Raw genomic sequence first — 143457 nt, 5'->3', positions numbered from 1 at the left:
CTCTTTAGAGTGTCACTTCTTAACATTATTACACTGTGCATTGTTGCTGAATCTCAAGTGTTTAATGCAAATGTCAACACTGTTCTTAGAGCCGACCCAGTTTTAGTTTTAAGCCCCTCAGTATCACAGCTTTTCTCTCTTCACTTATCTATTGTGCTGTACTTTGAATATGACAAGTGGAAGGTGTGTATGAATATATATATATATATATATATATATATATATATATATATATATATATATATATATATATATATATATATATATATATATATATATATATATATATATATATAATATTATATATATTATATTTATATTATATATGGAATATATGGAAAATTTTGATGGCAGCAACACATCTCAACTAAGGGGCAACAAAAGATTGAAAAAGTAATTACGTTAATTAACAACAAGTCAGTAACATGACTGGGCATAAAAGGAGCCTTTCAGAAAGGCAGAGACTTCCAAATGTAAAAATGGGCAGATGTTCACCAATCTGTGACAAACTGCATCTAAAAATTGTGGAACAATTTCAGAAAAACGTTTCTCAACATAAATTGTTATGATTCACTACTGGAAATCACTGCATGGGCTCAGGAACACTTCCAGAAATCACTGTCTGTGAACACAGTTCGCCGTACAATCAAAAAATTACGTTAAATCTGTATCATGCAAAGAATGTCATCTGTGAACACCATCCAAAAATGCTGTTATGTTCTCTGAGCCAAAGCTCATTTAAAACTGTTCTGTGGTCAGTCCAGACCTTTCACCAATAGGAGACATTGGGCGCATCATAAAATGAAAGATCAATGGTAAACATCGCCCTGTTCCAGCTTTATAATGAGCTAGTATTTTTCAAGAAATGGACAAATATCTCAGTTTCAAAATCTGATATATTGTTTATGTTCTGTTGTGAATAAAACATGGGTTTGTGTGGCTTGGATTCAAATCCATGTATGATCTGCAAATAGGGAGAAAAAACTCCAGATTGAAGCTAAGAGAGCACAGTCAGTGTGGTCATGTTTATGGCTGACTGTGGTAAATGGCCACCAAATCACTGAATACACCACTGGCCAGATGTGACTATGGCCCTAAAAGAGCTTCACGTCTCTAATACTAATCACTTACATTCAGCATGGCTGGTGCTCCCATCTCTGCTTAAGATGCAGAGAAAACAAAATTATATTAAAAGCTTTTGAACTGATTTCACTGTGGAGAGTTATTGTTTTCAACATACAAAGAAGGAGTTCATTCATTTGCATTGAACCCGAGAGAGACTTTGAGAGACTGTTTACATTAATTTTTTTTCAGCCACAACTCTTTTAAGACACTGTAAATCAGCCCATAATTGGATGAATTGTGAATTTTTTATTGCTGTGAGTGTTTTTTCTGATGGTCTAGAGGCTGTGCTGTGCGAACTGCACCCTTGTTCTTTCCCAGCATTTCAAGACATCTGCTGCCTTCCACCTTGACTTCTTCTTAGACCCACAAATGGTGGATTTCATCTTTCTGCATCATTAAAACAGGGTATTCTTTGAAAGAGAAAAAAGCTTTCAACCTCCTGGCTTATGCAAGAGGATTACGGTGATAGTAATTTCATTCAGAAGGTTGGGAAACAAAGATGTCCCACAGCACCTTCACTTTTATTCCCACCTGCTGTTCTGTTTTATAGACTTTACCACTCAACCTCCTTTATGGCTAAATTTATGCAGGGACATTGGGTCTTTCGCAATGTAATGTTACAGAAAGAGATGAACTTGCGTATGTAGATTTAAAGATGTAAACATATAAAATGTGGGTCACTAGTAGCTGTCAAATAAATATTTGGGCATCTAATGAGGGTTTCTTCATTCCTTACACTTAGCACTTTTACACTCAACATGGTTCCTGCTGAGAGCATGATGCAAATCTCCACCACAAACCCACAACTGTTTGCAAATCTCGCCGGGCAGCCATCCATCTCTCATCGTCTCTGTCTTTCCCCAGCTTTTAAGAACTAAAAATGTAAATGCTACGATTTGATCCATAATGTACGTCTCATGAGAGAGCGGTTAGATGTCAGAATTTCTTCTCTACTTTGCACCTAAATGTCTTTAGAGATTTTCAGCCCTCCTGCTCTGAGGTGAGTCTTTGTTCAGGCCTTCACTTCTAAAATGGTTTTAATATTAATTCCACTTCAATAGGATTCCCCTCCTCCTGCTCCTTTTAAATCTGCTGGCTCACCCTGCAGTGTAGACGAAACAGAGGGTGCACTTTTTTGGGATCATTTGCATTTAGACTTAAAGTCCCACAGACTGTGTGTCTGTGTTGTCATCAAGCTGCAGACACCCAACAAGTGAAAATTCTCCCACTCTAGGTGACTAAATAATTGATTATTTTGCAGCACATTAGTACACTGTAGATCCTTCTGGGGGGGCTGTCAAACTGTGGAACACAAGAAAACACAACAGGAATAATTAATGTAACAATTAACAGGAAATACAGTAGCATCATCATTCTGTTGCTCTGCATTCCACAACCTGTATCTGTTCTTTTAGTGGACAATACTCTCCTGATTGCTTTAGTTCAAGTCTCACCTTCCTGCAAATCCTTGCTCCCCCAAGCCTTCTTCTTTATAATATTGTATGTATGCAGGTGTGACAGCTTCATGCTTCAATAACTCAAACTATTATTTAGGACAGACTCGTGGATTGATGTTCCACTCGTGATCAGATTTCTGATAGGCTACCTGAGGGGAAAAGTCGGTCTTCATTGATGGAACCAACATTTTGCAGTTCAGCCAATCCCATTTTGCAAGTGGTGAGAAAAAAAAAACTTTTTCAGTGCCCCCCTCATCCTCTAATAGCTGAACAGTTTTATGGTCCCTGATCGATTTTCTGTGAAAACAGACCATGCTAAACATGAAGAGTCAGGAGGTGTCTAATTAGTACACCACGGTAAATGGTAGAGAACACCAGATTTATTAATTGGCTCCTGTCTAGCTCCCAAGCTGGTTTTGTGTGTGTGTGTGTGTGTGTGTGTGTGTGTGTATGTGTGTGTGTGTGTGTGTGTGTGTGTGTGTGTGTGTGTGTGTGTGAGTGTGTGTGTGTGTTTGTGTGTGTTAACCAAATTCTTACCCTGTGTAAATATTTAATGACTTGTTTTTCTACAGGATTAGAGACGTGCAGGTCACATGTACGGTACAGTACTGGAGAAAGAGCCATGATTTAGTCACTTGAGACTGATGAAGCCCAAGATTTACATGTGAGTAAATCCTCAAATCTAATTTAGAAGTCCTTGAAATGTAAATCGGACTTAATATACAGCAGTGTGAGTTTTCATTTGCCTGCTATACAAATTTCTTAGACATACTTTTACACAGCGGGCAAACTATTTAAATTGATTTTATGCATGTAATACATCCTTGGTGATGTTTAGCTTCTTTGTGGAAATGATCAGGTTTCAATCCAATTGCAGCATAAATTCTATTCCATTTTTTTCAGAGAGTTTCCATTAAAGAATGTGCATGCACAATGTATACACATTTTAATATTACTACTGCTGCGTTAATACCAGAGGTTGATTGACAGTGGTAAAAGGTTGGTTACGCAACTTCTCCATGCAGGCTTCATCAAACCATTGTAGAAGATAAATGAGATGAGGTAAATAAAAAGCATCCAACACAGGTTTTCACCTGCCGTTGACTAAACTTTCTTCAGTGAATGTTTATGAATGTGATAATTTATTTATGTTGCCTTTGTACCTTGTTGCATTTTGCTTTATTTGATACACCAATTATTCCACATCAGCTAGCACTCTTTTGCAGGATATTTGACAGTATAATCAATAAACTCACTCAAATTTGCAATGTCAAGGTTATAGCTAATTCATGCAGTTTGGGGGAAAGTGACTGATTAAAATGATTGAATATGTTATCTCCTACTCTTTTCCTATTCAGTTAGAAAAAAATACAAACTCAAAGGTAACTGCTGTGATCTTTATTAGAAGTGTTTTTAGCATTCTGCAAAGCTGTGCACTACACACTGTGTTTACAGTGTTATAAGTAGATAATGTTATTACACTAATACACACAGGTTCATGTCAGAGGTTCATGAAATCAGAGTCAATAATGCTAAACAAGCGAGAGTTTCTTTTTTTGGAGAAGAACTGGAAACAGTATATTTAACCAATCATAATATAATAGATGATGATTAATTACACAGTTAAATCATTTACCATTATCGTAATATTAGGGCATCATTAATGATTTGATGAATTAAAACCGGCATTGCAGACGCTTCATATACTGTATGTTCTCTTGCAGTCATAGATTGAATTTCCCTGACCCGATGGGAGATGATTTGCCTACAAATTCTACCACAGGGTCTCGTATAAGTGTCAAGTCTAGCATACATAGATTATAATAAACCAGGATTAATAGTATCAATCTCAAAGGTGGATACAATCAGTATTGATTTGTTGCCACTAAGGAAAATAAAGGAATCAGCAGGTTTTCTATTTGCAGATAATGTTTATTTTCAACGAATGGTAATAGACTGCTCTTGGTTAAGTGTGAAATCTGACTGCAACAGCTGTGTCACCTATGAGAGGAGGAGTGAATTGGATTTCTCCTGATCGTCTAGTCTGGAATATAGCGGTTGATGCGACTGACCACCTCTGCTCTGTGGTTAATACGATTGACTGCCTCAGCGTCTGCTGACTAATGTAATTGTCTGCAGATATTTTGCTGAGGACGTGATCAGTATAATTGGCAGCAGTTCCTCCTTGGTCACGGTAGGATCAAGTCACCTCCCGGGTGCATACAGCCACAGCAGGCTCGTGGCGGGGCTGCCGAGTGGAGCGGCCAGATTGCCCGGCGACGGTAGGCCAGCCACACCAGCAGCAGCAGTACTGTGACAAGAGAGGAGCCGACCACCAGACTGACAATGATCAGAACCAGGTCAAGCTCTGGTGGGTCTGAAAACGGAAAGAAACTGAAATAATCTGACATGAAGCCACCTCCAAGATTTGTTTGTGTACAATCTGAAAAACCCACAAACAGCTATATTTATTTTACATCCACTTAACAACCAGTATCTTTCCAAACATCCTATAGATAAACATGATCATCTCTCATTTCCTGTCCTGCAGCATAAATGCCCATAACTGCTCTGTTATCATAGATTGATGTAAGATTTATACTGTATATATATATATATATATATATATATATATATATATATATATATATATATATATATATTTCTATTTCTTTTTTCTTTATTTTTGAGGCACAGCTAATAAGTACCTATTGCCTCCAGGAAGGTAGAATTCTTCAGTTCTTTCAACATGGGACCAAAGGATATACGATTTCTGAGATTGGTAACAATAGCCTCTGGACTGTCTAAGGGAAATGCACTCCTCTGCTGAAGGCACTCCTACACAAAGACAAGGGAAATACTGCATGTTACATGTGAACATGAAATATGATAGCTAACAGGTAATTAACTTTTGGGAGGAAGGATGGTGTTCTTGATTATCAGAGAAGTTAACAAGAACAATGTGCAGAAACAGTAATTGAAATAATACAGGTGCACCTCTCTGATGTTTCTTTTGAGGCACAGATTTTTTTTTTATTGGATAAAAGCCCAGGAGTTGAAATATCTCTCTCCTGTAGAGGGATGGAGGAGGGTTTCAGGGTAAAAGCAAAGCTCTTTCTTCTAATCTAAGCAGCCCGCTCTGAGTTGGATCTTTTCTAACAAGGTAGTTGGAATATAAAGTATAGCTCTTAGGTAAATAAAATGTTTCAGAGAAATGTGAAGCCTTACATCAAGCGCCAACAAAGAAAGATCATATCAAAGACGGTGGGAATCAATGCACGCAGAGAATGTCACAAATTGTATGGAAGGACATGAAAGTTCACACATTGCACCTACTGTAATCATATTTTAGCAATGCATTTAGACATCAGTTACACCAATGTAGGCACCTTGTAATGAATGTAAACAATCTGTTTCTGCAAAGAAAGAGTATAAATAAAGAATAAAGAAAATAAATAATCTTAGTATTTGAAATACTAGAAAGCATGAGGGAACACTAACTGTTGGGAGAGCTAGAAGTGCCCTACAAAGGCAGACGTCAATATGACTCTATAGAGTTTATCCTCGGTTTCACCTTTGCCCTCTTACACACTCCTGTCAGATGTTTCAGGTTTTCCCATTAAATTAGAAGCCTCATTCCCACAATAGCAGGAGACAGCAGTTAAAATCAGTGTCCTCTGCTTGCCTGCTAGTGCTGTTCTGTAACTTTGCAAAGACCTTATCTTGCCTTCGAAGAACATAATAACATGACAGATGTTTTAGGCTGTGTGTCTTTGGCTGTCAGCTGGGGCCTTAGTCATTACGTCTCTCTTTTTGCTTTCGGAAAGTGGTTCTTCTATAGCTATGACAGGATATTTTAATCATGCACCCTCCCTTTTCACTTTCAAAAGCCTTTATCATCTTTCTGCAAACAATCCGTCCTCTCCTCCTTGCTTTTCTATCATATTCAGCCACCCATTAATTTACCTCTTCCCTTTTCCCTCTGTGGTCGTCTCCCCAGTCTATTTACTACATCGGCCCATTCACTCCTCGTCTGTGTCCTTGTTCTCACTGTGTCCCAACCTGTGTCACTAAATTTAAATCACTCTCAGCCACTCTCATTCTCTCCTCCTCTCGCATTCATTACACTGTGCACCCACTGTAGACTTACCCTTTCGCAGTCAGAGCGGTTCCTCAGGCAGACACTGAGATCACAGTGTAGGTACACTACTGAGTAATTAATCATCTGGAAGAGATTGATGGTGAAGCTGGCACTGGTTGACAGGGCACTGGGCAGCAGTGTGATCCCCACTGGCTCTGTTGCTAACCTGAAGCACCAGCACAAACACACAGTCCAACCTGAGCAGAGTCATTTCTTTCCGTATTAAATTGTGACATGTTTGAGGAAGAATGGCAAAAGTGAGCACATCCTGAAGGGGAAGTCTCCATGTAGCAACATACAAAAAGCACAGATGAGCTTGTTATCAGTATTTTATACAGAGCAAAGACAGCCTCTGAGCAAAGAAACCCTGTTATATCAAGATTAGTTTTTGCTTTGTGTTGCTCTCGGATAGGTATAACCTATGTATTTACGTTCAGAATTATTGTCTAGAATTGATTCACCAGTATGCTATTATTTCCTAGCGCACTCAGCATCCAATTATAAATTCACAATAATTTCAGGGCATTGTTAAACACACCCGTTTTTCCTCATAATACATAATAAAATGATTTGTCCCAAGTGCACCCACGTCTTTTACAAGTGCTCCCTTCAGATACGCAGTGAAAGTACACAGCCAGACGATTCACACATACTTTAGAGGTTGCGCATTTATACTGCTGCTAAATATGCAGGGGTACACTGCATCCCCATCTATCTGAGCTATGCTGGCTCAGAGAGATAACACCATCAACCAACAGCAGTCCTCTGTTTACTGAGCCGAGAATTTCCAGGACATAAAAAGGTACCTGTAACTCCCTGGATTGATATGAATTTTACTAACATCGTTTATCTTGTAACACATTTTGAAGCACTGGCAGTACGAGGCAGAGCATTCTACCTCAATGTGTCTTATAGTATTTGAATAAAAAAACAAATGTCCGATTTTAAAATTATGTGGAAAATTGTGGATCCTTTCTTTAAAATGAGGCATCGCATTTAAAATACTTGATTTCTTTTTTTTTTTATCAAATGCAGTCCAGATGGCTAGGTGTGCAGTTTATTGTGTATTTACTTTGCTTGTCTTATGGAGATTTTAATACCACAGGGAATGTATTTTCTACTTGTCCTTCCAACCTTGTTTTAGGTTATTCTGTGTACCTGGAGAAAAGACAGCAGGTGGAGTTAGCGAGGTCCGGCTGGGTGGTTGGGGACAGGCAACAGGAGGTGACTTCAAGGTTTACCCGACTGTTGTTTGTCTTCAGGTTGATAACAACTCTGAGATTCCCCAGTGCAGGCACAGCATCGCCAGGCTCTACACCTCTCCCCAGGTTCAGACTCATCTCTGCCGTGTAGTTCCCACTGCCACACAAGTCTTCTGAAACTTCCGTTACACTGGCAATAGATTCACATCATTATTAGTAGTAGTATTTGCAAAAGGAAACAATAAGTTGTACAGTAGACCTGCTGTTTGTTCCTTTAACTAAAGCACCATTAGGGCCTACTGTGTGAGTCTTTAGGTCATAAAGTGGGTTATGACCTAGCTGGCTGTTTTTTACAGTCTAAGCAGAAATTTAGTTTCAGTTACTTTTGCTGTACATTTAAAATCAACTTGCTTAAGACACTCAATCCATCACACTGAATGATTTCACTGACGGCATATCTTACCTCAAAGTCAAGTTTAGGTGCTGTTTTGAAAAGTGTTTTTACCTTCAAGGACACCCTGGCTGTGCAGTACATAGTATATAAACAATAACCAGCATGCTAGTATAATCACAATAACAGGAGGCCTTCTAACATGCAGTGTTACTGTTAACAATGACCTCATAATAGTGGTTTATGATAGACTGTACTATATTACCAAGGCTATGGACCTATCTAATTCATCCACACTGCAGTTCTAAGAGTGGGTAAAACATCTCATTGTTGGTAATAAAAGCAGAATAGCATATAGCTATAAACATATTGTATGTCTTTAGAACTGACCCTCTAACACCATAGCTCAGCTCTGCAGCGCATTTAGACAGCAGACTACCAAACACTGGATTTAGGGGGGTTGCCTAAATGCGTCTTAGGGAAGGATTTTAGAGCTGTACCTGCTCATAACTCTATTACCATGTGACAATATTAATTTAGGAACAAATAAAGCAGTTTGCTCTGATGAGTTATCTATTTTCTATCAGCATGGTTCTTTAATGTATTAAATTCCCTGATTGTTACATAATCCCATATAATAGGGTCATAAAATAAGATTACCCAGAGAGATATAGATGAGGTGAGGTCCTCCTCCTGTGTTTCAGCTTTGGCAGGTCTGATTCAGACTCTGGCGCCAGCAGTAACAGCCTGCGCCCAGACTCTTGATCTGCTGTGTCTTCCTTAGCTGCTGCATGCAATGTGCTGCGGACATTTTGTCTTTCAGATTTCTCATTTTGACCTACTCCACTATATGACTGTGTTTTTGTGTTTTTTCCAGTGTGCATTGTCCGCTCAGTAGACTGTATATTAGTCTGTGCTGTAGTTGCTCCAGGTTCAGATAAAATGACCTCTGTTGCAACAGCCTCCTGATCTTCAGAGGTCTTTCTGTTTCCCTGTGTTCTTTTCTCTACAAACTGAGCCTTCTTTTGTGTCCCTGGTCCCTCCAAATGATCCCTTTCAACAACTGCTCTCAGTGTTTTCGTCAAAGGCTCATATGTCAAACTCTTGGCATTTTTTCTCATAGACAGTTCAGCAGTGGCGTAGTCATGATCAGATGTGCTGGTGGCTGGTGAAAGCACTGAATAGTCCATGTTAGCAGCCCGTTGTGTAGCCTTTCCTGGTACAGGGCTGTCAGTGCTACAGTTGCCAATTTCTGCTTTTTTATCAGCGGTATCCTTTCCAATATGTCCAGCCTGTTTTTCATGAGTTTTATTTTTAGCTGTATGATCCATCTCAAGTGCTCCAGTCATTGTTTTAGTCGTCTCGCCCGACTTAGCACAGCCAATTGCGTTGCAGTTTGCTTTATTACTGCTCTCAGTAGGCATGATCCCCGTAGGTGGGACAAATTCAGTCATAGCTCCAAGTATCACTTGACTCATTGAGGTTTGATGATATTGATGTTGGTCTGCTATGTCCTGTCTACGTTCTGCAGAAGTCCTCTCATGTACAGAACTCTTTGTCTTCTGAGCTGTTTTCATGACTTTTAATGATGTATATTCCACTTGTTTAACCGTTGTAGGTGTTCTGTCAGGTGTCCCTCCAGCTTTGTGCGTATCCTTTAGTAAAGCTGCATGGACAGGGTCAGTGGTAGGATGTAGTGTTTCCGTCATACCAGGTGAGGCAGGACGGCTTAGATTGAGTGCCTGTACAGACATTTTGTGCTCAGGCAGCTCAATATTCTGTGTTTCTGTTGCATTTTTTGTATTCACAGAGGTGTATTTGCTGGCAGTAGGATCTCTTTGTGACAAAGGCTCAGTATGACTATTGGTCTGTGTCTCAGCATGTGAAGCCTTTTCAATAACAACTTGCATACTCTCACTAGTGGTTAGCATTGATTCATAAGCTTCTGTGGCCACAATAAAACCACTTATGCTAGTAGCTGGAGACACAAAATCATTGGATTTAGCAGACGAGGTACCATTTATTATCTGGCTGTCAATCTGCTGCATGGTTGCATTGCGAAACTTCAGGTCACTTCGGAAATAATTGTGAGCGCCAGTGGTTTCACTCACGGCACCTGGTGGTGGTTTGGAGGAATCATGTTGCTCTTCAATTGTTCTTGGATGATGCTCCTTGTCAGAAATGGCACGGTTAGTCACATCATTATTCTGTGTTTTGAGGTTTTCAGGCAGATTATGTGACTCAGCAAGTACAGTCCTGACAGTGGCTACATCATTTGTAACAGGCAGAACATCCTTATTTATTGCCTGCTCAGTCTTGTGGGTGGCCTGAATTGCAGCAGCGATGGGCTTAGTGCTTGTTTCATTATAGCCGTCTAACTGGAATAGATGATTATTGTCGAGGGTCGATTTCACGATTTTGTTTGCTTCATCATTGCCATCTACACTGAACAGGTGATTGTGGTTATTGTCATTAGTGCTTTTTACAGCTAGTTTCTCGGCCTGCAATTTAGACCTGGAGCTGAATTCATCAGTGCTATTAGCAGGGTGTTTACTCCTGCCAATTGTTTGTGCTATAAAACCGGAACTGTTTTTTTTAACCCTGCTTCCCACCATTTGATTCTTCACTGAATCTGTTTGTTTTTTAACGGATGAGGTCACAATAGCTCGCAAGCCGTCGTTCTTCGCACTTTGATTTGGCTCATCAGTAGTCTCTAACAACGAATCAGCGTGGCCACTTGCTCTTCTTGCATACTCATTCTTCGAGCCGACCCTCAATATTTCTTTTTCTGAATCTGATCTTGTTATCCCTGTCAGGCTATAGGTGCCAGGTAAACTGTCACCTCCCAGCAGTATGGTATTTCGCACTAGTGACATGTTGTTGAGAGGAAATTGATCGTTTTTTGCTTTAGGGCTCATTGATGCCATCAGGGTGTGCACAGATCTCATTCGGTTATCATCAACAGGAGCGTGCGAAGCATCCGAATGGACTGTCTGCTCTGACAGTTTGAATGAGCACCTCTGGCCTGAAGTCATGTCAAAGGAGGAGGAGGACGACTGACTTTTCTGACAGGCACACTGCCCTTGGTGAGACTGTAACTGGCTTCTGAAAACGTGGGCCTCAGATGACAAGGTTTCAGCTGTGGGTCCCCTAGTAGATGAGTCATTATACATCTGCTGAAGCGGAGCAGGGTGCACTGAGGTAGACATATTTTCAATCATGTTAGAGTTTAAAGGGTCCTTGACTCTGGATTTGAAAGAATGTGCTTTAATAATGTGTTTCACTTGCTGCCTCCTATTCGTAGTCAGTAAAAGTGAGTTTGCCTTTGAAACAGAACTAATTTTATGTCTCTGATTTGCAATGCTGTAAATAATTGATAAAGTGAGAGGAGGACTGTTTATTGTAAAGTGGGGATTAGGTCTCAGAACCCTGGCTGTGATTGCAAATTGTGGGGTGGGGAGTGACAACGTCTTAGTAATACACTTTAGTAAAAGCTGAGCTGATTTAGTCGCACTGCTCTGTGGAGGAATTGTTGGCTTTACTGTATTTCTAAACATTGAAGCACTAGCTCCAGTGTGTGTGTGGTTTGAGACCTTTATCAGTGTGGCAGTCGTAGAATTGGTAGCTTCAAATTGTTTTTTAGGACTTTCTGTACTAAGTAAAGACGTATTTCCGGGCTTTGTGAACATGGCCCCGAGGGTTGACAGAGGTGGTTTAATCTGTGTGCACGGCTCTTTGGGAAGAGATGTCACTCTTGTAAATATTGGGCTCTGAGATCTCAGAGTTGACTTTAGTTGTCTGTGATTGCTTGTCACTTTGTAGGAAAATGACTTATTCTTGTTATTATTTTTCACAATTTGTGCAGTATTTTCCCCCAGATGAATGCCCTTTTGCTGAGTGACTCCCAACTGTTTAATCAAACTGTGGCAGGAAAAAGGGTTTATAGCAGTGTGCCCTTTGTCTCTGTTAACTTCTTTAGAATCACTAGTAGCCCCAAGGGGAACATTTGTCATGTCCTCTACCCCAATTTCTCTGTTATGTTTAAGGTCTTCCTTGCTTGCTGTTTCCTCTCTTCTAGCCTCTCTTCCTTTCTTTGTCAACGACTCTCTCTGCTTTGCAGCTACATCTTTGGTGAAATTCTCGGTATTTATTTTAGTCACACCCTTTCTTTCAGCATCTCTTTTGTCCCTTGCCTCCTCTCGTGTTGGATCTTTGTCTTGTCTCAAAGTTACATCCTCTTCTTTGATGGAACCACCACCATTCTCTTGACTTTTCTCTACCTTGTACTCTTTAATATTTCCCCCCTCCATGTTTGTTTTATGATTTATCTCTACTCCAGTATTAATTATTTTTTCTAGGTTCCCACTTTCTATCTTATCTGATTTTAATAATTCCAGCACTTCACCTTCCCTGCTCTCCTCTTCTTTGTGCAACTTTGCTATCTCTTTAGTCTCTGTAATTCCTTCATCCTCTCTCTTTATAATCTTTTTCTCCTCATCCTCCGCAGCTACAGTCAACACCTGCTCATTTTTATCTCCTAGCTTCAGATTGTGGACCATTTGTGACTTTTGGATTAAATCCCTGTTATACGTTGCTGAAGTTTGGTGCATTGTCATAATAAAAGGTGTCTCCTGAGAGATTTGTGATTGAGTTCCCCCAAATCTATTTATTGTCAGACTCTCAGTGGATGACTTCCTTCGCAGTGTCGTTAGTGTCAATGCAGACACATCCTCGACAAACTCCCATGCTGATTTTGAGAGAAGCAACTTCACAGGCAAAACTGATTCAGTGGTTGTAATACCGGGTATCTGTGGTTCTTTAAGGACTGGTTCATTGACTGGCTCAGAGGGATCAGCAACAGTCTGCTGAACAATGCTTTTCAAATTGGTAAATGTCTGGGAATCGTAAGTATCTGTCAGATGTGTCTCAGTGGTTACAGATTTAACCTTGATGGCAGAGCCCTTTGGTAACAAACTCAATATGAGCTCCTTTGTCTGAGAGCTTGATTTAGCTGGTGTTTGGCTCCTCGATGCAGAGATCAAAGAATCAGCTCTTTCTGTCAGAGAAGGAAACTCAGGATGTTTGACTGCAGAAGTGGTTTGCTTACCAAAGCTAAAGGGTACTACTGTGCTATGTGCTTCAATCAACCTCATTCTTGCAGTTGCATTTAATGCACTTTTCTGACTGCTGTGGGCAGTTTCAGGGGTGACAGGGGTATTGCTCAGTGTCCCACTGCTGCCAACCAAAGGTTGCTTTTCCTTGAATACATTATTCAAGTTTGTTGAGACACTGTTGAAAGCATTTTTGTTAATATTAATGTAATACAGTTTTGATAGTGGGTGTCCAGTGTTTACCCTTTCTTCCAAATATCTCTCGTTCTGTGTTTGGTGACTGTTTTTGTTTAGGTTATGTTCTCCTGCTGACTGCTGATGTAAATGGGGTAATGAGGCTGAAAACTCATTGAAATCGAGCCCCTTTATACTGAGAGAGTGTGAGGCGGTTTCAGGGGACGGCGCAGGCTGAGCCACAGATTCTTCAGTGGACACTGGTCTTCGATTTCTCAGGCAGGTCAAACACAAGTTTGTCACAGTGCCTCCTCCCAATGAATCTTCTGCTGTATCATTTTGGAACACAGATTGCATTGTACTGAATTGAAACTCATTTTTTCTCAGGTTTGAAACCCCATTTTCATCCTTGTCTTGACTTCGTTTGTCACCGTTGTTGTGTTGTGTAGCCGGGTTATCAATTACATGAGGATGAGATGCAGATAGGACTGAAACTCCTGACTCTCTGTCAGCAGATGCGAGAGGAAAAGAGCTTCTCTGATTCCTGTTATTATGCAGAGTGTGGAGAAAACGAGAGGATTTCACTGCATTTGCAGACAAATGGACCTCTGGCTCAGAGGTGCCATTCCTCATTGATTCAAATGCAGCTTGTGTAGGAGGGAAAACGATCTTCTCATAATTAGAGATCAATGGAATTTCTGACTCGGTGTGAATCCTCAGAGCTGTTGGATTGTGTCTCAGTGATGTGAGAGAGTTGTGCCTCTTTCTCGAAACAAAATGATCTATGCTGGATAAAGCAATTACAGCCAATGTTTTTGTGATTTGAATTCTCTCATGAGGGGGTCTGGTGTCAAATGAGACCACCCCTGAAAACTTCGCAGTCACTGCCAATGCAGTGTTTCCATGTGTAGTCTCTGTAGGTCTTACCTCTGCGCCATGACCAACAGCGTTTCCCTTTTTTAAAAGAAGATCTTTTGTGACAGTTGTGCCTTTTGTTTTTGCTGTGTAATACCCTTGGAAATCTGTCTCTGCCCTGGCTGCAAAGAAAGAAAACAAAAAGTCACAACATTTTTTTTCCCCGAAGGCTGTCCTTCTTTACTATGCTGTAAATTACTAAATTGCATTGTATTTAAATGTAAATCTATGCAAATTTATGTAAATTGTATAATGCTGCAGATATATTACATTAAATTGACATTAGATAACGAATTCTGCATTATTTAACATATTAAAATTGAATCAAATTAGTCCCAGTAATATAAAAAGAGTTAGGGTGTTTCAAATGCGATGAATGAATATCCACAATGCTGCATGTAACAAAAATGTTGAAAAAACTGAAACCACTGATATTAAACACTGATTTTTTTCACCGGTTACGGGAATCAAGTTACAGACAAAACACACATTTCTACAATCAAATACTACAAATACAGTACTATTCAAAAGTGTTACATTCAGATTGGCTTAAGAATTTAAGGTCCCTACTGAGGTGGGGAAAAATGTGAAACAATGATCTTGAGCACCTCTCTGACAATATCAGCTGGAGCAGGAAGGTGGGCTGGCTGAGTGGGGTCATGATCCGTCTGTGTTTGTGTGCAGACACTTGGAAAGAGTGTTGGCTGAAATGATGATGATTGCTAATAATTAAACTATAATTTTAGATGTCTGCATCTGCATCGACCATTACAGCTAAACAAAAACATCAAATGGAGGAATACAGTAAAATAAAACAGGGGTTTTTTTAACCGGTAAATGTGATTTACAGAAATGGTTTGTTGCGTGAGTTTATTATTAGCATCATATATATTCCCTGATGTTTTTGATCTACACATTTCTGCTGTATGCAAAGTGCTTTAATGGTCACACATTGAACAAAGCACTTTTAAGGTGGATTTATGCCTCTCTGTCGATGCATTCAAGTGATGCCAATACCACGAGGTGTTTGGTTCATTCACTATCAGTAATTTACAGACAGACATATAAAAATTGTTGTGCAATACTACAAAGTAAATAAGTATTTTGGAGCCTAAAATAATCACAGCTCAGTAGCAAATTGACCAATCACAATTTCCAAAGTCAAAATACCTGAGGTTTCTGAATATCAAACAGTTTTACACTGCTGGGGTATTGAACAAATGAAAGACGAGAAGAAACCAAGATAACAATGAATCATTTACATAACAATGTTAATATTTATGTAAATGCTAGCAGGGACGTTGCTGATGTTTCCTGAAGTAAGACATTTTTAATTTTTCTTGTTGACAGTTTGTTAAATGCAACCAAAATTTATGGCTTGTCAGACCTCCGCAGGGTACCTTCAATAATTTGAACCCTGTTGCGGTAGATAAAAAGTGAGACAAAAAGTTAATGATGTTGACAGCTCTTGGTATGTGACTGAACCCTAAGATATTAAATGTTGGGTAGGTTTCTAATTAATTTCATTGGTGCAGCTAATTTCAGGTTTCATTATATCAGTTATTCATTTATATGATAAACAAGAACAACAGCAATGACAACTGTACTGTATTAGATGCACAGATTATTGGTCAAAGGGTGGGACACCAAATAATCTATTTATGTTCATTACAGTATATAGTTTTTTTGTCAAGCAGAGGTGGACAACTACAGAAAGACCCCATTTCATCTATTTATCCATTTCCTGTTTTGGCTTTATGCACAATTAATCATAGGCTGAACTAAACACTTCTGATTTATATATTATTAATTAAAAAAGAAAATGTAAATTTAATACCATTCTGCTGCTCTCATTTTTTATTCTGAAAGAATAACATTTTTTGAAGTCCATATTTACTTATAACAAATACCTACCAACAGTGTTACATACTCTACATAGCTAAAAATAAACAAAAAATGGGAGCATACCTGTAAGCAGGAAAAATCCCAGTGCGAGATAATAAAGCCTCCTCATCTCTCCTGGGCCCTGTTTACAATAACTCAAGCGCCAGTGAAAATGTGTTCTTACTGTTTAATCCCACTCAGCAGAAGGAATCCATTGTTTGCAGACATAAACAGATGGTGTCATCCCATACAGGGAGCTTTTGTCTTCTGCAGTTCATTTATACAGAGATTAGATTTCTCAGTAACCCTTTATTTTACTGCCACTGCCGGTACTACAAAATTAACAGGCTAAAGTTTTCTTTTAAATTGCGGCAATTTTTCTGTTTTTCATAATCCTTTATCATGTAATACAATAATAAAAATGACATATACATATGTATGTATGTATACACACTGTTGCCCATAAAGTTGGAATAAGTTGGAATCTTACCTCTTGTAATGAAATTATTGTGACAATTATTGTGACTTACATTTTTACCTATTTTTAATGCTGATCCATGTTTTTAAAGTTGAGGCAGCAGCACCCACCTCTCCACCACCATGCTGCGTTTAAACATTAGCAAGGCAACAGCAAAAACAAAAAACAAATGTTTTTTATTTTTATTTTGAGATGATGTGACCTTTCAATACTCCCATTTAGAGAATGTAAATAGAGTTGAAAATTAAAATTTTTAAGACATGATTAAACTGTACCTCTCTGGAAATGGCACCAAAAAATCAACAAACCAAATACGCATCTAACCGAATTACCGAACATGTCAAGTCCTGCCCAAAACAAAATAGCCCTTAGGACAAACAATTCATCAAAATGTGTGATTATTTTGAGGTTAAAGAAGTTGCATCCTTGAGTCTGAACCCAGCAATTAAAATATTCCCCTTTAGAAAAGTAACTATTTACACATTTCATTCTGTCATATATCTGTGCATTTACTTTCCTTATAAGTTCACATGGGCACTGGAAAAAACACAGCCAAGACTTTTGATAATCAGCAAAAGTATTGGCTGTGCTTTTTTTTTAGGAGAAAATCGTATTCAGATAAAATAAATCTGTTATTATTCTCTAGGCAATTTAAGCTTTTTCTACTAAATTCTAAAATAATCAATAGATTGAAATGGAAAGTGTTCAAGCCCGAAAGAAAATACAGTAGAGAAAAAAGACATTTTTATCTACAATGAACCATTCACAGTAATGATCTTGTATTTTTTTTTATTATTATTGGCTCAGTTGGTAGAGTGGCTGCCTACCGATAATAAGGTCGGAGGTTTGCGCCCCACTCTTCCCGTCCACGTGTCGAAGTTTCTCCGGGTAAGACACTGAACCCCCAACAGCCCATTCGCATCCTCAGCTGAGCAGTGCTGGTTCCAAGCCCAGTAGAAAGTGGCTAGGGGTCATAACGGCATTAAGAAAAACTGTGGCAAATCAACATGAGGACAAATGATCCACTGTGGCGACCCTGAACTCACGGGATTAGCCGAATTTCAGTGTTCCATACACTTTTGAGCACTTAAATACTTCAGCCTACTAATAGCTAATGTTAAAAACTTTCACTGTTCAAACTTTAAATGAAATGCTCCTCCATTCAGCCTTAACAGAGGTCCAGAAATTCACCTTAAATCATATCTGTTTTAAAATCGCTGCTGTGCCTTCATTTTATCGAGTATCTTCAAAGTATATCGCCGTTTTCTGTGAAGCCTTCCAACGCTCATTTTTCCAATTTTGTTAATAAGACTAATACTTTTTCACATGAAAAAGTCTGCGCAGTTCACAGCCTGTCTTCAGCAAATGTGAGTGACTCAGCAGGTTCAAAGCTGCCAGTGCCATGGTAACAAACACAGCTGAATCAGGTCATGTGATCAGCCTCAGGGCTGTATCAAGACACTTTACCTGACAGATTTTCTCCTATGTGATACACAGTGGACACACACACACACACACACACACACAAAGGAAACATACTTTCAAAATAAAAGGCCTTTTCATACTTTTTTAATGTTCAACTTTTTTTTTGCTTCGCTTCCTGTCAGCTCAGAAGCATTCACAGGGCATTTTCTTTTTGGAAATTGCCTGGTGGCCTCATTTGATGAACTTCATACAGGAGTGCAGGATCTCAAGGCCATGAAGTTCTCGAAGTTTTTTCAAATGCCTGGAAATTAAAACAATAAAACCCTTATTAAAATTAAACACAGTGGCATTGCTTTCACCAGCCTGGCACTCAGATGAATTTGTGAGGTTGAGAACTAAAGATCAACACATCCTCAGCAGTCACAGTAGAGCTCTTTAGCCTGGAGGTACTGTAAATGTCTTCCTAGAAATAGAGACATGTTTATTGCTGCCATCTCACATTAGTAGAAATACCACATGAACACAATAATTATACTTGTGTAATTATGGAGGTCTACAGTATATGGAAGACTGCCTATAGCTGCCAAACATTATTGTTTAATTAGGTATGATGATTACATTTTAGGAAATGCCAAATTTAAGTTTGAATATAAAAATAACAGCATGTTTTCAAATACAATATATTCTTTTAACCTGAGGCCGAATTATTTTTTTGGCTTTACACCCATCCTATTTCAACTGGCAGTACAACTGTTTTTTTAGAAGTACAAATGTAAGCACTGAGTGTCACCCTGTGCAGCAACAATTAGCCAATTTTGCCACAAGTGCTCAGCACAGTGTGTGATCACAGGCTAACATCTATAAATCTCTATAATCATCTCACAGTGGTTTCTTGAACATGACAATGATTATACTATTTTTCTATAAGTGCATGCCAGTCCAAGGGTGTGATGGCCAAACCTGAGTCGAGCTCAACAAGGACACTGCATGTCATGTCCCAACCATGTCCCTTTCTGACCTCAATGCCTTACTGAGATAACACATTCCTCGTGAAGGAGACAGACATGGGATTAGAGTGATCTTGAACTTTGACCACAAAAATCTAATCACTTCATACAGTGGATGTTTGTGCCAACTGCAAAGAAGTTCATTCAAGGTAAGATAACCCATTCCCAAGAACAAATAGACAACCCAATAACCTAAAAACTGTTGTAAAGGTTAAGCTATGACCAGGCATTTACAAAATTAGAACACGCACAGAATTACTCTGCAATTGTCAATTGTAAATGATGAGAGTTTGAGGAGAAAATACATATTCTGTTGAATATTTGAATACTTCAGTCCAGCCTTCTTTAGCCAGAGCCAAATATCACATTGTTTTCACACTGTAAGTTCTCTAGTCTATCAATGCTTCTTCAGGCTACTTTCTACAATGTAATCACCTGCTTGTGATTCAGTATATAGAGATGAGTGAAATGGGCACCTGGGCTCAGATCGACACAGCTTTGCCAGAGCAATCGCTGCATTCTGCTGCACAGCCGTCCTCTTTGCATCCCCTGCAGCATAGCGCAGCAGTAGCAGCACAATATCAGTACCCAGCAGGTTGCTGGCAATTCCTTCCAACTCAAGGCAATGGGCAAAGCACAGGGCTGCATTTCCTGACACCACCTCATCACAGCTGGAACTCAGCAAACGACATAAAATAGACAGTTCTGCGTAGAATTAAAAAAAAAAATACATTGCAGATAAGAACAGAATTGTATTAACAAACATGTAATGACATGAAAACCAACAGATACTGTTCACTGTACTCATGCACATGACTAACAACTCACACACACTTGATTATATTTCTAGTCAACCTTCAAATATCATTCATGGACTAATAAAGGAGCCTGTAAAAGTTAAGCTAACATGTCAATGATTTCTCACTTTTATCAGACTTCACCAGCTCCTCCCGTGCCAAGTGACTGGCAGCAGTGCACACTGTCAGAGTCTTAACGGCATACCTAGTGGCAGTCTGGCCTGTTCCCTAAGTAGACAGAAACAAAAATAAGAATGACCCAAAAAGTAGAACATGAGGTTTTAAACTCCAACTTTTTGACACTCAGAGGTCACACAAAGATGAAAGAAAAACTGCCTGTAGGGAAATTAGCACAAATAGCATTGTATTTGATTAATACATCCTGCTGTTTGTCTTTAGATTATTATCACAGTATAGTAAATGTTTGAGGTCATCTTTGTTTTTCTTTGTTAGATTTCTTGAGTTTTTAGTGTGTCCTAGTGCATCACTGGGCACTTAAGTTTTAAACATCTGGAGTTTGACGGTCAAACCATACCAAAACTCAGTGCGTGTATCAAGCACAAAGAGCAAACCCCCGTATAGATGGTGCAAAGCAACATTTTCATTTATCTCATTTATGAAATATAACTAAAAGTGGGAGTACTTGTGTACCTATGTGAGGGGAAAAGGCAAGGTTTGCACAATTGTATTAAGTAAAAGAAGTTTTTGTAGCATGTTTGGACAAAGGCAGTTGTTTCTCAGATATACACTTCTCTTTTATACCATACAGCTGCTGTTTTGTAAGGAAGTGAAGCACCAAATTGTGTTTCTTGGGAAGCACTACTTTTGACTGTATTCGTGGTGAAAGGAGGAGAGGAGTCATTGTTTGGTGATGTTTCAGATAGTTTTTGTTTATCCACGGATAATTTGGGAACCATCGAGAAAAAGGACATTTTCTCTAGTCTGGGATCTTTTTGATCTTATAACGCCAAATAAGTTAAATGTTTTCTTTTCCTATTTCCACATTTGCTCAGTTTTCATCTGAAGGACTCATTTAATTTTTTCCCCCACATGAATTAACTTTTTATTTTATTTTCAGATAAAATGTCTAACATAAACTTCATCAATGCATCTCTATAAACTTGCTTTGGTCCCAACATGCTGCAAAAACTTTTCTTTCTTAATAAAAATGTGCAAACCCTGTCTTTTCCACAAACACTCCCACTTTCACTTATTTTTATTAAATGACATTTACAAAAATTTCACTCTGATTTCACATGTTTTTACTTAGACTTCCTTGCAAAAAAGCTTTTTGTACATAACAATTGTACATGTACAATTGTACATGTACAATTAACTATTAGTCAAAGTAATATTATTTTGGTTATATTCATACTAATTGGAATATATACACTTCTCTTTTATTCACTTAGCACTTTATTGTCAGCTGGGTATGTAAACAGGACCATTCATCCACGTGTGAGAAGGGATAAACCAAGTTCAGTTACTACACGCTTTATCCAGGTAGCCTGCAATGTTTTTTGTGATCCAGCAGATGTCACTATCTTGTGATGCACCAACACAGTGTCAACACTATGTCAGCACAGTTAGGGAACTGTGCCATACGCTCCATGAATTGTCATCTACCCATAACTAGTATGTACTCTAAATAACTGGTCAAAATTTGTGTTCTACAGTAGAAATCTCCCTCAGGGAAATAGTTTTCTCCAGTCTCCAACTATGATACTAGACCTTACCTTAAGGTACACATAAGTAAACAAGTTCTAGTATGTACAGGTTGTACTGCACCTTTAGCAAACGACGCATGGCCTTGACTACATCCCGTTGTATAACATGTTGAACAGCCTTTTCAGACTGAGGGAGGACATTGCTCAATACACCTGCAGCTCTCTGGAAGAAAAATAAAAATACAAGCTTTAGAAAATGAGATAAGAAAAGGTGGAGAAAAGGTTGGAGCTACACAGGAAACAGCAGGGAAACATTACATAAAATAAGTAGACAATATAACAGAGGATCAAGACAAAAATGATATGAGAAACAGAAAGCTTGCAAAGAGAAAAAAGAAAAAACAGCAATAATGTACACAAATGTTAAAGATGGTGAGAGAGTTATGTTGTATGTGGTGCTAAACTCACAAAATTGGTTGACATTGCCTTATTTGTTGAAATGCCAACATTCCATATTCCTACTATAGATGGCGACTATTAAGAATAAGGATGCATGAGGTTTTAAGGATATTGGGTAGGTAGTAGGTAGTAGGATATATCCTACTGGTAATTTATTTCAAGTTATTTAAAGGGAAGATGATTAATGATGATTGTAAGAACTACTAAGTAAACTGAACAAAATTGAAATATTTAATCAAGAAATAAGTAATTTGTGTTCTTTACAATTACAAAACTGAGTGAATAATTTATAATAAAAAGCATCTGTAGGAAAGATAAACCTTCATTTTAACTAATGCTGCTTTCAGTTATGTATAACTGTGTTAATAGCAGCTGCAGGCAGCAATTTTCCCACTGTACACTGAGCTCACAAGCTCTAGAAAATGGTTCTGTATCATTTAATTTATAGCTTGTCTGCATGTTTAGAAATCATACCAAAAAATGTTTTTAGCAAGCATCATCAGCAACTGTAATAACGTCATATTTATTCAAATTGTTTTTTGTGTCAGACTTAGTGTCAGACATGAAAATCATTATGGGAGTTATATTAAAGTAAAACAACACCATGTGATGGCTTTTGTAGTCCTAAGAATATTCTTTTCAGATCTCCTGAGTAATGTAGTGCAGTACTACTGTGGCACTACAGGTTCACTCACAGTTATGATTCCTCCATCACTATCCCTCAGCAGGTCCAGACAGCAGTCACAGAGTGAAACACCATGTTTCTACAAAACGACAGGAACAGAAAAGTGACAAAGCCAATTTTCACATACATGTAACCTCTTAATAGGTAATGTCACATACCCTGTAACAAATTGCTGTAATTTCTCCAGTACTACTTGTTCCATTATTTTACTAAGTTTAACTGTATATTGCAATGCATCATAGGTAAAAAGCAATTACAGTTGCTAACAGCATTTTTCCACAATAACAATTACAGGCAAGTTGTACCTGGACTGTAGATGATGCACATTACAGCTTTTGGTGGTTAAATTTAAACAAGGAACAAGAGCATTTGATGACTGAAGCAGAGGAGCAACAGTCATTTCTTTGGTGAGAACGAAAATTGTCTTATTTTTAAGAGTGACTGTAATTTCCCATTATCTTAACTGAGCTGTTATCACTGCAGAGTGAAGCTGCCAGTTGGTCAGTAACAGGGCAAAGACAGCATCAGGAAAGACTGGTTACACTAATGCTGTTGGTAAATAACTCCCTACCTTTGCATCATCTTGAAGCAACACTACATAGTTTAGACCTTATTGCAATTTCCAGAAGGTAACTACACGTGTATGTTCGTAATACTGTACTAATCCGGTGCAGTTTTTGATGGTTATAATGTTAATTAGTGCGTTAGCATGCTAGCGACATTAGCATGGCCTCCGTTTAGTTAGTGGTATTAGCTACTGAATAAAGCTAAATCTAGTTTGGTGTGATACAGTCTGTGAGCGTTTAGTTGACAGAATTTATTAGACAGAGAAGAGCAGGTAACAGCCAGAATCGTGTGAGCAGATCTCTCCGGCCTCCGGCCTGCTACAGCTACAGTCCGACCTGCAGACAGCAGCCAGAGATCCGAGTTCTCCACAGCCTCCCCTTCCTTTCCTCCATCATTCAGTTTGTGCTGCGCTCCATGGACCAGTGAGTACAAACGAACTCTGTGTGTGTAATTTTCTCAGCTTTGAGTAGATGAAGCAGCCATTAGCTCCCAGGTTGTGGCTCAGGCCTACATGTCGAAAATTATTTTTATTTTAATTGCAGTTAAACCGTTTAGTGTCACATTGTAGTTTAGTTTAGTTAACACGACAGTGACTCCACAGCTCCTGACCTGTGTCCACACTGCACGTTAAAGTGCAGCTTTATGCTCTGTCATATATTTAAAACAGAGATGTTTCATATCTCAGATGGAAGAGAGGAGAAGAGAAAAAGTTCAAGTCGAATTTACCCTTGAATCAAAATTGAACCAGCTTTAAAATATGTGAAATATATTTTAAAATGCAGATCAACAGTTAAAATCTGCTCATTTAGGGCGTTGGATGTTTTTGAGTGGAAAAAAGATAAGCAGATATTCACCCAAATGCTCTGTTTATCCAACTGCACCACTACTTGGTATGGCACAACTTATACAAGTAGTTCTTCAAAAAGAGTTTAAATTGAATTTGGCCTGAAATTGACTTGTTTTAACAATTGTATAAGGTTTGCACTAACATTTATATATGGGTGGATTGTTTTTCGGGATATTACAGAGACTATTACCAGTTTTAAAGAAGTCATTTTGTCATTTTTGAGAATTCCCAACATCTCCACATCAACATCAGCAGCCACCAACTAGGTCAACCACTGAAGGACATTTAAACCTTGACAAAAAAGTTTTAAACTAATAAGTATTGCAGTAAGTAATAAGTCCTAAAAATGATTTGTTGGTGCAATTGTTTGATGCTGCTGTTGTCCTTCCAAGCTGGGGCTGGTTGAGAAAGATCCAACCAGAGTTTAGGTTGATAAAACTGCATCACTATTGTAACTCATACAATCTTGTGACAAGAAATTCAAAAAAATCCCTTTAACTGTTAAGAACCACACATTTCCATTGTATTAGTCAATGTTTCGTGGATCTACTTCCTGCTTCAGCTTGGACAATTTTAATTTTGTAAGGGCAAATGATTAGTTTGTCATGTATAACCATATGGATTTTTTCAGTTTTGTCATTAACTTTCTTTTTATGTAATTTTATGATTTTCAGATATTTCAATGCAACTAGTGGCTCCAAGACAGTAAAGTGGATCAGAAAAGGAAGAGGGAAAGTTCATAAGAAGAAAACAATTTATTCTTTGTGTCTCTTTTCTCTTCAGGCAAGTGGACTTGCTTTGAGCATAAGGACTATTTCATCTCAGGTTTTTAAAGCTATGTAAAACTATTGACTTTTAATAAAAGTTGTTTTTTTTTTTTGCAATGTTGATTTTGGATTGCTTTTGCACTAAGGTGTCATTGTAAAGGCTGCTGATGTAAAAAGCAAAGATTACCTGTAAAAACATTTAACAACAACATATTGTTGTAAACTATTAACAACTATTGATTGGCAACTTTAGTTGCCAGATACTTTCTGTAATTTTAATAGAATACAAGATAAAGTTGTGAACTAGATTACAATTAATTATTGTTTTTCTGTAAGAAAACAATTTATTGCTGTAATTTCTGTAATGTGGAGTTATTGTTCCTCCACACTGAATTATATTTTAACTAGATCTTTTGGAAGATACTCTTTTGGTAACTATGCACATACAGTTGTGAAACTTCACTTACCTGAATGACTGAGGAGGTGATAGTAGAAAGGTTGATAATCAAGCCAAGCATTGGGTAAAGTATCTCTTTGTATTCAGATGCACTGCACTGCTTCTGCAATTACAGCCAACAAATTCTTACAATAAATAAAATTCGTACAGTAAGAGCACAGGCCAAAGCAATTTGAATATTTTCAAACCAGTCTGTAGTCATACTAACTATGGCAACCAGAAAGGCATCCCAGCATCCTGGATCACGGGCAAGACTCTGGAGGATGACCTCATCCCGAGCAAGACAGCCAATAGCCGATAGTATTGACTGAAGTGCACGCTGATTGGCTATGCTGATATTTCTCTGGAAAAAACACAGAAGACAGATGTTTGTTTAGACACATATACACACTTTGTATATAAAAATTTGGGTCTGCATATCTTACCAGTATTATTGTAAATGGAACAATAACAGAGTCTGTTAACACATTCCTTAACTGAATGCAAAATCTGTAAGAAACAGAAAAAATTATGTTGTATATGTTACAGATCCATTATGTGTATAAAGGCTTACAAACATAAATAAAGATAATTATATATATGGATTAAGGACTTTTCCATCATTGAACAGGTAACATATACAATATGTGCATCTCCTTTGTTGTGTCATGATAAGCATACTGTAAAGGCCTGGGTAGTGAATCCTGTAAAGTTGATTCTTCTGTTTATGTTCTTCACAGTCCAACATACAGTTGCACAAATAGGCAAATGAACAATTCAACAACACACAAAATACACAAAATACATAAAAGTCAATTTAGATACTCAAATTAGCAATCAAATAACACTTTCTATGTCTGAAAACTGCCATTCACAATGAACTGCAGGTAGAGCTTACAACAAAAAACGATAGTTAAATATGCTATATACCATGTATACAGTCTGAAACACGAATGCGTGTGTGCAAATATGTAGACATTCTGTTTTACTAGGAGAATGGTAAATGTTCTGCACTTATATAGCGCTTTTCTACCTATTGGCACTTAAAGCACTTTACAATGCTTCTTATTCACCCATTCACACTCACAATCACACACTCATACACTGATGGGGGAGCTGCTATGCAGCTGGCCAACACTCACTGGGAGCAACTAAGTTGGGGATCAGTGTCTTGCTCAAGGACACTTCAACATGTGACCGGAGGAGCCGCTCTACCTTCCTGCGCCACAGTCTCCCACAGTCGGAGACATTTGTAAGATTCTGAATAAACTTGTAATGTAGACCAACTGTGAATAAAACTATTCGAATTGGCCAAACATTAACCCAGCTGCACTTTGACAATGAAGAGAAAACCCCTGTAGGATATAAGAAGTTATTCTTTGAGTAACTGCCTTGGTATCTCTCTAAAAAAGAAAAATTGATCTCCCCAGTTGGCTGCATGGCACCTCGACCTTTTTCCCGCTGTGTTGGACAGCCCAGGTTGTCCATTTATGTCTATTTTAAGGATGGGTCAGAGATAGAAACAAGTTGAAAATATCCAAGTGACATTGATACTTCAATAGGACACATGTATTTATCAAGGCTGCAAGGCACTTTCTATTGCTGTCAATGTTTTTACTTTACCTGCCAATTTTAATGTTTTGGCTGATTGGTATAAATCGATTTGATGCAATATGGGAGAATAACCAGTTACCAGAAGTACACAAACTTATTATCCAAGTAAAGGTGCATAATAAAAAATGTTCTTGTCTTGGTCACCAGAATTACTTCCTGTTCCCAGCATTTATTTTGAAGCCCCTCAGTCCTACATCCTGCTCGACAGTCATTTTCTGCCACTTTACTACACATCATTATTACTAAACATTTTTACTTGTGCCTCTGGCTATATATATACTCAGCTCTCCCCACAGTACCTTACCAGATTGTTCCCTGTACTGCTTGGATCAGAGATTTTTCAGCCTGCTTTTTTTTTGCAGGACCTCTTGGTATTTGGGCACTTGCACCTCAAACTCAAAATTTAACCTTTTTTTGCACTAGCTGAAGTAGTTAATACAATATATCCTGGAAAATCTACTTGAAGTACAGAGCAAAGTATTTCTCTATGACTCAAGTATTTAGGTATTTTAAACATTGCTATACTTGAAGCTAGGATAACATCAACATGTAAGTCTATATTTGTTCAAACATTCACCACATAAATGTTGCTGCAAAAATCTAAAATTATCTTGTTACTTCATTTACAAATTCAAGGGAAAAAATCTAAAGATTCTGTGTGAATTTGTTTTACATTTGTGCTGTGAACTGTCAGTTATATGTTAGATTTTTGTTAAGAATTTACATGTGGTAATTTACTCTTATCAAAGTACATATCAAGTAGAAATTATATTTAGCCATTTACTACCTAACAGACTGCATTGTTTATCGGTCTGAATTTTAAAGAGTATGTAAAACATGTTTATTTCCTTGGCCAGAAATGAGATTAATATTTTTTATGCTGTGACAGTGTTTTGGCTATGCATCCGCTATACCTACCTGTTTTCTGCTGCGAAGTTTTCCAAAATGTTGCCCACTGTGTTCTTCTGCTTCTTTGACTTTGATGTGTATGTCATAAGGTTTCTCACAAGTCTTTAAATCAAAAATAGGGGAGAGAAAAAAAATGTAAGACAATAAAAGAAAAGAAGAGTAAAATCTCAATCACTGTGCAAAATTACTTAAAATTAATGAATATTATCAAATGTCAACAATATACCAATAAGTGTAATAATAATGTTAAAATTTTGCAACAATATTAGAAATTGTTCTTAATTGTCCGAAAATTCAATTAGCTGTATGATCAGACATTCAAATATTAATGTCAGTGTGTTTTTTAAAAGTCTGCTATGGTATTATGATTTACAATATGATAAGTAAACCGGCATTAGAATACAGGCCCCTTAAATGTTTTGCACAACATATGGTACAGTAGGTTTAAAAAAATGCCTTTGAGGCTATTTATTTATGCAAAAACTCTGCCCAAACCCGGAGATGCAAAGCTTGTGGAGACGTTCACCAAAATACTTGAAGCTGTATTTAATCCCAAAATGATTTTTGCATAAGTATGACTTTTGTATAAGTATTGAAAATAGGGTCAAACAACTTTTTTAAAACTGAAATTTTAGTTTTTGATTTTTAAAAGTTTTCACTTTATCATGATGGGTTATGAGAGGAGACTGATGAGCAAAAATGACATTAAATTCTGTTTAAAACATACAATCATATTGTATGTGCAAAAAGTGATAGGTCTAAAACACTCTCTCAAGCTAATTCAATTCAGTTCATTCATTGTGCCTGGATTAAGCGAAGAAAAGCCTTTTTTTAGTCAAGCTATGTTATAGCTCTCATCCTTAAATGACAAGATAAAGAAACATCTTACATTTGAACATTTAGGTTGTCAATGGCCAAACGTCTCCCGTGTGGCATCTTTGAGTACAAACATAGTAATGCCAAGCATTCTTGTTGTACTGCAACATTCTCCATTGTTACCAAGTGAACAATGGACTGTCTAAAGACTGGGCATGTCATCAAAATCTTCTGGTTTTCATCTGAAAGCAAAAGAAAACCTAGTTAAGAAAAGGAAAGGACAAAAAAACACTGGTTTTACGAGAAAAAACTTCCACGGAAATATAATTTTATAGAAAAATCACTACACTTTTGCATAACCTAAGATATGCTTTGATGTATATATTGTGTGGTATTAACATGCAGATTGCAAAAAGCTGCACAAATCACAGTTTGCACAAATACTATAGCTAATGGGCTGAAGCCTACATAGCTCGAGTAAGGCAAAGACAAAAATGGAAAACAGAGGAAAGCTTAAGTATTATGTTGGGTGGTAATTACACAATGCTCGAATAGACAATCATATTAGCATTTAAATTATTTATTTTTTTCCTCTATTTCCTGCAATATCAGAGAGAGACAGAAAATGAAGGGCAACTTAATTATCTACATACCATTTCCACAACAAATAACTCTCCATAATTTCAGAACAGATACACACAGCTCTTGGCTGTTTGGATCCTTTGTTTTCTGCAACAGGGAACTATGGAGAAAATAAAGTAATCTATCTTAGCTTGGCTCTTTCAAGTTGAGATATTGTTTTACAAAATCTTACACAGATGTATCAAAGTAAAATGTTTATTGACAGAGTGAAAAGAAATTAAAAATACAAAAAAATATGACAAATATCCCCCATGATCACCTGTGCAAGTTAATGCAATCCAATACAGTCTGCGTTAAATTCTACTTTTTTATGGTTAAAATTTCTCAGTTTTTAGGTTAAAGTTCAGGAAGTTTATCATTCCAACACTTCATTCATTTTAAATAGGGTGGCTAAAACATTAGAACCACCTCTTCTTGTAATGCACTCCAGTGAGTTTCCACTACCCACTTTGACCTCAATAATATCAGTTCCAACCTAAGAACTGAGGAATTATAACCTTGTAAAAGTACAATACACGACAGAGCACTTGTATTGGGGGCAACAATGGTACTTGCTATTTTCATCAAGCTCACACTGTAATTTTTTTGCGGTTCCTGGACACTATTCTAAAATGTATGACAGTGCTAAGAATGGACAAGGTGGAAAATGTGTGACAAGTTAATAATAACCTCACTGATCTGTCATGAGGGAGTCATAATTTGTATCTAGTGCAAAACACACCCTATTTCTGGGACAAAACAGAGGGCCTTTGCTCATTTTCAGCCCTCATCTCAATCTGCAGCGTGATCATCTTTTCCTCTTTTGGGTTATTACATAAACAACCAGACAGAGGGGGCGGCAAATTATCTTTCTAGTTTAGGCCATTATTGTCTTTGTATGTCCCTTCCTCTGTGTCCATCTGTCAAAGCTCCACTGAGAGCTGACAGTTACCTCTCCCTCGGGTCTCCTTACCTCCTCACTGTGTCATTGCTGCTGATGATACTAAAGCCATTGTTCAGTCTAAAAAGGGTCTGGCCTGTTGTACCTGTTAGAAAAGAATGGTAAAGTGTAAGAGGACCATATATCATCACCAGGTAGTCTTGAGGTTTTAGAAAAACAAAACAATTTTCACATCTTGTTCACTGGTTACAGTCAAAGGCAAGAGAGAAAAGAAAAAACAAAATATATTGATAGAATAAGCCACATTGAGGAATAGTTTATTTTGTACTAATATTGGGTTGAAGCACAGAGAAAAAAGAGCAGAGCAGTGACAGAGTACTTTTAGGGGGAAACGCTTGTAATGTCAGCCCTGCCAAGATCCTCTCTTTTGTGAGTTATGTAAGTTTTGCCCTTTTCCACTGAATGGCTTGTGAGAGAGGCATTATATTGTATGACAGTACACTTTTATTCATCTAAATAAAGAAAATAAGATTGGCTAAGAAATGTGTGCTATTATACAGAGGACAGCCAGTGCAATGCAATATGGTGTGTTACAAACAGCAGTACAAGTTAACACAATAGGAGTTATTACTACATAATACAATTATGTACATTTTTACAGTTTTAAGATTTGCTGAGCAAAAAGGTAACGCTTCACCCCCATCGATTCAATTGGCCTTGTCTCTGTGGTCAAAGTAAATGATGCATACTTTATTACAGTTTTGTTTTATCTCTACCAAAATATAACAAAATAACTACTCTGTAGAGGGATAATGACATTGATGACTTGTGCTCTTTATGCTGTCTTCCAAAAGCAATTTCTGCCTTTAGCAGAAATTAAAAAGAGGTATACCAGAGTGGATACAAAGTCATTTCTTGGGTCAAAAATGTCTACAAAAATACCAGCAGCTGATAGAGGAGGGGTGAACACCCTGGTGGAGAGGAACTTCTACCTGTCTACAATGGCCCATTTTCACACAGTACTCACTCAACGCTGGGAAAACAAATATTTGTTACTTTTTTAACCAGAATTTATTGTTATCAAGTTCCATTACAAAACATTTTAGGGGGACTAGATATAGGATAAAACAGTTATCAGATATTTATCTTCATCTTGCAGTATGACATTGGTTGTCTCATGCCTAGTTCTAGTGTAGAGTGAACCAAAGCTTTTTTCCAATATATATATATATATATATATATATATATATATATATATATATATATATATATATATATATATATATATATATATATATATATATATAGTGTAAACTTTAATAATTCCTGTTTATTTTGAGGACCTCAGGCTAGGCTGCCATAAGTTTACAGAGCCAGCAGACAACCATTCATTTGCTTCCTACACTAAATCTGACAGGGTTGAGTGCAGGTATGTCACTGAGGTTATGGAATGGAGACCTGCTATCATAGGAGTTTCAATTAACTGTATCCAAGACAGGTCCAGAAAGCTTAACAGTGTTTGCTGTCATCCCTCAACAATCCCCTCCATAACTAACTCTTAGCAACAAATAGAGCAAACATTGCCTGCAAATACCTTTGTAATTTTATTTTTAAATATTCACTATGCTGTACGTCACTTAACTGATGATGGCTCTGTCTTAAAAGGAGTTTTCTTTTTCTGCATATTGAGATAATGAGAAGGAGATTACAAATGAAATCATTTCAGCACTAGAGATTTTAACTTTATGCAACTATTTTAATGTAATTTTATTGTTTGACACAGTGTGCTGGTGTATAATGTATATTCTCTGCAAAGTGGCCCACAAGGCAGCACTAAGGTTTTACTCTTTTAATGTAGCTTCACGGCCTATATTGGACGTTTGTCTACTCCGACAAGAAAAAAGAAGAGAGGAGAAATTAGTAATGGATAGTGTTAGGCCTCCTATTTTCCATTGTGCAGAACAAAAAACAAGAAACAATTGGTTTTTGCAGCCCTATTTCACTTAATGCTGTGCCCTAGGGTATTTGCTTTGAGTATATAAGTACTGCAGTAACATTGTGTTTGAAGTCTTAACCTTCCTGGCCTAAAGACTGTCCTTCTGTTATTATTTTAGCCATTAAACCGGGAATTACAGAAGGTGGAAAAAAGCAGGCTGTAGAGAAACGAATAAGCACAAAAACATTAGACAAGAAAGATCACTGTGCAAATTGTCTCCCAGAAGAACACTCACAGTCAGAAATGGCTTGTGTTAGAATTTCCAATCCTCCACAGTAGTAGAAGGGCATCTGGCAAGGTTTTGATAGCTTCTCTAACAGCTGCGGCACTGTGATGGCTTTTCCTTCCCCCTTGTCAAACTCTTTCCTTGCATTTATCTCTTGACTTTCTCTCTCCTCTTCCAAGTCAACCTGGGTCAGATATTCTGCACAGAGAAAGCAAACAAGATAAAACAGGGAACCTAGAGAAAACAGGTTTAATCCACCTCACAGTTATTCCACCTTCCTATTTCAATAAACATTTAATAAATAAATAAATAATAGAAGTAGGACTGCATCATTAATTGTAACTAGATTTGTATTAGTTATGTAACTTCAGGATAATGGCCTATATCTATATCTCTCTACCTACATCTAATACAGTTCTGGGAAGTGTATTTAAGCTTCAAATATCATAAAAGTGGAAGATTATCGTGCTGAAAAAAAGCATGGATGTATCATAAACCTTTGTTTTTCACTGAGTTTTTTTTTATAACTTGGAAAAATGCAATTCACCTTTTGTCCAGGGAACTAGGAAAAAGCTAACCTCCAGGTTGGCCCACTAGAAACCCATATCGTTACGGCACCATATAGAATTGTTAAAAGTACTGGGAATAAAACAACCTTTTTTAGCTGCAGAGTGATCGGCAGCCACACAAAGTTAAGGGTAATGCTTTAGAATACAGATAGCGACTTACAGGGTAAGTACAGCAAACTTACTTTTTAGGTATTTTTCTTCTTTCCCAAAGTTTGCTTATTGTTATCAAGTAACAACAAAATGTATCCATAGGTACTTCGGAGGCACACTGTTGTTACTAATCAGTAAACAGTGAGTCACGGCCTATAATCTAAATAGCAGGAAGCAGGGTAGCAGGAAGCAGGGCAAGACGCATCTACTTCAGTTCTAGATCTGAACTCCCTCCTCTGCATCGCTCCACAGTTTTTACCTATTTGAATCTGAAGGCTCCCCAGTGGCAGGCTGGAACTGAACTCTTATTCACAACTTATTGTTTGTTTACCTTCCAGGTTTGCATAGTGGCCCTTGGTTCAACATCAAAACTTTTCTGATCCACTTAAAAAGTGCAGACACAAAAAAGTTCACATGAATAAAATAATTCATGTGCTAAATAAAGAAGCGAAAAACTAAACAAAAAAACACACACACATTTCACTGTTGTACCTAAGAGCTATCATAGTTTTGTAACAGCAAGAAGAGTAGTAAAGATGCTGCCTGGTTTCAGTTACTGTAAGAGCAGTGACAGTGATATACAATATGTTTTTCAGTTGTCTACCTTACTCATATTTGAAAGAACAGATATGTTTCCTTCTTAGGTAATTCAGGGGTCTATACAGGTTACTTGATGATTTACAATTAGAATTACAATGACAATTAGTCATTTAGCAGGGGCTTTTATCCAAAGCTACTTACAAATAAGCGGTTGATGCCAGGGACAACTTGGGAGTTCGGTGACTTGCACATTGACACTTCAACTTATAGCCAGGAAGACTGGGAGTCAAACCAATGACCCTGTGTTTTATGGACAACTGCTCTACCAACTTAGCTACAGGTGCCCCATGATTTACATGTTTAGATGCCTGAACATAATTTTATGCTTCAAATTTATATTTCTGGGTAGATTTCGGTGTTTTGTTGTACAATTGTTGGTACATATGAGCTTGGCAAACATAGGTGACTTACAATGTAAAAATTAGTTTGAACACATTACGTGTGGACTTGCTGCTGTACTGCCAACATGTTGCCTGCACAATGTCTTTTGCCAAGACACAGGTTGTTATGAAAACCTCTCAACTAGGCTGTAATTAGTAAGAAAACATCATCCAGAATCACCAACCAACTCACAATGGTGAGGGGTCTATTCTTTTCTTGGGCTTTTGTATAACTTCCGTTTGTGACACATATTACTAGACCCTTCTCAATAATTTATAGAAAATATAACATTTGAATCATTTGAAAAACTATAACATACAAACAAATAAAACTATAGCAAATGTGCATCATAATTTAAAGTGGCATGATCTGAAAAATTGTCCATTAGGACAATTCTCACAAATTGTGACGCATAAAATACCGCACATATTCTAACTTTGTGTCTTTACCTTTCACCATCTTCTCCTTCCCAGGTTCAATTTCCACTACCTTTTTAAAGCAGTTTCTAGACTGAAAAAAGAAAATTATTAATTACACACAATCTGTCAGTGTCTTTCTTATACAGCCATGGAATCCACTGTTTCTCTAGTTAGCCTACAATAAATAGATAAAAATAGATTTAAAAAGAACTGTTGTGAGACTAGCACTGTTTATCCTCAAAATGTGGATACTTACAGTATACTATAGCTTTGTCTATATTCCAACCATACAAAATTCTTAATGTATCCACTTTTCTGCTAGAGTTAGAGGACTGCAGATATCTTTATAAAAGAGAATTGTGTGAAATGCAGGTGTGATCAGATGTAACAACAGTTACTTATACTCACTTCATGATATTGCTTCAATTCCAAATATGCTTTGCCCATGTGTACATAAGCCTTTATGCATTTGTCATTACACTAAGAGAGAAGACATCATCACAGGTATACATTAATTAAATCAGCACCACACCTACATAACAATGATTTACTGTTTCTGCACTGATAACACTATACACAAGAAAGCTTGTTATCTGTGACAGTGAAATTATATATCCTATTAGTCAAGCTGCAAATACAACAACCAACTTAAAATAACTGACAAGTGTTGAATATTTGTTTCAACCAAACCACAGTTTAGATGTGACCATTGTGCAACCTATTAAATACTTTAAATAACTACTGGTTTTGCAATAATAATGTAATTAAGCAGATAGTATGACAGTGTTATAAATTACTAAATACGATTGTTGTACTGCACACTCATGTACTCATGTGCAGAAGCACCACTGCTGAAAAAGTTCCTAGGGGAAACGTTGCAATTTTTTTCTTCAGAGAACAGAATACACTGATGAAGTGTATCCTGCACTTATTACTGTTTCTGTTCAACTGCAGTTTACCAGAGAGCAAGAAACGTATCTCCTGAGGTCCATGGTTCCCAAGGATTGGTGCCTCAGATGATACTTTTAGATCTATTACACTGTAGAAACCTCTCAACCCAGAAATGAATTTATCTTTCTGCTCTTGTTTGCACTGTTCTCCACCAACTATAAAGATGAGTTCAGGGAGTGAAAAACTGGCCTATGAAGAGGTAGTAATAAATCAAGTTCTAGGTACTGGTGGGTCCCTTCTGTTGCCCTTCTGTTGGTGACTTGGAGCTTGCGTTTCGACTTTCTTTCAATTATGATTCAACAACCCAATCCTTTGAGCTGCTCCCATAGCAGGTTAGTAGAGGAAGAATGACTAAAATTTGCTATTATGACTGTACTTGAATTAGCTGATCTTGCATGCAGCAACTGGAAAACTGTTCATGTGTTGTGTAATTATGATTTTTTAAATACTGTTGCTTGCCATTGCAACTTAGTTTCTCCAGATACAGTCCCTTATTTTCCCCTTTATTGCGTCTCATCTACATCAAATTTAACCAACTTCAACAATTTTTTAGCTGGACCAAACATATGCAGGTAACCCATTCTAATCACTGCTGCAGGCACAGGTAAACAGACTTCCCAGTTCACAAGATGGTAGCCCCACCCCCCAACAGTTAACATGGCATCACATGAACCTAGTTCTTAGCTAGGTCTTACCTTCAGGGCCCATTCACAGTCACTGATGGCCTCCACATATTTCCCCATCTTGATATAGGCCTAAATAGATTTAAAAATGGCACAGACAGTAACTGGGCATCAAAAACAGGAATAAACACAAACAAAAATAAAGCTTGCATTGAGCACTCAAAAGTATTTTCATTATCAGGTCATCATTACATGTCATAAGTGCTATGTGATGGGGGTCAATTCATGTGATTCATACCTTTTGTGCCAAACACACAGTACAGTGTGTCTTAATTTTAACATTCTAACAGTGGTTCTAATGCCGCACCATTTGTTTTAAATATGGTGGCCAAAACATTAGAACTACTGTATGTTTTAATATAATGTATGACACCACCACCTCAATAGCAATAAAGACATAGTAAAATTATCATCTTTCTGACAGTTTCAAATTAGAAATTGAGAAATGATAAGCCTGTAAAAATATAATTCAGGCCAGAGCTGCTGTATTGGATTGCAACAGAATGTACAGGTGTACACAATAAAGGAATCAGGTAATGAATTTGAAAGATAAAATCGAAAACATAGGCAAAAGATATTCACTTGTGCTCGGTTGGTGTACAAACTCTGCATGTTCCGTATTTCAGCCAAGCCCTCACTGTAATACTTCACAGCAGTTTCATAGTCTTCTTGAGCATAAGCTTCATTCCCCTTGTCTTTTAGTGCTGCAGTGACACAAACAATACAACATTTAAAATGGATAGTGTCAATCCAACAAGTTATTCCCCTTAAAATATCTTGAAGTAACATAACACCTACCAGTTGCCTTTTTTTCTTGAGCAATCCTCCTTACTCTTCTAGTTTCAGCATCTCTCTCCAGAATCTTCTTGAATCTCTCTAGTCCAAAAGAAACAAATTAAAGCAGCTACAAAAGCTGTTAAAGCAGAAAAGTATGTAATTATGCATATATTTGTTATTTGTCATCACTTATTTCAATTTCAAGTTCTCCTTTGTCAGAATTTTGCTACACATTTTAAATAAGGGAAATCTAATCATCATTTCACCAATCTAATCAAAGTTAAGGTCAGAAATAGAGTTTTAAATGGCTGTGATGGCCATCACTAAAGGCTATTGAAATGCAGGGTACTTAACTCTGTAATAGTTTATGATCAAAACTAGCTCCAAACGACAGATAATCAGTCCCTCTAGCTATTTGTGACGTTATGATTGCAACAATTTTAATTTAACCAATGCCCCAATGAATTTTGTGCAGCCTTGCAATTAAAAACATCATAAAACTATTGCAATGCGCATCACAATTTTTTAGAAAAGCTGTCGCAAAATCAAGCATTTTAGGCCACAACAATCATAAAAACGTCAAAGAAACCCTGTGGGGACTGGGAATTGCTCCAAATCCAATGAAACAAATATCAGTTGGATGTAATTGAAAAGCTGTTTTGGAATCTCCTCAGCCTCAAGCACAGAATTACTGTTTTTTTGATTTCTTGAAACAAATGCGTTGTGTTTGCAACATAAGTTGTTTCAAAAAACAGGTGAAAGACTCACATGTTTGTAGCGTTACTGTCACTGATGTATATTAGTCTAAGAGGAGCAAAAAAAGTGTGTATTTGATGAAACATTTTTCCAAGGCCTTGGCATTAACATAGTCTCCTGGAATTTTTGAATAGACTGTGTATCCAAGGCACTTTATGAAAAACGTTACCCAGCACATTTTCTGGTTAGTATAGTGACTTCTCAGTATATAAATGTGCTTCACACTAAGAGCTGCTGCCTATATGGATTCTCCCACATTGTCGGATGTTTGAGCATGGAAGTGCTAAAATGTAGTATATCGGTGTCCAAAACAGTCATCACTTGTAAGAGGCATTGTACACAGTAAAACACAAAAATACATCAGTCATGTTCAGCCATTCATACCCTGTAATTCATAGCAGTTCTCTGCACAATATGACATACTGACAGTTTGATAAGGGGATGAAAAGTTCACCTCTGCCAACAAAACAGCAGAAAATGTGGAGGGCATCTGAACTGATCTGAGCAGGTGGCAGAGGCAGATACAACACACAGCCTGCTTGAAAAAAGATTCTAGTGGAGCCCTTTAATGCCAAGTAACACACAATGAAATTAAAAGATGCTTAATTTCATATATTGAAATAAAGGCTTCACAAAGAGGAAAGTGGGTTTAAAGCATTGGTAAGGCTTTAACTAGAACGTCTAAAACACGAAAGCAAATGAGAAAAACGTCTCCTCAACTGCTAAATAACATTTCAGTGCTGTCAGAAAAACCTAAACTTTAATACCAAACGTAAATAGTAAGATGAATACTAGCATGTCCAGGGTGACAATAAGCATTTTGGGACATTTTACTGCATCTCATTCTAGAGGGGCCTGGTGGCTCAGTAGTAAAGCATTGGGTTGGGATGCAGCCCCACCCCACCAGGTCTGGCCCCACCCAGGCACCTTCAGGGCTGTGGTGACCCCTTAAGGGACAAGCCAATAATCTTTTACTATATCTCATTTTAGATTACTTTTCTAGCACGCAGCACTGATATATGGGAACTCTGTTCATAATAAAGGCTGTTATTGTTTACACCAAGCTGATAAACTCAAACTGTGCTTAAACTAATTGCAAGGGATGCTTACCTGGACTTTCATTTTGTGGAGTCTGTAAAACAGGGGAAAAAAACATTAAAACACTGTTCACAAAAAACTATCTTTCTCAAAACAACTACACATCACTTCTTTTTTGCAACAAGAAAGGACAAGACAAACAACCCAACAAGAAGTTGTTGTTTGTATATATGGGCTTGATGGACAGAGACAGAAAGAGAGAGACAGCTAGAAAGGGAACCAGACAAGAGTGAGAAGAACTAAAAGAGACAGAGTGCAAGGACAGGAGTGGTACTGTGTGCTGGTGACCTTGCGTGCATGTCTTTACCAAGGAAGGCTGTAGTGGTGGGTTTGTGTTGATTGTAGTCTTATTGACTTTGGTCCTGCAGGGTTCACCCAAGGCAGAAATGTAGCAATCAGCTTCCTCCATTGCTTTTTGTTGGACTTTAACATCAGAAGAGTTTAGGTCCTTCACCAGCTCACCTGGAAGGGGGGGGGGTATTGTTTATTAGCCTAATTAAAGTGTTGTAGGTAACATAAGATCTCATTTATACAGTATTATGTATACTACACTATAAAAAAGTGCAACAATTTAGAAATAATGTTATAACTTGGTCTACAGGTTCATTATATGGACTTACATATATATACATCAAAAATAAAGTAACTGAGCTAACAGTATTTAGAAGCACAGGATAATATTTACCAAGCTAACGTTAGTAACGTATGTATGACATTAATATAGCGTTATGTCTTTTAGCTAGTGCTGAAGATGAAGCTGATGGTGAGTTACGCTGTGCTTACTACGAAACACCTCACTGTAGGATGAAGGGCCACTGTTTCATTCTAACGCTAAATAACACAGACTGGCTAAGTTAGGCTAACTAATAATGTGAGACAATGTTAGCTAATAGCTCCTGAAACTAAGGCAACGACAGCATTATGGTTAACAGCTATAGTACTCACTTATTTTGTCAACATTCGTCAAAAAACTATCCAAGTCTTCAACTGAGTCCATCTTTTTTTGTTTGTTTGTTTATACGACTTTTAGTGTGAGGCTAAGTATCTGTATGGAAACGCCGACTTTTTCCAAAGCGTATCAGCGTCCTGTTACCATAGTGACATGCTGCCTTCAGAGGCGCTCGTAAGCGCCTGTGTTAGCGCTGGAATTGAACATCACATGGGTGATTAAGGAAACACTTAATGTCCTATTATATATTTTATTAGACTGTATCTGCAACTATGGTGGATTATGAGTTCAGTACAAAGTGACCAGAGAGATGTGTGCATCTTAATACAAGCTCAAATCACATCTTGAACTCTCCATAGTCTCCATTTTCCAAGCAAAAGATCAATACTGCCTCCCTGTGGTTATAGCTGTTAGAACCACATGATGAAACACATGCATAACACCTCTTTATTATTAGAAAAGAGAAAATGGTAACATAACTACATAAAATGTAAATATATACAACAGGTAAACAAAAAGCTAAGCATAGCCAAGAAAGAAAGAAAGATAGATGGAGAGATACTTTATTAATCTCCAGAGGGATATTTTTGTGTCGCAGTGGCTATTACACATTTTAATACAGTATACATAAAAAGTAATAAGATATCGATGAAGGAATAAAAAAACTATTAATGCACTATATATTGTGCAGTGGGTATGGTTTATTTAAAAGACTCATCATTGTCATCATTGTCTCCTAACACCGCAGAGAGTCATTGTACAGATTAATGGCTGTTGGCAGAAATGATCTCCTGTACAAGCAGATTTGAAGAAGCGTCTTGCTGAAGCTGCTCCTCTATTTGACCAGCAGGTCGTGGAGAGGATGTGAGCTGTTCTCCATGATGTTTAACAGTTTGTGCACCACCCTCCTCTCCACTCCATAGTGTCCACAGTCTTCCCCAGGACAGAGCCAGCTTTGCTAATCACTTTATTCAGTTTATTACTGTCACTGGCTCTGATGCTGCTGCCCCAGCAGTTAGCAGAAAAAACGATTGCACTGGCCACAACAGACTGGTAAAACATCTGCAACATCTGGCTGCACACATTAAAGGACCAGAGCTTCCTCAGGAACTAGATTCTGCTCTGAGCCTTTCTGTAGACAGCCTCTGCATTTCATGTCCAGTCCAATCTGTTGTTGAGGTGAACTCCAAGACATTTCTACCCCTCCACCATGTCCACCTCCTCACCCAGAATGGAGATGGTGTTGATTCTGCTCCTAGTCCTCCTGAAGTCCACGATCATCTCTTTGGTTTTAGCCACATTTATGATAAGGTGATTATTTCCACAACAATCCACAAAGCTGTCCACTAAGCCTCTGTACTCTGCCTCCTCACTGCCACTGATACATTTCACCACTGCAGAGTTGTCAGAGAATTTCAGCAGTGGTAGGGTGTATACGCCGTGGTATGGAATGGGGTAGGAATGGGGATAGAATGAATGTAACAGGATTTTCACTTTAGAGAGCACACATCCAGTTGATGATATATGCAGCTCTCTCCATCACCTATCCGCCATCTTCAGTCCTTTGTCCTTTTACTAGCTTTACAATCCCTTTGTCTTAGTTCAAAGTGTCTGTCCAAACACACTCTCTTTCCCCAAGAACTCTCTCCTGCAACATCCTTTTTGCCCTCCCACACCCACTTTTTTAGCCACGATATTGGCCAAACTATTCATTCAATTTTTCACAGGTATTAACAATCTGCATTATATAACATACAGGTGGGGGACACCATGCAGCGACATACTGTGGATGTTTTAGGGGTTATGGGTGGGCAGTGTCTTCTTCTGTGTTGAATGGGGTGTGCTGTGGCTCTACATGTTGTGGCTGAAAGGAGCTGTTTAAACGTGTCTTAGTCCTGGATAATCCCTCCCAACCACCGCACATTGTGTCTTGCTAGCTGAGACACGTCTATGTGCAATAATGTTGTAAGAAGCTCATTTTCAGTTTACTTATTGTAACTTCAGGCATCTTGAGATACCCAGTTCATATCAGATGTGTACTTAAAACACATAGGCTTCAATAAAGAGGCCACAACGTTCAATGTGGGCTAACTGCGATATTATCTATTTAATTAAAATAATAATAATAATTCTATAATTAAAGCAAAAGAAGAAACTAGTCATACTGCATAGGAGTATCCTTAATGTGCATTAACCAAATAAACAAAGAGGAAATTAAATAAGGACACCACAAACCATATAAGTGAGTGAACTCTCAGTATACTAACCACACTGATGCCTGTAGGCCACAACCCACCGCAGTACCAAGAACAAAAACAAAGGCTTAAAACTACAACTAAAACAATATACAAAACCTATCACAGAATACAATAATAAAATAAAATAAATGGCAGTCAGTGCTTTGCCTTAAAACCGGTAGTAAAAGTGTTCAGCTTATAGACTAGAACCACCAGCAGATAAATCTCAACACAGTCACACAGCTGCTTCATATTTCTCTCTTACACTCCTACGTGAGTGACTAGTTTCTGCCTGTCTGACATCAAATGATACACACATCTAAGGTTTTCTTGGTGTTAAAGGGCATTCTTACTTTGCCTAAGGTTAGAAAAAAATATTTAAACCAAAAAAAACAGTGTCTAACCCTAACTTTAATCAAAGGCTTTTAGTGCCTGAATATAACAATAAATATAAAAGTTGAGTAAATTGTGTGTTGTGTAATTTAGACTTCTGTCATCATTCAGATTATACACAGTAGATAATACTTTCTACTGCAGCATTGTGTTTAGCTGTTGATAAAGGACATAAATTGTGCTATTTCCCCAAAGTGAAAACTACAACTACTCACCAACACACATTAGAAAAACAACATAATAATAGAAAATGTCACCTTATCCCTCTGGGATCAATGTGTTTACAGCTATTTCACAATAAAGAGCTACAGTAAGGCCCTTTATCACCATTTACACAAAGCAAATGCAGATAAAACCATTACAGAGACACAGCATCCTCGCTTGCCATTAACGCTTGATGTTGACTTAAAAGATTAATTGAAGAAATATGAATTACCTCATTACTTGTTAACAAGGGCCTTGCTGTGCCTTCAGAGCAACTCACACATTCCATCGTGACAGGCTTTTGAGGCTTTGAATAGCAAGCTGAATATTTTTCCACGATCAGGAATTCAAAAGGTCAAGAGATATCACAGCCAGACACATAGAGTACACAGAGAAGATCCTCACGATAATGAGGAGCATGATGACCATGCAAACATCAATTTAAACATATGGTACTTGTAGATGACAATGAGGAGTCTTTTAAAGTAATTGCTAGTAATTTGTTTGTTTTTTTTAATGTTGTTTTGCTTTGTCCAGCTGCTGTTCAGGAATATTTACGATCAATTGTTAGAGCTTGGGAACACTGAACATGTCAAATGACGAGACATGTTTAACATGCTGCACTAAATGGATTAAAGTGGGAAGCAGTATAAAGTTATTTTAAAGACGGCTTACAGTAAGACGGGGGCCTCCCTATCAGTAGGCTCAAACTGCTGTGGACGTCACAGTGTCATGTGTCAGAGGAAAGCAGATGCTGGCAGTACAATGCTGTCATTGATTAAATGCTCTCCCTTTATCTGCTTTTGCACAAGAAATCTGCTCATGGCTCCAGTCTCTCTTGTGAGGTTATCAGAAAAGACGAACCCCACTTCAAAACTGCACTGAATGCTAAAAGGTGAGTTTTCTACATTTCAGTAACCTACACCATTCTGTTTAAAACCTGAAAACATGACACTTCACATGATGCATACTGGAAACACAGTGTTTCAGAGTTTTGTTATGTTTTTATAATATGTGGAGCCCCAAAACAAATCCAACATAACTGTTCAACTTCTTTTTTCTTATATCTTTTAAGTCTTCTTCTGGGAAGGATGCTGCACAGATGCTACAATTTGGGGCATTTATTGGATTCAGAACTGGTTTTAAATGAATAGAAAATAAGTAAAGAAACGAATTTGCATTAAAGTAGCTATATTAAATTGAACCCTAGCTTGAGGTGGGTGATGATGATGGGTCATTAAAAAACAGGACATGAAATTGGAGTTTGCCTCCAATGTTAAACAACCGTTTGTTACCTTGTTGTCATGTGACCATGCTACGACAAACGTTCAGAGGTTCTTCTTTTGTTTCAATTGCCCTGCACAGACAATATATTAACATTTGCATGATTGGAATGTGTCAGCATATCCAAACAGAGGAGGAACTTTCATCAAAGTAAGAGTATGCAGAAAGCATGGACTGGCTGTTTGGTACTATTGGAAAGTATAGGTGAGTGTTGTAGTTGCTCAAATTGTTCCGGATGTGAATCATATTACCATTATTTTTGCATTTCATTCTACATATTACACAGTCATTGACTTGCCAAGTGCTTCTTTAAGTGACAATTTAGAGTCACCAGTAACCTAACATCTATGTCTTCAGATTGTGGGAGAAAACTAAAGCACAGGGAGAGCATGCAAACTCCACACAGAAATAGATTTGAACCAGGGACCTAATCTGACAATGCTGCCTAATCTCTCACAGTATATTACAAATTGATTTGAGGTCTTTCACAGAACCATTGGGGTTAACTGGGGAAGTGAAACTGAACTCACTAGACTCAGAGTTAATTCCAGTAAGTGTTGACAGTAAGTGTGTTTTTCCGGAAAAGGCGTGGGGAGTTGCTGTAGATACTTGAGATACTTACTGTATCTGAAATCAGATGAAACAAGTATTCCATAAAAGATTCCTCCTATGTGACGGTGCTAAATACGCAGAAAATGTATCAGGGGGGATCTGGTCATCACTAATATGAGTAATGGTGCTAAAAAAATTAATCTGTCTTGTTATGGATGAAAAGGATTGAAACAAGTCGACGTTCTGAGGTATATTCATGAATACACTGAGTTTTCTCTTGAGCAGTTTTGTTGTTTCAAATTGGTTGACTCCTTTAAAAACACCTCTTCATTTGTTGTCACTCTCTTCTCCTGAAGAGAATATAAATAACACTGGGCAGCAGAGTACTGGCATTGCGAAGGTTTGTCTCTGTATATGTGGCCCCATGATAGACTGGCAACTTGTAAAAGATATCCTACTTCTTGCCCAGTGACAGCTGAGGTATACAATTGTAGCTTTTTTGCAAATTAGTCATCCAATAAAGATGTGAAACATTGTAAGTGAAGCAACATTTTTTGGCAGCAAGAGGGAAGACTCAATGGTGTAAAGGTCTGAATATTTACAGAATTTACAGAATTTGTGGTGCTTTCTCAAGTTGAAATCCTGTTGAATTTATTCTTTGCCCATTCCTACCCAATTCCATACCACCACTGATACAAAAAATGAGTAGCACATCCAGTCCAACTATCACAATCGACAGAAGATAGACTATCTAAGTTCAACTTCACCACAGCTAAACCACAAGATTCCCATCTTAATTACAACATGAATTATCTTGTCTGCACAACTAAGTTATTATATGATATTTTATATGTTTTTTATATATTACAGGATATTTGCATTTTTCTCCCAGATGTCACTGTGGGTACGCCACAGTATTAAAACTGCTGCTCCAATGGTCTACCAGCTGATTACACAACTACCACTGTTTTGACATTAACTGTGATTGCACAACTACCGTTGTGCAATCACAGTTAATGCCAGTAAGGACAGTCGTACAAACTGGAGAGTTGAATATAACATGGCATTTTTATTGCACTGTATGGTAAAATGCAATGTAATTAAACAACATCCTTCATGTTCTCACCCCTTTTATAAGTAAAATGTACTTAATTATTATGTCTGTATTATTCAAGTCTACAATCCTTCCCGCCCGCTGCGGTCTGCCAACGAACGACGTCTGGTGGTCCCAGCACCGCACAGAAGATACCAAGCAAAACTTTTTAGCACAATGATCCCACGATGGTGGAACGAGCTACCAAACTCTGCACGCTCAACAGACTCTCTCCCAATATCCAAAAAAACTGCTGAAAACGGAACTCTTTCGCATCTTCCTATGCGCTTAAATCTCTTTTAAAAAAATAAATAAAAAATCTGCTCTTTCTCGCACTCGAACTGGAACACTTTTCTGATAGGACTTTGCTTTAATGTTTTCTCCTTGACTTAGATTTTTGCTTGCCTTGTACCTCAGTTGTAAGTCGCTTTGGATAAAAACATCTGCTAAATGACTAAATGTAAATGTAAATGTAAAAGGATTGTTTTGAAAGTACTGGAGTAATACTGTACGGTCAAGTGTAAAAAGTGAAAAAACATAGGAGTCTTTTCAGAAATCACTGTCTAGCAGCTGGTGTATGCCCAACTCAAGTTCTCTGAATGTAAACTGACGTTGAGAGCCTCCTGCCATTTGTTTTTGCACTTCATTGGATTTTCTGCCACTGCAACTGAGACATGTTAAATGCCGTTTCACTATAGTGATTTCCCACTTACTGCAGCTGTTAGTCCTATGCATTCCATTAAACAACACCCATAAAGGATAAAAGGGCAATGACCCATCAAACATATTAGCCAAGAAAGCCTAACACCTATCCACTTAGAGTGACAGAAGCAGACCAGACCAGCTCTAGCCCTTCATCCTACTTTATGCTGTAGTGTCCCTCTGAGAATTCCTGCCATTTTCATCGACTGTAGGTAAGTCGGGTATGATAAGTTGGTCATTGCTATCACCACAGTGAAAGCCAAGCACATAGCTTAAACAGCCACTGGTAATTTGGGCAGCCAGCAGACAAAAAGAAATCTTGCCAAAACTTTGAGCTCTTGTATCCAAAGTATAAACAGATGTCATTATGTGTGCGCGCACACATGGAGTCAGTGTACATTGTTTAAACAATCCAGAGCCGAGGAATGTTAGCGGGTGGGGGGAATAGGTTGTGTGGGTGGGGGATGGTCTAACCAGTGAGACAATGCGCTGCAGAGTTTGGGCAGCCAGCAGATGAGGTGGAATCTTGACAAAACTTTGGACCTGCCCTCCTCCACAGAGGCGCTCAAAGTAAAAACAGATGTCAGTTTGTGTGTGTGTGTGTGCGCACACACTGTGTCAGTATACATTGTTTAAACAATCCAGACGACTCTCAGTGGGGGAGGGGGGGGTAAGAGTAAGTACAAGTTTCTAAAGAAATGGAAAGTTTGTTGCATGTAAACAAAAACAAAACAAACAACAGTTTAGAAATGTAACAAGAAGAGTTATTGTACAAAAAAGACTTTACTTTGCCACCATTATCTAGTCTAGTATACAATACAATTTAACAGCAGCCAAATTAAATACATATCACGGTGTTCGTAAACTAAACTCGAAAGTCACATATTTTGTCTCAAAATGTCACCAATTATCTGACATGTGATGAAAAGAAATAAGGTTATAAGGTGCTAAATATGTCTAGAAACTTGTGTTAACATGCTTTATCATCATGGGTAATTGAGTGTAAATTGACTCGTTGTTTGGGGAAAAAAAAGAAAAATGTTACTAGAGGTTCTGCGGGGTTTGAGCTGGCTGCAGCTGCCTGGTTCCATCATCTAACTGTCCATGACTGCTGCTGCTACTGCTGCTGTCGGACTGAGGGCTAGCATTCAACTCCAATACTGCAGGACCTGAAGCATCTCCTGAATCCAAAGAAAAGCTCTCTGTTGGTGCCTGATTCTGTGCTCTGCTCCTCTGTTTCGTCGTGAGGCTCAGCTGTGATCCCCAGCTTTTGAGCTGCCAGTGGAGCACATCTACTCCCCTCTCTCTCTTTAAACTCATTCAGCTGCCTCTCTTTGTCTTGCTGGGCCAGTTTGTTGAACACCTTAAATGTCTAAAGAAGTAGATTATCGGGGGTTCACGGATCTTTAACCAGGAAGCGATTAGCTGCCGCTGTTGCAAAGTTACTCTGGGATAAAAACTCAGCTCACTCGCATCCAATCTAAAATAACACACCAAAAAAACCGGTCTTAATAATCTGTATCTGCCTACTGGTAAAAAAATAGATTTTCAGTTCAGATGATGATGTCTGGTGCAGTAAGTCAACTTACTGCATAACACTAGTCAAATCAACGGCTTTCAGCTTGTCCCTTCAGGGGTTGCCACAATAGAACATTTTCCGCGTTTTAATGTCGGATGACCTTCCTGCCTCAACCCTACTGTTTTTTTTTGTGTAGGCTTGGAACATACACCAAGGTTGACCTTGCTCACTGCGTGGGGCCTAGTGGGGTGGGATTTATACCAGCCGCCTTCTGCATCCCAACCCAATGCTCTACTACTGAGGCACCAGGCCCCCTACTGCATAACACTAGTAGTAAACACATAAGTATAGTATATATAAGTATATGTAATAACTGTGACATCATTTGGGGGTAATTTATTACAGGAAACGCAGAGAAAAGTTGTAATAGCACGTATTTAGGCCACGTGTATCATCAAAACTAGAACAACAGGTGCTTGCTCATGTTAACTTCCTCTACCACTAACACTAAGAGGAAATCCGCGACCAAAGGAAACGCAGATTTTTAAATGTGTAAAGGCAAATTAAATGGGCAGATGTGCACAAACTCTAACTTTAGTATTGAAGGGCCAACTAACTCAACAAGAACCTTAAAATAAAAAACTAACATGTTGACAAACTTCACCTTCAGCACCATCTTCCACGCCACAGCGGGGGTGAGGCCCATCTTGTCTTGGGGACATGACAAGTGCTGACAAAAGTCAGTCTTTCGGTAGAAAAACCCAAAATAGACCTGCAGACAGTCGTGAATGTGCAGAAAGTCCTGAATGTTTCTAACATGCCGGATTCCCAGCAGAGCATTGTCTGACTTCTCCGTCATCACCGGCGACGCCATTGAGGGCTTTTGAATCAACCGTTAAAGTATTTCAACTGTCAATTGTACGTACAAAAATATATTTAGTATCACTATGTGTGACCACTACCCAGCCACCAAGGGCCACCCTGGTGCCGGTCACGAGCCCGGATACAAATATGGGCGGGGTTGCGGCAAGAAGTACGTCCAGCGTAAAAACAAATGCCAAATCAACGTGCGGAATTTGTTCCACAAGCCGAATGCTGGTGATCTTTGATGGAGGAGTAAAGTTGTTTTATGGCTAACTGGCTTTAAATTGTGCCCAACCAGTATCTAAGGAAGCGACAGTTGAAAGCAAAACTTCAAAGCAATTAAGCGACGTCTTTGGCGGGTCCGTGGATGACGTCATAATTCTAAACCTATATAAAAACATCTTCTTCTTCTAATCTATGGATCATCATCGATCTATTGGTGTGGGGGGTTTGTTTTGTTTCGTTTTGTTTTTTTTTTAGGTTTTTTTTTTTTTTTTTTTGGCAAACCCCACCCTAACCTCATACAACATCATTAAACATGGGCAAACGGACACGCTACTCATATAGCGCTGTAACTGCATTGCTGTCTCTGAAACCACACCCATCCAGGCTAAAAAGGCTGTGAGCCATTTTACGTAAACATTACCCAAGACAGCATAACACCCATCAACTTCAAGTGAGACAAAGAGCCGCAATGGAAGGAGGCCGGATCCGCACCAATTCTCCAACCTACCTATGGTGGTCGATCTTCAACACTTTATGCTGTTGTTTACCTCTAGGTATTGTTGCGATCATCTTCTCCTGTAAGGTAGGTAACTTTTTATGTACTTCCAATTTGTTAGTTTTTTTTTTCTTGTATATTTACAAAAAAAAAAATAATTCTAAGGCTTTGTTGTAAATAAGAACTTTTTAAACATTTTGAATTACAAAAGTCTATAGTATTGTGAAACATATTTTTTGGTGCTTACAGACCCAAAATGCCAATGAAGTCGGTAATTCAGGTGGTGCTCAGAGCGCATCCAGGACCGCCAAGAAGCTAAACATCATCGGGCTTGTCTGTGGAATTATTTTGATCATTATTGTCATCATATTTAAATCTATTGGTGTGGCATAAATATCGCGGAATAAAGTTTGGCAGCCAGCAGATGTATTGGAATCTGAATAACACTGGACTTGCTCTCCTCCACACACTCAAGAGTGCTAAGCAGAAACACGTCTTCGTGCCTTTTTTAAACAATCAAGACCCAAGGAATTTACGTATACTTCTTCTTTTATTTTTATTTTTTATTTTTTTCATTGTTGTAGTTTGTAGTTGGTGAATACAACTTTTTAAAGAAATGTAAAGTGTACTTTACAAAATGTTTAAAGATGCAAAATAATCCTGCGTAAAACATAACAAAAAAAGTTAATACACAAAATGAGGGAGTTTTACCATGCCCTCATTGTACCTTCTGCTATACAACATGCCGCTTACTAAAATAAGGGTGGCAAAATTACATACATGCCCAGCTTTTCTTTTGCTAAACACAAAGGCCACAGATGTGATGTGGTATTTTTGTCTCACAATTTAACCTGTTTAAAATGTCAGTAATTCTCCCATGCATGGTAAAGAGACGTGTGTTGTGTTAAAGATCCAATATGGCTTTTCAAATGCTGAGCTTTAGCGGAACAATAAACATTACAATGAAATCATAGCTTTTGGATATGCTCTAAATATTTCCTTTTATATTCTCATAGTTGTTATTTAACCATCTAGCTATTATTGTTTTTTTAAATAAACACTTTTTTCCATTTGCTTGACCACCCTGACGTTATATAATTTTACAAATACATAAGATTGTGTCAGAGATTTGGTTATATCGGCTGCATTCGAGTTTTTTTTTTCTCTTAATTGGATTTGTATTTCAGCATATATTTTTCACAGTGTACACAAATATGGAAACATTAAAGTCTACACATATGTTCACCCAGTCTGGTCTTCCCATTTTATTGTGGATTCCAAGCTCTTCTCTCTCAAAAGGTCTTCAAGACGGGAGTACAGAGACGTTTCTCTGTGCTTTTTCTGAAGTTCTCCAATTTCCTGCTCACATAATGAAAACCAGACTTACCACAAGAGACATGCAAGAAGATTCTGGTTAATTTTTCTTTTACAAGCAAATGTGCACCCCCACCCCAAAGACACAAACACACACACACACACACACAAATAAGTTTTTTGCCATTCCATGTCTTAATCTGAACAACATAAGGTGAGTTATAATATTTACTATGTGAAATTTGGAAAAGCAAAGCATAGTTACATAAACTATTTTGCTTACAATCTCAGACAGCAATCCTCTACTTGGTTTGTGAATCCTGGACAGGAGGGAGGAAATATGAGAATCTGACCTTAAGTCAGTGGAACAGAATTCTTGTTTTTGAAACCAGCCCCACAAACTGGCTTCCTGTTTGCATGGGGGTTTGCCCAATCTAGCCTGAAATAGGTCATCAAGACATGCCTGCAACATCTGCACGTAAAATTGAAGAAAAACCACAGGCATCAAAATTTTTGTCATACAGGTGAAAGCTATCCAGCAAAATTAAACCATTACTAACAGGAATTTTAAAGTTTTGTTAATATAAGCCTAAATTCAAAATCTTAATATACTCTTACAACTAGAATGTATTACACAGACCATCCCCCCACTTTGAGTGCCTGCCTCTACCTTGAAAAAAATCCTTTGGAAGGCAGGAACAGTGTCAGAGCTCATGTCTTTAATTTTGATATGGGATAGACAGTGGAGCAGCAGCAGAGAGAAGCCTCCAACTGACTGAAGCCTCTGGCGACGTACAAAGAGGGTCTCCTCTCCCTCCTGTCAACAGAAAAGTCATCCGCAATTCTTAAAGAGTTGTTCTAACTAGCATATTATAGTATATATAACACATACAGTAAAAAAGTGCATATGCTATTACTATGGTGCCAAATTGCATTGCCCATACAATCATTGCATTTCTAGCTATTTAGAAGTAATTGAAAGGATTAAATTTATAGGAAGTTTTAGTCTTGTGGTTAACTGAAATATATCAATGAAGGAATACAGTAAAAGTTTATGAAGCAGCTGAGAAGAGGAATTTCCTTCTTCAGCACTACAAAACTTCTCTAACATCGCCTGGGATTCCTGTTTGCCCATAACAAGAATGGATTTTGTCCTATTGTCCTATTAAATGCATTCAATTCGAGATTGAAGCTGGATTTGTATTTAAATTAAACCATAGTACACATCAATTAACATAAGCAGGACATATAGAATATAGTTATAGCAATTACAAACTTTCAGCAATTAGCCTAGTGACTGTGAGAGGAAATGGTTTCTCACATCCTGAACCTAATTTTAAACTTCACTTGGGAAGCATTTATCTCTCTCTGGACAAAAGTCTTTTGTATTCAGAGACCAGCAAGGCAGGATGGTCTAAATCCTTCAACTGCTGGGAATGCTCAATAAAACAACCCTTCAGCATCACGGGGGGGCTTCAAAAATATGTAATTATTATATGACTATGTGTACTGTAGCAAGATATTGTGGTACTGAGTTGGTTTGGTCAGAGTATAGGTGGTAGAAAGTGCCATCATTTAAGTAAATGATATATTATTTTAAGTAAAATATTGTAGAACAGCATTAAGGTATATGTTACAATACTGGATAATCTTTACTGATGTACTGACAGGTAAACACTGTTCAGTGTTGTAATATCTAGTCAAGATCACTATGAACTTCTTACTGTAGGATATACTTTAACTATATCTGTCAGATGCATAGGGGGCCTTGTGCCTCAGTGGCAGAGCATAGGAATGCGACCAGATGTGGCCCCCACCCAGCCACTAAGGGTGACCCTGGTGCTGGTCTCGAGTCCGGATAAAAATGGCAGTAAGGAAGGAAGGGGATCCAATGTAAAAATGCATGCTAAATCAACGTGTGGAACAAAGCTGGATGATCTTTGTGTCAGATGCATGCAGTGGAGCAAAAGTAAATTAAATTACAATTGAATTAAAATATAACTTTTGTACAGTATTTGAATACAGATATTATTTGTACTCATTGACATTATTACCATTTTAAACCCTGTCTTAACTCAATAGTCCATCTGCATTTGACAAATTTCACAGCTTTTTAAAGCACTGTACTTTTCAGATGTTGAACGTCTGAACACAGTCAAGTCACCGAGGTTTCTTTCCCAGTGAGGTTGTGAACCAGTCATGTTAGTGCATATTTGACACATACACTGATTGTTGATACTTAAGCTGGATAGATATGAACTAATTGGTTTCCCAGTAGATTGTTATTCTTATTGTCTCTTTTCTTAATTACCTCAGTGCGCCTTATTTTATTTTCCTATTGTGCTTTATTGTCCTTCCTCTGTCTTTGTCACTCTGTCAGAGAGCTGCTTTAAATGTGGAATGAGGAGCATTGTTTAAAATATGGACAGCATGTGCTTCTATTATAAATAAACTTAATTATTATTAAGAAACGGATGTTTTAACAAACTGTAAACTGTAATAGCTGAACCCAATATCTCCACCTTAGATTATAGTATATCCAGAGTTCAGTATGTAACAGTGAACACAGCAGTTATCCTTATTACTGGCCTGTCTAGGCAATGCAGGTTGAAGAAGACGAATGCAACAGGGGACTAAAAGAAGTAAGCCTTATTTTCCTCTACTCATTTGACAACCATTTAATATATTGTTGGTCTTTTTCCTTTTTCTTTAACTTGCCTTACTCTTCCAACACCAAGAAGGTTGTAAGTTCATGATCAGAATAGGGCAAGAATAGTAATATCTGATATTTAGTTTGTGTTGATGATTTTATTATGTATTGTATTTGTTACATAAAGTGAATCATCATCCATTAAAAGTAAAAGTTCTCTTATTAATTAATTATTCAGTTAGTTTATTAGTTTTAAAGTAATAAATAACAAAGTAATTAATAAACTTTATAAGGCTATCTTGTTGGTGTAAAAGAAATAGGCTCATGACATGAAAGCTCTTGTTAGTTAATCTAGACCCTAAAATCTATAAAGCTGTAAAAGTACACTTAAAGCTTAAATATTTGTTCATTTTATAACAATGTTACTGCTAATGAAAAACATACAAAAATTACACATTTTCACAGAAAGAAAGGTTTACCTGATAAAAGAAAGAATTTCCGAATGCATTGCTGACGTAGTTGTTGTTTGGGAGACTAGCCGCTATCTGAAGTGAAATGGCTGGAGCCTGTTAGAAAAGAGAACAACCCAAGTCTTTAGATGTAAACTTTTGTAACTGCGATCACATATTTTGAACAAAGACACTGTTCTTTGTAAAAACATAAAAGCAAATGCAGCAAATTTAAAATTGTATTTATGCAAAGACCTTGTGGTGACCCCTGATGCGACAAGCAGAAAACCATTGATCTTTTGATATGAGTTCTGAGTGAAAGGGCTTGCATCACTTAGATTACACACATTATCGTTTTCAATCTGAGTTCAGATTTCTGAGTTTTCTAAGAACTATAGTAACAACACCCCCTGCCTTTTGATCATAGTCTGAATTTATTAGAAAGCATAAGTTTAAAGGCCCACAGCTGTCACACCAAGAACAGCTGGTCTTTAACTAATATAGAGTGGTAGTTACTTTAGGCTGTACTGAGTCTGGTAAGAAATAAAACAGAAAAGTTTCAGGGCAGGCAGCTCAATATTAAAACATAGAAGCAATTAGATATATAATAAGCATCAAGGTTAAAAATATGAAGCAAAGTTTGACAGCTACCAGATTTAGATTATGTAATGTGTGCATCAGAAATAGTCCATGCTGGTAGACCAGGAACTCTCTGGGGTTAAGGACTGACGGGTCCAATGGGATCAGCTCTCCCTCACATACCCACTGAGCATCAAGGACATCTATAAAACTCCTGCCTCTGTCTAGAAAAAAAACAAAAGAGATCCCAGAAACTGGCAGGAGCCACAGGCCATTATATACTGTACAGTCAGAAATTTTTAATTTGTCGCATTTTTTCCAGTTTTGAATAAAAAAATATGGCCACACCAAGATTTGTACAAAACCAATGAATTGTCATACTGTAAATTCCACCTATAAAATTAAACACACTTGCATTTTCAGACTGGATTTAGTTGTTCTTAATATTGCTGGTTAACCAAACTATCGAGGATTAACCACAGTCCAGCTGAGGCTTGCTCAGTTTTGGAAATCACTCAATTAGTAGTTTATTCAAACTTAAGTGGGACATCAAACATACATGGTTTACTTTTTTTCCCTCTTGGGATCGATAATGTTATAGAAGATTTTATAATATATGTTGTTAAAACATTTCTCTCAAATCTAAACATCAAATTTATAGAGGCACTAGAGTGATGTGTGGGATCACCAAAGTCAGAAAGGATTCATCCTCTGAGAACCATAAATGTTTAAGATTTTGTGATTAACCTTTACAAATTTTGGTCTGGACCAAAATGGTGGACCGACAGATCATCATCAAATTTCTGACAGTCACAATGATAGTTTGGTAAAAAAAAACACTTCTTGCAGTTGGTTCCTGCAGACTCCAGAAATATGCCATGCACATGGTATTTCACCAACCAGCAAGTTCTCCTCTTAGAAGTCCTGAGCCACAGGCCCAGCTCTTCAACTGTAGCTCCACCACCTTCAACAGCTGGAACAGAGGAGAGAGTTTCAGAAGCTTCGACCAGTCCTCTTCTGGGAAATCAAAGCAGCATGAGTAAGTAAAGTGTCACGGACCGGACGTCACGTGTTCTTTTACTTTAATAATCATCCTGTTACCTGGAATTGTGGGGACAAGGATATGTGCAGGGTGAGGCTCTTTCACTGTCTGGCTCTCTGCTGGAAAATCCAAAACAAAATTAGTCAGTATCATAAAAAGGAATAGTTCAGCATGATAGAAAATATTTTTGTGTTCTTGCTGAGCATTTATTACAGAAATCAATACCGCTCTCAAATTTTGGTTTTCAGCATGAAGCTATAGCCAGCAGATGACTGGAAAAAAGATGTTAACAGTTAATCTGCTTTACAGTAACTATTATAAATGAATTGAGCCAGTTCTCATTATATGAGCCGTACTGTATTGTTTTCCTGTTTTCTCTTCTCTTTAATTACTTTTTTTTTATTGTGCCTTATTGTTCTTCCTCTGTCTTTGTCTCAGTCACACATGAATCCAGTTTAAGTGTTATTATAATTGTGTGTTTGTTCAGTATAGACCCCAGAAAGTCCATTGCAGCTTGCCAAGAAGGATTCCAACAGGGGAAAAGACATTTTGTTCTAAGCTAAGCTAACTGACAGCTGGAAAACTGTTCTTTTACAGGTATAATTCACTATCACAGTGTGTGTGTGTTTTTTTCTTACCCTGGGAGTGAATGCCAGAGGATGCAATGTGTCTTTGTGAGTTGTGTGTAGGTGCCGAGCTGGCCTGCAGACTGGTGTCCTGGGATCCATCTAAATTGACAGGCTCCCTTAAGGACTGGGTGGAGAGCCCTTTTAGAAAAACAAACAGAATCAGATCGAGAGATTAAGTCAAATTCACAGCAGGACTTGTAGAACTGTAGAAAGTATTTTGATCTGTGGCAGTGGTCAGCCACAGCAGAGGGCACTGTGTCCTGATTTGCCAGTGGTCCACCAGCCACAAAAAATGGCCCACGTATTTTTTACACAGATATATTATGAGAACTGGCACACATCTTCAACTATAAATAAAAAAGGAAATGATTGTTTTTTTACACCAGTTGTAATATTAGTCAAATATACCTAAATTGGTGCAAGACCAATTACCATACTTATTATGCAGACTGACCTACAGGTCTACCTAGCTGGTAGACCTGGAGATACTGTTAATCACATCATAAAATGCTGGGTAGTGGATAAAGTAGCAACTTTACCTTTGTCTGAATTATCACATTTCTTACAGTGATGACAAAGTTTATTATTTTTATCACGCAGTCAATATATTATCGCCCTTCTGTGTAACGTAAATAATGTATTTACCTACATTAAACGTTATTACCTACAAGATAAATGCTTGCGGGTATTTATCTTCAGCTTGCTGCCTTTTGGATAACATGGTTTGGGTGTGCTTTCTTTTCTATCTCTCTATTTTGCTCAGTGCCATCTGCTGGCTGGACTCTGGTCCATTGTTTTGTACTTTAATTTAGTGAACAGCATCCTTCTCAAGTTTGCTCTATACTGCTGTGTGCATGTTTCACAATTTAGAATTCTACATACATCTACAGATTTATGTCATTACAAAAATGGAATGGCTTAAAAAGCACTATACCTTTTACCCCTGGTACAGATGATGTCCACACTCTAGAGGGTATCTCCAACCCATATACATGCTTCGTTGACAAACCTGAAACAAGCCAGAAATCAAAACTAAAAGATAAGTCTGGTAGTATTCTTTAGTTTTCTTACTGTGAATAAATCCCACTATTGTGTAGTCAGTGGCTGATGCATAGCATAGTTTATTATTCTTATAAAAAAAACTTGTATCATGAGACAAAGTAGAAAAGTAAATAATTATTATCTAAAGAAATATAAGTATATACATATAAGTTTGTCTCCTATTGTGTATTAGTATCGCTGAAATGGAGTAAAAGTAGTGCCCAGCTGGTACTGAGTCTATACCAGAAATGTGCTGATTGTGGGCATTGGGGGAGCAGCTGGGGGGTATTTTATCTTCCAGCAGCTGTTTCAGTCTCTCCAACATAGGCAGAGCTTTCTGTTGGAGAAGACCCATGACCTTTGTAGTTGCTATATGTCCACAGCATTGGAGCAGACCATATTCCTTGTACCAAAAGTTCCCACAGAGTATTGCCTAGACAAACAAGAAGAAAAGGGAAGCTCAAGACAACACTGGAAGAAAAAGAGAACTAAAATCTGCATTCATAACCCTCTATGCAAAATACATTTATAAGCATAATTTTTTTGACTATTCACCATCAGTCTAAACAAGCGTATTTCATGATGATTAAAGGCAAAGTAGAAACATTAATCTTTTTACCAGAGTTATATATTTAGGGTTATTAACTATATATTCTGTGTTATTTATTGGGTGTGTCAGTGTGTCTCCCTGACCTGAGCAGTGTCAGCACGGAGCTGAGAAAGGTGTCTGACATGGTGAAGTGCATTAAGAGCGGCATCCAGCTCCATCTGTCTTGAGCAACACTGCTCCCACAGCTCTCTCAGTCTCAGCTCTCTGTCCTGGAGGATAAATAAGCATTGGGCTTATTCAAGATGTATGTTTTGCTTACCTTCATACATACATCCCTCAGTGACACAGCTGGCACCAAGGAGGGAAGTGAAAGCTTAATGCAAGTGTGTAAATCATCAATTAAGCTGAAGTGCCACCAAGCCACTAAGGAACCATAAAACCAATATCCTGATCATAGCATTTGGCTTTGTAGTCCACTCTCTTCCCTGTGTTGTCCATCGTTCTTGGTCTTTTCGCAGCTGCTCTATATACACGTCCACCTTGTCGAGGCCTGACATGAGCTCTGAGTGCCAAATACACTGCTGATCCCACTCCTCCCTGTCACCTATACACATAAAAAGGTATGTTCAAAGACATGCTTCCAAATAAAAAAAGAGTTTGTAGTAAAATTGGGTTGATTGCTATAAAACTGAAGGGTATGGTTGGGAATGCTGGCACGAGGCATCTCTCTTTTGGAACGTTATCAATACCACCACAGTGCAAGTCATAATTGTAATTTCTTTCTTGCTCTTTATTCCTTCTGTTTGGCAGCCAATTTACCCAGTGTGAGGATGTGTAATACATGTGGAGGCAGGATCAGAGCTAAGTGGGAGTGCTGGGAAGCCCTCCTCTGGGCCTCGCTCTGCGCCGAATCCTGCAGCTCAAGGGCTGCTCCCCTCAGCTGCCCCCCTGACCATTGGACCTGCAGCACAGCACACACTTAACACTTGGAAAACAAACAGAGGAGGCAGATATTTGCATATTGGCACACAAAAAGACACATCCACTCATGCATATTCAATTTGAGCAGCCAAAATACCAAAACAAAAACCACTCTCACACACATTGACTTTCCAGTAATTACAAACTTGCTTACTTTTAGTGGAGGGCAGGAAATGAAAAAGCTCACTAGAATAACTTTGTAATGCTGTCTGCCCCCACCCATTTACTCACTTCCACATATTGAAAAAAGCTGAACCCCTTTGAATTTCTCCCCCTCAGAGGCCAAGGACCATATTTAGAACCACAACAGCAAACTCGCCCTGCTGACCTGAGAAGAGTTCACTTCAGTGACTCTAAAGACACACTGAAATAGGGCAGAGTCCAGATCAGAGAGAATATCTTCTTCCCGCTGCCTCTGCTGCTGCCAGTAAATGTTTCGAGCACACACTTCCCTCTGCAGTGCTTCTATCTGGTGTACAAACAGCAGCAACAAAAAAAGAGCATCAGCGTTCAGTCACACTGAATTTAGTTAGCTGCAAAATGAAAAGCTAGACCAAAAAAACACATAAAATCTTGAACTATTTCCAAATAATTCCAATTCCCAGTCTATCAAAAAATTAAAAAATCACCTGCACACTGTCATTCTGATCCCCCACTGTTAACCAGTAGGACGCTGTAACAGGTATAACTGTTTTTGTGGTTACATCCAACCTGGCTCCAACCACTGGACCTACCACCCCTGTCACCGGATCAACAGTCTGAGAGCCATAACGAATCGCCACTAGCCCTTTGGAGGACAGCAGCATAGACAGAAAAAGGTACAAGTTTTTTGGTGAATCTGCACGTTAGACACACTGTTAAACTAGTAGGTTAACACTGATCTGTGCATTAGCTTCTTTTTCACATCACCTTTTTCTTCAGGGTCCTGCATGGTGCCTACTAACGGCATTGTGATGCCAGAGATGGGGTCGGTATGAAACCCCAGCACAGGTACACTGAGACCAGATCCCATGGGGTCAGGGTACTCCATCCCCAGCAGAGCGGGCTCACGTATATCTGAGCCTGTGAGAGGCATCTCTCCTGGTTTGAACAGCACACGACAAGTCACAGGTTTAGAGTGCAGCAAACAAAGTCTGAAAAGATACTCAAATATTTAAATATTAATGGATACGATTATACAACATCAAATAAAACCTAAATAAAACCTAAACCAAAATTAAGAACCAAGTTATCAAGCAGAGCACATGACTATACAACCATAGCTGGGGAAATTAGCCTCAGCAGTGTTGTAAAGTCAGTTGAAGGCAGAGAACATAATATGCCAGCCATTATCACAATATTTCAGATGTGAAATAATTTGATTATTGATGAGTCACAAGTTCAAATAACCTAAAAAGCAACACAAGACACTTTGATGGTGTAGTCAAAGGTTTAGAGCTCACAGCATCCATGCTGAGAAAACTCAAGGCACAGCAGTTCTGGGATCCCTCTATCATTGCACATGTCCTAATATAATGTGGTTATGTAGGTGAAACAGGTCTAGTGCTTAGTTTCTGTGCAAGGTGGTTGGTTGTAAATAATTAAGGTCATGTGAAAAGTCTTTGATGTGGGAAATGTCATTGTCTTAAGGGCTAATGAGTCCTTTCCAAGAACCATTTAAAAGTTAAAATAATATGAGTCACTTTAACCTAAAACTCTTTTTCTCAGTAGCGGGTAGGAGTGGGTCATTTAAGGACAACACTGTGACATCCATAGGAAGCCAGAAAGTTAGACATTGGTGTTCTTTCATATTTAAAAATCTAATGTTTTCAATTTCAAGAGCAGTAACGGCCTTCACGTTATAATTTTCTTGTCACGCATCTCAGTAATAGCCATAAAGAGGAAGCCGATAAGCTTGAGAAGCAGATAAGGGATTGATGACAAGCAGAGATTTAAATGAAAAGATAAAAGGCAAATTTATTTGCAAATCCAATCTCTCTGGCATTTTCTTACCCAATGCCCCCCCATTCTGCTGGAGACCGACAGCGTAGTCCAGCTGCATCTCCAGCCTGGTCTGCAACTGCAGCTGGCAATGCAGGCTTCTTCCCCAGGCCTGTTGGAGCTCTTTAGCTGCAGCAAGAAGATGATTTTGTCGACCACTTCCTCTCTCACTGCTTGACTGATGAGGAAGCAGATGCTGTAAAGTTTGATCTGATCCCCACTCCTCAGTTAGTGGCTTAAGGAGCTCCAGTATTTTGAACATTGCTGCAAGAACCTGATTGAGAAGTGAGGAGTTTCGTTACAGTCATTTGGTCAAACTGCTATCATGAATTTTCATAGATTTTAATTCTACTTGTATTTTAATGGTAAATGATCTGCACTTATATAGCGCTTTTCTACCTACTGGCACTCAGAGCACTTTACACTGCTTCTTATTCACCCATTCACACTCACAATCACACACTGGACGAGCCAACGAATGAACCGAGAACTGTGAGAGTCGAAGTCATATACTAAACATATTTAGGAGCCATTCCTAGAACACAGCTCCAGAATTGGCTTCTAAATCGACATTTTTGTTAGGTTACTTTGTTAACTGCTGTTTTAAAGAGCAAGAACAAACTGTTTTTTCTCATTTGCTTTGACACTTTGTGTCCACTTGGAAGTCACATTTTTAACAGTAAACACACATGCTGAAACAGAACCCATTTTGTTGGAAAAATGCTCTTGAACTAACAAAACAATGAAAACATTCAACAAAAGCACATTTTTCCCTCAGACAACAACTTCAAGTCAAACTTTTTTTGACACCATACGCAACAAAATACAACAATGAATATCCCCAAATGCCATGGTGATTTTACAACATCCATGATAACAAACCCCCGCTGCACTGTGTACCTGAGATGACCTTTTGATATACAGTACAAAGAGATTTTCTAAGAATGTTTCCTGGATTCGTTCCTATGTGCAGGTCTTTCTGCTGTACCGAGTGCATTGACATGCAGGACCTAAAGTGAGTCAGTCTGGATTACATCAATTCAGACACTCAATATGGTACAGCATATGAAATGTATTCTTTCTTCAATGTATAAAAGAAAGAAAATAGAAATGTCATCTAAAACCTTTTAATTTTAGGTGATTTTAGCTAATTTCATTTCTTGTTCAAATACTAATACTGTAGCAACAGAGAGTAGTACCTTTTATAGATGGATAAGGACTAATCAATGATTGAAGAACTCTGAAGAGGGGGTTGCACACATATACATTAGGGATTCATAATTTTACAAGTAATTTCTATAACCTGGGAGTATGTGCTTTCCTTATGTTTGGTCCAGTTAAGTTTTGGGTCCCTGTGGAACATATTCCTAAGCGAAGATTATTGTTGTGCTAAGAAGGTGAGGATGGAGATCAAGCAAACCCAGGTTTCATTAAATGCATCTTAGCAGTTGAAGAGAAAATTTAATCTCAATTTAACAGAGCTCTTTGAACTGATCAGAAAGAGAGCAAAGTCAAAAGACCCAGAAAGTGATCTTAGGATGATATGTTCACTGAATTAAAAGGCGAATTCACCAATTTTCATCTTGCTTTCTATGGCTTTAGTTTAGGGTGTAAAAATGCATTAATGCTTTTAAACTTCCCTCTGACTTACCTATATTAAAATATTTCTTTGCTTCTAGCTGAAAAACTCCAGATCACATCAATTTTTCATCAATAGACGTTTTTTATTAATAGAAGTTTAGATGTTGTCATCTGGAGGATCTCTGGATCTCTGGATCTCTGGTTGACCATGATTACAACCTTTATAGTGTGAGCAAGATGACATATTCTGAACTAACTTCCTCCAAGTGATCTGGAGGCATTTTTCAGCAAGAACAAGAGAGATATTTTCATATAGGCAAGTCAAAGGGAAGTTTAATGGCATGTATTTACACATACTACCCAAACTAGAGCCAAAAGAAGAAGGTTCTTTATCATACCTTATACCCTTAACCTTGGATATAGGCAACTTATAACTTTCAAATGCAGTCTCCAGCCAAGCACCTTGCTGTCTAGTAAAGCTTGGTATCCTCCTGGATTAGGCACCAATTGTGCAGCACGCATGCTGGCCCCTCCTACTTTCACCATGCGCCCACTCAGAGGCTCCATGAAGGACTCAGCCAGCAGGACTCCACCTACTGGCAGCACAGCTCCTATATAAACAGAAAGAAGAACTCATTAAATGTATACGAACCCTGACACAAGTTGTACTGGGCATTCACAAGCTTCACAGACCTGTCATTGGGTCTAAACTCACACCAACAGTGAGCACAACATTCCCCGTCCTGGGGTCCAGCATTGGATAACCAATCTGTATGGGCTGTGGAATGCGGGTGATGGGACAGACATGCACCCCTCCTAGAGGGTAGACTAGTCCAGTCTGGGGGTTGATGGTTACAGCTAAAATAGGCACTGGGACCCCCGTATCTGAGTCTGCCATGGGAACTCCCAGCTGCAGTCTCTGTCCTGGTCTGAGGCCTTTGAGATGAGTGCTGGACAAAGTCTGGTCTGATTTGCAGGAGGTTGGGTATGGAATGAAAGGAAGCAGAGGCGTGTCCCACTTCCTGTTGTCACCTGGAATAAAGAATGAGACAGCAAAATTAAATATAATGTTTGAGAAAAGGGAAAATAAACCTAATGTACTTAATTACCTACATTCTGAAATTCTAAATTTCTCAATTTTTCATCACAGATTTTTACAAACAGATCCAACACAATTACAGTGAGAATAGTTACATCAACTAAGGACCTTTAACCATATCTTTTAAACTGCTCCTCCGATCCAGATCTGCAATTAATCCAGGAAACCATACAAACCAACAGAGAATTTGACAAAATAAGCACAAATTCAACAAGGTTGTTACACCAATACAATGTGATGTAATTCTTTAGATCATATCACCCGTTCATATGTTAAGTGAATATTTTTACACCTTTCATGTCACCTGTACACAAGTCAGTCGTGAATACTAAAGTAGAGCTCGCAGGATCGTAGGCTACATTTCCAGCAATGGGCATAGCTCGGCCAGTCTGTGGGTGGACAAAGAAATCTGGTGGCACCGCCAAGGTGTGGCCGTTGTTTAGCATCATTAGGATATGAGCATTTGCCTTTATGAGGCCTGTAACAGCATCACAATGGAGTGCCTGACAGGCATGTAGAGACCCATCAGGACCTGTAGTGAGGAAAAGGAGATTATTGTGAGCTGTCATAAATGTGATCACAGTGATTTAGTGTGGTAGGAAATGTCTCCTGCTCATTATTTATATTGTTTCTTTCTCTTTGTGACTATTTCTACTGTAGTTTAGAAACAGCAGCAAATATGTTTTCTCTTATTATTAAATGCATTATCTATCATTATCCCTATCTGCCAGGGATTTAAACCAAAACAATTAGAACTTCAGGTCTCAGATCAATACACAGGTTACTAGTCTCTGAGGAAATAACCTCAAAGTACAACTGCTGCGTCATAAATCATTAAATGGGGACGTCATGGCTTCCAGTAATCACTGGGTTGGTGGTCCAACCTTGTAATTAAATGATTAAATGATCTTCCTTGTTGATACATAGCAGATCTCTTGATCTCTGAATATAATTAATGATCAGGCTTTTCCATCTATAGATTTTTTTCTGTTCCCTGATGGAATGGGAATGCCAGGATTAATGGGGGTCAAATTGTGAATGAGTGGTTCAGAGAGCATTAGACAACATTTTTACACACGGATTGGCCACCTTAACCCTATTGAAATTTTTGGGGCGTTCTGTAGAAAGCATTACACAGTGGTCTAACTTTCCCATCACCACTAAAAGATCTTGGTAAAAAATGAATGCAACTCTTGACAAAAAAATAAAACCTAAAGGCAGTCCAACAAAGAGTCAGTAACCTTTTTTTCAAATTTATTTTATATATATATTTTACATTTTTTTTTGGCTGGACAGTCTATGCTGCTAGTATTGGTAGAGAAAATAAATATGTGATACTAGACGTAGCTTATGCATTTACATTTTTATAGTCCAAAATAAGCAAATACATTAGAATTTTTTGTTACTTCAGTACAACCTCAGTGTTTTTTTACACCTACAGTATTTAGTGTTTCTTTAAGGCCAAGAAGATGGCAGTGCACATTTTTATCAGTAGATGGTGTTGTTTCTCTAAGATTCAGGTACAGAGCATTTGGACTATGTGTGTCTGTGGTTTGTCAGACTGGACTCACTGAAGATGTGGTCTTTGGTCAGCACAGTGCCAGTGTCCGGGCACAGCAGCTTGGCCCCTGTGCTCTCACCCAGTAAGCCCCAGGCCCCCTGACGTTGACACTCTCTGGATACCAGCTCTCCCATCTCATCCACTAAGGACATTAGTCTCTGGATCCAACTGGAATGAGAAAATAAGTACAAGATGTAGAGAATCCTCTTTTACCTGTGCTACTTATTGTTTGTGATGCTTACAAAAAAATGTAAAGGAAGTTTAACTTTTGCTGGTGTAGCTCACACGATGGCTGGTTGTTGTGATAAACCTTTGAAAGTAGTCTCGTACACTCTCTGAGATGAGTTGTGAACACACTGTGGACCCTTTGCTGAGCCTGCTGCTCTTGCCTCAGCACCTGGAGAAAACCAAACATTAGGTGTTGAATGTTCTCCTATATTTCAGCTCCTGAACCTTCAGGATTCCCTGCTTGTCTTTTGGAAGTAAACTTTACTTTTGATAATAAACTTTGGAATTTTCTTGGAATAAAGCAAATTGCATTTTTCACACAAGACCGTGTGACAAATCAATTCATATGAGTAATTCATATGTGTAAGTCGCTGCTAAGGAAAGATGTTTGTCTCTGAATACATTAAGTTATAAAATGTGCAAATATGGATCTAATTTAAACCTGTAGCTGACTGTCGAGTAGAGTCATTAGCTGTGATGCCAGACTTTTTCGTCGCACCACTTCCCTCTTCACCTCCATCCTCATCCTCTCATAACTGTCTCCCACCTTCTCCTCTGTGATCTGGCGTGGGTTAAGTAGATCGAGCTTTCCGAGCACTCCCTGGTATAGCTCTTTTACCTGGGCACACATACATAAAGCACATACAGTACAAACAAAATGGCCACACATATGGGATAGGATACATTCATAAGTGTAGCGTCAAACCCTCTTCTTATTTGTAGTTACACAACAGTGACATCATAAGTATTTGCACCTATCATGTACAATATTTTATTCAAAATACTTACACTGTAGGTACAGTACTTTTCTTATTTTCATCTTGTTACCCTGTTATACCCCAAAGTTTGTTTATTGTTTATTGTATCAAAAAACAACAAATATGTATTCTGTGGAGGCACACCATTGTTACTAATAAGTACACAGTAAGTTTACTGTATTTACCCTGCATGATCCCCAGCATTTTACTTCAAAGTGATTTGTACATGAATATAATGTTTCCAAAATTCCGTGATACGATGTGTGTATTGTGATGTTTGATGTTTTCTTGCCCCTACAAAGGTTTTTGCCTGAGCCCAGGGTCCTACTACAGCTACTGTATTGTCAACATGTGTAATATAATGTATTATAAATGTGAAACTGTCCCAAGCCAGACATTTTTAAGGTGTCCCAAGAACAGCCATAAAAAAAACCTAGTGATAACCATGGCCACAAGCCACACACAGCGTGACCATGCTGACCACTGTTCACTACAACATTGAAACCACCACTGCCTGAGTACACGAATAAGAGGTATGTGTGGATCATCCAGACCTCAGTGGTGAGCTCTCCAAGCTGCATGGTGACGGACAGACTCTGCTTGAGCAGAAGACTGTAGAAGGTGTTGCTGTTGAATCCCTCCAGATCCACCTGGTGTTCATAATCCCAGAATTCCTCTGAGGCGTCCGAACAGACTGCTGACAGAGTGAAGCACAAAAAGACAGAAGAGAGCCACAGACAAATTAAACTAACTCTGTAAAGTAAAGTTAAATGTTTTTAGTGCAACATGTCAATAAGACATCAGTTGACATGGTTTAGGAGCAAGTCTGAATTCAATTTATGTAACTACTGTCATTTCTGTGTAGTTACAGCTATGATTTAGACCTGGTTGAATAGAGTCTCGTGTCATTCTGCCTTGATGGTTTCGGTGAATCTTCCTAAGTGATATCACTCTTGAACCTCTTGACGAGTAGTCTTCCATGCAGTAGGCCAACTGCAACAGGCGATACTGTGCTTTGATTGGCTTCTTCTCTGGCCATCCGTATTCACGAAACAGGATCTAAAGGTAGGATAGAAATTGCAGTGTGAATGACATTGAACTTTACTGTGATGAACAGTGGCAGCGTCTTTGTCAACATGGACTAACCAGCAGTGTAACACAAAAACAGAGGATGGCCACAGCTCCAAACAACAATCCTCCAGTAACCAGCCAATCTGGCCTCAGTAACAGGTTTTGCCTCCTTCTGATTCCCATTCTGGTCATGTGATGAGGAAGTGAGGGGAAGAAGGGACCAGGCTCATAACACTGAGCCCCTTCAGGCATCACACGCACATACTGAATAAGAACAAAACAAAGAGTTATTCTTATTAATAAATGCTTAATATTAGTTATAATTTGTCCTTCCCAAACTTATTTGGCTTTTCTCCTTATAAATAGTAGAATGGGTTCACAGCAAAAATACAAAATAATAATAATATAAAAAATAAATGTACAAATAAAGGTTCATTATGGCACAAAAAAAAAATTTACACCACTTTAGAAGCTTCAGGTTTTGTGTGCTTAAAGAGTTTTTCTATCTTGATCAGCTCCCCTCCTTTCCTATTAGTATCACAACAAAATAAACCAGAATTATTGCCCTGCAGGTGTATGCCTTCACTTACCAGTCAAGTCACAATTTACATGCATGTCTGCTCAGACTCAAATTTAAATCAGTTCATCCATGAGTCAAAATAGATGTTTATGTCAGATTTAATTAAAATTGCCTGCAGGTGTTTCTGAGATATTGAGTTGGCAGGAATGGGGCAGATGTGAGCTCAATGTGACCTTGAACTTTAACCCCCGAAATCCAATAAGTTCATTCATGAGTCCACATGGATGTTTGTTCCAAGCTTGAATAAATTCTCTTCTATAACAGAATAGAATAGACTTTATGGTCGTTACACTATAGGGGGCTACAACAACAATGTAGTCTTGGAATTTAAACTCCATGAACAAACATGAGGTAGAGGGATGTTTTGATTTCTTACTTATTCATATCAAGTATCAGCAAATGCATGAGAACGTTTTTGCACCCCACATGTAGAACACATATTTCCGCTGTAACAAATCTTATATAATGGTATTTGAGATCTGCAGAGGGCAGACGGACTAAAACAAGTTATTATTTAGGGGTTAGCAAACCACAGCATCAGATGATGGTATAGCAATGAACAATGTAGGGGTATTTAAATGTGTTTGTTGGTGAAGGAAATACATAAAGCAATTTGGTGACAAATATCAGTTGTCAGAAAATACATAAAATCTTCACAGCGCACACAGTTCATATTTCTTATTTAAATTGTAGTTACCAAGTGTTTGTGCTGATGGCTGCTCAGTGTAAAAACATAAACTCCGGGTTGGTTAAAGACCACTGAAAAAAAGCTGGGAGGTGTCCAAGAAAGAGTCAGCTCCTCTTCTAGTCGCCTGAATGCACCCCAGTCGAAGTCACTGTTTGTGTTGTAGAGATTGTCACTGCAGGAAAGAAGGAAAGGGTTCAAGGCAAGTATAAAATAAAACACAACAGATTTAGAGCAGTTACATAGGACATGAAACTTGTACAGTTTTCATCTGACGTACAGATCATACTGAGGGTAGTGATGTCTGTTGACAGTGAACAGTATAACATCACCCAGATGGAGACAGGAAGTTGGATTCAGAACTCCAGTTAAACTTCTCTCTTCTTCGTGGATATCATGGTTGTTTTCCCTCCTGCTGCTGGAATTTGTTTCTCCAAGACTGGTTTCTTTATCTTTTGCTACCTCCCACAGGAAGTCAGCATCTGCCTCTAGAAGTCAACAGACAGCTTCATTAACGAAGCATTCGTTTGCAAGAAAAACTGATCATGAATTAAATACGATTTGTGTTTTGCTGAGGAATAAAAGCACTGCTTTATTATGACAAACCAGCTGAGCTCTCAGAGTCCAGCTGCGAGGTGACAGGAAACAATTGCTGAAGTTCCTTTGGGAGGCCACTGAGGAGGCCGAGGAAGCCCACCTCTGCAATCAGAGAGACAGAATGGAAAAGGAAGAAATGACAGGGAGAGAGGGGGAGAAGTCACATAGAAATCAAGGCCAGGATAAAAAGCCAGTATGTGTCTGTATGCACGTCTGCATGTCTGCACCTGTTGTCTGAACAATGTAGACGGGGCGTGAAGAGTTGAGATGGCTGTTGCACAGTAGAGTCCCCTGGGAGTCGCGTTGTTTAAAGACTGTGTTCAACATGCTGTCTAAGAGGTCTGACACCTGTACACGGCAACATTAATAGGTCACTACAACACTCCAACTTTCACCGTTGGTGGAATGTCATTGAACTGTAGAATTTTCGTTTTCATTGGACGTTTTTGGATGGATCGGGTAAGAGAGAAACACTTCTCTCCTTTTATTTGACTTGCTATACCAGAAAGGTTTTGCTCATGATTATTTTGCTCTGTGTGCCTGTGTTCACACGGTGTTTGATTTGCGCACCTGATCGTCTTCACTCCAGACTAGTTTTATGTTTCCATTGGACTGGCACTGGAGCTTTAGCTCAGTAGCTGGCTTGCTCCTGCACAGGCCTCCACATGCAGCTCTTCCAGGAGGCTCTTTGCACATGCACAGACCCAGTTCTCCATCAAAACTCTGGTACTCTTCTGCAGATTGACACACCTGCAGAGAAAGAATCAATGCACAATGTTTTTTTTTTCTGCATTGACCCAATTTTGTCTGAAAATATATTTATATTTTTGTTGGAAAACATCTAAAATATTGTTAGAATTCCTTAGTGTGTATCTAGGTGAAGGTTCATTTGTACCAAAGACCACCAAACACTCACACGGAGCAGCTTATGGTTAAAAATTAACTGGAACTAATACAACCTTGTATTGAATAAACTATTCTCAGGTTCATGGAGAAAAGGTCAGTTCAGGTTGTACTCATTGGCCTTGTCTATGATTATAGAGTATGTTTTGTCAGTGCAAACAAATCAGTTTACAGCTGAGCTCTCTTTCAAAATCCTCTAGCACCATTCAAACACATTTTCAGAATGAGCTTCCTGTGAGTTGTTGTTTTGAGTAAAATATATGTCAGTTACCTTCGCTCTACTTTAAGTGTGTGTACATCTGTGTGTGATGTGATGACACGAGGTCAAACCTGCTGCTTGCAGTGAAGTGACCACTGAAGTCTGTCCAGACAATCTCCATACTGCGTGCGTATTTTTCCATCTCTGCAGACATCGTAGAGTTTGTGTACACATGCATCACCATTGTTGATAGGTTGGTAGCCAATGGTGCAGGGGCACCGCCCATCACTGGCCTGCAGAAAAAGCAATGGGGTTACTCATTCATCACCTCTAAAGGCCACAGATGTAAACCATACTGTATCCGCCCGTCTGTCTGTCTGTCTGTCTGTCCTCCTTAATCTGTTTATCTTTATTCCTTCCTTTATTGATTCTTTTATCTGTTTTTTATCGCAGCAATTCCTTTGTTTTTCCTTCACCCATAGATTTCTTCAGGTTTTTCATGTTTATTGATTGTGTTTTTTCTTCCTTCCCGTGATTCCTGTGTGCAGTCTTGTATTTATGGATCATTTGTCTGTTGTCACTTTTCTCCATTTATTTTATTCATTTATTAATTCTATCAACATTAGTTCTCACACCAATACCAATAAAGGAGTTGGAGTTAAATCTCATTCTTCTTATTTGGAGCCGATGAGTGAAAAGCTCAGGGTGCTGAAACCAGGAAATGAGACCTTGCTGCAAGGGAACTTGAGCTAAAACTCCCTCAGCTTGGAGCTACAGATTGTGCAGTCTAAAGTTTCTGAGACAGTGAGGAAGCTACTCTCATGACTTTATTAATGCGCACCCTGTATCAGAGGACCTTAGGGTGAGAAAACTGAGACTTGAAAAAGTTTTTCCTCTGTAAAATTCTAAATATCTGTCCTGTGAATACAGGAGAAGCTGGTGGCATCAATATGAAAATGAGGATTGCATGGCCATGTACTCAAAACATTTGGAGGTTAGTCTGACTAATATGTGAAAACACTTTCTCACCTGAAAACTCTGCCCCTCTCTTGGGCAGATGCAGGTGTCCTGGCCAGACTGAGGCTGCTCAGCCTCAGGGCCACATGGCATGAAAGCAGACAAGCCTGGTCGAGGACAGTAGTGGTGAGGAGGACACTTAAGACAACTGTCAATGGATACACCTTCAGCAGTTAGACCATAGGTTCCCTTAGGACAGGGGACTGGAGTGGAGCTCCCCTCTGGGCAGTAGAAACCTAATAGAGACATTAACATGTTCTAAAGTGCAGGTTATACAGTATTTTTATTTTTATGTTTCCTGTTTAATCTTTTTATTTATCAGAAATGTTAAAGTTACAGTTTTGTAGTGTGCAGCACAACAAAAGGTTTTGCAATAACTGCACACACACAGTGGTGGAATCAGATATATCTAAAAAATGCAAAACAAGCACATGATGCAACATAGATCTTTTGGCATGAATCAATACCAGTTCATTCTTTTGTCAAATGCAGGCATGGTGGCCTACCTGGCTGGCAGACGAGCTTCTCCTGATCATATTGATCGAACTTTCCACGAGTCAGAGTTAGCAGGACAGATGCGGACAGACACCACAGACTCCTGAAACATTTGTGTGCATTTAGCATGACTGTGCATTTGCTGAAGGGTGCAAGAGATTCAGCTCTATTCCAGACTATTCCAGAAAAGCTGCGAGGCAGCGCAGGCTAGTTAGTCTGCAAAACTTTCAATGACTTACTGAATGATTTATAATGCTTGTGGGGTTTGGTGACAGTGACAGTGGAGAGACTGGTTGCTGGTGGAAAGCAGCAGGGGAAACGGAGAGTGCGGCTACCTGCTGGATCATATTACTGCATTTGTTCTTCTCAGTCCTACCGTGAAACTGATTAATGATTTGGCTCACAATGCACATGAACACAGCCTTGCTTCAGAGAAGTCTCCTGAGCACTTCACGCATCACAGCAACTGCTGCACCACTTTCCTATTCACATAAAAAGCTCAAATAGCGGTTCACATATAGAACCAGGCTTAATGTAACACAGCTGCAACCTTGTTGTTTTGTTATTGTTGAAAGCAAAATAAGACTATGGTCACACAGTGTGGCTAGTAACTGCCAAATCATTTTCATCAACAAACGTAATTTTTATCTGTAAGAGAAAACATCCCTACAGAGGGTTTACATTAGTGCAGAATGCAAATAGGGCTGTTTTATGTACAGTCATAGAAGTCTTACTCACTGTGCACTACATTGTACTAAATACATGCTGGACTTTAGATAACTGCAATAACCTACTTATTTCATTGCTGCAGCAACGATGGACTATGATCCTCCAATCATGACTCATAACTTACCTAACTGAGCAGGATTCAACTTTCACCCACATATCTATGATTCTAGTGGAGAAAAGTTCCACATCCCCTATTCAAATGCATATCAACTTAACAAAATCATAGACAAGAGATTATCGGAAATATAACGGCATGTTATGTGCAATAATGTAACGCTAAACACAAAAAACCTCATGTTGACATTAGCACGGCCACATAGTTAGGTGCCTAAAGTGGTCCTTTCAACTTTCAGTTATTCCTTGTTTTGTAAAAGGAAAAATTACAGCATAATCAACAGTGTTTACTCAAACTGTTTGAGCTGTTCCATCCTGATGAACAGCACCAACACTGATGTGTAAACTGTTGATTGTCAAGCATCCAAAACAACCCATTATAATCAAGGCTCTGTGAGCTGGTCCAAAACCTAGATACACTGAATTCTTACACAATTTGTTGAAAATAAACTTTCAAAAAACAAAAGCCCTTCTTCAAATATTGCATAATGTTTAAAATGCCAGAACAAACAAGCGACTCCATCCTGAATCTTCATTTGATTCGGGTTCCTCGAAAAGCTGGCCTTTGACGTAAAATGCCTGAAATCCAGTCAAATTTCTTATCTGACTGTGGATATGAAAAGTTTAACTTGCTGAACCTTTTTACATTGCTTTATTAAACTTCTGCTTTCTCCTACCTTTTCACTACAAACGTGTGAATAACAGTATTTCTTTTCATTACAGCACCTTTATTATTTTATCACACCATTTGGGCGGATGCTCCTTATTCACATGACATCATTTCCTAAATCAATGCTGCAAGAATGTTGTAAAGTTTTATCAGCGGGCACTATTACACACACATAGACCCGCTCACTCTGTGTAGGTGTCTATGTGTGTGCGTAGTTCTGTGTTTATGTGCATGATGTGTTCCATCGTCATTGTGACCCTCCACGTGTTGAGTGTTGACACAGCAGAATTTGGGCAGCCACTCTGATAACAAGGACCTTTATAAGTCAGATGGGAGGAGAAGTCATTATGCAGACCCCTGATCCTCAGGTAAAGACCAGCTACTCTTTTACATATTGATCTTTTCATTTTATGTCTTAGATTGAACAGGTATTATGTAAATTTATCACTGGTAATTCATAGAAATATTCAGTGTTGAGTTGTTTGTTTCTCATTCATCCCTCCACAGCAAGAAAAACATGCATCTAAAAGTTATGATGTTCACCTTGTCATTTTTGACAACTTCAGGTAAACATTAGTCCTCAAGTGTTATTCCTGTTCCTTCTTTACTTTTAAGTGACTTGCTTAATCATGCATGATTTCTTTGTATTTAGCAATCCCACTCCCCCGTAACATTAGGGAGGCAACTTGGATTAATCCAAAGGTCAATCAGGCTCATGACAAAACAGAACTCCCAAAAGATGTGAAGTAAGTGGACTATCAATGAGAAGCCTGAAAAAAATGTGCTTACATACAATGTTTGAATTGTTAAAACACTTCATACTTCATGCCTCTGTGTGTCTTTGTGCAGTAAGATCTACAAGAGTCACATGGACAGCAGTGATATTTACAGCCTAGAAAATGATGACAACAAAAACCCCATGGCAGAGGAGATGCGACACAAGCTCAACGTGGAGTCAGAGCGGCTGCGTACCAGCCTGCGCCAAGAGCTGGCCGAGTTACGGGAGAGGTTGTCCCCATCTCCGGCCCATCTCAGCTCCACCGTGGCCAGCATGAGAGAACGTCTGGTTCCCCTCACCCAGCAGCTCCAGAGCTCCCTCAGCAGCAATACCCAAGATTTATGTGGCCAGCTGGGCCTTTATCTGCAGGCACTGGAAACAGCTGAGGCCCAGTCAGAGCCCACTCCAGCTCTCTACCAGGAAGCCTTCCACTTGATGAGCCAAACTCTGGAGCATAGTAGCTCCAAGCTGGCCGACATCATCAGCGACTTCCATTCTAAAACTGACAGATTGATTGAACAAATGAAAGAAATCAGTGAGAGTGAGGAAGAGTCAGCCAAGTCTGAGTTCTGGCAGGAAATAAGGACTCGTTTGGGACAGGAAGTGAGTTCACTTAAGATGGAGGCACAAAACAGGGTGGGAGCTCTTAAAGAAGGACTTGCTGCTCTGCCAGAAACTGCACAGCCTCTCAGAGCGGAGTTGACAACCAGAGTGGAGCAGTTCTGCCAAAGTGCAGCCCTGCAGAGCCATGTGTTTCAGACCCGAGTGGAGGGATTGTTCAGGGGGCTGGAAGAGGAGCTGAAAGACCAGAGAGCCTCCAACCTGTCTCTGTCCTCTTTCCCCACATCCATACAGACAGGTAGCTCTTTACCTTTGGACTTCTCAGTTAAACTCTCTGCTCTGATCCAGGACATACTGCATTCTGTGCAGTGACAGAGACTATAAAACATAATTAAAAACCACTATGGTCCCATTAAGGTGATTCATTCCACTTCTAGTAAGCATGTGAATATTTATGAATGTGTGTGTGTTGGACTGATTGATGTGTTTTGCTCTGTATGTAAATATGTATCTAATTGTCAGAATAGCATATTTTCTGTGCCATGTAAAAGATGCTCCTTGTGAAGTAAAGTTATTGATAATACATGCTGACTGCTACTGTACATTTGAAATTGTGTACATCTACCACCGAGTGTGGTGCCTACCTTATTTGAATGTGTTGAAAAGATCTATTACATATTTGAATTTGCTCATAAACAAAAGGCTTTAAGCAGTGTAACTTAGATTCTCTACAAGATATCAAAAACTTTAAATGTGTAGAAAAGAAACTGTAGGTAAATTCACTAACATTATCAAAGAAAACTTTACTTTAATAAAAAGTTCACATTATTTAATGATTTACACAAGCAATGCTTGCATAATTAATTTGTGTTTTTTTTATACGTAGTTCAGGTTTAAATGTTCATTTGAAACCCCTGCATTCAAATGCATTCAGAACAGAATTAGACGATCTGAAAGTATCTCAGCATCTTTTCTTGATGCCACATCACAACCTGATGTACACGGGAGACGTTTAATGGAGTTTACATTTGGATTGTTCAAAAATCTTCCAAATAATATATTGTGTTCCTTAACTTATCAAAGTACACTCACTGATGGAATAAACACAAAGTACATCTTTTGAATGGGTCTAAATTTCTTAAGCAGTGTTAAGACGTCTAACTGAAACTCTGACAGATTCACTGCTTTGTTGACCAAAAGGAGTCAAAGATCTTTTATTGAGCAATTAAAGGCCTGACAAATAACAGTTTATCTATGTCATATAATATAAAACAAAGGGTTTTCTATATAGAATTTTAAGAAATACTGTTAAATTTATTTGTTTTGTTCAGTACTGAAAAACTGCTGGGGCCCAATAACCTGAGGGTTGAATATGCAAACTAAGAATCAAAGTGTCCCCATTGCTCTCCCCACATTTAATGTCCACTTCTGACTGTCATCTATGTATTAGATACATAAAATGCACAAATATCATGTTACCTCTAAATTGCTCTGTTATTTGTAGCAACTTGGCTTCAGGTTTTTGAAGTATTTTTAGGTAAATTTGAATGTGACTTAAATTTTCTATTTTCATTTTTAATCAACTAATGTATACAATTATTCCAATGCTTGCCCTAGAAATGTTGTCAGTGGGTTCCTGTAAAAGTTAAATATAGCATCGTATGATGCAGAAAGAGCACATTATTTGTCCTTTATTACATTATTTCTCAACTACTGGATAACAGATCTTAAAAATTGGGCTGAGAGAGTCTCCGTATGCTAAGCGGACAGATGTTGGAGTTTGTTTGGCCACGGTGCTGATCAAAGCAGAAGGCCTCAAAATCAAATTGGCCGACCTTGGAAGGACCTAGCATGTAAAAAGGGTAGGGTGTGATAGAGTATATTGGAGTCAGATGAAAGTCTTACTTTTTCCCCATGAGTAAAGCTACAGTATACTAACAATCAAAGTTCCATAATTGGAGTTGTGCTTCTCATTGTGAGGCATCTTGTGAGGAGTGGGAGGACCAAAGCATTCACCAAGCAGTACACTGAAACTGAAAACAGGACGCTGGGCCAACAACTTACTGTTTGCCATGACAATACAGTCCGCCAACCGTTATTTCAATATTTGTTTTTTGATAAACAAGTTCACAATGAGCCTTCAGTACAAATGAGTTTTACTTACTTTCCTGTGAGATTAACAGACTTGCCCCACATAAACCTTTTCATAGCCCCGGACTGGTGGAAAGCACCACTAAAAAATAGACATAGTTAGAGTCATTGACAAGAGTAAGAAAAAGGATCACTTTAGTGAAATAGCTTCTTAAATTTTCAAGCCATAGTGTCTGTGTTGTGTGTCTGTGTTGTGTGTCTGTGTTGGTAATGGCAGGACAGGTGGTAGTTCATCATCCCCTGCACAGACCTGGTCATATCAGTAATACCTGTGAGTATAACTGACTGGATGTTAAGGAAATTGTTGAAGGAACCTGAGGGGTTAAGGGCCTCATCCACAATCTAAATCACACAGCAAAAGACAAATATATACCTAGGGTTTTTGGGGGTTGCCAACATTTTGTTTACAATATACAGGGCTCAATCTTATATCCTACCAGGAAACTAAATGTCCAACATATTTCTCATTTTTGTCCCTAATCTTCTCAACATTTCAACATTTTTCAGTATCTACTCACAGATTTATTCTGACCTGTGGAGACTGACAACAGACATTATCCTGACTGTGGCTAGAAGCAGCTGAAAACAGAGGATTGAGGCTCCACACTGGTGGGCCCTGGCACTCCATATTTATATGGTTCCCTTTCAAAATTAGTGCCAGAGTCAATTGTCAGGTACAAGCTGTCTGTCGAAAATTATAAACCAAGGAAAATTCAAACAATAGCACTGACTTATGTATGAATACTGTGATTACCCAGAAGGAAAATTAATATTATGATGCAGTTGCTGTAGGGGAAAACAATAGTAACCACAAATACCCTCTTCTCTGATTTGTGTGTAATGTTTGTTTAAAACAATAAAGTAACAGAGTGTCTGGCTTTCTCTGATAATACCAGGTGAGGCTGCTGGAGCACAACCAGTAGAGGGAGACATAGATAGAAAGTCATGCTGTCTGAAGAATATAGCTACAATATAGCTACAATTAAACACCATCTAAAAAAATACTAACTAGCAGTAAATAATATTGAAAGAGTCAGAGCAGAGAACACAAAAATGCTAATGATAATTCAATTGAGGAAAAAAAACTTTTATTCAGTCATTTTAAGAATCTTGCTATTAAACATTTTTGTTTCTAACCTAAGGGTCATGACCCTCCGAGAGTCACAAGCTAAATCTGTGACATGATTAATGGCAGAGAAAAAAATCAAAATATGCAATTATGACTGTAGAATTTATAGTAAAGTATTTTATAACTGTTAAAAGTAAATACTATGTCCAGCTATCAGAAAAATGTAGTTAGGTAAAACGACTATTTCCCTCTGAATGGTGCTGGAGTAGAAGTATAAAGTAGCATTTTTTTCGGCAAGTGTAAGTAATAAAGAAAAGTGCAATCACCTCAAAACTATGATCTGTAAGTAATATTACTTACACATTAAACATACTTTCCATAATTAATGGAACTGGAATGTAAGTGATCCATTTTGAAAGAGAATCACAGCTGCTGCTCTTTTTTTAATTTCATGAGCAGTTTGGTGTCCCCTGCTGGACAGAAGTAAGCAGCCCTCAAATACCTTGCTATTTCTTCCTAAGATAATAAGAGTCTAATAGATGTCAACTTCCTCTTCCTCAATGAACTTACAACACAGAGACAAAACACTGTTCACATTTTTCTCAAAGAAACATTGTACATTCACTCCAATAAACAAAATAATCTGCGGTAAACAAAGATAGTAATTTTCTCTAGTCATGTTTGACCCTTTGCCCCAAGAACCCGGAAGCTCGAGACCTAATGATTGGCTAACTTAATTCCTCTGGGCCACTGAGCAGGTTAATCTAACCTTAAAAAAGTGAATATGAGTAGTGTGTCCATGCATCTATTTTGACATTTTAATCATAAACGCAACTTTATAAAATACTATTGTATTCTTAGAACAAAAAAGTCCTACTTTGGAATTATGTGGTACCTCACTGTTGAACACTACATTAAACAAACTGATTTGTGTAATGCAATATTTGCTTGCACTGATATAATAAGAATCAAATAATCAAATGACATTGGAGGCATTGAAATACTAAGGCAGTGGAAAGTCTATCGAGAAGACACATGATAAACACCCAAAGTCTCAACTAGACAACAAGACCCCTGCATCCCAGACACATGTGTGTCACCAGATGGAGAGTTAAGACAACATAAAAACAGTTAGAGTTTTCCATGGAGCCTCTCAGCTCTCCACAGCTAGGGGCTGTGTTCACTCCTATGCTTCTGAGTCAACCTGTCAATGTCAAGTATTAAAATCACACAAGTAAACAAGAGGTTAAATCATTTGTCACATATCTCAAATATTTATTCCATTATTTAGTTCAAAGTGCTGTAGTTGGGTGTAAGGTCAATGAACAGGTCAAATGTTTTACCTGAGCAAGTAAGCAGATGGATGTCAAAATCTTCCTGTGTTGTTCCAGTGAATTGATGTATGGTAATTGCAAAAGATTCAGTATATAGAATCAGATAATGTAATATGTGATATATATATATATATATATTTTATATATATATATTTTTAAAAGACCATCGTGGCCAACCTCACATGTGGCCCCATGTGAAAGGAAGCATGCACACAGCTGCTATGGAGTCCTGTTCTACACCATTTGCTTCTATTTGATCAGTGGATACTGAAACAAAGTCCAATGCACTTTCCACATACATAACACATATAAAAAATGTAAACATCATCAAAATGAAACAAGATGCTAGAATTCAGACAGAGTTTTACTTCCACGGCTCCAGTCTAATTTTCCGAAGTAAATTTGGGTCATGAATATAAACAGCAATCAGAGTCCTACAGTGACATTCCTATTTAAAGCAACAGCGGCAAAAAGTAGTTTTCTTTCACTTAAACATGACTAATATTTAGCTGGATTGGGCAGTGTGAGATTATTTCTTTTTGTTGCATAACCCATATGAATGCTCAACACTTTCACAACCCTATTCTGGAAATTAAGCTGCAATACTTGGAAACTAAACCAAAGCAATGAACATGACGTATTTTACTGAAAACAATCCTTTCCTCTTCCTCCTCTGCATGCTTTCCTGTTCCACAGGCAGTCTGTCTCACTCTCTCTCTCACTCCCTTCCTCTTTATCTCCTACTTTGTTTCACCTTTTGTCTTACTCTCTTTGCATAGTGTTTTCACAGCCTGATGTCCCCCAGTTTCCTTTCAAATATTTCCACTTGCAGGATTGAGTTTTGAAGGTTGAACAGACTTAGCTGTGTCACATCAAATGAGATCAGCATGTTTACCAGACAAACAAAATAAGAAACAAAAGTTTTACTTTAAACACTCACCAAGTTTTTGAAGTTTCTGTTTCTGCTTTCTCGCTTCATTTTCTCCTCTGAGCTATTTTTCCCCAAACAGCACTCAATCACTGTGTTAGTGTGTGTGTGTGTGTGTGTGCGTGTGTGTGCGTGCAGTGGATTGGGAGAAAGAGAGATACACATTCTTTATTTCAACACAGGGAGAATGATACATATTGCGTGCACAAAGAACTCTATTCATTGCATTTTAATGACAATACTATATATGTGAAAAGGGATATTTCAAATTTAATCAGAGAGGTTAGATGCTGCACACTGACTGCAAAGATGCACAGATTCGTACTTTTGTGGTTTGAGTTAAATCCTCGAGGGAAAGTAACCACAGAAAAACAACAATGCTCCTTTTTTCCAAAGCAAAAATCTTGGACACTGTTGTTTTTTTCCCCTTCAGTCAGACGCCATATGCACGCCTTCACTAGTCGACCCACTTTTGGTTAGACGGGCTGTTCTGCTGCCTCTGTCATTTGTCTGTCAGTATCACAGGAGGTGAGATTCTGAAGGCCATCTCGTAGCAAAACTCGTTTAAACTTGACTGTAATGGTAATTGTCATGCACACGCGAAGGAACATGTAGAGATGGATTTTATGAAGCTGTTTGGCACCGTTATCGCAGTTTTGTTCCACCCTGGATCCGCTTCGAAAATAAATGGTAAGAATTTCTCACTTCTTTAAACTCTGCTGGGTCAAGTTAATGTTGTGTATTTTGTTTCGTTAAGACTTGTTTTGTGCCGAAAAAGTGGGGGGAAAAAAGAAGGGGCGGCAACGTTTTGCTGCAGCGGGGGCTGTGTGTGTGTGTGTGTGTGTGTGCTGCAAACTAATTTGATTTTCGTGTTTTCGTTGGTGGTTTCAGGGAGCAGGCGTGATGAGATTGTTACCAAGCTTAAGGCGTATGTGCGCATCTTGCATTGCATAGTTATGTGGCAAACAAACAGACTGCAGTCACACTCGGCACTGCAGCACGTGATGTGGTGGAAAATGAGCATCAGGAGTTTTGACAATTCAGATCACTGAGGTCAGGAGGTAGAGTCAATAACAGGTTTATTGCTACTGCAAGCAACTGTGACAGTATGGTAACAGCGACAAACGCGAACCGATTTAGTATTAAAGTTGTACTAAAGCTGTAGAAAAGGTAAATAAGAGAACGAATGCAATGATTTCCGAATCATTTGAAAACCATTAACAAAGGCAACATACTCAATGTTTGAAATAAGATTTATTTATTTATGTATTTATTTATTTTATTTAAGTAAATGTTGAATTTAATACTGGCTTAAAGTTGGCAAATTTCTCACTTTAGGGATTTGATGTGTATAGTATAGTATTTACAATAAAATACTTAACTTGAAATGGGAAAGTTGGGCATAATTATGCAACAGACTCACAGTTTTATTTACTAGAATAACTTTACAATTATCTATAAGAAAAAAGTTATACTGCTCTGCATGTTGAAGGAAAGACTTGCAAATTAATGTAACAAAAAATCCCCAAACCATCTTTTTATCTTCATCATTTTGACTGTGGTGTCCAGGCCAAAGAATCTGTCGCTGTGGGACAGAGCGTCCATGCTACAAGGTGTCTTACATCCAGGACAGCAGGCGGAGGCTGACCTTTGAGGATGCCAGACAAGCCTGCAGGTTAGATGGAGGTGAGTTGCTCAGCATTGAAACAAAAAGCGAGCAGCAGCTGATAGAGAGGTTCATACAACAACTGCAGCCTGGAGATGGAGACTTCTGGATTGGACTCCGCCGCAGCCCACAGCACTACAGGGCAGGGACCACAAGCCCAGGTTGCCCCTCGCAGTACTATTGGCTGGATGGAAGCAAGGCCAAGTTCAGGTTTTTCTGTCTTATTTTTGAACATTAAACACTTTATGTATTAGATTGTTATTTCACAGTGAAAATGTTATAAGGGATGCAGGACAGAAAAAGGACATAACAGTGGGAAAAGGCTTTAGGCAGTTGTCTGTGAAGGTTATCCGAAGTCAATTGGACTCTTCTTGGTTGGAAAGGTTTTGCTAGTCATCCAAGCAGCTTCTTGAGTCTGCGGGAAATTTGGGTGGGGGACCCAGTTGAGAAACAATATCTGCTCTGGAGAATACAACTGTGTCCCTTTGCCAGATTTTACTCACAATGAAGATGCTGTTGGCATTTGTGACTCAGAAATGTTAATTGGATTTTATGATGCAGGTTTAAGACAGAGTGAATGTCTACAGGTCCCAAGCTCCAATGTAGGAATACGAAATCCAAATTTAAAGAACCGCTGTTTATGTAACAATTTAAAAGTCTAAACACCTTCTCCTTGTTTGCTGTAGGAACTGGCAGTGGGATGAGCCATCATGTGGTGGCGAAATGTGTGTGGTTCTGTACCACCAGCCCTCTGCACCACCTGATGATGCCCATTTAATGTTCCAGTGGAATGACGACAATTGCAATTCCAAGAAAAACTTTGTCTGCAAATACAGAGAAGGTGAGCGAATAGAACACAAGCACACTCTGCACTCAGCTGTGCAGTATAATGGGAATGTTTGACATTTGTGACCTTATTTAATTTGGTTCTTGTATCTACCTAATAGGGATTTTAACTTCCAGACACATTATTACTAAACTTTTGTCAGCAGGTAGCACTAAATACATAATAAATAATTTGATGTTAGTTACTGCCAGGATTACCATATGCTTACCTTTCTGCAACCTAACATAACATAACACAATTTAATAGAGACAATAATCACCTTTTGTGTCAGACAACCCAAATTGTATCCGTGACTTGACTCACAGGCGTTTCTTGTTGGCCAGAGGTGTCTTGAGATATTGATTCTTCAAAAATAAATAGTTATAAATACAGTGGCTACTGATGGTTTTAGCCTTAGGTTTTATGATATATCACTATAATATAAATCAACATGAAAAACAAAGAGCTGTCTATGGTAGAACATTTTTAAAAAAAGAAAACCAGGCATTACACATACATTAGGCATATCCAATACAAGAATTTGGTATTTACTAAAACAGCTGAGGACATAAGATTTGTAATTGGTAAAGGAAAAAACCCAAGACATCAGTGAGGGACATCAGTAACATATGAGGGAAACGTCACTGGCAGAATTAAAGAGGGGATAACACAACATGCAAACCTCTCATGAGCAGTAAGAATCAGAAAGCCAAGTTAGAATTTACGTACCTGCCCTTACAAAAGTTCAGGTAAAAGGTTTTATGGAGTGGTGAGACCAAGATTAACCTTTACTAAAGTGATGGAAAGGCCAAAGTGTGGAGGAAGAAAGGATCTGCTCTGGATCCAAACCAGAATATTCCATCTCAGAAGCATTGTGAACTGGAGTCGTGGCTGGGGTTTGCATGGCTGCTGCTGAAACAGAGCCACTAATATTTATTGATTAATAATGTCATGGAGGTCAAGGGTCAGCATGGCCACTCTTAGCAGTCTCGAGCTATAGCCCCATACAGTACAAAGCAAAATGTGATACACTGTGTGCAGAGGTGGTTAAAGTACAATTACTTAAGTACTGGAAGTATATCCATAAAAAATACTCAACTACAGGTCATATCATTTACTCAAGTAAAGGCAACACATTTACAATAATTAATAAAAAAAATAAGGGCAAAGGTCACTGAGCTGTCCTAACTACTTTATGTGCTAACAGGCGGTTAACCAATAATGATATATCAGCATTTATTAGTTCATAATGTGTTTTTTTTAGAAAAAACATATAATATTTTTACATACTGTATATATTTTCAGTCTAGTTGCAGGCTGCTCAGAGTGCTCATACTGACCCTTGTCCTTCATGACATTATTAAGACCACCAGTATGAATGTTGTGGCTGATCAGTGTAGACAGTAGGGTTTAGTCAGTAACCATAAGAGTACACAGTTATTTCAGATGATAAAAATCCATATTTTCTAACCCAATTCTCAAAGTGATTTGAACAACTTACATAACTGGATAATCTGATCCAGAATTGGAACATGTGGATTATTTAATTTACATGTTCTCTGTCTTTTACAGATAAAGAACCAGTATATACTGAGACAGGAAAGACAGAACATCCAGGTATGCATGTCAATGCATTTCAATACCTCACACATGCTGTGCATGTAAGCCTGATATTTCAGTGAAATATAGATAGCAGGTGACTGCAGATACTGTACTTGGATCAAGAAAAGTGAGATTAAACAACTACTCAACTTGTTGCTTGTTTATTTTGAACAATCTGAAAATAAATCTGCAGGTCACATGGATGATACAGTATATTTACCTTTGTAGCAAACAAAATGGCCCATAAAGTTAGGTCTTATTCATACAAACTCTTCAGTTTAAAAAAATTGAAGCAACAGATATTCAATCATAAAATGTTTATTATAAAAATATATCATACACTATAAATTTTTTTAAAAAAAAATCAAATAGTAATAGCATATAGTAATAATTTGCATAGGGATTTGTGTCATGGTCATCTTAAAACATGACATGTATATAGAGGGAAATTTACACAAATGAATATAGAGAATTGGACATGTTACATGAAATTTAGTGAAAATAATAAGTAATAGTAGTAGTAATGCTTAATAAGCACCTGATGGTGTCCATCTCTTTTCTAAATACTCCAGTTCCATCTATGAAGCCAGAATTATTCTCAACTACAGAAAGTGAAAAGAGGATAAAAGTAGGACTACCTGAATCATCAGGTAAGACAAGAAAAAACAGAACATTTTATTCTGGATACTCAGAGTTAATGTGTTTTATGACTTGGACTTAAAATATTAAAATTAGTATTCTAAATGGTAACAGAATCATGATGTGCCCAAAACTACTACTTTCCTTTGCAGTATCTTTCTCAGACAACAACTTGTTTATTTCCTACATCCTTTATGCAACTATTCCTGCTCTACTGCTGCTGCTTTTTGTGGCTGCGGGAGTTTTCTGCTACAAACAGCATGCTAAGAGGTAAATTGCTGAGAATTGTAAAACTATACTATGAACATAAACACATTGTGATGCTGAAAGCAGAGTAATAAAATGGCATATGAAATACAATTTTAGAAAATGTTACTTAATGTGATCTCTGAAGTGTTTGTTTCACTAACAAGCACCATGTCTCCATGTTGTGATGATTCACTCTGCTCTTTAATGTTATTTCTGTCATACTCAGGAGAAAGACAGAAGCAGAGATCTATCCCAGCAGGTCGAAACCATGGATGTCAACATCCGTATCACCTTGCCCGGTACAAGGACCTTACGCCTTTAGTGACATTACCAATCTGCCTCACACCACTCTGAACAGCAGCATGCCAGCAGACATCATGGCAAAGTACTATTGTGCTCCTTCCCAGAACTCTCGGTGTGCCGATTATGAGAATGTGTCATGCACGGACAGGGAGACTGGCTTTGTGACCAACGACATCTATGAAACCTGTCGAGCTCAAAGCCAGCGCTGCCACAGTCAGACAGGCTGGGTGGAAAATGAGATCTATGGATAACACTGATTATGTCTGTCTAGTCTCGGTGAACGTTAGCTGGCCTCATACAAGCTAAATTATATGACAGCTAGTCAGAGAAACAGAGTTTTCAATCTCTTTCTTCCCCTGCTTGTTTTTTGTGTGGTACTAGATTAGTAAACATGTGGCTGTATTGACCTTAGATATAACTATATGTCTATCTCTTCTATATACAGCATTCAAAGTTGGGAGTTGGATTAATGAATAAAGCAGAGATTCTTAAAGTTTTGTCAATTGTGACCACTTTGGGTCCGTGAACAGTTCTCTATTTCTTCAAATCTGACAGCAGAACTGTGAGGAAGCACTTTGGCCCAGCGATGCTTTGAGCTACATGCTGTGTTTACTACAGTCACCATAGTCAGGTCCTTGCTGGCGTACTAGTATTTACTAATTAGCACCAAACACGAAGTATAGCTGAGGCTGAGGGCATGTCATTAGTTTTTCAAGTACTAAATCATCAGGGGATCATCAGCATTATTATAATCCTGAGGAGAGCTTAAATGTGTGTAGGTTACTAAGTGACCAAAAATGTTAATATATTTCAAGTTTTTAATACTTTTTATTGTTAAAACATCCTCTAAAACTGAGGTAATCATAGATAGAAATCTTCACCTGGTCTGAACAGCAAATGGCCTCGTGTGGGATTCTGACCCCAAGATAAACAAACTTTGTTTTTGAGACTGTCAGAAGATGTTTGTTTTCCATGTGTTTTGAATTGAGATTTTTCCTTTGTCCTATCATCACGTCTGACAGTCATGCAGCCTCAAGGGAGGTTTTCCAATGAGCTCAAATAAGCACCGATGATATGTTCTGTGTAGTGGATTATAAAATTAACCCTGGGAATAAGTGCAAGTTTAGAGGGCTCACGCAAGGTTAGTCATCTTGTAAAAGAGCCAAAATTAAACTAGTTATCTCTTTTCCAATAACCTCACAATCTATTCTGAGACCCAACAACAAAAAGATCCTGCTGGCGCCCTATTGCTGTGGAGTTGTTCTATTCATTAGCGATTATGACCTTTTCTCTAAACCTGAAGAGTGGTGTCGGGCCAGCGAAGGGCGTCCTGTTTGGACTGTGATGTCAGGGAACAGGACAGTACACACAGAAACACTGATGACAGAACTGTGCTGACCTCGGTGAACCTTGAAGCTTTGGGTTTGCCCAGCTACACCTGGCTGTGCTAGGAAATCAATCCTCCAATTGATCTGATGTTAACAAGACTTTTTAGAAATGACACATTTGAATATGTCATTGAGTTATTTGGGAGTGTTTGCTTGGAAAAGCACAAGCTTTTCTTATAACCATGGTTTTACACTACTCAGTACAAATGCCTGTGTTATTACTGAGTGGGCTGTGTCTCAGAAAGATGTAGCGAGCCCAGTAAGGAGAGGCTGAGTGTGTTCCTAGAGAATGTTAGACAGGAAATGCCTAAAGCACATCTGGAACTCTTACATTCAGGAAGTCTATGCGTGACAGTGGAGGCCTTCGGAGCTCTGCTCTGCCTGCCCGCTTAGCAATCAACAGTGCTGCTTTGAGATTGTACAGGCTTAAAAGAATAACCACTGGGTGTGAGTGTGTGTATCTCAAACATGACGTGATTTGGGGGTGTCAAATAAAATTTGGTTACAAGATACTGTTGTTGCATTCCTTACATGGGTATATGTGTTTGTATTTGTCAAAGTGTCTGTAAGACATTATTGTAGCCTATATAAATGTTAAATTCCTGTTACCAAAATACTATCTCCTTTGTGTGTCCGCTTTGAAAAGGAAATGTAAATGTTACACACGAACACTTGTATGTGGGTAGAAAAGACTGGTTTCGGTTGGCGTAAATTGGAGACAGGTCAAACATTGTAAGACTGACTGGTTGGGGTTAATGTAGGTTCGGGTTAAGGTTAAAGTAAGGGGAAACACTGACAGCGAAAACAATTTCACTTCCACTGTCCACTACTAAGCTTTGCAATCTAACGCCAACCTTGCCTCAGTTTCCTATGTTTACCAACAGATGGTGCTGTTATGTAGCTGACCGAAGTGTCTTGGACGATGCTAAAAAGTCTGGTTTTATATGATGTCCTGCACAGCACATTGCTAGATATTTAACCCTTTGTGATTCAATGACCAATTCAGTTTTTGCATTATATGACTAAAAGTAGACAGGGTGAGGAATGTATGTTACTTTCATCTCTTTATGCATAATTCCAGCACAGTGCTCTGTTTAAATCTATTATTTTCCATACAATTGTGCAGAGCACATTACTACGAGGAAGTAAGTGTCAGTTTCATGCAGATTCCGAATGAATCCATCTCTTTCACTTGCGTTTTTCACTTTCAGCCGCCACAAGCTTATTAAGCACCTGCATAGGAAAACTTCAACGTTACCTATGCGTGCAATCAAGCAGGGCAGACAAGCAAATAGATTTCAAAATAGCAATTTTACCGGTTGACGTAAGAGGTGGGTCTGGTCGTCTTGGCAACCAATTGGCACTGAAGTGTGGAGCGGCTCCGAGGCCCCGCCCCCGGTACAAATACCCCTATGGCTTTGACGTCAATGCACGTCAACCGGAGAACATGATGCCTCTTTGCAAGTCAACTCGTGTGTTCTCTAGCTGATAGAGGCACCTCAAGCTGAAATATTATAGCTCTATTGTATTGGAGGACGTGGTGTGACAGCCCCCAGGCTCAGCAAATGGCCTGCCTCGTATCGCCGCACTGACGAAGACGTGTCGCCACATTGGCGTCCAAGCTGGCAGGGCGACACAGACATCAACTTTGTCTCATTTTAATGGACACACTTCGAGAAGCGGCGGCGGCAGCGGCGGCGGCGGGCGGTTTGTTTTCCTTTCGTCTTTATCTGTAGCTGCCCGAGCAAGCCCGTGTGAGCCCCCCGTGTTGTCCCTTTGCTCGGCTAGCTACCTCCTACTCTTTCACAAACAGTCCCATTTCGAACAGCATGGTCATGGCTGACAGTGTCCAAAAACCACTGATCCGGGGTCCGGTCCGAGTGGGCTTTTACGACATCGAGCGCACTTTAGGAAAGGGCAATTTCGCGGTGGTGAAGCTCGCCCGACACCGTATAACCAAGACCGAGGTGAGTGTGTTGGGAAACTAGTTAGCCTGAAAGCTAACTTATGCTACTAAGTTACATAACTTTTATGCACTAGTTGACTCCCCAGATATTCACAGCAGATACCGAAATGCTGTCCATGTCATGCACTAATAGAAACTTGGATCGGGTAACTGCTGCCCACTTGGCTGCTCCAGTGCGAGCAACAGCTGGTGTGTTTGAAGCCTGCAGGTACAGGAGCAATGACTGCCTGCACGTTCTTCCCCTTCAACTAACATCACTGCCAGTAAGAGGTCTGACCACCACTGCTGCTGGGAAACACAGACTGTAAACATGCATGCTCTCTTTCCGCCCAACCAGCACAATACACCTGTACTTCTTTCGTTAACGACCCAGACAGAGCCACAGTGTCCCAGTGTCTGGCTCGTGTAAACGTCCTAGTCACTGTATCTGGGCCATGCGGCATGGGTCGGTGGTCCTATTATGTAATCCAAATAATGATGTGATTTCGGAGTTTCTTGTGCCAGTAGTGCCCAGAGCTTTGTAAGGAGCCGGGTACGCCAGCTAAATCTCTGTAATTGGAAAGCAAAATGTTCTGCACAAATCTATGCAGACGGTGATCCACTGACACTTCTCTGGGGTCTTCGTGCAGTTTGCAGGGGATTTGATATTACAAACACTGCACACTCAGGCAATCCAGCATGAGCACAGAGTGATAATGCAGCTTGGATTTGAGTTTACTTGCAGCTTCTTAGGTGAGCTCTGTGTCTTCCTTAGGCAGTACAACTGAGTGCTTTCTGTTGTACTTTATATTGTGCTCACAGAGACGCGGGGATTTACTGTAAAGAGAGTCCAGCCTCTGTGAAGAAGCTGTATGAGATGGAGGGAATTAAAATAGGTCAGAAAACGTGTGAAAACACAGGTTGCACCTTTTGTTCTTTGATCTTGAGAGCCTCCCGCGGTTTCTCTTTGAACTTTAGCAGAGTGCAAAAAACAAAGATTTATGTCATTCGGACAAGACCCTTGGAAGGTTAGACAAACAACGCTATAAGTGAAAGGTTCTTAAATCTCTTATCATGTTGATGTAACTATTGAAGCCGGTGAAGTTGTGCAGCGTTAGTCTAGACAGGTAATTTGCAACCGTGTAACACTGACAACTACGTAAATGGAGGTTTTCCTTTCAGCCAAACACAACACCAGGTGATTTGACTGAGTGGCTGCCCCTCTCCTTCAGCTGGTGTGGTATGTGGATTGAATGAAAACGTGGATGTTTTTGATTTTTAGGCCACTGCTTTGGTAGAGGTCACTCTGCGCTGGTTGGTACAGAAACATGTACATGAAGGTTGGTACATGTTTGTACTTTTGCGGTAGATTGGCTTGGTCAGGCTGGTTGCCAGAGCCAGGCTGTTTGAGTGTTTGTTAGAGTAGCCAAGGTCAACTGGAGAGGCAGGCTTTTGACTTTATGTGATGCCAAGGAGATGTTAGCTTGGTGCATGTGTGTAAAGACAGCCATGGTTTAATGTCACATGAGCAGCAGATGTGATGCATATAACTAGATAGGAATATCTGTGTGTGTGTGTGTGTGTGTCTAACAATGTTATTACCTACAGGCCTGTTCCTTTGTGGGCATGTATGTCAGCTTATCAGGTTGTGTCATTTATCCATTTCCGGTCATGTATTGATCAACATTTCTGCTCTCTTTAGGCTAAATTCACCTTTGTCCTCAAATGACCTTGCGCCAGCAAAGTTATGTGCATGTGTGTATGTGTGCATGTTAGCATTGCTGTCAGTGGGATCATTTGCCTCAGATCTTTTCATGCTAAGTACCCTGTAATCTCTCCATACTAGAACAGTCATTTTAAATTTGATGCCCTAGAGGTCTCAACTTGTAGCTGGAGTGCCATTAAGAGATTTGGATTTGTTCATAGGATTCAATGCCAAATTGCATACCTGTCTCTACTGTGGGTAGGGAGGTATTAACAGAGTGCTAAATGTATCAAAACACCAATTACTGCATATCTGTGAGTACTAACTGCAAGTATCTTTTAAGAGGATCAAAATTGGTTGTCAGTGGGGCAGAGGTGTCAGACCTTATTATTAAAAAAACCCAATAAAAGCTCATGTTCATACAGAAACAAGAATTTATTTATTTACTTTTATTTTGTCCCCTCACTGAAACCACTTCATTTTTACAGCAGGAATGCAAGGTCATCTAGCAGCAAATGTTGGACCTGCCTGGACCTTTGCTTCAAGACACTGTGAAAGCCAGTTTGTTGGAGCTATGTGCAATAGCAAAATTCTTTTAAAATACTTGAACGTAACATGAAAGAGGTGGAGATGGATGATAAAATCACTGTCAATCTTAGACATTTCCATTTCCAGATGTAAATCTTGTGATTATAAACTGGGAACTAAGTCCTGGTATCTGAAAATACACATAACATATTTCCTAAAAGCCCAAGCTGGCATTTTGATTTGTCTGACCAACAGTCCAAAGCTTAAATGTTCACTTTTCTGTCACAGAAAAACAGGAAAAACAACCAGCATTCACATTCCAACATTTATGAAGCTAAAATCAGCTGGATTTTTGTTTATTTTCTCATAAAGAATTTTTTTGTATACACTGTTTTTGTATAAATATTAAAGTAATTGCAATAGTTAATTTACCGTTGATCAGCTAGTTTATTAAAACTTTAATCATTTCAGCTTAAGCCTCACCAGTACTTGGAACATCATACCCATGTACTATGTGCATGTGTGTGCATCTTTGGGTTTAAACAGTCTTGAGTCTTGTTTTTCTTTGTCTAAGAGTTGTGTGATTGCAGAGAGAGGAGCTGGGGCCTCCTGTTGTTTACTTCTCCAGTTTGGCTCGCAGACACTTGGAACACATCAGATTACAGTGATGAAACGTTGTTTATGAGACAGTTTGAAGGAGAGATGGTAATATTGTCTTGTTACCGAGTGGACATCATTAACCAAAGGCTTGACTGTTGAAGTTGAACACGTCATTCTAGGTGCGTGTGTGTGTATTCAACAAGGCACGTGTTTGCCTCTGCTCTACCTTTTAAAAAACTATATGCATGACTTGGATTTTAAAACTGTTTATAAAGGTTTCGGGCAAGCTGCATTCATTAATCTATGTTGTCACAGAACAAAGTTCTCTGAAAAGAACGGCTGAAAAGAACTCACTGTTAAGCTTTTGCTGCTTCAAGTTTTTAGAGAATATACAGCTGTATGATATTGAGAAACTGAAAGATTACAGTTGTACTGTTGATGCTTGTTATTTCTATAGGTGGCCATTAAGATCATCGACAAGACCCAGTTGGATGCCGTTAACCTGGAAAAGATCTACAGAGAAGTTCAGATCATGAAGATGCTCGACCACCCCCACATCATCAAGCTGTACCAGGTCAGTCTGTAGCATTACTGCATGCTTTATACAGTAGATCAAACTATTTTAGAAATCAATATGTGGACAAAATTTGTGATATTTAACTGGGTATTAAAAGGTGCTCGGAGCTTAACTTTTCTTTCATCCATCACATCACAATTCCTTGCGGTCTGTCCCTGTCATTAGAGCAGTGATGTTGGAAGAATGTTCCTGCATATATTTACTTCAGCTACTACAACATACAAGGATATCTGTTAAATTTCCATTAATTGCCCCCTTTACACACACAATTTTTACCATTTAATAATAGATGTATCAAGTATCTCTTATACAAGCTGTTTGTTGATTTGTCATCAAATGCAAACTCTTGTACGTGGCACTATAAACCCAAAAAGCTAGATTGGCTTGTTCTTTTTGTTTGGCCACTAATAATTTTGGATTTAGTTTAATGCAAATCAGACCAGAAAAAAGCTTGCTCTAATGCTAATGATATGCAAGTGATACCTGCTCACCATAGGTGTAAAGAAATTATTAAAAAAATATAATTTCCCCTCAGAGAGCACGAGGCATGGGTACTGTTAATAATTTAACATGTGACGGCCCTAGATTTAGATGCGTCTCTGGCTAAATTGTGGACAAATGGGTTCCATGGAGCATAATTCACTACTGCCCTTGTTGATCTTCACACCAAGTACTTTAGCAGTCAGGGTGTTGAAGCGCTCGACTAATCCAGGTCATTGTCTAATGCATTAGCAAACAACTGCTGCCAAACAGAACCTGCCACCGCAGGAGAGTTTAAGATATGAGAACATAGTTAATGACTGACTGACATTCTCTGTCTCTGCATGTGCCTTGCACTGTGTTAAGGTGCTCCTGGCCTAATTCTAACATTAATGCTTGATGCTGAAGATTGTATATGTTATAGGTTGTATACGATCTGAAATGTATTGCAGGCACTATTTAAGTTGCGTTTTAAAATCAGTAATTGACCCAATTTTGATTTTTTTACTGACACTCAGATTATTTAAAAAAAAAAAAAAGGTTTAAACTAGGCCAAAATAAATTGGTAACATTTTCAGATGTTTATAATTTTTGTCAGTGCCCCCTTGCTTCTATGTGAACTTGGAAAAGTACTTTTTATGAACATATAATTGGAGTATCAGCATTGAGTTTCACAATGATTTAGCTAAAATGACCCAAGTAAGAATGATCTGCAGTATCTACTGTGAAGGTTTTGTGTGGCTGGAAAACTGTCAAAAGCCTTGTTACAACGCAAGCAGTGCTCTGTGGTATGTCTTTGCACTGCATAGGCAGAGAGCGTGCAACATGATGGGAGCTGGGAGCAAAATGATGTGATGCGATATTAGGGAAAGTTGACACATGGACACATATCAAGAGTTGGAGTCTTAGTACTTCGTCAGTTTGAGTACAGCCTCAAGATGGTAATTACATGTTATCAAAGTTAGTAATCTATAAGCATACATTTTAAAATGTTAATTAAAAAGTGCCTATTCCTCTGCTCATCACAGTTGTGGGGTTTACTCAGTATTCTCCTCATTATGCAACTTATGGATGTATTAGACACTCAATTTGTAGTTTAAAAACACACCCTTAAACATTTTTTCATAGTAAGAAATGCACTTGTGTAAATGATAATAAATGAAGGATGAAATTGCATTTAGCTGCTTCAGTTGGAGGATTTTTGTATTGTGCATCCTGTCTCATTGTCACACTGTCATGTTGTAATAAGAGCCATTATTGGTTAGTGGGAACATCTGTACGTTTGTACTATAGGTCAAAATGTCTGCTGTAAAGATCCAATCAGCTTTGTCTCTTTCTCTTACTAAAAAATACATCATATACCTTGGCTTTTAAAACAGTGTAAACTGTAAATTGTGTATTGTGCATGTTTAGTTGGCATGTGAAGTAAAAAGCAAAAAATGCCTTTAATTTGTCAACATCAAGAAGCAAATAATCTTGCTTTGTGTTGGTCTTTGCAGTCATGCTGTTGAAATGATATTCAATGACACTATAATTATTATGATGTGTGAAAAGAATTTTTTATAAAAATTAATCCTAAAGATGGAGAAAGTTTATTTTCCCATCTTTTGCACCTTTTTATGGTTGTTGTCTACCTGTTCACTTTTCTAAGGAAAAGGTAAAAAAGAATTAAAATGGTTAAATTTTTTTCAAATGATTTTTTCTTCTGGTATTGCATGTTATTGGTATGGGATCCAAGCAAAGGGAAACTCACCTTAAAACAAAGATGTCCGCTGTCTGTTACAAAATACCCTAACCACGAGTTCCTCAGCAGTTCTGGTGATGCAGTTGTATTACGTAAACCTTCGGGTCCTGTTACTTTGTTTAGTTAAAGTAAATGAGTGTTAATTATCATTACACATAACGTGGCCCTGCTCCAGCTTTCTGCTGTTATTTTGGTGTGTATTATTATTTTCAGTGGCCACCTCAGTTCAATTAGCGATTTCCTTTTCTAGTCTCATAAACTAAGCTTGGCTCTGTGGCCTACAGGGAAGTTGTAGCTAATGGAGACACACAGAGACACAGACAACCCCAACTATAGACCCCGTTCTGGTTTGTCATTTCTTTTTCCAACTCGCTATCCTCTGACTGTTGGTTTTGCAGTTTTTCCGTTGTCAGCCTTAACCTAGACTGAGTCTTTGTACAAGAACAGAGATTTTAAGCATTTGTCTCTGGATATTGTCTAAAAAATTACAAAAGCGCTTTCTGTATATCATTATTTAAATATTAATGCCAAGACAAAATTAGTTTGTCACGTGAACATGAATTATTTTGCTGGAAATGCTTGGGCAAATTGAAGGGACTAGATGGTCAGGGCATTGACTCAATGTCCTCTACACTACAATTAAAAACTGCATTGTTTTAAAGATTAAAACAATTGCATTCAGTGTTATAAATTATTAGTTCACGGTCTTGTATTAAAACAGTAGACCCTGTATACACCCTGTAACTCACAATAGGGATTATACAGAAGCTGCTCTTCCTTATGGGCTGGGACATGCAGAGATTTTCTCATGGGCAGGAGCTTAATTTTCAGTATGAAACTATTTTCCAATATTAAATTTATTAAATATAAATACCTACACATAGGATGATATCCCTGGTAGACATTGTAAATAGATGTGGTTCTTATTCATACTTAAGAATAGGGTTCACTTTACATTATATCCTAGTACTAGTTTTTTAGTTTGTCTTTGATTACATGGAAAAGTTTCATTGGCCCTTTTAGAAACATTGAAACTGTAGCTACTCTTAGTGCCAACATAAACACACATATAGGAAAGTGAAGTCGAATGAAAAGATGCAGTCCAGCACGAATTTAGCGCAAACCCACCCAGGTACAGCCACTGATTGGCTATGAGGAGCTAGCAGCAACTTTTAAGGTGGAATGTTTTCTTATCTGTTACTCAATGCATGAGTTCAAATTGTGACGTGGTCATTTTATTGAATATAGGGGAAAACATTCTATCATGATACATATTAATTACTATCAGAATTGGACTTTTGGTCATATAATAAAGCACTAATCTGGATTTTTGATTTGGACAGAAAGTTCAGATCATCATAAACTATTTTAATAATTATTGGCACAGAGTTTAATTAAATGACTAGCACCTGCCCTGCATGTGCTATGATGATAATTACGGGGAGTGCTGGGTTTTGTGATGCCATCTGTCACAAAATGTATTGTATAGGCCTGGCATCTGTCCTTGGAAGTAGGCCCGAGTATAAAATGTCTGTGAAGTTTCGGTACTGTATAGGCAAACATGTAACCACAAAACCCCAGTATGAAAGGTCTAGCTGAATGTTTAATCAGATTGTTATTCAAAAACAATTTCTAATTTTAACACAAATTTGCACTAATTTAGACAACTGAGGAAATAATCATTTTTATTTTTTAAAAATATAAAAATATTAAAGTGAAAAAAAGTTTTGTTTTGGTAAAAATTCATGTGGAGAAATCTGATAATACTACAACCTATGACTAAAATAAAACAACACCCAGTAGCACTTGTAAGGTGAGCAAACTGCTCTGGTATAATAGTATAAAATAGATGAGAGAACAGTTTAAGACAGGTGATGGATTCATGGTAGATCGCATATGCCAGCCAGCCAGTCAACACGTTCCTGTCAGATACCGTCACAGCACGAACAACAAAGGATAGAGAAATATCTGCCGTGAATGGAAATCTTTCACAGTGATGATTTATCTCACTAAACACAGGTGAAACTAATAACATTAATAATGGCTGCATTCCACTTAGGTGTGCCAGTGCCAAAGCCCTGCTATTGTACATGCTGGTTTACTGGCACACCTAAATGAAACAGAGCCATCCGTAATACAGTTAGTTACACCTGTGCTTTTCTTGCTGTGACAAGTTAAAGTGTCTCCTGTGAGAAAGAAGTATTTCTCAGATTAGATGCTCTATTGGCTGCTGCAACACTAACACTAAACCGAGGCTTAATTCATCAGTTATAATAGTTGTATTCCAGCACCACAATACAGAGAGGACAAAATGTGTTTGTTGCACAACCAGGGCCAACCAAAAAAAAAAAAAAGATACTGGCTTTCATTTCCTAAATCCATGAATCGGTCAGTGTAACAGATGGAAAATTGATCATAAACAATGAGCGTGGGATTTCTAGTGTGAATGTCTGGCTCGCTGTGTGATTCATCCTCCCCTCTCCATCTGATTCTACCCTCCGCATTTAGTTCTATTCATCTCCCGAGTGTTTCTGCTTCTAAATCGGTTCTCCTCCTCCTCCTACACAACACAGCACCGTGTGAGAACTGGAAGATTTGAAGTACCATTCAGACATACTCAGCACCACCAACCATCCACCTCCATTCTCTTACATTGTTACCACTTTTAGACCTTGTCCCATTCATGCATTTTGTTTTGCTCATGACTTTGTGGGTGCCAGACACAGTATTGTAACTACAGAAAGAACCTCGTGGACAGCTGTGTAAAATTTCTGTGATTTGTATCTGTTGCTAACCTTTATTTTACCTTATTCCAATTAAACCTCCTTGCAGGAGACTGTTCACTTGGATTATCTGTTATTGCTGTTGAAAAGATTTCTCCTGTGTGTACTCATATTCACTCTCCTACTCTCCCCTCCCCTCCCTTTTCCCCTGTTCCTTCATCCTCTTCCTCTCGCAGGTAATGGAGACGAAGAACATGCTTTACTTAGTTACGGAATATGCCAAGAATGGAGAGATCTTCGGTGAGTGATCTTTTCAAACACAAGATTAAGCTGGTTACTCAGTGCTAAAAATCATTTTCCCCACCCAGTTTATTTGCATCCTCTCCATATCAGTTGAACAAAGAAATATCTGCTCTGTTGTATCAATAATGTTTTTGACAAACAAGGAAGTATCAAAGTGTTGTTGAGTTTACAGTGCTCTTAGAGGTATCTCTGCCTCAATCTCAAAGGTCACATGATTGATGAAAATCTGAGAACAATGCCCTGACGTGGTCCTTGTCATGTGCTGGCAGTAATTGCAGTGCAAAATGTGCTGACATTGTTTTCTTGTCATATAAAATGACATCCTTGAAAGCAGAGAGGCAGCATCAAAAAGAAAAAGATGGATTTATTACTATATGTGGTACAAAATTGCTTCCTGCTCACTGCTTTTATTGCATAGATATTAATTTGGCCAACATATTAAGATTTCTGCCCTATTTGACTGACTGTTACATGGCTCTAAATACTGAATAATGTACACATTTGTCATTTATCGGGGGAGGTAGATCTACTTTTTAAACCAATTTAAATTAGTATACTTTTATTATACTTATACAACCAGCAACATAACAGATAAGAGAAGTGAAGCACGTGACAGGAGAGGTCAAGAAACTAAAGGTCCATACAGCCACCAAACCAAGAGTTTAAAATCATCTTATAATCAGGAATTAACTAAATAAATATTTACTCATTCACTTTTAACACACTGTTCCTAATGGTTTTGTAGAAGTAAATTTAAATTGATAACACTGACAAATCAATTTACTCTTAAAACTACCTAATGGATAAGTGAAAACGTGTGAGCCAATTTTTTTAAGAACCAACAACTGAAATGTGTCCTGAAAGTAATCAGACTCTTAATGCAGTATGTTTTTCTCAGATTGCCCTCTGTCTAACCACTCTGCCATAAAGGTCTGAGCGAAGGATGTCTGCCTCTGTCAGGTTCTTCTATTACTGCAAAGAATTGCTTAGGTTCTGTTGCAGTGACTGCGAGGTTCTGGTCACCTCACTGACTCTTCTTGTCCAGTTACTGTGTCACAACAATGAAGACTCCTGGTGGTTCCAACTTTTCCAGTTTCTCTGTTACTGAGGGCACATGAGAGGTTCCTGCTTTTTTCATGACTCAAAGATTCAAATATGATTTAAAACCTTTGCCCTCATCTATGTTGTGTGGCACAACAGTTTTTTTTTTTCTTTTTTTGCTGAGGTCTACAGAAATTTTGTCCCAACATACAGCGTGAATTGTGGTACCTACTTACGCGTTTGTTTTTCTGCTAGTTCGATTAGTCAAACGTAAGACCTTATATGTGCCTGACTAAAAATGTAAAGGGCACATAAAATGATCTGAGTACTTTTAGATTTTGAGTAATTAAAGTTTTTGGTTTTTAAGTTCCCAAAAAAGGTTTTGCAACATGGATTTATTTTGTCTTCATCAGTTATTGAGTGTAGATTAATGGGATTGTTCTATTTAAGATTAAGTTCAACACAGGAGAGTTTGCAAAGAGTGAGATAGTCTGAAAACTTCTGAACCAACCATATAACTAGCAACGCATTATACTGAATAATGTATTCATAATAATAAATTATATAATTTGATTCTTAATTTTCAAAACCTATAAAATATTCATCAATACTGAACAGTAGAAGTGGCAAAACCTAAATATATGACACATTAATAAAGCATACATTTTGATCATAAAAGTCTATAAAACTTTTTGTAATTCAGTGCCTAAAAGCCCAGGTGTGGCAGTTTTTTGCTGTCATTTAGCACAAAGAGCAATAAACCTGGCCTTACTCATTTTGGACCTTTGGGACAATAAGTTTGTCAGTCATTTACCAGATTTTTGACATTCATGCTCAAATTTACCGTATAAACCTGGTTCAAGGTTCCAGGCTGACAGTTTGAAGATACATATAGCAAACAGTAGAAATATTTTATGCACTGGTTTTGTGCAAATAAAGACACTTATGATAGTAAGAACAGACAAGTCAGAACATAGCAAGAATAGTACATGCAGATAACAAATTATCTTAGTGTGCCACAGCACCACATGTGCTCTATCTGTACCACACATGTGTACACACACGTAGACTCAATTTGTACTGTGTGTACGTGCTGCAGTCTCCAATCAAATACACTGGATATTAGCCAAAAGAAAGAGCATATTTCATTGCATTTTTTTTGCAAGGTAAAAAAGTTGGAATCAAATATTCCAGGATTATACTTTTCCAAGTGAAAAATCCTAAATTATACCCTAAAGTATTTTAAGAATGAATAACACTAGTATAGACTTGTCTGATGTGGGCAACCTGTGAGTGGATCATGATCCACATAGATTATTGGCCTCACCTATTAGACAGTCTGAGAATGTTTGCACTTTAGCCTACTTCCAGACACAGAAGTTTGATAGGATTACTCCACTAAACTTAATAGTCATGCCTCTGGCGTGTGTGCGTGTAATTTTGAGGCCAGTGTTCCACTTGTGACGTTGACTCAACACTCCTCAGTCATTCCTGCTCCTCTAACCTAGAGAAGCACACTGCAGAAAATAGGAATTTTAAGAGGAGTTAAAAATGTAAACGAAGTACTAGCACCCAAAAAGAAACAATCCTCTGCATCAGTATTCATATCATAGCTAATGGTGCTTGTTGTAGGTAAACCAAGGGTCGGTTTCTTTTAGCTTAGTCAAGCTATGTAATGAAAGGTCACACGCTTACAAACAACTATGCAGTTATTTATGACACTGCTGAGAAAAACACAGGTGAAGAGAAACAGCAGCTACTATGCAGTGTGTGTTCTGACACGTTATTACCATGCCGGCCACTGTCGACCACAACATTGAAACCATAGGGTGTTTTTAATATTGTGGCAGATCAGTCCATATAGCAGCAACAACATCATGAAAAGAATAATTAAAACCATCTTTTGTAAAAGTATCTTTAGACACGCTTAATTTGTGTTTATACCCTACTAGCTTTAGCATGAAGGTTGCCTGTATTTTAAGACCAGTGGAGCACAAGTGGGTAGTGTCTAAATGGTCACTCTTTGTTAACAGGATACAGTGTTTTCTTGCAAACTTTCCAACGCTGCATCTGTTTAGCATTTGTACAGTGACATTAGAACAGTTATTCTTTTTTTTAAACACACAACATACAATATAATTAGTGAGCTTTAGTGCTTCTGGTTGGCCAATCTTTTACCCTACTATCTTTGTCTTTATGCTAAGCTGGCTTCAGAACGTTTAGTTATTTAGTCTTTAATCATGAGTGATCTAATCTTTAAGCAGGAGTTTTCTGAAACTGTTGAACAATTGCTTTAAAAAACAAAGTGTGATTGATTAGCTTCATTTTGCATAATCTATAGATTTGTTTAATAGATCACTCAGGCTATTATAAAACCATTGTGTCCTGGTTCCTTGGGCCACTCTGACCTGATTTCACAATGTAATATAGTTATGTAAGACATTTATGTCATCATCAGCTGTAGCAATAGCAGCATTTAGTAGATGCCGAATGGTATCTGCAGCACAACACTAGTATTACAATATTCAATCTCTCAAAATTGATCAAATCATTTTTGATTTCCAAAGACGCTCTCTGGAGAGGGATTAGGTCATTCAGTCATGATGCACTCAGACAAATGGATAAGCTGCCAAGCCTGATTTCAAGCTTCTTCCTCCACTATCACCCTCCAGCGAGTTGCTCCAGCTTTTCTGACATGATTAATTTCTTTAGTCTGCTCTTGGCCATAGGTTACAGCATAGAAGATGTGGAGTTGTTGTGGATGCTTAGCAGCCCACCCTGTTAGAGATGACGGATGAACTTCCATTTTTCTTTTCAGACCAAATTGTAAAGTGTATTGTAGAGGAACAGGAGAGGAAGTTTGTGTGAGTGTGTGTATGTGTGCGCGTCTGGAGCCGTGAAGACAAAGAAGTGGAGCTGGGTTTGGCACAAGGATGCAGAGTGATGGGTTCATTCTTGCAAAAGCGTTGGGTGGGCATAGTAATCGGCACAGCAGAGGCATCCAAGCCAGCTTGTTGATGTGCCTTTGTGTCTGTCTGTCAGTCTGCTGCAACACCGTAGGATGGATCAAACCTGGAAATTGGGTCAACCACAAATAAATTGGAGTTGCAGAGACAGGAGGAGAGAAGAGGTAGTAGAGAATAGAGGCGAGAGTAGGGGACATTCATTTTAATTTGGAAGGTTGGTGGGGAAATGTAGGGCATGCATATTTAAGAAAGCATTGCTGAAGAGAAGGGAGTAAAATAGCTTGCAGTGAGTAGAATCACTCATGCAGAGCTCTTGTATGTCTGAAGGGCAGGGAATGAGACAAGAAGACTGTTTACTTCAAAGGAAGACTTTTAAAAATTATATTCTCATATACTTTAGGCTGTCAGTTTCCATTTAACCATAAACCATTTTTCATATTTCTGGGTTAGTTTACTATAGATCTGTCAGTTGTGAGGGTGTGACAGCTTTTACTTCGATGAAAAGAGTAAGTAATATATTAACAGAGAAATAGCTTAGCAAAGTGTTAAATAATCATCTCACTTTTTTGTCTCTACAAATGTACTGACCCAAACCTTTGGAAGAACATGAGACTTATATGCTACAAAATGGATTCAATCTCAGTTCCAAACATACAGCACCATCTCCTAAATGGCTAAATTAAGCATTTTCAAGTTATCGTTAAATTCAATTAATTAAATCAAAAACTGAAATCTGGATGTTTGTCTATTCTATAGTGTTAAAAACCAATTTGTGATGTTTGACCTTCAACAAGGTCATCTCACCTGCTGTTCCTTAAAATCAAAACTAACAATACTTTTGGTTTGAAAGACAGCTGTTATGCACTGATTAAAAAGGATTGCAACATTTATTTAGTGATTTCACTTCTCAAATGCGCAGATTTGTTCCTCTGCTTTGTCATCAATGACTGAATAAACTTAATATCTATGTTGGAATAAGGGTCCAATTAAATAAGCAGTTTTATTATTTGGATTATTTGATCTGGGCATTTTCACTATTCTTAAAGATTATTAAGCAAACAGGTCATTGATTAATAAAGAAAATGGTCTGTAGATTAGTCAGTACTAAAACAATTATTTGCAGGCATACATCTCAACATAACGTACTAGGATTATGATACGTTACACTTAATAAGTGAATGCTAAATTCATGAATTGCAAACGAATTTGAAAGTCGTTGCAGAGGCAGCATTGTAACTGTGTGTAGATTTCGCCATAACTAAACTCCAGTATAATTAATGTCTGATTTTCTATGCAGGGTTTTTTTGATGCTTACAAAATGTGTTTTCGGTTGAGTGACAGCCAGCATCTTGTATGACAGCTTTTGAAGATCCACCTGCTGAAAGTGTTACACCAGGATATACCTTTTTCTATATTTGAGCAGAGATCATTTGTGGAGTATTTGACAAATAAATAATTTCTGTGAAAACATGTAAATAAAGGGGTTTTTAGGACTGTGTATTTACACAAACTATCAGTCATAATATGCTATGTTTTAACCACTTCCCTGGTCATTTTACTTTAACATTGTACTGCACAAAACAGAAAGCTTACAAGATTAATGTCATCTACATGGGCCCGTATGTCTCATATATATATATATATATATATATATATATATATATATATATATATATATACACACACACATACATATTTTATTTATTTTTTTTCAGCACATTTCAAACATGGTACACTGTTGCCAGCTAAACTGGCAGTGTTCTGTGTCACATCAAACCAACTGTATTTGTATCTCTTCCAGTCCTCACAGACCTGCTTGTAGTCCAAAGAAGCAGGTAGAAAGCATCTGTATTGTATTTTTTAAGGAAGATAAAAATTGAATTTTTAAGAGAAGATCAAACGGCTTTTGGCTCGTCCCTCCTCGGGTCGCCACAGCTGAACGTTGATTTTGCATGAGTTTTTACGCCGGATGCCCTTCCTGCCACAACCCTTTCATTTTTGTCTGGGTTCTAGAGCAGCACCAAGGTCTCCCTTGGTAGATGGGCAGGGCCACACCTGATTGGGTGGGATTCGATGCCGTGGGCTTCCGCATCCCAACCCGATGGTCTACTTACTGCAATTTTCATGCAGTGCTGCTAATTTTTTAGAGATGTCAGTGCAAATTGACCAGGCCGATATTACTATAGTGAACATTACGTGTGCCAGAATAATCTCACAGTCTGTATGGTTTGATATTTAGACATGAATCTAATGATAAAGTTTGTCTGAACAATGTCAAAATGGTTAAAAAGTTTCCCAACACAACAGTCCAAACCCGAAAATAAATAAATCAGCTGTAATCTAAAGAGAAAAGCTGAAGCCAACACTGGTTTGCTTGAAAGATAAAATAATTGTATGTTCTTTCAGTCAACTAATTGATCCTTTGCTTAATTATTTAAACTCCTATTCAGAATAAACCTGCCATGTGTTTTGCCGGCTACTATTTACACATGCTATTAGTTAAATTCAAATCTCCGTTATTACAATATTGAATGTGTTAAAACACCACTCCACAGTTTTAAATGATAATGGTGTAACTAGTGCCTGAGAAAAGGAGAAGAACATTATAAGCTTTGATTTTTAAGTGAAACAGTTGTTATATTTCACCACCACCTGATTCAGTATTTGACCACATTTGTTAAAAGAGAAGTTAACTGTCACAACCAGTAGCTGCGTCTGATCTTTGGTGGGTTAAAACTCTGCTCAGTTCCAGCTGGATCCAGCCCAGTTTAATCCCCAAAGGTATCAGTTCCAAATCAGCATTGACATTTATCAACACATAGATAAATGTGACTTTAATATGGCTACTATATTTAAGTAGTCTGGGTATCAGTTACAGATGTGGAAACTCTGTGTGTGTGTGTGTGTGTGTGTGTGTGTGTGTGTTTGCTTGCCCCTTGTCCTCTACATGAACACAATTCCCTCATTTGCCTGACAGTGTTATCTGAAGTCCAGCCAGAGGCCTGTCCAACAAGCGAGTTTGTACCCATGATGTTTGTCCCCTCCAAACCTGAGCAGCTGTTAAGAGATGTAGCTTCTCACTCGGCTCTCAGCAGAAGTGGAACACAGTGGTTGTTGAGCTGTTCCCTAATACCCCTATGATTCATCGTTAGCTTTCCCAGAATGCAGCTCTGTGTGCCTCACTGTGCTGAGGTCCTTGCCCTCACCAACATTGTATCAGCGGATTACTCATCCTTCCACTGGGGCAATATTGTGTGTGTGTGTGTTGTGTGTGTGTTGTGTGTGTTGGGTGGGGGGGGGGCACTGTAAAGTGTTGATTGCACAAACAGTAATGGTTTGATTTTTTGCTACAGTAGAACAAGGAGTAGCAACACAGTGCTGCTCTTTGTACAGAATTAAGATTAACGAGTTCAGTAATTGGTATGTACACCATTTTAGAGGGTTAAAGTGTGAACATTTAAGGACCAGTCTTTTTGGAGATGTCATTGTCATTGTCTGCAACCTGTAGGCTTAGGTATTGGGTCCAAAGATGCCCTTGCGCACTCATACCTGTACCCGGAAAACTACTCCCTCTTCACCTGAAGCTTACTTTTTTTTACAAAGTTATTTTGCCATATTCTTCTGTAGACTCCACAGTTTATAACACTCCATTTTTTTCTTCAGTTACTCCATTAAAACAGTGACGACCACCACATTTGCTTTGGCAGAAGTGTATGCAAGAATTGCTTTTTTGCAGGATTTGTGGAGTTGTCTGCTTTAGTACTTGCAGACATCAGGTGTGTTCATTCCAGACTGTGAGAGTTGGTGGTAACAGTGTTTAAGTGTAAACTGTCCACTGTTGGAAAGTCTTAAGGTGGGTCCCCACTACTATTGAACAAACGGTGTCTGCCAGTGTCTCTCATCAGCCTAACTGTGCAGTGGATTGATAAGGAATTTTGATCATATCTTTCTGTCCAGCTAGTCCTACTATGAGCACAACAGATTAGTACTTATATTGATACTTGAGTCATTGATCAGCAAGTACTTGAATGTAAGAACTTGTGCTTGTCTGTAAAAAGTTTGGAATAACTGGTATTGGGACATTACTAGTTGTAGCACAATATTTTTTATTACATAGTTAAAACTCCATGGTGCTGCTTCTGGGGGGCATCTCTGAGAGAAAAGAGGCATCAGCATGCTTTAACCGATGTGCTGGTTTGGTGTTTGAAACTTGTCAGAAACCTTTCTAACATCACAATTGGAAAATTTTAATCTGACAAACTTAGATGTTTGCAAGTATTCTGGGCATTTTTCTTAAGCTATTTTACCCCTCACAAAACAACCATAGTCACTTTTCTCGTGCATGAATTCCTTATAGGGACAATTATCTAAAAGTCTTTCTCTCTGTTTGAATCATTATGATGTCTCTGTGATGACAAGCTGTTCACCCTGTCTTTGCTGCAGTAATTAGAGTGTAATTGAGTCCTGTTCTTCTTGCAAGTGCATAGTTTGACATCCTCAAGACATTCCCCTCCCCAGTGTGTTTTTTGATTAGCAGCACTGCATGAAAGCTACCTTGGTCACTGAATGGTCTCCTCCGTGGAATTTGCCAGTTACTATCTAATCAGGGTTTCCTACTCTATTAAATGTTAGCTGCGTAACAGCCACACTATTGATGATGAAACAGCATCAACCTCTGGAAGATTAATACTGTAATCAGTAGCCTTGTTCTTTTTATTGTACTCTCTTTCATTACCTTATTGTCATTTACAGCTGACCCTTGGGTGTTAAGATAAGGTGTTTAATGTGACCAGTGCTGATGGCCTCTATTTTAAATATATGATATTTACTTGATGTCATAATATTTTTGATGCAGCGAGCTGTGAGAATGACTTACTGTGACTTCTCTGTGCATTTATTTAAAGAATTAGGACTAGGTTTTAAATCCTTTACATAAATGTGTGTTCACAATAGTGGAATCCAAGCAATATTGCCTCTTAAATAAGGAGAAGTTAAGAAGTAAATCTAACAAATGAAAACATTTTTAATGTCTCAAGCAAACCAAGCTGCACATCCCGTCTGCTTGGCAAAAATACAGTTTTATGAGATAATCCATGTGGGTCTTCAGATAACTTTTTTTTTTTGTATGTGTACAGATTACAAAACTCCTATATGAAGTTTTGTGAGGTTTCTTGTGGTTGTTGCGCATTGTTTTCAGGCTTGGTTGGTAGTCTGTATCCATGCCAGCTGGAAGAACATCCAACACAAAGTGTCCTATCTGGTTTGCCGCAGAGTGTGAATTGAAGAGTTAGCAAGCTATCTGAACAGAGAGGTGTGAAGAGAAACCCTGCCGACCGCAGCAAACACCACCCTTTCCAAAGTTCACAGAGTTGCAAAAAAATATGCATCCTGCAAAATATATTATCAGTTTGACTGCGTAAAAAGTAGTGAACATGGAGTATAAAGGTTATAAAACAATGAGGGTGCTATGTGAGCACACAATGAGAGAAAGGTCAGTGATCTGTGTGCTTGGAGAAAGAAAACAGAGAGACAGCAAAGACTTTGCTTTAAACTAAACAACCACAAACTCAAGTCTGCCTCACTGCTCTGTTCACAGTCCGAGCTTACCAGATAGAGAGAGATGAATCACGTTTTTGTTCCTCATTGGCTAAGAACTTTGGTTCACATTTACATCAGCATCTTGATTTGTCCCACTGATTGTCAAGTGTGTTTGTATGTCTGTGTGTGCACTTCAATCATATACTGACAAACACTGCTTCGTTATTAAACATCCCACCAACCCCCCCTCTGAGTCACACAATGTTCTAACTTGAACTAATGTGGACATTATGTAGCTGAAGACCAGTTCCCAGAAATCTCGTCCTCCCTTTTCCTCCTTGAGCTATGACAACACAGTTTTCCCTCCACTGTCAGCCATTGTCTATTCACACAACTGCGCAAACACTTAAACACACACGCACACAGAGGGAAGATTACATTGTAGATCTCATGTTGAGTCACTTGCATGTTGTAGAACACCTGTAAAGTACTATTGGCAGAAGTTGATCCATAGGAACCTTTCATCAAAACCAGACACTCAGAAGAATGGAAAATCCTGTCAAATGCAGTTTTTTCACAGTGCGCTAAAACCAGTGTTCGAAGTGGGTCAGTAGTCACCAGTGGTCACATCCAAATTTTACTCTTTGGCATACCAGGACTTTCTCTGCCTACTGACACTTGTCACAGGCTGCCAGTACTGAGTTTGTCCAAGCCTGCTGAGCTCTGCATTCAGGGCAATGGAGCATGCACAGCTTAAAAAAAAAAAATTCTCACATATGCAGTATTTCCTACTCCTTTTATGTTAAAATGCTAATTTTAAATGGGCATCAATGAATGCTCCACTTGGCTTACACAGACAGAGATGATATCCAGCATGCAAAACAAGCTCTTGGTGTTGGTTTGCTGCAAACTCTGGAAGAGTGGTTCCTGAAGATTTCTAATTAGTATATTTGATTTATTGACAGTTTTTTGTGTCCACACCTTATACCATTCACTGTGTTTATGCCTGTTATATTGTATGCAAAAAAAAAAACTACATTTAAAATAAAACTACATGACAACCACACATACAAATATGTCAGACACTGTTTCCCCTTGTTATGGAATTTCTGTGCTTATAAACTCTGTGCCTCCTGACCTTGTTTCCAGCTTTGATGTGACTTTTTACCAGTGATTCACTTTTTTTACTGTTGAAATGCGTTACAGCAAATATATATCAGTAGGCTATTATTGTTGTGATGTCACAGTACCACCAAAAACAGGCGTACCAGTACTTTTTGATTCCACTTCAAGCTATGAGTTAAAACTTATATTGTCTGAAAGGCCTATAAACTGTGAAGTCAATGCAATATATAACCTGCATATAGTTCTTATATTACATATCAACTCTCTGCTCTCTTTGTTTCTCTCTCTCTCTGGTTGCAGACTACCTGGCAAAGCATGGACGTCTGAGTGAGCTAGAGGCCAGGAGGAAGTTCTGGCAGATCCTGTCAGCAGTGGAGTATTGTCACAACCGCAACATCGTCCACCGGGACCTGAAGGCAGAGAATCTGCTGCTGGATGGTCACATGAACATCAAGATTGCAGGTACCTTAAAGACACAATGCATGGGACCTGTAAACTTATTCATAGATTAGAAATACAGAATGTCTGCGTGTATTTATGTAGTTTTCATCTACTGCCTGCCATGATGTCAGTGCCCATGTAATTCAGAAATGTCTTAATTACTTGCCCTGGTCAAAGGTTGCTTGCCTGATAGCTGCTAGCTGAAAGATGCCACAACAGCATCAAGTAACCCAACCTAAAACCTCTCCCAAAGACCAGTAGCTTTAATTTTGAGGTGTAAGCATGAAAGACAAAAGACAAAAAAAAAAACAGACCCAGAGGCAGAGATTTAAGACTAAGCTGGAGGTCTGTAGTACAAGCTTCAAAGTGTGATTATTAAGCATCTGGCATTTAGAGGTAGGTAGTGAGAATGTCACCCTACCCCTGTGTCCCAGAGTGGAGGGAATAGAAGGGAAGAGATTAGATTTAATTGAAGGAGGATAGCAGGTGATAAGACAGATCGGGCACTTTGTTAACAGTACCAAATGAATGGTATATGCAGAACGATATGGTGCGGTTCATAGCAGGATAGTAGGACATGTCAAAATGCTGAGCTTTATTGAGAGCTTTTACTAAAATTGATCTAGGATGAGCTGATCACCCATAAGGATTGGTGAAAGGATACCAGCCTCAGACTACGCATGTTTGCTCCAGGGAAATGGCTTCTAGTCGTCAAGGGACATTGTGGACATATAATTAAATAAAGTTTATTGGGCTGATAAATGTTATTTCACTGGTGGTTGGGGGGGGTGACATAAGTCAGCACCAGTTAGCCTTCGTAAAAATCATATTCAGTGTTTTACCCGGTATTACTTGTTCCAAAAAGTAAAATCAGATAAGACCAAGTAAGACAACTAGACAATGTCTGATAAAGAACCAATTATTTCACCTGCATCATTACTCTGATTGTCTTGTACACTGCTTCTTAGAAGGGTCAAGATAATAACTTGAAGATGTTATTGCCAAAGCAGTAATTTTCACAAACATGCCTGACTCACAGCTGATTGTCCACCCAGGAGATTAGATTTGAAGCAGGAAAACAATGAACAGAACATTACCTGGCTTGTGATTAGAGTGAACATCTCTGGGGAGGACATGGGCAGAGAGGTACATTCTGTATGTCTATTTCCCAAAACATGGAGTGGCAAGTTTTGTAAATTAAATGTCACATGAACAGAGAACATATCTTCATATCAAATGTCACCTTTGTATTAGTAATTTTGGTGTCGGTTTAGATGAGCCATCTATTCAATGAAACTGAGATCTCCTTTTATTCTTTTGTGGCCATAGTGGATTAATCTAGAACTGCATCTGATTGGTATTTTCATAATGATTCAATCTGTTCATTATTTCCGTTGTTGATCGGTCTGTACATGTACAGTTACTTTAGTAACAGGGCCTGATTAACTTGTTAGAGGGCCCTCTGAGGGCAAAAAATATATTATGGATTTTGTGTATACTAAGTGCAAAGTTTGTGAAATACACTATGTAAGCACAATAAAAACTAAAGGCAAATGACAGTTACTTATCTTAATGTGGAGAAACTGCAGACTCACTCAGCAGCACTTGCAGCAGTTCAAAAACATTTGCTGCTAAAAGCATTTCAATGAGGCTCACCATTCTGGGCAGTCAGAGAAGAGCAAACCATTTTTGCTTGATTAGTAAGCTTTTTAGCATTCACATTTTTTGTAATTTGATAACCACTTCTAATATCTTGTTTAAATATTTTTTTAAGAAAGCAAGAAAATCTAAACCTATTGATTTTTAAAATTATCATTTCATTGATCAGTCATTTATCAATTGATTTCAGCACTAGTCTGAATGCCGAGGACATGATCAGACACAGTATCGATGCTTGTGGGTTTTTCCTACATGCCAGTGATGCCTCACTGCTTTCTAAAGGCCACCTCTGGTCAGTCTGCATGATGCTTAACAAGGCAGCGGTCAGTCAAAGAAAGGTCACGCTCATGGTGGCTGTAGAGTGGGGAGCAGTGACAGCAGGGGTGCCTTCATGTTTTCACATCAAACAGACCCTTTACGTTCGGGTTTGCAGATTGAAGGGAATTTTCAGGAGGAGAAATAAACACAAAAGTAATTTGCTTGATCAGAGGGGTGGAGGCTTAGCAGGAATGTCACTTAGTTAATGTCATTAACATTAACTAACAATTCAGGACAGTGTAGATGCAATTTAAATTTTGGCCTTTAAAACTTACAAATATGATTTTTTGCTCTGTGGTACATCACGTCACTTTGTTCTAACCTAGCAAATGAGTTCAAGGAACATAAATAGACATCTGTCTAAAGTAACCAGGACTGTTGTGGGATCCTCATCACTTGTGGTAGGAAGATCAGTATTAAGCACGTTTTTAAATTAAACACTTGTATCACAGACCATGATGCACATTTCCCTCCTTGAGAAAGTAAAATAAACAAATAAATACTGCTGTAGATTTAAGAGTGCAGTTGCATTAGAACAGAGATTGACCATTCTAGGTTAAGTATGTTTTACTAAAAGGTTGCCATTGTAATCACATGTAACAGTAAAAAGTATGTGACAGTAAAAAAAGAAGGTGAAATCAAGTGGAAGAGAGTTATTGGCCAGCAAAAATGACTCATTAACATCTGTTTTTTTTTTTTAGCTACATATAAATAAAATTTGCCTAAATTAGCTATTATGAGATACTGCAGAGAGTAATCACCAAAACCCCTGAGTGTATTGAATTGACAAGATTGAATCTTATTAGATATGAATTCACATTCTTGTTACTGCTTTATTTAAAAGTTATATAATCTCACTTTAAACAATAAAATGTAAAGTTTTCGCTGCTGGATACAGTTTTCTTACTGCGTCATGATATCACATATACACTTATCAAACATGCCCAGTTTTACGAGCTGTTAGCTCAGGGTGTTCCAATGTGACATGTTTAGGGTAATTTTATGTTAATACTGTTATGACACACAGACACACTCTCTCCCCATAACCCGCCCTTCCTGTTCGGCTGTAAGTGCTGTTGGTTGCCTGCAGCGTGCTGGAGTGTTTGACGTCAACCAGTCTGCTCAGTATTCAGCTCCATGAAATGGGTCACAGCTTCTGACGATAAACCAGCTGCACTGCTCGGCTTCGCTTTGCCTGCATCTCACATCTCACCTTCACAGCAGCATCAGACAGTAAACATACCTAATATTTAGTGTAACAAAAAAAAACCTGATTCTTTACCCTCCACTTTATTTCAGCCACACCTGCCACTACATGCACTGCAGTAATTAAATGCAAGGAATACATGTGCTCACATGCATGATGTCATTTGGGGTTTATGCTGCACTAATTCCTTAGACCTCATTCCTAATGTTCCTGTCCAAGGAAAGGCAATTAGGAATTAGGAATATAAAAAAGGCAAAGCCAAATGATATGTTTTGGCTGTCCATTGAACACATTTGGGTTCAGATGAAAGATGAAAATTAGACAATTTCAGCTTTTTCGTTCCTGCTATTCACATCTAGATATATTTAACAATAAAGAACATCCCCCACATTGCATTTCTTGTTACCCATAAGTTTCCAGTGTGGTTGCTTTTTCAAACAATAAATACCTCTAAATAATTGTCTTTGTTTTACCTCTGACTGCATGTTTTGCTAAAAAGGATAAATCAACACGCAGACCACAGAGCTTTCTATGGGGGAAAAAAAAAATCAAGCCTATCTGAAAAAAGTACAAGCAATAAAATTTTGAATATCCTGAAAAAGAAGTAGACTACTGGTGTAGTGAGCTTTATATACAAAACAGGTCAGCAAAGGAAACAAGTAGGGAAACAGTAGCTGATGACAGAAGCTACTGTGAGCAGTGGAGAAAACACCCAAAATAACAGGTATTTGTCAACAACCTCCACACAGCAGGGGTGAAGGCTCTACAGTCATCATTTCATGAAAATTATGTGAGCAGAAATACTGAGGTCATACAACAACATGCAAACTCTTTGTCATCTGTAAGAATCAAAAAAGTCAGGGAGGAATTTATTTAAAAGCACAGAAAATTGTGAAAGACTTTAATAATCTTCAAGGAATAAATGTTTCCAGTTTTTGAGCTTGAATTTTGGACTCTATGCAGGACAAAACAAGCAATTTAAAGATGAAACTGAGTGTCTTATGTGTCTCACTACTACTATGCCTGGCTGATGTGTGTGCGCATGCTTTTCAGTGTGCATGTGACATAAAGCAAAGGAAAAGGATTGGTTACACATTTAGTCTCTTGCTCTCAAACTGTTTACTCTGTGTGTGTGTGTGTGTGCATGTGTTTGAACCCACATTACCTCCAGCCCATTATGTAAGCTAGATTTTTTTTATTGGTGTTATTTATTGTTGTTTTGCAATAAATTTTTTTTTTTTTTTTTTTGGTTTATGTAACGGTTTCAAATTATGGAAAAAAGGGTCGGTGGAGGGTTAAGTGAGCCTGTCGTCTGTTCCTGTATCTCTCAGGTCCCATGATTCCATTGTCAGGATCCCACTGAGAAGGAACTATATAAGCACCAAACTATTTTCCTTATCTATTATTTGTTGATTATTATATCAGTTAATCATTTGGGGGGGGAATGTTTTAAAAAATGATTATATTTACAGTGATGATGATAAGTATAAAAAAGTATCAATTCCTCATATCTTATAAACTACAACCAGTAAATATTATAGATTTCACTTGATGGGAGACTTTGGTTATCAAAACAGTCGTTGATTAACTTCTTTTGACCCACTAATAGATTATAATTTTTAGGACCAGAGGTACGCCTTGTAAAAGTTGTACATAAGTTTAAAAAAAACAGACAAGGAAAGAAGACAAAGGATCACTGCTGGAAAAGGTTTGAGAAGGATATCGAATGGGAGTGGATAATATGAACAAGTCGAAAAAAGGGGCGGTTGGCTGAGTGATTGCAGGCACACAAGCTGGCTCAGTGTGGTTTGGCTGATACTGTATTACTGCAATCTTGGATTTTAATGAAAGGCAGACATGAACTTCGCAGAGTTTGGGGTATGTGTATTTGTACAAGTGAAATTAGGTCTTCTTTTTTTCACTCTTCTGAAAATAATAATTTGAGTTTTTGTCACTGCACAGACAACCAATCAGAACACAGCATTGTCAACCTTATGTCAGTCTCCAGGGGAGGTTACCTCATACAAAGGTTCATTTCTTCAATGTACAAAAATGTGCCTCACAAATTACATTATAAAAACCCTGCAGACCCCATGGAGACCGATACACACTTCCAACCATAAAGCATGGCCCATCTTAGCTTTGTTTGTGCAGTTTGATCACTTCAGCACATGGTTCAACATAGCTCTATCGTACATGTTCACAGTGCTCCTAACCTCTTCCCCTTTTACAGTCATAAGAAAAACTTATATGTTGTTGTTTCTGTGTTTATTCTATTTAGTTGTGTTGTGTTGAAACAGGTGTGCAACACTGATTTGGGAGAGGAATTTTCTACAGTTTCTACAACCTTGTAATATTTTGAAATTACCTTTTTTATTAACCCCCTCATCACCTACTGGTGATATGTTCTGTGTAGATTTTGGATTTGGGAACTTCTTCCAGCCAGGAGAACCTCTAGCCACATGGTGCGGCAGCCCCCCTTATGCTGCCCCAGAGGTCTTTGAGGGACAACAGTATGAGGGCCCACAACTAGACATTTGGGTAAGATGGCGGATTGCATACACCACACTGCAGTGTATTTAATAAGTTTGGCTACAGTAATACACACATTGAATTTCCATGCAAAACCCTGTCCTTTAGTAAAGACATGGCCAATTTTATTTAGATCATTAAACTGTGGCGATGTGGAGTGGGATTTCTCGGGTCATTTATTTAATCATCACAATTTTGTGTTTCTTCTAAGCCCTGTCTGTTTATACATTGTAATTTTATACAGTATGTCTGTTTGACTGACCTCTCTGTGTGCATCCTTTCATGTTTTTAGAGTATGGGGGTGGTGCTATATGTGCTGGTGTGTGGTGCGTTGCCCTTTGATGGCCCCACACTGCCTGTGCTCCGGCAGAGAGTTCTAGAGGGAAGGTTTCGTATCCCCTACTTCATGACTGAAGGTAAGAATAGTTCATCCTCTCTGGGACATTAGACACCAAATAAGAGAGAAGACTATGCATCTACCACACCTCACGTTTTCACATTCCTGTACGTTTGCACATATGCACCATATTTGTAAAACATCCTCCAGTCATTTTTAACTAGCAGTTGAACTGAGGTAAATATTGCACTGTTGCTCAGATGAGATGATGATGCAACATATTGCTTAATGTTTGCGGGCAAACTCTCTTGTGGTTACAACCAGTCAGCAGGTTATTTCATTAACAATGAACTCTACCCTCATTTGAATGGGATATCCAAGGCCATACTGTCATTGTCTTCTGTAACACACGTAAGCATGCATGTTCATGCATACAGACTGGCTAACTGTCTTTAGAGCAGCCCTGCCGTTAGCGACTGTGCTAGCAGCTGGCTGCAGATGAAGTCCAGAGCTGTTTATGTAACCTGGGGAAGAGCCAGTGAAACCTTCCAGCAGCTTGGCTGTCTCTCTGAGGAGACTCTGTCTATTTGTAAGTCTATCTGACTCACGGTCACTATCTGCGAGACACGTTCCTGTCTACTTGTAGCCCTGTCTGTTTCTCTTGTTTTGCTACTCTGTATCCCAAAGTAGCAAAACCTGTGGAGAAAGTGCTACAGACATGCAGCACTTTCTCCACAGGGGGTGTGGTGAGAGAGTCAACCAGATTTCTTTTTTTTCCCCCCCCGTTTCCTTGAAACAATTAAAACGTAAGGGGAATGTAGGAGTGTAATGTTAGCTTTATGGCTGATACTCAAACCTGCCTCCCCACCCCCAGTCCGGCCCCTGTTCCCTGAGCAAGGAGAACAGAGTGTGCTGATTTCTTCATCCAGTTAGAGTCCATCTCATCTCCTCGCGTTCCACTCACCAGCCAGTGCTGTGGTACACGGTACAGCTTGTCACCGCACTGTAAAGTCTCACTAGAACCTCTCACCACTCTGAACTTTGTGGTCTACTCCCAACTAACTGACTTTACTAAATACAATAGATCTCAGTAGGTCTACAGTAGGTCTCCCCTACTGTTGCACATTGGCCTAGTAGCCCTGGTAGAGAATAGCCTAGAGCCACCATCTTACATACAAACAGTTTGTATCCTTGATCTGCATGTAACCCTTTTTGTGTCGCAGGTAAAGGTCATTGCAGACTGCAGGTCTAAGCATTAAACAAATCTTTTCTTAATTAAACACTATCACAGGATTCTCACACTGATTGTTTTTCTGACCATTCAAAAAGATTTAACAATGACAAAAGCAGAACAATATATTTTTTAAACTATTTATACTTTTTTAATCCTATTTTTTTTTTTTAAATGGTTGTCTGTTGATCAACAACTTTAATCAACTGTGACTCTGAAATAAAAACAGACTTTGCGCACAGCTTTGCCTTGTGAAGCTTGGCCACTTGTATTGTTGCTTGTGGCATTTTCTTCTTCTTTTTATTATGTTACAACAGTAGCAGCCAGCTAGTGACAGTGCACAGTGAAACAAAGCAGCATGTTGTAATTTCCATTGAAATCTAGTGCATGATGGTTGCATTTTATTTACAGTGGTTGTAGTCCGTTACTTTTAAACTGTGTGTCAGAGAAGCCAGTGCTCTACGTCTTGCAGCAGAGTGCTTTTCTCGCCTTCATTGGGGAGGGGGATTTGTTGTAACTCTATACCACTGGGACATCGCAAGTGTTAACTGGGATGGTTCTGTGGTTAAGTCATGGTGGTGTAATGTACTGGCTCATAACAGCGTGTTGGTCAATCAGCCAGCCAGCCAGACTGTTATGCAGCGTCGGCCCCTCTACATAGTCCAGCCTTCCCTAGTGGTTAGTAGTTTTTAAAAGATACGCTCAACTTCAACTGTTGCCATAAACAAGGCTGTAGCAACTGGCAGAGCCAGAGTAACTTCTGGGTCAAACAGACTGTATTGTGTGCTGTAAGTTACTGTACTTTACTAGAAGCAGGCTGTAACTTAACAGCTGCACATATTAAGATGTTACAACATGGGGAAAAGTGCAGTGAACGGCACACTGGCTATGCACTTAATTGAGTTGGATGAACCACTAGGCATGAATGTGATTTAAGCAGATGCTGGTAGATCAGCAGGCAGCTGGGAAGACAAATCATTGTGCTCCCTGTCATGCAGTCTCTCTCCAAACTGTGTTTAGAACATTGCCTCTTAGAAAACTCCATAATTGCTATAACTGTAATAATATTTAAAAGAGGCATCATCTGTAATTCATACCTGAGAAGTGTAAGTGCTGTGCTTCTAAATTTTCCAAGGAAATAATGACCACCTGCTAGGCCTATGTGTTGAAAACACACGTTTGCTTTAAGACCATAGCAGCAGGGTATATATGTAAGGATGCCGTGTGGCAGCCAGGAATGCAGTGTAGGCAGTAGGGGTGCAGGGAGGCCAAAGCATCACAGCCAGGGGAGTTGTAATCTTGTTAAAAACCCAGCTGTGTCTGACGTCAAACTCATCTAGCCAATAACTAGGGGTGAGGAGCCCTTATTAGGAGGGATAGAAAGGAAAGAGAGTAGACATGCTGTTCAGAAGTGACATCAGAAGAAACTAAGAATTTAGCAGATTTTAAGCCTCAATTTGTCTGTAATACTTAGAGGACATTACACTTTGTGGTTTACCCCTGAGGGGAAATTGCATCTCAGATGAGTAGAAAATTCCGTATAAGAACATAACATACGAACATACACACTGGCAACCCCCATCTCATAAGACATCCTCAGTGTGGTACGACAGATGTTAAAGGTCCTGAGCCTCCTCAAAAAATAGAGGTGACTCTGGCCCTTCTTGTAGAGGGCTTCTGTGTTCTTACCCCAGTCCAGTTTATTGTCAACTAACACTCCTAGGCATTCATAATCCTCCACAACTTTCACACTGTGACCCTGAATAGAAACTGGAGCCACTAGTGCTTTAGCCCTCCTCAGATCTACAACCAGTTCCTTTTTCTTTGCCACATTGAGTTGCAGATGGTTCTACTTACACCAGTTATCCAGCACAGCCCTCTTGTCACCCTCACTGATACATCCAACTATGGCAGAGGAAACTTCTGAATGGGGCACGACTCTGTCGTAGCTGACGTTCGTGGTAGGAAGGGAGGGTGGTCCCTTTAAACAAGGAGTGTTTATGTAATCACACATGAACAACCTCTTCCTTTTTAAAAAGTAGTAAATCTAAGGCCAGGAAACCTTTTACATCCTCTGTGATCGTTCTTTCTGCTCTTTGCAGACTGTGAGCACCTGATCCGCAGGATGTTGGTCCTCGACCCCTCAAAGCGCCTGTCCCTGGCCCAGATTAAGGAACACAAGTGGATGACTCTCGATGTTCCAGTACAGAGGCCTGTCCTGTACCAACAGTCTCTGTCTGCTGAGGGTGAGGCAGGCGTGGGAGAGTACAGTGAACAGGTCCTTCGTCTAATGCACAGCCTTGGCATTGACCAGCACAAGACTATAGAGGTGAGAAATATGGGGAAATGGAAAAAATGTGCACAACTTTAAATAGAACTGTTAATGAAAAAGTATATGGCTACCTATGGTGTATTGTGATTACCTGAACTGGGAACTGTAGATGGAAACTAGCTATTAGCTAAATATGGAACAGTGTGTCTCTTCTTATTGTACAAGATTATGATACCCCTGATAAAATTGATAATAACAATGATCAAATGTAATATATTTGTTCTGTGGTTGGAAAAATAAAAAAAAACATATATGCATTCACTCACTGAACCCGTCATAACTTTTAGCCCATGCTTCTTTTCCCCCTCAAGCTCTGTATCAGTTTAATGAGGAGACACTAATTTATCTACACTGTAGTCTACATCCTGCCTTTGTCTTTTAGTATTCAAGGTATTGTATTTTTATCTTCAGCTGCTGCAATAACCCAATTTTACACAGGGATAATTAAAGAATTATCTCAGCTTATCTTAAGTGCTGTCACAATTAAGTCATTTATAAAGTAGGGTGCGCTTTAGTAATAACTTCAATTACAGATGCCACCATTTATATTGTCTGTCAACCTCTAGTCTCTGCAGAACAAAAGCTACAACCACTTTGCTGCTATATACTACCTGCTGGTGGAGCGGCTCAAGGCGCATCGCTGCAGCTTCCCTGTTGAGCAGAGGCTAGACGCCCGCCAGCGACGGCCCAGCACTATCGCCGAACAAACCGTCGTTAAGGTAACCGCAGGGTATTAGGATGACAAGGGCCTTCTGAATAATGTACAGAGAATAATCTCAATGCCTCAAAGATCAAAGCTCTGTTATTCACACCTGCACCTAGGAACAAACAAATGCAGAGACACGTTCATTAATTTAGCCAGGTTCTGTCTTCAACTGCTTTCTTGCAGTTTTTTTCGTCCAGTCTTGATCTTAATGTGTCTCCCTCAGTTACATTATTCATTGTTTTCCTAACCCACTGCCTTTTTTACCGACACTGGTCAATTCTCTTTCTTGTCTTGTTGGAATTATAAAGTCAGGTTCACTGCCACTTGATTTTTTTCACAGTTGTATTATCAGGGATTAGAGATAGAGGTTTTCTGATATAGTGGGAAAGATTCTCACGGTCTGTTTTCTCCCTGCTTGCAGTCGACCAGTGGTTCAGCCCAGGTGGGTTTGCTCCCTCAGGGTGTTCGTCTGCTGCGTTCCCCTGCTGGGCCCCAAGCTTCTTCGGAGGCTTTCACCTTTCCTCAGACTGCATGTCCCCTGGAGCAGAATTTTATGGTGGAAGATGTCAACACACCTAAAGTAGGTCTATTACTATTAACACAAGTTGAGGCTTCAAGGTTTTTTTTCTTTTTGTTGGTTTGTTGTTGTGGTTTTTTTTTTTTTGTTTGTTTGTTTTTTGTCTTCTTGTTCCGTCTCTCTCCTCAAATGACAGCTCACTTCCATCTGGCCTTTTGGTCATGGAAGCTGTAGTTATTATAGTCATTATCAGCTTGCACAAGTGTGTCCTAAAAAATGAGCTCGATAAGCTTGACAGTGATGCGCTTTGATAAGCATACCCACTCACTGTGAATCAGAAATATCTGTGCGTGCGTCTGCATGTGTGCGCATGCCTCCATTGAGATTTGGTTTGCTCCATCAACCTGCCAGAGTGCAGCTAGCTTGTTCTTTTATATAATCACTCAGCACTCGCATCAGAAAGGATAGCTGCCTGTCCTGAATGGTTGGTAGACAGACACACATACAGACACAGTGCTGTTCTTCTGTCATTGTTTATCTGTGCCAGTGTGACCTTTTTCTCCATTTCTGTTGTTGAGCTGACCAACTATTACAGAGCACAGACACCGGTGGCTTGACACACACACCTGCAGGGCTATACACACACTCACAAACACGCACATACATGCTGTACCATTCTTCCAGATTTTTTTCAATCCCACCCCCTCTCCTGGCTCCAGTAAAGAGTTATGTGCACACACTTTTCGTGTGTGCGCGTGTGTGTGTGAGATAAGCAGAACAGAGCACAGAGAGAGACAGAGTTCATGTTATCTGCGTGAGGGGAACCTGGTTATGTAAGTGGTCCTGTGATGACGATGTGACCTAATGCTGAGCTGAGTGAACACACATGGACAGAGAGCTGCGGTGCTGCTCCAGTGATCTCGACACTTTCACTTCCTACCCATCAGCTAACAGCTCATTTTTTAATTTTTAGCATTTGATTTTCTTTTTTCTTTCTTCATTGCCTTTTTAGCTTCTTCTTGCAATCCAATTGATCATCCTTTAACTTCTCTCTCCCTGTATCACCCCTACCCCTTTCCATTAGCTATTCTTGATGTTGGTTCCGCTCTTTTTCTGTGTGTGTGCGTTCATGTATGTGTATGTGTTGAATAACAGCATTCCTATCCCAGCACACTACCAAAAGCAGATGGGGAATTGGGCAAACTTGCACTTTCTAGACCAACAGCAGGCTTTCCGGTAACTGTGGCAACTCATGCAGATGGTCTTTGTGTTTGTATGTGCGAGCGAAAGAGTGCGAGCAAGCGAATGTGTCTGATTTTTATTTTTTTGTGTGTCATTCACACATCCCTTTAAGTCAAAGCCTACACTTCCTGGCCCTGCATTCCTTTGTCCCCACCCTGCACTTATGCACCATTAAACACAGGCCTTGCTGCAGCAAACACATACACACTCTTGCATGAGACCACCTTTGATGAGCAGAGGGCAAACAGTGAGAGTAAATAACCATTTTCAGTATGATGCCACCTCAAATCTAAGTAGTCTAGTAAAAATGACTGATTAGTTTGTTTGCTTAAATATATATTCATATCTGTGTGTTAATTTTTAGATTTGACCAACAACTTGTACATTTTTGATAGTGTCAATGTGAATGTGCCCTGCATTTTACAGTGTCTGTATTCTTCCTGGCACAGTCAATATCAAGTCTAAAGTCACTGTTCTATCTTTCTGTCCCCTTTTATCTCACCCTAGGTCAACGGCTGCCTGCTAGATCCCCTGCCTCCTCCCACCGTCCTCCGCAAGTCCTCAACTTCAACGCCTAGCAACATGATGGAGACATCAATTGATGAGGGCATTGAGACTGAGGAGCCGGACACCGAGGATGATCCACCACATCTGCTCTCTGCCTTTCAAACGTCACGATTCGGCCAACGGCGGCACACACTCTCTGAGGTCATGAACCAACCAGGGCCCTCAAACCAAGGTAGGACATCACCTGATCAAATGCACATCCAATACACACCTTTAAAATGTTTCACACACATCCATTGCTAATAGTAAGGCAGGTTTCTTGGTATTTAAAATTGAATTAAAACATGTGGTCCCCCAGGTAAATTGTTCACTCTAGGCCAGAACCCGTCTATGGGGAGCATGGACTCAGATATTGGCTACGATATGGGCTCCATGCACAGTGACTTTGGTCTGCTGGAGGATGCCCCCTGTCTCAGTGAAGTGGTCCCGGCCAACAGTTCTTCCCCTGGTGTCACCCCTACAACTTTCTTGAGTGCTCGACCCACCAACCCAGCAATGGCTGCCCTGACTTCCCAGCACAGGGAGACACACAACCGCTCACCCATCAGCTTCAGAGAAGGACGTCGAGCATCCGACACCTCCCTCACCCAAGGTCAGAAATAATGGTGTTAATTTGCCTTTTCTTTCCTCCATGAGTAGCCACAGACTTGTCACAGTGTTCATGACCCTTGTTTGTGACCACATAAAACCACCACATGGTTCCAAAGTTGTAGCTGTTGGTGTGCTATACACCAGTGTATTAAGAAATCTTGAATTTAATTAACTTATCTAAAAATGTCTGTCATAACTTTCTGTCATAATGGGTCATAAGTGCAATGATAAATTGATGCCGACTTAAAGGTATGACATCATCTGATCAAATGTACTTTATATGTATATATATGTCTGTGTGCGTGCCTCATTCTCACTCCGATTTGCTCCCCTCCTCTCTTTCACACACTTTTTTTTCCCATCTCTTCCTCCTCTTTCATCCTCTCCCATCCCTCTGATGACTACGAGGGTGATGATTCACATAATGAATCACAGACTGATATTTGAAGGTTTCAGCCCACATATATTTTTCTTCCCCCTTTTCTTTACGTTTCTCTCTCTTTAACTCACCCTCCCCTCTAGCGCTTATTTTCTGTGTTTTTAAAGTTTCCTTCTGTGGCAGGCAGGAATTGTCTCCACTCTACATCTGAGAAAGAGGGGGGGCTAAAATAAAAAGGCAAATGCTAAACACCCTCATAGTTGTTTTCCTTTACAGCTATATTACAGCTGTATCATTCTGCTCCTGTTGGTTGTAAATCACCTGTGCTGTAGCCAAGAAGAAACTCTAATTATAGCTTTAAAATGTGCATTACCTTCCTGCGCGGTGTGCTCCCAGTTGACATTTGTGCTTGTTTATTTATTTATTTTTCATAATCCTCTTTGGAGAGTGTTGATGCGGTGGATTCTTTTGCGTCAGGCTGCTGACTCTGGTTTTAAATAACTCCCACCATCACAGTGAGTCAGATCCTATCATTCACAGCTCCCGCTCGTCACCACTGGATGGGTTCTACAGTGTCTACTTGCTGTTGTGCATGCACACACGCCGATATTGTCATATGTGGACACACTAACACACACGCACAACTGCTCATGACGTACATCCAGTCAAATTGTCAGCAGGGGCAAAGAAATGTGCTAATGGATTATCCAGTTTAATAATTATTTATCAGTTCATAATAATTAATCAGGGAAGATTAAGCCTGATTCTCCTAAAGGATGCCGACATCATAATATGAAGACAAAGTGATACTATTGATCAATCGGAAGAATCCATATTGACTCGGTTTTGTGGGTATTTTGTTTGTGCTCCCAGGCCTGGTTGCATTTCGGCAGCACCTCCAGAATTTGGCGAGGACCAAAGGCATCCTGGAGCTGAACAAAGTCCAGATGCTGGTGGAGCAGATGGGGTCCGGGGAAGGGCCTGCCATAGGCCCCCTGGGACCACAGCACCACTTGCACAACCTCCTGGAAGTTAGTTCTACTGCCTAATCACCCAGAAACACACACAAACACATCTCTTCACTCAAGACTATTCAAGATCTGTCCCTTCACAAACCCTTTCTCAGCCTCAGTCTCCCTGCTGTCCTCACCCCATGTTGTCCAGAAAGAATAAAAAAATAAAATAGACACCCAGGCTCTTGTGTAACCCCAGGAGAAGCAGCCAACTGTGGCTTGTTTACTGTCTCTCATCCCCCTGAGGCCTGGAGCCTGAAGCTTGGGCCAAAGTGAATGCGACCATTGTTGAAGTCAGTCAGACCTTATCCATAGTAGTGACTGGCACTCAATAGGCCCATGCTGCAATCACACAAAGACGAGCACACATAAAACTCAAAACACACACACACACACACACGCGCTATAAGGAAAACTATTTAAGGCTTTCCTGTTTTAAAAAAGAAAAAACAAAAGGACAATCATCACAAAACAGATAAGATTTAGTTGTTTTCCATTTGTCCATCTTTCGTAATGCATTTACACAGCTCTTTGTTGGTTATGATGCAGGGGCCCCATCATCCATTTAATTTGCTTTCATTTCATTTAACTAATGCGTAGTCCCTGTGGCACATGCCATTTAGAGAACGGCTTCTGGCTGATCAGTCACCACACAGGCATTTGGGCAGGACGCAGCATAGATAATGCAGTTAGACCACATGATGAAGCACCCAGACCATGACACAGCTTTATTACCCGACAGGAGAAGGGATCTGGGATGCATGTGCCGTTGAGTATGCATGTTCAAGTACATGGGCATAAGCATCCGTTGTTCTAATACTTGGCTGTTTTTGATTAAAGGGTGAGGCATCCAAGCAGCAGGAGGGCCTCACTTTATACCCAGGTGGGCCACAGCCACCTCTGCTGTCACGCAGACAGAGTTTGGAGACACAGTACCTCACCCACAGACTGCAGGTACAGTTTACCAGTAACTGCACTCTTTCTTCATGACAGTATTCAGCAATCAGCTCTATCTTATCAAGCCAAATGGCTGCTTTGCATAACATTCAGTGATATAATTTGGAAATTGAGGGATTATCCACTCTGTCATGATGCAACAATAATGAAACACTTTGTAGCTGGTTACCGTGGTAATTATCCTGAACACAGTCATCAGTCCCAGTCTCTCTTCTGCCCAGAAGGCCAACATCTTGGGTAACAGTCCTGCTAGCTGCCAGCTTTTCTGTAAGGAGACTCCTCGAAGTTTAGAGCAACAACTGCAGGAACACAGGTAAATACTGTTAGTATTATACCGTAAATACCATTTTATTTTGATCCTTTTTTCCCAATTTGTTTTATCTTCATTGTGTGCCTTTCACTGCTAGAAGATTGTATTCAGAGCACAAAAAGCTTTTTGCTATTTTGTTTTATGTCATTCAAGTGACAAATGCCTAATTTTGATGTGAGAGCTACGCTAGTAGTTGGTAGTGGCAGATTTTTTATATTTATCTAGAAATATGTTGATTTAACCGTTGTTATTCTTGTAAGTTGACTTACACGGTGTATTACTGCATCAATCTCACGTATAGCTCGTTTTGTATCACAGTTTTTTCATGGATGTAGCCGTGAATCAACACAACAGTTAACTGATTCACTTTTCAATTGATCCACTGTTCAATTTGCACAACAGGCTCTGTATGTTGGATGTTTGTGTTTGGTTTTCCATTTTAATAAAAATTATGTTTGGCTGCTTATTTATGTTGTCTGGTGTTCCCACAGACTGAACCAGAAGAGGATGTACCTGCAGCAGTCACAGGGCGTGGGGCTACAGGCCTACTTCAACCAGATGCAGATAGCTGAAGGATCCTACCCAGCAGGCAATCCTGCACTGGACCCGGCCACATCTCAAAGTTCACCTCAAGGCCCCCCCATGTTAGCCGACCACCAGCCTCATCCCCAGCAGCAGGGCAGTCCCCAGGCCTCACCTCCCTATAGCCACCCCCATAGCTTAAGCCCTTTGATGGAACCGGGTGAGGGCCTGGTATATGATCCGTACATGAGCCACCACCACTATACCCAACACCTGCCCCCTGGATCTCACCTCCACCACCAGCTCCACCAACCCCATGCTCACGAGGTGTCTGCCAGCAGCCTGGGCTTCAGCTACCCAGCAGGCTGTGAGCAGCAGGCTCTGGGGCCTTCTGGTGAACGTCTTCACCCAGAGCCATATGAGTTCCCCCTGGAGCCCATCTCGCTGCAGCTACCGGCACCAGGAGAGGCTGAGTCTGGAGCTGTGGCTGGGGTCTTGGTTGGTCATGGGCAGTCAGACGGCCTGAACCTGCCTGAGCTGCAGAGCTCCCTCCTGGACAGTGAGATGATGGAGACGGTGGACTCCCAACATGGCTTTGTACTGGTCAACTGAAGCCAGCTGAGAGGCTAAATAGAAAGCAGTATTAAGCAGTGAGAACCTACACAGCATTAGGAGCAGAGAGGGTGGAGATGTAAGTGGAGGCAACAAGCGTAGCATCAGGGAAGGAAGAGTGTAAATTTTTGTACGACTAATACAAACTTAGTTGTGATGAAGCTCAGACCTTTCTACCAAAATCCTCCCTTAGCCTACCTCCCTTTCTCCCTCTCCTCCTCTGTCCTTGTTCTCATCAACTCTGTGAGGCAGGAACAGGGTCCAATATGTGGCACAATGTGCGCTTCGCCATGCTGATTTGGCAAGGCTGCTGTTTTTACGGACGTTGTGCCACCTGTGAGGACTACACCGACCACAGCGCCGCGGGATAGCGCACATCATAGAGGCTGCAGCAGTGCAGCATTTCACCTAGAAATGGTTTGAAAGTGAACGTACGTAGAACTGACTGAGTGGCAACCAAAAGCACAATGGCTGGCAGTGCTTTTTGTATTTAAAATAGGACACCGTTGACGACAATAGACTGGTTCTAAAAACACTTATTTGTTTGTTTTATTTCAGTTGGTAAAAACAGCTGGACAGGAGAATATGGCCCTCATTTATCGTGGTACTTTTGGATATCACCACAAATTCAAGTGTTAAAAATGTGTCAATTTTGAGTTTATTTCAAACACTAATGAGCTTTAAACACTAGCGTACAGTATTCCTCCCATAAAACGGAAGCTTTTGTTTTGTCATTTGCTCCACACCTGCTGATTGAAGCCCCAGGTTGGTGAGTAATACATCATTTGTTGAAGTTTCACTACATTTGTGCTTTTAAATTAGCTTGGACAGATGACTAATGAAAACAAATAATAGAGCAGCAGGCTCGACATAGACATCAAAAATAAATCGTTCTCTCTGTGTTTTTTGTAACTTGGAACTACTGATCTTGATTTATTTCTTACACTACTGAACTGCCTTTCCATCTGATTGCACACACTTGCCAGGTTTCGTTATATTCAATAAAACGAGGATAATTACCGGTTTTTGCAGGCTAAGTGGCCACAGATCTTTTTAACAGTTGAATTGTGGCTCATGCATTTGCCGGATAAATGAGGGCTGATGCAATTAACGTGTTTTTGGTTGAGAAGTTGCAGTGTTAGACAGTAATATTATTCTATATTTGTGGCAATACTGAAGCAATATACATCCTCAGTGTCGAAGGATCATGAGTGGAAGTCTCACCTGTACAGCCAACTCTGATTGGTTCCCAGGGACCTCTGAGTCATCAACAGTGACATCACTTGAGCTGATGATGTAACCAGAGATAATCTCTCACTCACTCGCCCTGGAAGTACAGGGCCTGGAGACTGTTTGTGTGTGTGTGTGTGTGTTTGTGTGTTTGTGTGTGCATATGTGTGTGATTGTTTGTTTGCACAATTCAGACTTCAAATTTTAACATTTGAAATCATTTGTCATCATTACTGAAAATGACAACCACTGTACTCTCATCTCTATTACAAAAATAATAATAATAAGACAAGCTCTGCATTACCCTCAGCACACAGTTGTAGCTTTCAGATTAATTCTGGTTTACATCCTCAGTGCTCCAGTCATGCCTCTGTGTTCATTTATTGATGCACCGTGTTTGTAATAATGGAAATGATCCCTTAAAGATTCCCTGCATTTTGATTTTATGAATGAATGTTTCCTCTCTAATGTTGGGGCTGCTGTGAGACAAAGACCAGCAGAACATCCGTCAACTGACACTGGATTTTGACTATTGGCTCACCGCCACTCTTTGACTGACAGCAAGCCAGCAACAGGCTGAGAGTTCTTTTTCTTTTCTTTTACAACACTTGTGTTCAATATACTTGAAGCGCACATATGTATCTTCTAAGACAGATGTTCATTTAAAAAAAAAAATCATTGATATGACAAGATGAAGGGGGTGATTTTTGGACTGTGTGACCTTCAGTGGTCGTGGGTTTAACTGTAGGGGTTTGCAGCCTTGATTCAGATCAGGCTGGTAACTCTTTGTCTGTAGAGTGTACTGAAGATATCTTAAACAGTTCACAATCACACTCTCTGACTAGAAGTTTTTTCTTTTGTTGTTTTTTTTTCCCCTCAGTCTTTAATTGTGGCTATGAGATATGGACGACCGTGGTTGCAGTTCTGTGCAAGACCTAAAGGAAAAATCCACCCTAAATTGCTTTTAACATGTTTTTCTCAACAGATTTCGGCTTCAAATGATCATGGAAGTATGCAATTATTTGTTGATGTATAAAAAGTCTGAAAGGAGTAAACAGGAGTAAAATGCTAATCCGACATACTCATGTCATTGCCTCTGGATCTGAGAGCAAAGGCTTTGAGAGTCACCATTTTTCTGTCTGACGTTTCACATTCAGATATACTCCTGCAGCTATGACCTCTATAAACCAGAAAACCCTGCTACATGAAGACATGTTGCAAAACAGGTGCTGTGGCTGCACAAAGTTCCACCCAAAAATGTAGAAACTAGCTGCTTAGCTGGATGTCTTTATATAGTCATGTTGAATTGATGGAACCATGTTCACACCCAGTTTGTGCGTCATAAAATGATTTTTCTGGAGTTGACAGCACATTACATTGCTGACACGTGACAGTAAAAGAGTATTAAAGGGTGGATTTTGCCTTTGGTGGAAAATTGTAATAGTTTTCTTTTTGTCAGTGGTCAGGCTAGAACAGCTACAGGATGATCTGTGAAAGTTGAATACTGGAGCACTTTGACAACGAGGGGAAAATAGAGATGAAGGGCGAGAGGAGAAGATGACTGTGGTGGAGGTGGAAAAAGGTTTGAATTGCTCTGCTATTTCCTGGCAGACAAAATGGACTGCAATCTTTAGGAATCCTCTTCCTCTTCTCTCTTCCCCGCTAATAATGGACACAAAACAAATTGCTTTCAAAGAAAGACCAGAAAGAGAACAGTTCATCTGATTGTTGATTTTTGTTTTGTTTTTTACAAACTCGGGGTGCAGTGGATCTTCGGTGCTCACTCAAGTTGCACCGACATGGTTTTATTGTTGAACGTGAATAGTGTTCAGTGTGCCTTTTTACTTTTCAGATTCTTAATCAAAACAACAATTTTAAATGGCAGCATTATTTCTCTATTGGACCCTTGTATCATTCATTTAATAAGGTTTTTTCCTCTCTGTAGTTTCTTTTCCAAAAGTAATTAGAGCCAGGTTTCGCAAAGGTACAATACCAAAGTCCCTCAGAAGTTTCCCCGTACGACCCACCGTGTGGAGTTTTGGAGCTTCTATGTCAGCTTCTCTACAGTGCTTTTTCTTGTTGGTCAATCAGTGTATGCCATTTTAAAGTATTATAGCAATATTTCTCTAGTTGAAGACTAAATTCATGAAGATTCTAGTGGACGTGTTTCGAAGTATCATAATTTCACCTCCTGCTGATAAAACAAAAACTATCTATAGAAATCCAGTTTTATATTTACCTTCAGTGATGTTGACCACACATAAGCTAACTTGCTGTTGAGATTAAAAAAGGTTTATTGAATGGAATAACACTGTGGGCGTTTTTCTTTTGTGTGTGTTGATGAGTCACATGTTTTGTTGCTGTGTTGTGACAGCGCTTTCTAAAAGGAATCGTTTTTGAAACGCGGGTATAGAGCTGACAATTAATGTCTAGCACACATTCTGCTTTCTTCCCATAATCCAATTGTCCTGTAAGTACGAACTGCAGCCATCCGATAGCGCCCCAGGGCTGCAGGTGTAGGTGTGAGTTAATGACCTGGAAAAGTGAATCACATCAAGTGCTTCATATAGACTGTTGAGTCATAGCTGAATCTGAAATCGTTTTAACCAGAACTAAATAGCAGAAGCTGCAGGACTGGTTGTGTTGCATAATTTTCATAATAACGTTAGATTTAATTTGTCCACTAAACCTTTTTGTCACAGTTGTGCCCCTGTACACGTTCCAGTCCCAACCTTAGGACTGTATTACCATGAAACGGTAAACTCTGCCTCTCTGATCTGAGCAGAGAATATAAGAAATGTGCATCGTCACTTTCAAGCATTGTTTGGTCAGTAGGGGAGGGGTATTTGCATCAAATCAAACTACCTAAAACAAAAAGGTGATACACACACATACCAGTAAACACCAAATTTGCATCGCACACAAAGACTTGGGCCTTTGCTAGACAAAGTGGATCTGATTGAGTCTGGTGTCAGATGACATTGGGTTTTGGACAAATTACCATTAACCAAATTTCTGTTAAGATCCAGGTCATGGTTCTCCCAAAGCTGCTGTTCAGTGGCAGCTTTACTTTCTTGTGGTTCTTTTCCCATTGAACCTCATAAGGCTTGATTAGCTTCATTCATCAGCTCAGAGAGGCAGGTCTGTAAACTGCAGTCATGGGGTCATTGACATCTGAGGGTTGTTGTTCCACCAGGCTTTCATGTGTTAGAGTCACGTGAGTGAAAGTGTGTTGTTTACATTCACGTGACTAAGGAAGTTTACATGTAACAGAAAAAAGTGAATTTTATGAATTTTATGAAAGGAAATTATACTAATCAAACTAACTGGAGAGATGACATCAAGTGTACATATTAAAACAAAAATAAGGCAATAAGCGCTAATCATATCTGCTAATCTGGACTCTAGATCAACGTGCTAATGGTTTTTAAAGTAATATTCTTAGATAGATTTTTTTTTTTTATGTAATATCAGAAAATGTGCAAGGGTGGGAAGTGAGATGTAAGAATTTTTATTTCATGTCTAAAATAAATATTTTGTCTGCAAAATATGTGGTTGTGTAAAAAAGACAAAAGTGAAAAAAACTTTATTGACTATTAAAAAGACTTTTGCACAACTCTTTAATACTGTGGGTGAACAGGGAACAAGCAGGAGGATGGACTGAATAATGAATCACCACTAATAAGAAGTGAAGCCCAGACCAGTGGCTGAGATCACAGATCTGACTTCACATTTAGTCAATTTCCATGGCAATGACCTATTAATATTTATTAAACTACATCAAACTAAAACACCTTTTGCGAGGGTGATCTTTTCTGAGCCGCGCTCTGATGGGCTGGTCTCAGCAACAGTTTACTTCAGAGAACTGCAGGCTGCAAAATGGAAATACATTTACAGCTAAATGTACTACTAGAAAATAAAAGGATTTCTCAACCTTGTCTGAGCGCAGAGGTTTGTCCCTTTTGTGTGGAAAGGTTCATGTACAGAGAACATGTCAATCCAATCAGCCCACTCTGATAGAGAACAGCTAATCCCACTAATACACCATCAGAGGTAGGTGAGCTCGGAGTAGAGGAGTGTCAATCTGTTCATGGAAAACAGGGTCTCACTTCATTTCCTGGGATCAGACCACATGCACCATGCAATGTTGGTGCCTTTGAGCCTAAAACATGGGGTGTGTTACAGTCAAACAAGCCTGCAACTATATCTGTTCCTGCTTAACACCACCTGCTCTGCTATGAGAGAAACAATTAGGAGCAGCAGATCTAATGTAAACAACATTTTGACAAACCTTAATTCTATAATTGAACAGTGCAACATTGTGGCAAATTCCCATAAGAGACATCATAGCATTTTCCATTAAAATGTAGCTATTTATAGCATGTATTCATTGCTACTGAGACCTCCGACAGGCTGTGTGTCACAGAAACTTTTGGGGGGGAGGGAGACAGAGAAAAGAAAGCTGATACAAGGACACAGAGCAGTATTCTTCCTTTTCCCAACTAAAATATCACAATATCAGAGGCCTATTCACTCATCAGACCAAAGTATGCTGTAATGACATCAATGGTTGCCATGACAACGAGAGGAGGGTGGATGACAACATCCTACTGCGTCTTTTAAAGCAGATCACAGCACTGTTCAGGATTAGAGCTGCACACATACACAAAACACAAAAAGGCACAGAGACAAATGGTCCAAATCTAAACGCATGGTGGTGTGTGTGTGTGTGCGTGTGCGTGTGCGTGTGTGTGTGTGTGTCCTGCACATTTTCTGTGATATTCACTGTGTAGTACTCAAAAATAAATAAAAATAAAAAACTGCAAAGCCCAGTGCAGCAGAGCAGGCTTTGTAGAAGGTGAGTGTGACGTAAATGCTGTTGCTCTGCATGGTAAGTGTGTGTGTGTGTGTGTGTGTGTGTGAGAGCACTGACAGTTGGAACAAAGATTTACTTACATAAAATCAGCTCAATTAAAAGGTCATACTCCACGTTTGTGCATGTGTTCCCCTATGATTCACCCTCAGGCCCTCATCTCTGAGTGCATGCTGAACACATGCTGGCCAGCAGATGGACAGAATCACAAATCCCAGTAGAGATGAACCAGTAGTGTCTGGAAAAAAATCTGCTCCTTCAGACTCCGGGACAGGGAGCCACACACTGATCTTACCTAGAGAAACAAGTTTGCACACTTTATAAGTTCATGTTGCATCGCTGAGAGATGACAGCATAACAGAGAGGGGTGGGGGGGCTGAAGCAACAAGGTGACCTAAGGAAAACGAGTCTTCTCGCTGACTGATGTCTGTCATTTGTCACCCTGAAAGCATCTGACCTCAGTGTGTGTGTCCCTTGCTGCGTGGGGGTTTTGCTTGACTCCTTTCATTATAAATGACACAGTCCTAGGAGGCAGCTGCATTGACGTCAGGCCTCTCAGAACTGTTAAAGGCTCTGGCAGATGAAAATCCCCCCAAATAACAGGATCTAAATAGAAAGAAATAGGTTGCTGCTGTTTCATTAATGCCTCATGAACTCAAATGGGTTTAGAGGAAGGATTAGTCCTCATCCTCAAGTAATCGTGTTTAATAAAGATTTTTGTCTGAGAAAAAAAAATTTTTAAATTAAATTGCAGACAAAAAAACATGTTCTCCTGCACTTAGATCAGCAGCTTACAAAAACTAACTCTTTTTATTCTGATACATGTGTGGAAAAGTCCGGAGTCTGGTTTGGTTTGGTTTTCAGTCTCAAATGTTCCATGTAACATCAATCCTCCTCCTACTTCACACCATTTCATGAAAAGCACATCCTCCTTTGAAGCTGCTATATTCTGAATAGCTCTCAAGGTGGTCTCACTGTAGCAGAATGTGCTGACACACAGCAGCTATGTCAACCTGTGCATTACAGTACATGTGCATAATGTGCTCTGGTGACGAGGTATCCAGACAAAGGGCTGGAGGGAGAATTGAGAGGGAACACAGCTCTGTGCAGGGCCGATGGGAAATTTGGGAAGATTAAAAAAAAAAAAAAACAACAATGTTAAGATTCTCATAAAGATTTCTGCTGTATGATGTATTGTCCTAAAGCTGTCTGCTGATTGCTCGCTTGATGGATGCTGCATATAGCCTAAAAATACAGTGTCGCTTAAAGATGTAAACATGTTTCTCAAACATTCCAAATACATTCTTTCGTTACCCAACCCTTAGTTCGCTGTGCGTTTGCTCTTCTCAGCAGTAGTCAGGGTGAAGGCAGGTGTCAGCTGCAGATCGTGCCCTGCTCTGCATGGCTCCCTGTAGCTAAAACAGCCCAGAAGACCTGAGCTTTTCATCTCCACTGCAGCTGCCTCCCAGGCCAGAACTGACCAAATATCAGACCATGAACATGGGAAATTGATTCCATATTTTCTTGGGTCACTTACAGGCGAGCAGTGATTTTACTTCATATGTAAATGCATGTTGTTAAATTACTATACAAATTATTACATTTTTTAGCTCTATTACACCGAGTGGCGTCCTGTTGCTTTGAGGATGCTTCTCTGCAGCAGGCCCAAGTAGGTTTGTGAAGACTGAGTAGGAAATTAAGGTACTGAAAAGCAAAGAAATCCTCTGGGAAAACCTGCTGCAGAAACTTATATAATTTTCCAACAACATAATCAGCCCAAGCATAATGACGAATGCACATGACTATAAAACTGAATTCTCAGACCTGTCAAGGTCCAGTTCAGACCTGAAGTGGGGATACAAAGTTTGACAGTATGAGTAGTTTTATAAAGAAGAACGGGATGTAGTTCCTAATATCTAGACGTGCAGATAAACACAAATTGCTGCAGTGCACAAATATGGATTTGAGGGCGAATAGATTTTTAGTTTCGCTGCTACTTAACAATCGCATAGGGAAAAAACACATGACTCAGACAACTTGTGTAAACCTGTCATTTTTTTAAAAATAGGATTTGTTTATGTTTGACTTGGTGCGACTTTAATAAAAGGTTACTTTGTTGGTGTTATGTTGCCTAGTCACCTCAGTTCTTTCACAGCAACATCCCCACTGGAAGCTAATCAGGTTTTGACATTTTGTCTCGTTCTCTTCAAGTCAGATGGAAATGTTACACTCAATAAACTTCTCACTAAACACTGTTCAAGTCCTGCTGCTCGTCACGTAGCAAACAGGCCAAGTGCAGTGACACGAGAACTTGATTTAAATAGATACTTACAAAAGCAGGTGACACCAGCTCCTTTGTGTTATTTTATTTGGATCAAGATACAGTAGTACAGCATCCCAATTGTGGAGAAAATTCAAAATAAAAATAAAAGCACAGTCTTTGTGATACAGGACAATGAATAATCAAGGTTTATTCAAGAGAACAAAATAAGAGGGAAGGAGAAGGGAACAGCAGGAGCAGTTCAGGGAAAGACAAAAGTTTCTTTTATCAACACAGACGATACATTTATTCAACCCGCCCATACCCACCCCAGCTCCCACCCCATAATAAAACATTATGCAGCCTTACATACATGCGGCCCCCCTGCCCCACTTTCATTGAAAGCATGCACTTGTTCTCCATTGTGTTGAAATTTATAAGCAAAGACCGTTGTGAACGTTCAGTGACCATATGCTTTAAATCTCATGTACAGTGGAGGACTTGGCATGAATTTAAGGGAAAACTGGGTGACTATCACACCCCATAAGCCCGACGGCTGTAGTCTATTTAGCTTTACAATCCCCATTAATGTCCAAGAAAAGAAAGTGTCCCTTACAGAGAAGAACAATGTCTCGTTACGGAACAAGACAGGTACAAACTGTTTATCCAGGCAAACTAGAAGAAAACACCACTGCTGATCATTGGCACAAAGATTAAGAGCAATGTTGACAAAATGTAGCAGAAATTCACAACCAATGGCTACTTCCAACCTGTGCACATCAACAAAATCACTGCGGATTTAAAGGAGGCTTAATTATATGCAACACTTGTCAGAGCTGGTCCCTATTACACTGGGCTGAGGAAATTCATTTGTTTAACCAATTCAATCTGTGGTGCTGCAAAGAACAAACAGTGCAGAAGAGACGGCTAGTCTGATAGGAGAAACACTGTTCCAGATGGAGTCGTACGTGCAATCGTTTGATCACATCATCCAATTACATGCTGTAACGTACACTTCAATATTTAAATTTCAGAGCTTTGTGCATAAAACATTACGAGGCATTTCGGAGACATATTTCCCTACCAAGATTTGTTTGTTAGGGAAAAAGAACCATCCTACTAGACCAACTGACTTTTCAGTAGAGCCACACCAGTGGAAAGGAGCTCTATCAAAGGCCTGATTCGAGAGGAAGTTCAGCAAAATAAACATCTTGTTGCACCATCTGCTGCTCAAAGTTTATGCTTAGCACTGAAAAAAAAGTGCAGCAGCACAGAGAGCTAGCATGCCCCGAGGTGCTAGGTAGCGAACACAGACATGTGGTATGCTGCAGTGACTGTGGCTCAAGTACAACAGTGTCCAAGGATGTAAGAGGAAGGAATGTGAGAGGGGTTCTTTTTAGCAATGCCTAGTTAGTACAGTAGCACATTAGTCAGCATGCACCACTTAATGCAAATTCATCACACTTTGCCTTTATTAAAGCACCCATTTACAGCAAAGAGGAGGGTTAACAAAGAAGCCTGTGCTATGCCTGGACATGGACTACGATTCAACTGTAAAGAAAAGAAGAAAAAAAAAAAAGAAAAAAGGCTAAAACAAACGTTAACAGCTTTCTCTATACATTAACCAGTTGTTCCTGAACATCAATAAATTATCTTGTAAAAGTGTTTGCGTTGTTGGTTTCGGTGGTTGTCGGGTTTAGCCATGTTGGTTGGTTATGCTAGAGCCAGAACTGTGTAAGGAAATAAAAATGTGATTAAACCAAGAATGCAGGTCATTTGTGATTTGTGTCATTCTGTGTTCAATGACAGAAGAAGAGGAAAATGCTTACAGCTGATTGCCTCCTGGGCAAAGTACTTGACATCCATGTCTGAGTCTGAAGCCAGCTTCTCCAACACTGGCTTCACTTCTGTTTGCAGGGCACTTTGAGGCAAAGACAGAGTACGAGCATTAGTAGTTGAAGTGGCAATGGTGTTCTTGACTTTATCTTAATGGCACAATTTGTTAGCACAGTTTTGTTCGTCTGAAACTCCACTTGATTTCAGTGCACATGAGGCAAAACATGATCGAAAACTTTGGCTGTGGGAAACTACATTTTGTTTAGAGCACATGCACAAAATAAGGTTCTATAACTCGACACTACAACAGCAGACGAGTGATAGAGACGGCATCATCAACACACCCGTTGGCTTGCTCTAAATTTCCTGACATAAATTGGACAGAATAGTGTGCTGCACACACATAATATAGACTTTGTACTAGGGGGACTGGAAGGATATACTCCAGATAGTGTCGGGACATACACCCCCTCTGGACAAGTCAGAAGAATGTCAGAATTCCAGAGGACGTGTGAAAGGGGCTTTAGCGAGAAAAGAGGTCCGACAGAAATTGCAAAGACAACATACTTGCTGTCGAGGACAGGACCAATCTTCTGAAGGGACTTAGCCACATTGAAGCGTACATTGGCCACTTGGTCATTGGACATCTTGAGGACCACTGGTAGCATCTGCTTAGTGGTAATCTCCTGACCACATGCCTCTGACAAAGCCTAGGAGACAATACAGCGGTCAACAAGGATGACACTATCGACAACATCTCAGAGTAACTGACTATAGGACAAAGTAATGGGACTAAAAATAATTCCAAGGAATTAAACAAAAGAGCATGTGAATGGAACAGGGAACAGGATACTGTTGACTCACATTAATACAGAATAGAGTGGTCATCCTGTGGAGATAATTGGGGTCGTTGGCCATGCCCAGCACTTTGGGCACGATGGTGTTCTGAGCCCACTCAGCCCCAAACTTCTCCACCAGCTTCATCAGGTTACAGGTGGCCGCCTCACGAATGGCGTACACTAGAAGAGAAATTTATATTTTGTCACTGGTGACTCTTCAGTTGCTTTTCAGGTCTCAGTGGTCATGAGGACATTGTGTGGCTCCCATCTGTTTGGCAATGTTGTTCAGCATCTTCTTGGATAATATGATCATTATAATCTAGATAGATTAATTTGTATGTGACATAAATAGCACAATACTGACACAGAATGCAATTCAGAAAGAATCTCAGTATAACTGGTAAATGTAAAGTTCCAAGTATATTACAGGACTATAAATCAAGCCATTTGTTTGTCATGTGAAATACTTAAATGATGAAAAAAATAAATAAATCTGAGATAGTAAGTAAAACAGATTTCTCTAACCATCTTTCTTTCAAGGGCTTATATAAGGGTGGCACAGCCCTAACCCCAGCCAGTCTCTCTCACACACACACACACACACACACACACACACACACACACACACACACACACACACACACACACACACACACACACACACACACACACACACACACACACACACACACACACACACACACACACACACACACACACACACAGCATTCCAATGATGTAACCCAACTGGCCCTTTGTCCTCAGCAGCATGCATGTGTCTCTAATTGGAAAATTCAACATGAATAAGATGTGAACACTACTTACTAAAGAAAAGTAACAAAGGACAGTGTTCAAAGCTACAAAAATAGAGAAGGGTGTATTGTGAAACGATGGGTAGACAGTGTCTGAATATGGGTAATTGACTAAGAATAGTTTAAAGTGCTGTGTAAAGGGAAATGCTAAAGGGAACAGTCTAAGCAATAAATTCAACCACAGTGACAACTATATGTGTGAAGTTGACACAAAATGGTATTTGGATGTTTTCTGGAACTTTGTTAAGTACAGTAAGTAGAGTAAACTGTTTCTTTTTGCCCTGCAATGAAAGAATCAGACAGAGGGAATGCACACATGCAACAGTCTACTAAGTTACAGGACACATTTAATATGTGGACACATAAACCCAGCAGAAATGACTGTGTGATCAATGGGAGATCGTGAGGCGAGTGAGACCAGTACATGCATACATGGCCTCTAAACCACTGTGGATTTTATTTCACAACATCACAATATACTCCATCCTGTTAAAAACATGACCCTGTCAGTCCGGGCAGTGCTGAGCCTGACCTCAGTGTTCATATTCTGGGAATCCGCCCTTCTACCTCACCTGTGCAATATAAACCATAGTCAATGCCACACAGTCACAACTGAGGCCACAATGCTCCCACTATAATCCTCACTTCTTTCATACACTCCATCTGGACATGAATCATAAACCGGAGGTTGGGGCCTATAGGAACACATCTAAATTAAGATGTTTAAGTAATAAAGAGAAGAGTAGGGTGCAGCAGAGCAGTTCAATTGCCCCATGGCAAAATAAATTCACACTAGCAACACAATTATGCTCTTATCTTATTACGACTTGTCAAAAGCACCACAGAATGTAGCCGTCTTTCACTCTGTCCTTTGCCTACACTGTGCATGGAGTTAGTAAGTTATTCACGACCTAATATGAGGAGGTACATGGTGACAGACAGGTTTAGACTGTCACATCTCACTATTCCCTTAGCCTCCAATCTTCAGGCAGGAGGTCCAGAGGAAGACCAAAGAGGAGATTTATGGGTGTAGTGAGAGAGGAAATGAAGTTAGTTGGAGGATGAAGAGGATGCAGAGGACAGGGTTAGATGGAGGCACATGATTCACTGTGGCGACCCCTGAAAGGGAACAGCCCCAAGGAAAAGATTAAAAACTGATGCAACCTTGCTGAAATGTGAAACAAAACACAATATAGCAAAACTTGCTAATGTATTGTGGCAGCTGCAAAGTACTAAGGGCCAACAAAAGATCACCAAATGATCACTGTGGGAAAGAGGGATTTGGAGCTTCCTCCCCAGGAAGGTGGTTCAGGATTTAAGAGATTTCTATCTGGTTATGGTTTTGTAAGAACAGACCAAAAATTAACAAATACTACCAATATTTAAAGAATAAAGCAAACGTGTAAACAAAACAGCATTTTGTGGCATGACATCTAACACACCGAGTTAAAAAAACTTTAATGCCAAAAAATAAAAACCCTTACCGTGATCAATTAGCCAGGCCATACAAAGGGTGTTGAGTTTCTCATCAAAGAATTCCACACCCTGAGGAAACAGAATAGCTATAGCCATTTTTGGGATACTTTCCCTCCAAATCAGGGATGGTAAAATATGTTTGTGTACACATTACAATTTATGGTTCCATGCATGGTACTAATTAGAAAGATCTCTGAAGCACAATTTATTCAGGTTTCAGCTGTCTTCCTAGACTCAATGACTCACCAGTTGTCCTGCCAAAAGGGGCATGTACTCTATGATGGCGAGACGGACCCTCCACTTTGCATCCTCTGCCAACTCTACAATGGCCGGCAGCAGTGACTGGGAGAGCTGACGGATACCAATCACCTCATTCACACAGTCTAGGTTGGAGATGATGTTGAGACGCACCTCGGGGCACTGTCACAGGAAAAAAAAAGTGTCGTCATTAGAATGCCTTTATCAGATACAAGACAAAACTTACCTACGTCAAATCTCATTTAATCCTGATGCGAAGCTAAATCAAGTTTTTGGGATTTCCATCTTAAAATAAATTGTCTGCAGGATATTGTGGCACTATCAGTCAGGCTTATCAATAAAGAAAAGAGTTTAGATGTAAACAAGTTAGAGAAACCAACTAAATAACTTTCTCTGTCTTGTTCCCTCTAAATCTATCCTGACAGATGCCCCGTAATTCATTGAACTTTTTTGATTCGAAGCTGTCAGTTTGGACTGCAATCTAACTAGACACTCTTGATCTTGTGTTTTTGCTATGAGGAAACTGGGCCATCTTTAAATAGGTCTAAAGAAGTTGGTGAAACAACAGGCTCATGCCTTCCAAAAACTTTTATATACCTTTGAATATACTTGACACTAAATCACCCAAATATATCTACTCGACTTGATGCGACTGGGCTTCTGCTCATCCCAGCTCATTGTTGCATAATGGACACTCAAAAACTCACTTCTCCATTGCAGGTTTTTTTATTCGTTTGAAAAGTATGTTTAACTGACTGTCGCAAGAATGCAAGATAAATATATCCTCTGTCTATTTCATTACAAAACCGTTGTACATTACGACCAGGCACAACCATAACCTTGCTCAACCTACTTTATCCAGTTAATACATACTTTTACTGTAGTACACAAAATCAAAACGCAGCAAGCAAACCTTTATCGTTACACTGCCTTCAGGATTTGAATATGTGTTCATCTTGAAACAGCAATTTACCCTTTTAATTGTATGGTCTCATTCTGGCTGACAACTGCAAGATTCATCCACCTACCCCGCAAGGTGCCCACCAGGTACTTATAGTCACTGCAGCTTGGTGGCTTTAAATTTATCAGACATGGTGATCACCGAAGGCCAAAAAAGGTTGCTCAAACCCAGATGCCTTATACACAGCTTCTGCCTTTAATAGGAACAAACTCGGGACACAGCACTTGACAACTTCTAAAGCCAGCTGTACTAAGTGCAAGAGAAATTAGGCAAATTTCCTTTACCTCGTCTTTGAGCTGAGCCAGGAAGAGGGGCAGCAAGTGCTCTATTGTGTTGTCCTTGCCCAGGATGGTCGAAAGGCCCATTATAACTGAGGCCAGGGCTGACTTCACATGTTGGTTGGTGTCCGACACCAGTTCCTGGTAAGAGGAAGGACATACAAAAGACAGAGCGATCAGCATAGAATACACTTCAAAGATGTTAATAAACAAAGAATATGAATATGGGTCATATTCTCAACACATGACACAAGGAAGACATGATTGATTTGTGAGTAAATACATAATGAAGTAGATTCATTCATTCCAGATTGATTTAAATGACTTACAGGGGTTTTAGTAAAAGTCTACCCACCTGATGCCTCTAATAACACTCCCATTATAAAAAGAAAAATAAATCAACAAATTGAAACTACGTGCATTTTAAATGAGCAGCACTAAACTTATTGTGAAACCGAAAAAAACAAAAGAACAACAGTGCCACCTGCTGTTTAAAATCTGACCAACACTGACGTGCATATTTGAATGCATCTCAACAGGCGTGAGACCACATCCATTAAAGCATGTACATTGCTCACAAAACAGTAAGTCAAATGTAAGTTCATGGTAAAGTGATATTATATCACGAGAGTAGGGGATTTAAGTAGAAGAATGCAATGATAATTTCTTCATCTCAAACTATTTATTGAAACAGAAGCCAACAGTTTCAGAACAAAAAATGTCGGTGTCTCAATATCTTGTTAGGTTTTATTTGTTCTCATGTCAAAATGAGAACAGCATGATGAGAAAGAGCACTGTTTAAATACAAATTGTCATTGAACCAGAATATTTAGTGGTCGACATGATCAAGAAGGAACAGACATGATCCATGAATCATCTTGTGCTTTTTGCAGTTGATCGACTTATAGTTCGTTAGAGAACAGAACGTTATGCAGTAAGTACTGAAACACTGAACAGTTGGACATGTGAATTCAAAAGTTTAGAGAAGGTCAAATTAATTTCCCTGTGAGTAGTGTATGTGTGAATGCAGTCTACTTGTGTGGTTTTACAGTTTTCTGAGAACATGCCAGTCTGTCGCCTCATCCAATATCTTGAAAAATTATTTCGGTTTACATCTTGTTTTCTGTTTACATAATTTTGATCAGTTTTAACATTTTATAACTATCACTATAACTAGCTACTGAGGTCTACATAAGAAATAAAGCCTAGAAAAGCAACTGTAATCATTTTCAAACATTTTATTTTATAAATTATAAAACCCTTCTTCACTCCTTTTACATGCCCCATTTGTCAACACTAGAAATATCACCATTTGAGTTGATACATAAATAATTACCAAAACCAAAGATTTTTCATTTAAGTGGATTTCACACCACTTTAGCACATTTGATTTAGCAAAGACTATAAAAAGATACAGAAGGGCACTAGCTTTTTTTCCTTAGGAAATCAAAGTATATTTATCAGAGGAGGTTAGACAATGAAGAGAAATATCACAATGTGTTATTTAATTTTTTTACCTTGACGCAGGGCAGAATGTGAGTCATGATGATTTGCTCACGATTGTCCTCTGGGAGGTTCTCACAGAACTCTAACCAAAAAGGTATGGGAAAGAAGAATAAACTGTCAACAAAGTATGGAACAAACTGGATAAGATTGGGAGATGCATTCTCATCAATTTAACTTGTGCAATTAAAAAAAAAAAGTAAGCCTCCCTTGGGCAATAAGGCTTAATTTTAGAAATGAGTGTTTATGTACTAACCTTTGACTTTGTTGGCTGCAGCAGCACGGACTTCAGCTTCACAGTCCTTAAGAAGATTTTGAAAGGCTGGAACCAGGTCATTCTTGGTGATCTCTGGCCCAACTGCTTTCTGTAGCTATGTTGCGAGAGAAATCAACATGTCACAATAGCCATGTCTAACATACATTAAGATGAAAATTTACTTTAAAAACTACTGTACTGACAGGTTGGGAAGTGTGTATAATAAATGCAAATAAAAGTGTATATAATCGGTCATCTGTATTAGTAATATACTCGAACCAGAATAAAGATGTAGATGTGGAAATGTACACAAACCATTCTACAGAGGATGTTTCAGAAAGGAAAGGTTACAAACCTGTGAGGTACTGTATGTCAGAGTTCAGAGGATGTCACACCATAGCTCATAAAAGGAGTGTTGTATGATGTGCACCAATGCATTATCTATACAAATCTTTAAGCATAGTTTACACATGAGCTACATCACCTAGTTATACTAGATACACTTTGAGACCAATTAATACTCAGTTTAGTTTCTCACACACTCTTGTGCCCCTACTTTTGAGAGATAAAATAGTTGCCACAAAGCAATAACCTAAAAAAAAAAAAGTTCCTACTACCAATAATCTAACTTTAAATAACAACATTCAATAAGAATTTTTGATCATTATTTCTTTAAGAACTTCATCACCTCAGCCATATGCCTAGGATGTCTGGTCATTCCACAGCATCTCTGTTGCATTAAGGTCTAGGCTCTGTCTGGGCAACTCCACAAGGTGGATTTTGTGACTTGAAATCTATTCTGTAGATTTACTGATGTTTAGGCTCATTGTCCTGCTGCATCACCCAGCTTCCTCTCTAACTATTATTATTCCTCCACCATACTGCAATGATGTTTTCATATTAGGTATTTTAGATTACTCCATCACTTTCCAGCTATATGCAAATCAATAACTAGATCATAAAATGAGTGCCATTCTTGTTGATGTTGTGGCCAAATTTCACTGCCTGTCCAACATCCACTTCTGTCTTTTTACTTGAAGTATGAGAACCAGCAGTTGCAGATACAGATGTTATTGACTTACTAAAGGTTGTATGATTTGTCCGTTACTGTCATTAAATGAACCATTTAAACGTCCCCTCCTCCTCAGTTTGGTGAGAGTCAGAGCCGTGCAGCGGTAAAGTAACAGTGAGTGAATTGAGAGAGGCCATCGTTATTGAGAACAGTTAGGCCAAAATCAGAAAAATCAAATAGTCTTTTCTGATCATTACACAGCAATAACGATGCAGAGCAGTGACACTGGGTCTAACAATATCATTTGTCCAGTTAAACCAATTCCAGGCATAAGCAAATTCATTTATGGTAAATGGTCTGCACTTATATAGCGCTTTTCTACCTATTGGCACTCAAAGCGCTTTACACTGCTTATTTACCCATTCACACTCACAATCACACACACATTCATACACCTGCTGCTATGCAGCTGGCCAACACTCACCGGGAGCAACTAAGTTGGGGTTCAGTGTCTTGCTCAAGGACACTTCGACATGTGACCGGAGGAGCCGGGGATTGAACCAACAACTGTGATTGGTGGACAAACGCTCTACCTTCCT

General features: G+C 39.0%; 8 protein-coding genes across 21 annotated transcripts in view; 3 read left to right on the top strand and 5 right to left on the bottom strand.

Annotated features, from left to right (window-relative positions):
* Positions 1-3979: 3979 nt before the first annotated feature.
* LOC137129540 (serine-rich adhesin for platelets) lies at positions 3980-14628 on the bottom strand. Its single transcript, XM_067508810.1, has 5 exons — positions 8977-14628; positions 7882-8115; positions 6733-6889; positions 5291-5420; positions 3980-4959 (listed from the first exon to the last, which is right to left on the bottom strand). The coding sequence occupies exons 1-5, from the start codon at positions 14232-14234 to the stop codon at positions 4772-4774; spliced, it is 5967 nt and encodes a 1988-aa protein (XP_067364911.1). The 5' UTR covers positions 14235-14628; the 3' UTR covers positions 3980-4771.
* A 2971-nt stretch (positions 14629-17599) lies between these two features.
* Positions 17600-44151, bottom strand: ttc12 (tetratricopeptide repeat domain 12). Of its 3 annotated transcripts, none has more exons than XM_067506722.1 (21): positions 43018-44151; positions 39310-39464; positions 39015-39036; positions 37170-37247; positions 36954-37075; positions 36384-36443; positions 35146-35217; positions 34768-34828; positions 32628-32816; positions 30469-30541; positions 29528-29616; positions 28948-29116; positions 28068-28160; positions 25982-26045; positions 25765-25899; positions 25567-25659; positions 22929-22997; positions 21896-21997; positions 20236-20335; positions 19787-20015; positions 17600-18604 (listed from the first exon to the last, which is right to left on the bottom strand). In XM_067506722.1, the coding sequence occupies exons 2-21, from the start codon at positions 39409-39411 to the stop codon at positions 18535-18537; spliced, it is 1992 nt and encodes a 663-aa protein (XP_067362823.1). In that variant the 5' UTR covers positions 39412-39464; positions 43018-44151; the 3' UTR covers positions 17600-18534. The 3 variants fall into 3 exon arrangements, with proteins under 3 accessions (XP_067362823.1, XP_067362822.1, XP_067362821.1); XM_067506721.1 differs by lacking the exon at positions 43018-44151 and adding an exon at positions 39948-40077 and having other exon boundaries at positions 19746-20015; XM_067506720.1 differs by lacking the exon at positions 43018-44151 and adding an exon at positions 39948-40077.
* A 6467-nt stretch (positions 44152-50618) lies between these two features.
* On the bottom strand, positions 50619-58051 carry LOC137128542 (uncharacterized). 3 transcript variants are annotated; one of them, XM_067506726.1, is made up of 11 exons: positions 57918-58051; positions 57468-57657; positions 57118-57192; positions 56193-56321; positions 55614-55673; positions 55413-55529; positions 54585-54736; positions 53964-54050; positions 51505-51651; positions 51118-51306; positions 50619-50902 (listed from the first exon to the last, which is right to left on the bottom strand). In XM_067506726.1, the coding sequence occupies exons 1-11, from the start codon at positions 57990-57992 to the stop codon at positions 50813-50815; spliced, it is 1311 nt and encodes a 436-aa protein (XP_067362827.1). In that variant the 5' UTR covers positions 57993-58051; the 3' UTR covers positions 50619-50812. The 3 variants fall into 3 exon arrangements, with proteins under 3 accessions (XP_067362827.1, XP_067362825.1, XP_067362826.1); XM_067506724.1 differs by having other exon boundaries at positions 50619-50879; XM_067506725.1 differs by having other exon boundaries at positions 50619-50879; positions 55614-55670.
* A 110-nt stretch (positions 58052-58161) lies between these two features.
* On the bottom strand, positions 58162-79933 carry LOC137128537 (uncharacterized). 4 transcript variants are annotated; one of them, XM_067506712.1, is made up of 24 exons: positions 79856-79933; positions 71521-71612; positions 71027-71250; positions 70129-70290; positions 69466-69645; positions 69123-69243; positions 68905-68997; positions 68579-68786; positions 68311-68473; positions 67109-67297; positions 66847-67021; positions 66517-66659; positions 65647-65823; positions 65243-65373; positions 64987-65144; positions 63720-63947; positions 63010-63348; positions 62779-62927; positions 60748-61009; positions 59665-59835; positions 59385-59542; positions 59084-59224; positions 58594-58735; positions 58162-58378 (listed from the first exon to the last, which is right to left on the bottom strand). In XM_067506712.1, the coding sequence occupies exons 3-24, from the start codon at positions 71105-71107 to the stop codon at positions 58170-58172; spliced, it is 3780 nt and encodes a 1259-aa protein (XP_067362813.1). In that variant the 5' UTR covers positions 71108-71250; positions 71521-71612; positions 79856-79933; the 3' UTR covers positions 58162-58169. The 4 variants fall into 4 exon arrangements, with proteins under 4 accessions (XP_067362813.1, XP_067362814.1, XP_067362811.1 ...); XM_067506713.1 differs by lacking the exon at positions 71521-71612; XM_067506710.1 differs by lacking the exon at positions 79856-79933 and having other exon boundaries at positions 71521-71777.
* Positions 73296-74944, top strand: zgc:162608 (uncharacterized protein LOC100037332 homolog). 2 transcript variants are annotated; one of them, XM_067506731.1, is made up of 4 exons: positions 73296-73390; positions 73530-73588; positions 73675-73768; positions 73872-74944. In XM_067506731.1, exons 2-4 carry the CDS (start codon positions 73540-73542, stop codon positions 74731-74733), a joined length of 1005 nt encoding a protein of 334 aa, XP_067362832.1. In that variant the 5' UTR covers positions 73296-73390; positions 73530-73539; the 3' UTR covers positions 74734-74944. The 2 variants fall into 2 exon arrangements, with proteins under 2 accessions (XP_067362832.1, XP_067362831.1); XM_067506730.1 differs by lacking the exon at positions 73296-73390 and having other exon boundaries at positions 73397-73588.
* A 206-nt stretch (positions 79934-80139) lies between the features above and the next one.
* On the top strand, positions 80140-87026 carry laynb (layilin b). 2 transcript variants are annotated; one of them, XM_067506728.1, is made up of 7 exons: positions 80140-80533; positions 81413-81719; positions 82196-82350; positions 83908-83952; positions 84510-84587; positions 84729-84846; positions 85052-87026. In XM_067506728.1, exons 1-7 carry the CDS (start codon positions 80461-80463, stop codon positions 85377-85379), a joined length of 1104 nt encoding a protein of 367 aa, XP_067362829.1. In that variant the 5' UTR covers positions 80140-80460; the 3' UTR covers positions 85380-87026. The 2 variants fall into 2 exon arrangements, with proteins under 2 accessions (XP_067362829.1, XP_067362830.1); XM_067506729.1 differs by lacking the exon at positions 83908-83952.
* Positions 87027-87934: 908 nt separating this feature from the next.
* On the top strand, positions 87935-128803 carry sik2b (salt-inducible kinase 2b). 5 transcript variants are annotated; one of them, XM_067506715.1, is made up of 15 exons: positions 87937-88483; positions 91752-91868; positions 97055-97118; positions 108092-108253; positions 113833-113957; positions 114241-114364; positions 117619-117845; positions 118415-118567; positions 118976-119134; positions 120821-121052; positions 121179-121472; positions 122724-122881; positions 123704-123817; positions 124045-124133; positions 124622-128803. In XM_067506715.1, exons 1-15 carry the CDS (start codon positions 88346-88348, stop codon positions 125262-125264), a joined length of 2799 nt encoding a protein of 932 aa, XP_067362816.1. In that variant the 5' UTR covers positions 87937-88345; the 3' UTR covers positions 125265-128803. The 5 variants fall into 5 exon arrangements, with proteins under 5 accessions (XP_067362817.1, XP_067362816.1, XP_067362815.1 ...); XM_067506714.1 differs by having other exon boundaries at positions 124042-124133; XM_067506717.1 differs by lacking the exon at positions 87937-88483 and adding an exon at positions 91285-91473 and having other exon boundaries at positions 124042-124133.
* Positions 128804-133718: 4915 nt separating this feature from the next.
* Positions 133719-143457, bottom strand: part of ppp2r1bb (protein phosphatase 2, regulatory subunit A, beta b) — a 12966-nt gene continuing 3227 nt past the window's right edge. The window contains exons 7-15 of the mRNA XM_067506723.1: positions 141847-141961; positions 141605-141675; positions 140094-140228; positions 138837-139010; positions 138599-138659; positions 136328-136482; positions 136031-136173; positions 135457-135548; positions 133719-135357 (exon numbers count right to left, since the gene is read on the bottom strand). Of these exons, the coding sequence (XP_067362824.1) occupies positions 135341-135357; positions 135457-135548; positions 136031-136173; positions 136328-136482; positions 138599-138659; positions 138837-139010; positions 140094-140228; positions 141605-141675; positions 141847-141961 (963 nt within the window). The 3' untranslated portion in view covers positions 133719-135340. The remainder of the gene's footprint in view (positions 135358-135456; positions 135549-136030; positions 136174-136327; positions 136483-138598; positions 138660-138836; positions 139011-140093; positions 140229-141604; positions 141676-141846; positions 141962-143457) is intronic.

The sequence above is a fragment of the Channa argus genome, chromosome 6, assembly GCF_033026475.1.
Source record: "Channa argus isolate prfri chromosome 6, Channa argus male v1.0, whole genome shotgun sequence".
NCBI lineage: Eukaryota > Metazoa > Chordata > Actinopteri > Anabantiformes > Channidae > Channa > Channa argus.
This window is presented reverse-complemented; position numbering and strand designations above follow the sequence as displayed.

What these genes read in the sequence shown, in the direction of transcription:
- LOC137129540 (XM_067508810.1), bottom strand. Translation starts at nt 14,234, where the DNA reads ATGAGGAATGGCACCTCTGAGCCAGAGGTCCATTTGTCTGCAAATGCA. An exon ending in CCTCATCTATATCTCTCTGG is followed by an intron (nt 8,116 to 8,976) that starts GTAATCTTATTT and finishes ATCTATTGCCAG; the next exon opens with TGTAACGGAAGTTTCAGAAG. An exon ending in TACCTTCCTGGAGGCAATAG is followed by an intron (nt 4,960 to 5,290) that starts GTACTTATTAGC and finishes TTCCGTTTTCAG; the next exon opens with ACCCACCAGAGCTTGACCTG.
- ttc12 (XM_067506720.1), bottom strand. Translation starts at nt 39,999, where the DNA reads ATGGACTCAGTTGAAGACTTGGATAGTTTTTTGACGAATGTTGACAAA. An exon ending in GAAGGAGAAGATGGTGAAAG is followed by an intron (nt 32,817 to 34,767) that starts GTAAAGACACAA and finishes TTCTCTGTGCAG; the next exon opens with AATATCTGACCCAGGTTGAC. An exon ending in TTCCATTTACAATAATACTG is followed by an intron (nt 25,900 to 25,981) that starts GTAAGATATGCA and finishes TGTTTTTTCCAG; the next exon opens with AGAAATATCAGCATAGCCAA.
- LOC137128542 (XM_067506724.1), bottom strand. Translation starts at nt 57,992, where the DNA reads ATGGAGCTGGATGCCGCTCTTAATGCACTTCACCATGTCAGACACCTT. An exon ending in TCTAAGAGGAGAACTTGCTG is followed by an intron (nt 54,737 to 55,412) that starts GTTGGTGAAATA and finishes TTTTTTTTCTAG; the next exon opens with ACAGAGGCAGGAGTTTTATA. An exon ending in GAGGATTGCTGTCTGAGATT is followed by an intron (nt 50,880 to 51,117) that starts GTAAGCAAAATA and finishes TTATGTGAGCAG; the next exon opens with GAAATTGGAGAACTTCAGAA.
- LOC137128537 (XM_067506710.1), bottom strand. Translation starts at nt 71,638, where the DNA reads ATGCTAAATGCACACAAATGTTTCAGGAGTCTGTGGTGTCTGTCCGCA. An exon ending in TCTGGAGTGAAGACGATCAG is followed by an intron (nt 69,244 to 69,465) that starts GTGCGCAAATCA and finishes TGCCGTGTACAG; the next exon opens with GTGTCAGACCTCTTAGACAG. An exon ending in GCAGAATGGGGGGGCATTGG is followed by an intron (nt 59,836 to 60,747) that starts GTAAGAAAATGC and finishes TGTTCAAACCAG; the next exon opens with GAGAGATGCCTCTCACAGGC.
- zgc:162608 (XM_067506731.1), top strand. Translation starts at nt 73,540, where the DNA reads ATGCATCTAAAAGTTATGATGTTCACCTTGTCATTTTTGACAACTTCA. An exon ending in GTCATTTTTGACAACTTCAG is followed by an intron (nt 73,589 to 73,674) that starts GTAAACATTAGT and finishes CTTTGTATTTAG; the next exon opens with CAATCCCACTCCCCCGTAAC. An exon ending in GAACTCCCAAAAGATGTGAA is followed by an intron (nt 73,769 to 73,871) that starts GTAAGTGGACTA and finishes GTCTTTGTGCAG; the next exon opens with TAAGATCTACAAGAGTCACA.
- laynb (XM_067506728.1), top strand. Translation starts at nt 80,461, where the DNA reads ATGGATTTTATGAAGCTGTTTGGCACCGTTATCGCAGTTTTGTTCCAC. An exon ending in AGGAAAGACAGAACATCCAG is followed by an intron (nt 83,953 to 84,509) that starts GTATGCATGTCA and finishes TAAATACTCCAG; the next exon opens with TTCCATCTATGAAGCCAGAA. An exon ending in AGGACTACCTGAATCATCAG is followed by an intron (nt 84,588 to 84,728) that starts GTAAGACAAGAA and finishes TTTCCTTTGCAG; the next exon opens with TATCTTTCTCAGACAACAAC.
- sik2b (XM_067506714.1), top strand. Translation starts at nt 88,346, where the DNA reads ATGGTCATGGCTGACAGTGTCCAAAAACCACTGATCCGGGGTCCGGTC. An exon ending in CATGAACATCAAGATTGCAG is followed by an intron (nt 108,254 to 113,832) that starts GTACCTTAAAGA and finishes TGTTCTGTGTAG; the next exon opens with ATTTTGGATTTGGGAACTTC. An exon ending in ACCAGGGCCCTCAAACCAAG is followed by an intron (nt 121,053 to 121,178) that starts GTAGGACATCAC and finishes GTGGTCCCCCAG; the next exon opens with GTAAATTGTTCACTCTAGGC.